At 43.3% G+C, this 124,475-nt stretch overlaps 2 protein-coding genes and 1 long non-coding RNA gene across 3 annotated transcripts in view; 2 read left to right on the top strand and 1 right to left on the bottom strand.

The window, feature by feature from the left end:
- LOC139535244 (prostacyclin synthase-like) overlaps window positions 1-4,403 on the top strand; it is a 15,182-nt gene extending 10,779 nt beyond the window's left edge. Inside the window, exons 7-10 of the mRNA XM_071334575.1 lie at window positions 850-1,015; window positions 1,489-1,670; window positions 2,290-2,441; window positions 3,852-4,403. Coding sequence (XP_071190676.1) covers window positions 850-1,015; window positions 1,489-1,670; window positions 2,290-2,441; window positions 3,852-4,002 — 651 coding nt within the window. The 3' untranslated portion in view covers window positions 4,003-4,403. The remainder of the gene's footprint in view (window positions 1-849; window positions 1,016-1,488; window positions 1,671-2,289; window positions 2,442-3,851) is intronic.
- A 6,236-nt stretch (window positions 4,404-10,639) lies between these two features.
- On the top strand, window positions 10,640-99,187 carry LOC139536041 (potassium voltage-gated channel subfamily B member 1-like). The gene is made up of 4 exons (XM_071336149.1): window positions 10,640-11,013; window positions 15,136-15,818; window positions 95,514-95,724; window positions 95,876-99,187. The coding sequence occupies exons 2-4, from the start codon at window positions 15,243-15,245 to the stop codon at window positions 97,690-97,692; spliced, it is 2,604 nt and encodes an 867-aa protein (XP_071192250.1). The 5' UTR covers window positions 10,640-11,013; window positions 15,136-15,242; the 3' UTR covers window positions 97,693-99,187.
- A 1,812-nt stretch (window positions 99,188-100,999) lies between these two features.
- Window positions 101,000-106,636, bottom strand: LOC139536040 (uncharacterized). The gene is made up of 4 exons (XR_011667248.1): window positions 103,850-106,636; window positions 103,498-103,582; window positions 102,963-103,132; window positions 101,000-102,705 (listed from the first exon to the last, which is right to left on the bottom strand). It is a non-coding gene; the product is annotated as an uncharacterized lncRNA (long non-coding RNA).
- Between the last annotated feature and the right edge of the window lie 17,839 nt (window positions 106,637-124,475).

Below are 124,475 nucleotides of genomic sequence, written 5' to 3' on the forward strand. Positions count from 1 at the left end.
AAGAGTTGAGGAGGAGACAAAGTGTCTTACTGTGTACACCAGTGAATTTTCAATTGGAATTCCAATTCCAATTGGAGTTGTTGAATCTTAATTTATTCTTGATTTGCAGGAAAACACTAAAGTGTCAGTAAAAACATGCAGCACATTCATTGACTATTTATACTGTAAGACTCCTACTGTTCCCCCTAAAGTAAACTGAGATGAAGCCTTCCAGTTTGTGTAGCCTAGTGTTCATCATATGTGATGGGACAGGCCAGTGAGTCACCCAGAGAGCCATTGGACCTCGTCTTTGCCTTGCATTAGCCCTGGCTGTCATTGGATCAGTGAAGACCTGACCTGTGAGAGGAAATGGTGAAGAGAGAAGCTCCCTGAACCGACAGCAATTATCGTTTGACTGTTCAGACAGACTTGTCAGCCCTCTGTAGACTCTGACCGCCCGGTCTACACAGACCTGACAGCTCTAAAGGCTCCTCGCTGCCCCTCAGATCAGAACACTTCTACAGTACACTACCGCAGTACCATGATGTAAGGAAGGATTAAAAGAGAGAATAAAAGACAGAAAAAAGGGGGGAAAAGAGAACATCCGTGTGTAGATTTCTCTAAACACACTTCCATTTTCTCCTTGAGGCTTCTGGCAGTGTGTTCAAACAGTACAGTATATGTACTCTGATTTGTCTGATTTGTCTAACCTTGCAGTATAACTGCAACATCATGCTTGGTAATGGGTTCACTGTCTTTGATGGGCTCAGAGTAAGTGCTGTGTTGGATTTGTCTAACCTTAGATTTATGCTCTGTAATACACCTGCTGTTTCTGAACTGACTCTGAGTCTATGTTGTGTTTTATTGCAGGGTAATGCTGGACCTGCTGCCTTCTGGCTGCTGGGCTTCCTGCTCACCAACCCTGAGGCCATGAGAGCAGTGAAGGAGGAGCTCAGAGGCCTGGCTTTGCAGGAGGACGGCTCCCTACAGCACCACCTTCTGGACACACTGGAGCACCACAGCACACCTGTTTTTGGTAAGAGCCCCAAGCAACCTCTATTATTCACTCGCTGTCTCTTCCACCTTAGAGCTCTCAGGGCTCTCTGCCTAGCTCTGCCAGCCAGCCAAAGACATTCTGTAAAATATTGAACTGAAGCTCTGAACTGGGGGGGATAACCAGTGAAAAAAAGAAAGAGATTCAGAGAGCTGAATAAGTAAAGATGGATAAATATAATGTAGCAGTGGTTTAATGAAGTTAAAATATGTGATATTATCCTCTTCTTATGTATCCACAGCTATCCAGAAGGGAATACCTCTAGTGTTATGATTATGTAGCCTGGTGCCAGGTCTGTTTGTGCTATAGCGAACTCCTATGGTCATTGTCTACCACTGGAGTTGGCTTTACATTATAAACCAATCTGGGCCAAAGGTAATGATTATGAGCTCCTTCACTCCCACACACTCCCAACCCTCTCTCATCATGTGTACGATACCTTTCCCCAATCATAGACAGTGTTCTGAGCGAGACCCTGCGTCTGACTGCTGCTGCCCTCATCAACAGAGAGGTGATCCAGAACACGACCCTTCGTATGGCCAGTGGACAGGAGTACCACCTCAGACAGGGGGACAGGGTGTGTCTGTTCCCCTTCCTCAGCCCGCAGATGGACCCTCAGATACACCACGACCCACAGGTAATACAGCACAATACTGTTACCTGACAAACACCCACTTGGTGTTGAAATAATGTCATAATAATCTATGCACTGGAAGCATACCAGTATACAGATGTATTTTACATGACTATTCAGTCTAATCCACCACCTGCTAATACAATGCATCTAATACAATGACGCTGCGTGACAGTGTCTTTAACCTTAACCTCCACCTTACTTAGTTATTCCAGCCTATTGACTACTAGGTGGATCAGAGAGTCCTTCATTTCAAAATACCTTTTAATTATTCCCTAGTGTGATGGCAGTAGCCAGCTGAGCGTGTCTACACAGTGTGTGTGTGTGCGTACGTGCGCGTGTGAGTGTGTGCGTGTGTATATGAGTGAGTGTGTGTGTGTGCGTGCGTGCTTGTGGGGTGAGGATGATGCAGCATCACTGTACCACTCACTGTTCTGTAGCATCTCTGTGTCATCACAGCACTGTTCTGTAGCACCTCTGTGTCATCACAGCACTGCTCTGTAGCATCTCTGTGTCATCACAGCACTGTTCTGTAGCACCTCTGTGTCATCACAGCACTGTTCTGTAGCACCTCTGTGTCATCATCAAATTAACTTGTCTTTTCTTCTTCTCTGCTTTACAGACATTTCAATATGACCGCTTCCTAAACGCAGATGGGACAGAGAAGAAGAAGTTCTATAAGGATGGGGAGAGACTGAAATATTACACCATGCCATGGGGTGCAGACAAGAACATGTGTGTTGGGAGACACTTTGCAGTCAGTGGCATCAAACAGTGAGTATAATATGACATTCTCCACCTGTTGTTATTGACAATGACCATAGGAGTTGGCAAGACAGCACAATCAGATCCGGAGGCAGGTTACCTCACACTAAGCTTAGTACATCCAAACCACTGTCATGCCCTGACCTTAGAGATCCTTTTAATGTCTCTATTTTGGTTTGGTCAGGGTGTGACTTGGGGTGGGTATTCTATGTTCTATTATTTGTATTTCTATGTTTTGGCCGGGTAGGGTTCTCAATCAGGGACAGCTGTCTATCGTTGTCTCTGATTGAGAACCATACTTAGTTAGCCCTTTTTCCCACCTGTCTTTGTGGGAAGTTGACTTTGTTTATGGCACTTAGCCTTTAGCTTCACGGTTTGTTTTGTAGTGTTTATTGTTTTGTTCGGCGTATTCACCTAAATAAAGAAAATGTACGCTCACCATGCTGCACCTTGGTCCAGTTCTTTCAACGGTCGTGACAACCACTCCACGTTTGTTATGCTATTGCATAACGTTTTTAGGATGGATGTTTCCCAAATGAATGAGTTCATTAGTAAGGTATTAATGATTTATGAGGCATTTACAACCACATCAAGATCGCTACCTTAGGCTATGTAGCTGTAGTGTGTAGTGCTGTATAAAACAACTAAGCAAATCCACTTCTCAGGATCAGTTATTTATATATATTAATCATTCTGTCTGCTTAGCTGTCAAATGTTTGGTACAGATGTAGGATCTTCATTTGATCACTCTGTTGCAGGAAAATTTTCCAGCAATGCAGGTTTTTTTTAAACTTGTGTTTTTGAGGTTTAAAACGGATGCTGAAGTTTGTCATTTCCACTTTGCAATTTCAGACTTGTTTTTCCCTTGAGAAAGAAATGATCAATCCATACAAATACGTCCATTAATTATAATCAACATAATAATTGTTGTCCTGTTGCTGTAGGATTATTTTCCTGTAGCAAACTGACTCAAATGAAGATCCTACACCTGTATCTCTATAGAGTTTAAATTTGTCATAAATTATTGAAATGGCCATTAACGGCTGTGAGTGCTATAGTTGATGCTGTATCGATGTGCAGTTGTATAGGGGTCCTCGAAGACAATCACAAACTGCTGATGTGTGTGCCTTTCTGTGGAAGATATTAGTAGTTTAAAAGGTCAAATCCTACTAATCCACAGTGAGATTAAGAGGCAGGTGGTAGAACAGCTGTAGACATACAGTATGGGGTCGCAATCTCTAGGCTTTACCATATGTGAGATATGCAAATATTGTATTACATGGCAGACTTCATTCAGATTACATTCTATCTACAACTGTACACAATTGGTCTGAATCTTTTCTCACCTCATGCCCCTCTCCCCTCTCTGTGACTGTCAGGTTTGCGTTCATGGTCCTCTCCCCTCTCTGTGACTGTCAGGTTTGCGTTCATGGTCCTCTCCCGGCTGGACCTGGAGCTGTGTGACCCGACTGCCACCGTTCCTCCGGTCAACCCAAGTCGATATGGTTTCGGGATGCTCCAGCCCGACGGAGACCTGGAGGTCCACTACAGACTCAAGACTCTGCACTAGGTCATGACCCCTGACCCCACACACCATCCTGATTTTAGCATTAAAAGACTCCAAAAAACGGCCAATCATTTCAGGTCCAGTACCATCGCTGGGCCGCGGGTGTGAAAGATTCAGCAGACTGCTGGCATTACACATCTGGCTAAAAGACTGTAGCTCTGCTGGAGTCACTTTTATAGATAACTTTGACACCTTCTGGAAACAGAAGATATTCTACAGGAATGACAGAGTCCATCCAAATCACCTTGGCTCATGGACTCTGTCCATGCATTTCAAGGCTGTGTTGAAACAATGACTTTTCCTATCGTTGTGACAATGAGTCGTCATAATGCTGCATCAAATGTACATGATCCTAGGGGCATTGGCAAACACAATGTAAGTAACTTAATGTATGTGCCCCTAATTGCACCGAATACTTCTGTTTATCCAACAGCTATTGCATGCAGTAATCATGAGCCTACGAACCAGAGTTACACTGTTAGCACTGAGGCAGTGTCCCCTAGAAGGAAGACCACTTTGTGCAGCTCACCCTGCACCATCAGCTACAATGTAAATAACATGAGTAAGTCTACTTCTGGTAAGCTTCCCAGTAAAGCATTACAAACAATCAAGCAACCCAGAAAATTGCTAACAATAGCCCATATTAACATTTGTAGCCTAAGAATCAAGGTCCATGAAGTCAACTTGCTTGTAACAGATGACATTCATATTCTGACACCTCTGAAACTCACTTAGATAATACCTTTGATGATACAGTGGTAGCAATACATGGTTATCACATCTACCAAAAAGACAGAAATGCCAACGGAGGCAGTGTTGCAGTGTTTATATTCAGAACCACATTCCTGTTAAGCTTAGAGATGATCTAATGTTAAATACTGTTGACGTAATATGGCTACAGGTTCATCTGCCTCACCTAAGCCCATTCTTGTGGGAAGCTGCTATAGACCACCAAGTGCTAACTGTCAGTATCTGGATAACATGTGTGAAATGCTTGATAATGTATGTGATATGAACAGGGAGGTATATTTTCTGGGTGATTTAAATATTGAATGGCTTTCATCAAGCTGCCCACTCAAGAAAAAACTTCAAACTGTAACCAGTGCCTGCAACCTGGTTCAGATTGTCAGTCAACCTACCAGGGTAATTATAAACAACACAGGAATTAAATCATCAACATGTATTGATCACATCTTTATTAATGCTACAGAATTGTGCTTTAAAGCAGTATTCAAATCCATAGGATGTAGTGATCACAATATAATAGCCATATCTAGGAAAATCAAAAAGTTACAAAGGCTTGGCCTAATATTGTGTATAAGAGGTCATGCAATAAGTTTTGTAGTGATTCATATGTTGATGATGTAAATAATATTTTCTGGTCTGTGGTGTGTAATGATGAGCAACCAGAAGCTGCACTTGACACATTTATGAAATTGCTTATTCCAGTTAATAATAAGCATGCACCCATTAAGATAATGACTGTAAAAACAGTTAAATCCACTTGGATTGATTAGGAATTTAAAAAATTGTATGGTTGAGAGGGATGAGGCAAAAGGTATGTCAAATAAGTCTGGCAGCCCAACTGATTGGCAAACATACTGCAAATTAAGAAATTGTCACACCTTGATCTGTTTCACCTGTCTTTGTGATTGTCTCCACCCCCCTCCAGGTGTCGCCCATCTTCCCCATTATCCCCTGTGTATTTATACCTGTGTTCTCGGTTTGTCTGTTGCCAGTTAGTTTTGTTTGTAGAACCTACCAGCATTTGTTTCCCTGCGCCTGTCTGGTTCCTATTTTCTAGTCCTTCCCGGTTTTGACCAGTCTGCCCGCCCTGACCTCGAGACTGCCTGCCGTTCTGTACCTTACCCAACCGTTCTGGATTATTGACCCCTGTCTGCCTTGACCTCTCGTTCGCCTGTGGTTGTAATAAATGTGTGTCTCTTCTACCACTGTCTGCATCTGGGTCTTACCTAAATGTGATAGAAGTCGTGACGAAACGAAATAAAAAAATTGTTTTAACTATACTATGAAACAAAGATCAATTATATAAAGATTTATAGTATTACGCTTTGGAGCACCTTAAATTACATTTTGGGGAAAAAGGCCAACTCGGCTCCAACATTCATTGAATCAGCTGGCTTATTCATCACAAAGCCCACTGATATTGCCAACTGCTTTATTACTTTTTCATTGGCAAGATTAGCAAACTTAGGGTTGACATGCCAGCAACAAATGCTGACACCACACATCCAAGTATATCGGACCAAATTATGAAAGACAAGAATTGAACTTTTGAATTCCGTAAAGTCACTGCGGAAGAGGTGAAACTATTATTGTTGTCTATCAACAACCACCGGGGTCTGTCAATCTGGATAGAAAATTACTGAGGATAATAGCAGATGTTATTGCCACTCCTATTTGCCACATCTTCAATTTAAGCCTACTAGAAAGTGTATGCCCTCAGGCATGGAGGGAAGCTAAAGTCATTGCGCTACCCAAGAATAGTAAAGCCCCTTTTACTGGCTCAAATAGCCGACAAGTCAGCCTGTTACCAACCCTTAGTAAACTTCTGGAAAAAATAGTGTTTGACCAGATACAATGCTATTTCCCAGTAAACAAATTGATAACAGACTTTCAGCACACTTACAGGGAAGGACACTCAACAAGTACAGCACTTACACAAAGGACTGATGATTGGCTGAGAGAAATTGATGATAAAATGATTATGGGGGCTGTCTTGTTAGACTTCAGAGCAGCTTTGACATTATCGATCATAGTCTGCTGCTGGAAAAACGTATGTGTAATGCCTTTACACCCCCTGCTATAATGTGGAGGAAGAGTTACTTGTCTAACAGAACACAAAGGGTGTTCTTTAATGGAAGCCTCTCAAACACAATCCAGGTAGAATCACGAATTCCCCAGGGTAGCTGTTTAGGCTACCCCTTGCTTTAAAAAAAAATTATCATAACGACATGCCACTGACTTTGAGTAAAGACAGAGTGTCTATGTATGCGGATGACTCAACACTATACACGTCAGCTACTACAGCGATGGCCACGGAAAAGGATAATACAGTGCCACCGATGCGGCCTGCTAACAAGGACTGCGGGCCCCCCCCTCTCTCTTTTTCTGTGGCCGATGTGAGTAAGACATTTAAACGTGTTAACCCTCGCAAGGCTGACGGCCCAAACGGCATCCCTAGCCGCGTCCTCAGAGCATGAGCAGACCAGCTGGCTGGTGTGTTTACGGACATATTCAATCGCTCCCTATCCCAGTCTGCTGTCCCCACATGCTTCAAGATGGCCACCATTGTTTCTGTACCCAAGAAGGCAAAGGTAATTGAACTAAATGAATATCGCCCCGTAGCACTCACTTCTGTCATCATGAAGTGCTTTGAGAAACTAGTCAAGGATCATATCACCCCACCTTACCTGCCACCCTAGACTTCAGTTTGCATACTGCGCCAACAGGTCCACAGACGATGAAATTGCCACCATACTGCTCACTGCCCTATCCCATCTGGACAAGAGGAATAACTATGCAAGAATGCTGTATATTGACTACAGCTCAGCATGCAACACAATAGTACCCTCCAAGCTCATCATTAACCTGAAGGCCTTGGATCTCAACCCCGCCCTGTGCAATTGGGTCTTGGACTTTCTGACAGGCCGCCCCCAGCTGGTGTAGGTAGGAAACAACATCTCCACTTCGCTGACCCTCAACACTGAGGCCTCATATGTATATGTTCTCAGCCCCCTCCTGTACTCCCTGTTCACCCATGACTGCGTGACCATGCACGCCTCCAACTCAATCATCAAGTTGGCAGACGACACAACAGCAGTGGGCTTGATTACCAACAACGACGAGACGGCCTACTGGGAAGAGGTGAGGGCCCTCGGAGTGTGGTGTCAGGAAAACAACCTCTCACTCAACGTCAACAAAACAAAGGAGATGATCGTGGACTTCAGGAAACAGCAGAGGGAGCACCGCCCTATCCACATCGAAGGGACAGTAGTGGAGAAGGTGGAACGTTTTAAATTCCTCAGCGTACACGTCACAGACAAACTGAAATGTTCCACCCACACAGATAGTGTGGTGAAGAAGGCACAACAGCGCCTCTTCAACCTCAGGAGACTGAATAAATTTGTCTTGTCACCTAAAACCCTGACAAATTTTACAGATGCACAATTGAGAGCATCCTGTTAGGCTGTATCACCGCCTGGTACGGCAACTACACCGCCCTCAACCGCAAGGCTCTCCAGAGGTTGGTGAGGTCTGCACAACGCATCACCGGGGGCAAACTACCTGTCCTCCAGGACACCTACAGCACCCGATGTCACAGGAAGTCCAAAAATATAATCAAGGACAACAACCACCTGAGCCATTGCCTGTTCACCCCGCTACCATCCAGAAGGCGAGGTCAGTACAGGTGCATCAAAGCTGGGACCGAGAGACTGAAAAACAGCTTCAATCTCAAGGCCATCAGACTGCTGAACAGCAATCACTAACTCAGAGAGACTGCTGCCTACATAGAGACTCACTAGTCCCTTTAAAAAATGCCACTTTAATAATGTTTACATATCTTACATTACTTATCTCATATGTACATACTGCATCTTATACCATCTATTGCATCTTGCCTATGACGCTCAGCCATCACTCATCCATATATCTATATGTACATATTCTTATTCCATCCCTTTAGATTTGTGTGTATTAGGTAGTTGTTGGGGAATTGTTAAATTACTTGTTAGATATTACTCTACTGTCGGAACTAGAAGCACAAGCATTTCGCTACACTCGCATTAACATCTGCCAAACATGTAAATGTGAACAATAAAATTGTATTTGATTTGATTTGACTGACATGACTGCAACACTTAACAAAGAGCTGCAGTCAGTTTCAGAATGGGTGGCAAGAAATAAGTTAGTCCTAAATATTTCTAAAACTAAAAGCATTGTATTTGGGTCAAAACATTCATTAAACCCTAAACCTCAACAAAATCTTGTAATAAATAATGTGGAAATTGAGCGAGTTGAGATGACTAAACTGCTTGGATTAATCCTAGATTGTAAACTGTCATGGCCAAAACATATTGATACAGTAGTAGCTAAGATGGGGAGAAGTCTGTCCATAATAAAGCAATGCTCTGCCTTTTCAACAACACTACCAACAAGGCAGGTCCTACAGGCCCTAGTTTTGTCGCAACTTGACTACCGTTCAATCATGTGGTCAGGTGCCACAAAAAATGACATTTTTGGCTCAGAACAGGGCAATTGGCTCAGAACAGGGCAGCACGGCTGGCGCTTGGATGTACACAGAGAGCTAATATTAAAATATTTATGAGAGGTATTGACCGAGCTGTCTGTTTAAACTACTAGCACACAGCTCGGACACCCATACATACCCCACAAGACATGCCACAAGAGGTCTCTTCGCAGTCCCCAAGTCCAGAACAGACTATGGGAGGCACACAGTCCCACATAGAGCCATGACTACATGGAACTCTATTCCACATCAAGTAACTGATGCAAGCAGTAGAATTTGATTTAAAAACAGATTTAAAAAAACACCTTATAGAACAGCGGGGACTGTGAAGCAACACAAACATACTGTAGGCACAGACACATGCACACACACACACACACACACACACACACACACACACACAATAACATACGCACTATACACACATACACATGGATTTAGTACTGTAGATATGTGGGAGTGGTGGATTTAGTACTGTAGATATGTGGTAGTGGTGGAGTAGGGGCCTGAGGGCACACAGTGCGTTGTGAAATATGTGAATGTATTGTAATGTTTTTCAAATTGTATAAACTGCCTTAATTTTGCTGGACCCCAGAAAGAGTAGCTGCTGCCTTGGCACCAGCTAATGGGGATCCATAATAAATATACATTTCTGCAATAGAACTAGGACATGACTAGCCTGGTCCCAGATCTCTTTGTGCTGTATACCCATGTTTGGCATTTTTATTTATTGATTTTATTTCACCTTTACTTAGCTAAGCAAGTCACAATTACCATAGGATGTGGGACCAGGCTATGACATGACTTCATCATGTATCCTCTTCCTGAAACTGACTGCACTCTATGCAAATCAGTTTCATGTTTTTATTTATATTGTAAATATTGTTTTTACATTACAACTATATCCCATGTATATCTCTGAATAATAAATGCCTTGCATATGTAGAGCCAATATATCTGAATTAATTGTTTGTGTTGCTTGTGTCTCTCAAGACTAAATGCCTTGAATGAAGTGCACTTCATAATAGTCATAGTCATGGCAAATTAAACACATTCAGGGGGGTTTAGGTGACAGAATTCATTGCAATATTTCAACAAATAGTAGGCCTACATCTGTCTGGATGAATGGGAGGGCATTATTAATACTCCCTCTCTAGGGTTGGTTGTGTTCGTATGGATTGGAAAGCGATTCTTGAATATAGTGTACCACATAATCTCTTGCCTTGGAATCATTGATTGGTCGTTTCCACCAGCCTGTGCTGGCATTTTTGTACCAAACAACATGTTATATTGTGACGAATACGATTGCAGCTCCTTGGTTCTGTTACGTAAGGGTTAAACGCATCAACGTGAAGCTGGGCAGTGAAGCTGCTTGCCGCGCCGCGTTTCGACCTTTTGCGCTAGAGTAGCATACCAGTCGCGCCGCCCTACTCCCAGACAGGAGATGGGGAAGACCCTGGTGCGGAAAACCGTGTCATAACATACTTGTTGATCTTCTCTATTAAAATAGGCGGTCGTCATCCTAGACGGACTAAATCAGTGTATAGGAGGATTCTTATCTAACCATACGGCGGAGGAGATATAGAGTGCCACGGAGGCAACACCGTTTGAAACGGAATGGGTCACAAACCGTGCCGAGAGTAGGCTAATAAACCTAATGCCGTTTCCTCCTTTTTCCTCGGATATTTAATGTTTTCAACTCTGCCTCTTGCTACTGTCTGATGAGCCAACCTAAAGTTAAGGTACGCGGGACTGAGGCTTGTTCCATATATTCAAATAACAGGTTGTATTTGTTGTTCTCCTTTATAAAACAAGTATTGCTAAATGGTTATATTGCTATTGTTATCAACGTAATATCATTATTTTTAATACGGAAATATTGGGGCCTGCTATATATGAATATCATGTTAGGCTACACCAAGGATGATATTAATGGGCAACAAACACCTATTGAATGGGCAAAACGCAAAATGCAAATCAACATTGAGGAATTGTCCATCAGAGCAGGGGAAATGGTACAGCATTAAAATCCTGTATTTTTGAAGATGCACATTAGGACGTTGTGTAGCCTATACAACTCTCACATAGTCAGATCAATAGACAATTACAGATACATTTGGTTATTTCGGTTTTCAACAATGGTTGATGAATGCACAATATTGACATCCTGGGAAAAAACAGGCCAGGTAGAAGACGATATTTTATTTTATTAATATTTCACCTTTATTTAACTAGGCAAGTCAGTTAAGAACAAATTCTTATTTACAATGACGGCCTACCAAAAGGCAAAAGGCCCCGTGGGGGCCTGGGATTAAAACAAATAAATAAATACAATATAAATATGGGACAAAACACACATCACAACAAGAGAGACAACACAACACTACATAAAGAGAGACCTAAGGCAGCTACACTATGTGTATTAAAGTAGTCAAAAGTTTTGTATTTGGTCCCATATTCTTAGCATGCAATGATTACATCACAGCCAAGTCACCCGTGACACAAGTCAGTATTCGACTGATGACTTTGGGAGATGACATGGAAACCTGCCACTAGGGGACCTCTGATTCCAATGGTTGCAAGTTCAAATCCAGTCTCTGATTCCAAAGGTAGCAAGTTTGAATCCTTGATAGAAAGTAATTATTTATTTTTTGTTTTATGTCTATCCAAAAACTTAACCCTTACCTTAACCATTCAGAGTTAATGCCTAACCTTAACAATTTGAAGTTAACTTCTTAGTGATCCCTTTGTGCACCAATCCGGGATTGATTTGACAACACCCAGTGAAATAGCAGTGCGCCAAATTATAAAACAGAAATACTCATAATAATAATTCATGAATCATACATGTGTTATACATCGGTTTAAAGATTAACTTCTTGTTAATCCAGCCACCATGTCAGATTTCAAAAAGGCTTTACGGCGAAAGCAAACCATGCTATTATCTGAGGACAGCACCCCATCAAACAAACACATGAAAATCACATTTCAACCCGCCAGGCGCTACACAAAAGTCAGAAATAACGTTATAATTCATGCCTTACCTTTGAAGATCTTCTTCTGTTGGCACTCCAATATGTCCATTAAACATCACAAATGATCCTTTTGTTCGATAAATTCTGTTGTTATATCTCCAAAATGTCCATTTATTTGGCAAGTTAGTTCCAGAAAAACACCGGTTCCAACTCGCGCAACATGACTACAAAGTATCTAATATAGTTAGTTACCTGTAAACTTGATTCAAACATTTCAAACAACTTTCCTAATCCAACTTTAGGTATTTTTCAATGTAAATAATCGATAAAATGTAATACCGGACGAAAACAAAGTGGAGCGAGCTTTCAGGTCGCGCGCCCCAACAACAACAGTACACTAGACTCGACCCTCGTTCTGAACAGCCCTACTTCTTCATTTCTCAAAGGAAAAACATCAACCAATTTCTAAAGACTTTTGACATCTAGTGGAAGCAATAGGAACTGCAAGCAAGTGCCTTAGAAATCTAGATCCACATAGAAAACCCATTGAAAAGAGAGTGACCTCAATTTTTTTTTAATATGCATATCCTAGCTTCTGGGCCTGAGTAGCAGGCAGTTTACTTTGGGCACACTTTTCATCCGGACGTGAAAATAGTGCCCCCTAGCCTTAAGAAGTTTTAATGCCTGTACTTAACCTTAAACATTTTGAGTTCATGCCTAAAGTTAACCTTAAATACTTCAACATTTTGTCACTTGGAACAACTTTGAAATTTGACATTTGAGAAACGTGGATGTCTAATTCCGACGCGGTAGTACATCAACCTTGTGACTCTACAAACTTGTTGGATGCATTTGCTGTTTGTTTTGGTTGTGTATCAGATTATTTTGTGTTCAATAGAAATTATTGGTAAATATTTTATTGTGTCATTTTGGAGTCACTTTTATTGTAAATAAGAATCTAATATGTTTCTAAACACTTCTAAATTAATGCGCTGCTACCATGATTACAGAAAGTCCTGAATGAATCGCGAATGATGATGAGTGAGAAAGTTACAGATGCACAAATATCATACCCCCAAGACATGCCAACCTCTCACCATTTAAAAAACAGAGCTTAGCATTTTTTTGGGTGGTGGGGGGGGGGGGGGGGGGGGTGGTTGATATCTATGCCTCTAACTTTCTCCCTCATCATTATTCACAATTATTTCAGGATTATCTGTAATCATTGTATCGGGATTATCCGTAATCATGGTAGCAGTATTATTTCAAAACCAAAGTGCTGGACTACAGAGCCAAAACTACAATAAATGTGTCACTGTCCTAATACTTTTGGAGCTCGCTGTACATACTGCAGAGAGCAAATCAATTGTGTAACTTCTTTGAAACAACAGTATTGATGTAGGACTTGATTGTCTGGAATGGAAAATACAGTAGTCTACCACATTTTTTGTATCCTCAAAACAGAAAGGATAGGCCTACATCCTATCCATGCATGTACTATGCATGTTAATGTGTTCTGTTCAGTTGTTGAACATTGCTGCTTTGATTTTGAAACCATCATTTGAATACAAATGCATGCAAATGGTTCATTAGTGAGGGAGGAACAGAGCATGCCGCAACATCCATATTCAACCGGAATATGGATGGATAATAATCTCAAATGCATCATTACAGTTGATGGTTATATAGCTAGCGAATTTTTGCCAAATTAGCATAAACATAACATCAGTCAAAACAAGACATGGGATCAAGAACAAGATAAAACTAGCTGAAAGAGCTACCTACGATTTCCTATATGGCAGCTTTTTGACATTGTTGCTAGCTATCTGGCCTTCCAGAATCACAACACATGGACTATTGAATCGCGTGCATAATTTTCGTGACGTTGTCACCTAACCCGTCTGTACAGCCAGGGGTGTAAAGTACTTAAAGTACTTAAGTAAAAATACTTTATAGTACTACTTAAGTCGTTTTTTTGGTGTATCTTTACATTAATTCACTATATTTTTTCCAACTTTGACTTTTTCTTCACCACAACCCTAAAGAAAAGAATGTATGTTTTACTCCATACATTTTCCCTGACACTCAAAAGTACTCGTTACATTTTGAATGCTTAGCAGGACAGGAAAATGGTTCAATTCACACACTTAACAATCCCTGGTCATCCCTACTGCCTCTGATCTGGCAGACTTACTGAACACAAATGCTTCATTTGTAAATTATGTCTGAGTGTTGGAGTGTGCCCCTGGCTATCTGTAGATAAAAAACAAGAACATTGTGTCATTTGGTTTGCTTAATATAAGCAATTTTAAAGGATTTATACTTTTACTTTTACTTTTGAAACTTAAGTATATTTAAAACCAAATACTTTTAGACTTTTACACAAGTTGTATCTTACCGGGTGACTTTCACTTTTATTTGAGTAATTTTCTATTAAGGTATCTTTACTTTTACTCTAGTATGACAATTGGGTATTTTTCCCACAACTGTCTACAGCAACTTGAACAGTGTACCATTAAATATTTAGAAGCATGCTTATTTTCCCAAAGTGAACTCGCCCTGGTTCCTTTCACGCAGTCGAGTGAACAGTGCACGCTGTCGTTTCAGCACCAGTGCAGAGTGGACATCGCTCACTTGAGCCGCTGCCACGTCCCCACTCACTATTCACAAAAAGCGTGTGGACAGGACAGCACTCTCAGTCTGAGTGTATTACCATCATCTTTCTATTCACTCCTTTGATTAGGCGATAAGCCTGTAGCATGGCTCGAGAAATGTTCTGACTATAGGTCACTGTGACTGCCTGGACTAACGGCTCTATTTTGAAATCTTGTCATTGACATTTTTCTTATTCTCAATCTCCTCTCTTTTTTTCCCTCCTTCTTCCCCCAGATTCAAGGATGAAAGAAAACAAGTACAAATGTAGACTGTAACTTCTCCCCGTCCGGATCTTGCCTGTTGGACAAATTGGAACTCGGTGGAACTCTCGTTAGTTCAAAATGGAGAAATCCTCAACGGGATTGAATAAGAATGGCTCGCGATCGACCGCATCGCTACCCCCGGAACCGGCAGACATAATCCACAGCAAGTCATGCTACCGCCGGGTAAGGCTCAACGTTGGGGGTCTTCCACATGAGGTCCTCTGGAGAACGTTGGATAGATTACCACGCACCCGGTTAGGGAAACTACGAGACTGCAACGCCCACGACTCACTCATGGAGGTATGTGACGACTACAACTTGGACGAGAACGAGTACTTTTTCGACCGGCACCCAGGGGCGTTCACGTCCATTTTGAACTTCTACCGGACCGGTAAGCTCCACATGATGGAGGAGATGTGCGCCCTGTCGTTTAGTCAGGAGCTGGACTACTGGGGCATAGATGAGATCTACCTGGAGTCCTGCTGCCAGGCCAGGTACCACCAGAAGAAAGAACAGATGAACGAGGAGCTCAAAAGAGAGCAAGACACCTTGAACGACAGAGAGGGAGAAGAGTTCGACAACACGTGTTGTGCTGAGAAACGAAAGAAACTCTGGGACCTTCTGGAAAAGCCCAGTTCGTCTGTCGCAGCCAAGGTAACCTTTCATTCTAAATATCATATGTGGACAGTATGCCTTTAACTTGTTTATCATGACTTATTTTTATTGATAAAAATGCTCCACGTTATAGCAGTGGAAGAGAGAGAGAGGGAGAGAGAGAGACAGAGAGAGAACTGATTAATTAAACATGTGTGACTATTGACTAAATCAATAAATTAATCAGAATTAAGAAAGTCAATCAGAAAACAGTCATAGCTTCTGTGCGGTCATGATGGGTTTATTTATATTAGGGCCTTATCGGGCCTGCTGAAATACAATCACTGTTCCTTTGCTGTGTTATATCAACGTAATCCCAACCATGAGCCCCAGTAGTGATGTGATCAGGTGTAAACTGGAACGGATGAGCTCAGCCAGCACTGCTCATTACTTCTTCCTCTAAGGCCATGTCAGGAGGGCTCAGCTAGAGCTAGCTTTCTTCAACACTGCAGACATTCACGCTGCTCAGAGAGAGAGAGAAGGGGGAGAGAGAGAAGCGGAGAGGTACAGAGATGGAGAGGGAGAGACAGAGACATACAGTAGGTATAGGTATTGAGTACACACAGCAGAACACTGAATATTACCTGGAGAAGCGACCTGGGGGAACAGAGCAAAGAAGTGTGTCTCTCACTCCCATCTGGTTCGTAGCTGGACTGGAGGGATCAAACATAATGCTCCCTCCTGCTAATGACATTTAAAGGGTTAGTAGTACTCACTGCCTTGTTTGCAGACCTGGGTTCAAATTATATTTGAAATCTTTCAAATACTTAAGCTGTGCTTGATTAAATTTGCCTGGCACAATGGAATAGGCAGGAAAGTGCAATCGCCATCCCATTTGGCAAGTACAAGCTAATTAAAAGTATTTGAAAGATTCTCCCTCCACCACCCCTTCTCATGATGTGAAAAGGAGCACACACTTGTAAAGGGGTTACCATGAATTTGACAGTAGCTTACAGGCAGCTCGGTGGGAAATAAAATTCTGTATTTCATATTAGAGTACACCTAATGTACAGTACTATAAATGCAGTATCAAAGCAAGTACTGTGTAATGACACACAGTACAAAACCATACAATTGGCTGTATTATACTGTCAAAAATGTAATAAAAAAGTAAATACTACCATAATTGGAATGAATGAATGGATGAATGAAATCCATTGAGGGGGAGGGGTTAGTATTTCACAGTATTTTCCTGTAATTACAAGAGATTGTTGCAAGCAGGTTGGATGTTAGGTAAAGTGTTGACACATTACACTATGTTACAGTACATACAGTACAAGTCAAAAGTTTGGACACACCTACTCATTCCAAGGTTTTTCTTTATTTTTACTATTTTTTGCATTGTAGAATAATAGTGAAGACATCAAAACTATGAAATAACACATATGGAATAATGTAGTAACCAAAAAAGTGTTAAACAAATCAAAATATATGATATATTTGAGATTCTTCAAAGTAGCCACCCTTTGCCTTGATGACAGCTTTGCACACTCTTGGCATTCTCTCAACTAGATTCACCTGGAATGCTTTTCCAACAGTCTTGAAGGAATTCCAAAATATGCTGAGCACTTGTTGGCTGGTTTTCCTTCACTCTGCGGTCCAACTCGATGCAACATATATAGCCTTGTACAAGGCATGCCTCAAAATATGTTATTGAGCCAGAAACAACAATACCATACACCCACTAATGTTCAAAAGTTTTTTTGCCCGCCAAAGGTATGGTACGGTACTGTATTCTGTGCGTTGGAATTACAGTACCATTCGAAATACAGCAATGTTTTGCTCCGCCCACATCATTTCCCCACAATGCTTTCGAATTTACAGTTTGCTGCAGTAAAACGTTTCAGAGTATTTTACTGTTGATAATACGCTAAATTAGCACACACTGCTTTATTGTTCGACCTGAAGCTGTTCTTGCCTTGTCTCGGAAATAGAATTAGAGCAGGAGTCGATGTCAGCTGCTGAAGCTTTATAGGAAGTAGCTACGCTACTGTATATGTGAGAGCTGTCAGTACTTTACAAACAGGCTGTGGAGTAGATGAGATCAGTGAGTATAGTGTATCAGCGTAATGACTCGTTCACATAGGCATCAAGGAGATGCAACATGGATGTTTATCAGGTTAACTTGAGGTTATGTTGTAGTGCTACTGTAAGATTGTAAGTAGGTTGATCTTATAACGTTCTGTCTTAGTTATTCTGACATTGGCAATTGACCTCTCTTCAATCACATCTCTTCAATGAATAAGTCAATGGAGAAACTTCAGGCTGGTCAAATTCCCTACCTAATTAGACATTATTGATATCTTGTAAGCTATTGATATTAGAAGTATTGAAATCTCTATCGTGAGGGTTAGATTATTTTTTACACCAGTACTTCCATTGAAGGCAGGCTGACTGTGTAGTTAACAACCCATTGACGTAATGTCTTGATGTAATGCCTGGCTGCAGCGCTTTCGGTCAGATAGCCGTTTGGCCATACTGTAAATGTATGTCACTCCTCGGAGTCTCTGGAGACTTGTAATGTGTGTGCCAGGAAATACGGCAGCCTCTACACAATATGTGGGAGTGTTTATCAATTCCTAATTAGTTTAAAAGGACAAATTAAAACCACAAACCTACACTACTGAAAGCATTAATATAGCTGATGCATTTCTCCTACCAACCTTGTTTCAGTTTGCAAACTGTGTACACTGTGGGCATGTTGAGTTGAGTTTCACCAGCACCTTAATAAGCCCCAAGCCCTTCTGCTTGACTTCACCTGTGTCCCTGTGAACGTACCACTCTCCTTGGCTAATGGTGTGATCATCGAACACACACACACACATACGCACACACACACACACAGTCTTGTACATCTAACCTTGTGGGGACACACAATTCAGTCCCATTCAAAATCATATTTTCCCTAACCCCTAAACCTAACCCGTACTCTTACCCTAACCTTAACCCTAACCTTAACCGAAAAACCTAACCCTAAACCTAAAACTAACCTTAGCTCCTAACCCTAACCCCTTAATCTAATTCTAACCCTAACACTAATTCTAACCTTAACCCTAAACCCCATAGAAATAGCATTTGACCTTGTGGGGACTAACAAAATGTTCCCAGTTGGTCAAATTTTTGTTTGTTTACTATTCTTGTGGGGGCTTACAAGAATAGTTAAACACGTCCACACACACACACACAATAACCCATCAACAGATGGTCACCTGGCAACAAGAATATTATTTTATTATCTTTATAAAAGGGGTAGTCACAGAACGTCAGTTTGTGTGTGTGTGCGTTTGTGTGCATGTGTGCGAGTTTGAGTGTGGGTGTACTGTATCCATGTTTGTGTATGTGAGAGAGACAGAGAGAGACAGAGAGACAAAGAGACAGAGAGAGATTGAGAGAGAGCGTCACACATCATTCTGACTCTTGCATTACTTAGTTAGCCCATGCCAGTGGCTGCTGTTCAAGCACTAAGATGTGTAATTACATTTTTAATTGAGTTTTAAACATTAATGCAGAAGAGGTGCAGTGACCTTCAGTACTCTTCACTTACTGTAAGCACGTGTCCCCAGTCAGTATACAAGAGAAAAATGTAAAACATTGATGCTATTTATGTCTGTGCCTGACTTACCTTGTCCTTCCTTTAACATCTCTCCCTTCTTATTTTCTCTTCCTATCACTCTCTCTCTCTCTCTGAGTCAATGATTTTTGCATGAAGTCAACATTTATTCGGTCTTGATAATATGAATAACCTTAGAGGGAATATGTACTATCTCTCTCTCTTTCTCTTTGACTCTCTCTCTCTCTTTCTCTGAGTCAATGATTTTGGCATGAAGTGAACATTTATTCGGTCTTGATAATATGAATAACCTTAGAGGGAATATGTACTATCTCTCTCTCTCTCTCTCTCTCTCTCTCTCTCTCTCTCTCTCTCTCTCTCTCTCTCTCTCTCTCTCTCTCTCTCTCTCTCTCTCTCTCTCTCTCTCTCTCTCTCTTTCTCTCTTTCTCTCTCTCTCTCTTTCCATCTCTATCTCTCTCTCTCTCTCTTTCCATCTCTATCTCTCTCTCTCTCTCTCTCTCTCGCTTTCCATCGCTCTCTCTCTCTCTTTCCATCTCTCTCTCTCTCTCTCAATTCAATTCAATTCAAGGGGCTTTATTGGCATGGGAAACATGTGTTAACATTGCCAAAGCAAGTGAGGTAGATATTATACAAAAGTGAAATAAACAATACAAATTAACAGTAAACATTACACATACAGAAGTTTCAAAACAATAAAGACATTACAAATGTTATATTATATATATACAGTGTTGTAACAATGTACAAATGGTTAAAGCACAGAAGTTAAAATAAATAAGCATAAATATGGGTTGTATTTACAATGGTGTTTGTTCTTCACTGGTTGCCCTCTCTCTCTCTCTCTCTCTCTCTATCTCTCTCTCTCTCTCTCTCTCTCTCTCTCTCTCTCTCTCTCTCTCTTTCCATCTCTCTCTCTCTCTCTCTCTCTCTCTCTCTCTCTCTCTCTCTCTCTCTCTCTCTCTCTCTCTCTCTCTCTCTCTCTCTCTCTCTCTCTCTTTCTCTCTCTCTCTCTCTCTCTCAATTCAATTCAATTCAATTCAATTCAAGGGGCTTTATTGGCATGGGAAACATGTGTTAACATTGCCAAAGCAAGTGAGGTAGATATTATACAAAAGTGAAATAAACAATACAAATTAACAGTAAACATTACACATACAGAAGTTTCAAAACAATAAAGACATTACAAATGTTATATTATATATATACAGTGTTGTAACAATGTACAAATGGTTAAAGCACACAAGTTAAAATAAATAAACATAAATATGGGTTGTATTTACAGTGGTGTTTGTTCTTCACTGGTTGCCCTTTTCTTGTGGCAACAGGTCACAAATCTTGCTGCTGTGATGGCACACTGTGGAATTTCACCCAGTAGATATGGGAGTTTATCAAAATTGGATTTGTTTTTGAATTCTTTGTGGATCTGTGTAATCTAGGGGAAATATGTCTCTCTAATATGGTCATACATTGGGCAGAAGGTTAGGAAGTGCAGCTCAGTTTCCACCTCATTTTGTGGGCAGTGTGCACATAGCCTGTCTTCTCTTGAGAGCCATGTCTGCCTACGGCGGCCTTTCTCAATAGCAAGGCTATGCTCACTGAGTCTGTACATAGTCAAAGCTTTCCTTAAGTTTGGGTCAGTCACAGTGGTCAGGTATTCTGCCACTGTGTACTCTCTGTTTAGGGCCAAATAGCATTCTAGTTTGCTCTGTTTTTTTGTTAATTCTTTCCAATGTGTCAAGTAATTATCTTTTTGTTTTCTCATGATTTGGTTGGGTCTAATTGTGCTGTTGTCCTGGGGCTCTGTGGGGTGTGTTTGTGTTTGTGAACAGAGCCCCAGGACCAGCTTGCTTAGGGGACTCTTCTCCAGGTTCATCTCTCTGTAGGTGATGGCTTTGTTATGGAAGGTTTGGGAATCGCTTCCTTTTAGGTGGTTGTAGAATTTAACGGCTCTTTTCTGGATTTTGATAATTAGTGGGTATCGGCCTAATTCTGCTCTGCATGCATTATTTGGTGTTCTACGTTGTACACGGAGGATATTTTTGCAGAATTCTGCATGCAGAGTCTCAATTTGGTGTTTGTCCCATTTTGTGAAATCTTGGTTGGTGAGCGGACCCCAGACCTCACAACCATAAAGGGCAATGGGCTCTATGACTGATTCAAGTATTTTTAGCCAGATCCTAATTGGTATGTTGAAATGTATGTTCCTTTTGATGGCATAGAAGGCCCTTCTTGCCTTGTCTCTCAGATCGTTCACAGCTTTGTGGAAGTTACCTGTGGTGCTGATGTTTAGGCCGAGGTATGTATAGTTTTTTGTGTGCTCTAGGGCAACGGTGTCTAGATGGAATTTGTGGTCCTGGTGACTGGACCTTTTTTGGAACACCATTATTTTGGTCTTACTGAGATTTACTGTCAGGGCCCAGGTCTGACAGAATCTGTGCAGAAGATCTAGGTGCTGCTGTAGGCCCTCCTTGGTTGGTGACAGAAGCACCAGATCATCAGCAAACAGTAGACATTTGACTTCGGATTCTAGTAGGGTGAGACCGGGTGCTGCAGACTGTTCTAGTGCCCGCGCCAATTCGTTGATATATATGTTGAAGAGGGTGGGGCTTAAGCTGCATCCCTGTCTCACCCCACGACCCTGTGTGAAGAAATGTGTGTGTTTTTTGCCAATTTTAACCGCACACTTGTTGTTTGTGTACATGGATTTTATAATGTCGTATGTTTTACCCCCAACACCACTTTCCATCAATTTGTATAGCAGACCCTCATGCCAAATTGAGTCGAAGGCTTTTTTGAAATCAACAAAGCATGAGAAGACTTTGCCTTTGTTTTGGTTTGTTTGGTTGTCAATTAGGGTGTGTAGGGTGAATACATGGTCTGTTGTACGGTAATTTGGTAAAAAGCCAATTTGACATTTGCTCAGTACATTGTTTTCATTGAGGAAATGTACGAGTCTGCTGTTAATGATAATGCAGAGTATTTTCCCAAGGTTACTGTTGACGCATATTCCACGGTAGTTATTGGGGTCAAATTTGTCTCCACTTTTGTGGATTGGGGTGATCAGTCCTTGGTTCCAAATATTGGGGAAGATGCCAGAGCTAAGGACGATGTTAAAGAGTTTTAGTATAGCCAATTGGAATTTGTTGTCTGTATATTTGATCATTTCATTAAGGATACCATCAACACCACAGGCCTTTTTGGGTTTGAGGGTTTTTATTTTGTCCTGTAACTCATTCAAGGTAATTGGAGAATCCAATGGGTTCTGGTAGTCTTTAATAGTTGATTCTAGGATTTGTATTTGATCATGTATATGTTTTTGTTCTTTATTCTTTGTTATAGAGCCAAAAAGATTGGAGAAGTGGTTTACCCATACATCTCCATTTTGGATAGATAATTCTTCGTGTTGTTGTTTGTTTAGTGTTTTCCAATTTTCCCAGAATTGGTTAGAGTCTATGGAGTCTTCAATTACATTGAGCTGATTTCTGACGTGCTGTTCCTTCTTTTTCCGTAGTGTATTTCTGTATTGTTTTAGTGATTCGCCATAGTGAAGGCGTAGACTCAGGTTTTCCGGGTCTCTATGTTTTTGGTTGGACAGGTTCCTCAATTTATTTCTTAGATTTTTGCATTCTTTATCAAACCATTTGTCATTGTTGTTCATTTTCTTCGGTTTTCTATTTGAGATTTTTAGATTTGATAGGGAAGCTGAGAGGTCAAATATACTGTTAAGATTTTCTACTGCCAAGTTTACACCTTCACTATTGCAGTGGAACATTTTACCCAGGAAGTTGTCTAAAAGGGATTGAATTTGCTGTTGCCTAATTGTTTTTTGGTAGGTTTCCAAACTGCATTCCTTCCATCTATAGCATTTCTTAATGTTACTCAGTTCCTTTGGCTTTGATGCCTCATGATTGAGTATTGCTCTGTTCAAGTAGACTGTGATTTTGCTGTGGTCTGATAGGGGTGTCAGTGGGCTGACTGTGAACGCTCTGAGAGACTCTGGGTTGAGGTCAGTGATAAAGTAGTCTACAGTGCTACTGCCAAGAGATGAGCTATAGGTGAACCTACCATAGGAGTCCCCTCGAAGCCTACCATTGACTATGTACATACCCTCTCTCTCTCTCTCTCTCTCTCTCTCGCTCTCTCTCTCTCTCTCTCTCTCTCTCTCTCTTTCCATCTCTCTCTCTCTCTCTCTCTCTCTCTCTCTCTCTCTCTCTCTCTCTCTCTCTCTCTCTCTCTTTCTCTCTCTCTCTCTCTCTCTCTCTCTCTCTCTCTCTCTCTCTCTCTCTCTCTCTCTCTCTTTCCATCGCTCTCTCTTTCCATCGCTCTCTCTTTCCATCGCTCTCTCTCTCTCTCTCTCTCTCTCTCTCTCTCTCTCTCTCTCTCTCTCTCTCTTTCTCTCTCTCTCTCTCTCTCTCTCTCTCTCTCTCTCTCTCTCTCTCTCTCTCTCTCTCTCTCGCTCTCTCTCTCTCTCTCTCTCTTTCCATCTCTCTCTCTCTCTCTCTCTCTCTCTCTCTCTCTCTCTCTCTCTCTCTCTCTCTCTCTCTCTCTCTCTCTCTCTCTCTCTCTCTCTCTCTCTCTCTCTCTCTCTCTCTCTCTCTCTCTCTCTCTCTCTCTCTCTCTCTCCTGGCCACAGGCAAGTCAGATTTGGGTCTATGGCCATACTACACAATGAGATTGTGCCTGACCGCAGGCGTATCATAGTGTCTGTTCCCAGCCTAGACCTGGCTTTTTTTTTTACATTCACTTCTATTAACCTAACAAACCTTACCATGGCCCGGCAATGTCAATAAACCATATCATTTAGTGGGATAGAGTAATGCATTCAGTGGAACAGAGCAATACATGTGATGGTTTGGTTCAAATTGCTGTAAGCCTTAGAGCCTTAGAGAGTTATGTTCCATGCTGTGACTACACAGATCTCTGGAGGACTGTGTAGTCTGACTCATAGCTGTTATCTGATAATGACTTGTAGTTATAGTTGGCTGTGTGTGCTGCTGAGATGTGACTTGTCTGATTGGTCACTCCTTGTTACATTTAAGATCATTTGTGCCTCCATCCTAGGAGGGGGACGTAGAGCCCCTGACTGTTTCTGTCACTGACTGTCACTGACTGTCTCAATCCAAAACAGTACTGCCCTATCCCCAACTTGATTGTGTAAGTTTAAGGTATCATAATACGCTTTCTCAATACTCATGAACCTTATTGTTTACTTTTGGCTGTTTTTTGCTAACTGTAGGGCAATGATGAAATGAACTGTCTCTGAAAGCTACCCTCTGACACACTAAATTGGAACTGATGTTAAGTTGAGAAATGGAATTAAATACCTAGATGAGTTTGGCTCCAGGGACGTGTTCAGAGCAAACATAACAAGCAAACACAGAAGGAAAGAAAGTGCCACATTTGCTTTGTTTTGTCCCTGTCCAACTGAGCAGTGGGGAATTACAGCGCTGTCAACTGGCATTGTGCGGCAGACGTCCAGGCAACAAATTCCAATTATGCCTTTCTCATGTCATACTTTAGATGGCAAATTAAAGCTGTTCGTCTTCATTCCCACTCATAAATCCGACGGACATCTGGCTTGACACCAAGCTGTGAGTCGGCTGTGTGTGTTTTGCTGTGTGTGTGTGTGTGTGTGTGTGTGTGTGTGTGTGTGTGTGTGTGTGTGTGTGTGTGTGTGTGTGTGTGTGTGTGTGTGTGTGTGTGTGTGTGTGTGTGTGTGTGTGTGTGTGTGTGTGTGTGTGTGTGTGTGTGTGTGTGTGTGTGAATTTATGGCTGCTGGACAGTGGCTGGAAAGGGAAGTATGAATAATCACTTATCACGGTGCTCCCAGCCTGATCTCCTGCCTCTCTGCCTTCCAAGGGGTTAGTGCAGTCCACAGATACAGGCCCCTAACATTTGTGCAGGGGGAAGATTGAGTGCCCAAGCGATTGCTGCTGCTTTCGTGGCAGACGGGCGGTCTTGGCGGTCTCTCCCCTCATGGCGTTTTTCCATCAACAGCAGAGCAAGTGGTCTGTAAGGGCGATGTCCCCTTGAATCAGGGTTAGAATCAGAGGCTTCATCCCAAATGGCAGCCTACTCCTTATTTAGCACTATATAGTGAATAAGATGCCATGTGGGAGGAAGCCAGAGGCTGAGAGAGTGCATCCCAACTCCTGAAAGTCAATAGGGACTGGTCAGATCCAAAGACTTGAACCGTTCCTAAGACCTTATTTTAAAAGCCATATCACCCTTTTCCTTTAAGTAACTCTTAGGGTATCATGTACAGACCTTTTACCAAGTCTTATATTAGGGTATCATGTACAGACCTTTTACCAAGTCTTATATTAGGGTATCATGTAACGAGTACAGAGTATAGAGTTTATATTAACATCATAGATTCCTGTAAGCTATTGATTGCTTGGTGCTGCATCAAACCCGAATAACGAGTTGCACACAGTCTATTTGGCCTCGCCAACGTTCTTCTCATCTTTGTCCACTATAATATTAAAACTTGTCCCGGAGGACAGTCCCCTTGTCGGCTTAACTATAGTCTTTCTGCTTTAACTTTTGTTTTTATCACGTTTCAAGGTAAGACCCAGATGCAGACAATGCCGAATTAACAACAGTTTATTAATCCAATAGGGGCAAGCAAAAGACAGGTCAAGGGCAGGCAGGGCTCAGTAATCCAGATAGGTGGGGCAAAGGTATAGGACGGGAGGCAAGCTCAGGGTCAGGGCAGGCAGAAAAGGTCAAAACCGGATTAACTAGAAAACAGGAACAATCGAGAGACAGGAACAGAGGTCAAAACGCTGGTAGGCTTGACTAAACAAAACAAACTGGCAGCAGACAAACAGAGAGCACAGGTATAAATACACAGGGGATAATGGGGAAGATGGGCGACACCTGGAGGAGGGTGGAGACAATCACAAAGCCAGGTGAAACAGATCAGGCTGTGACAGTTCTACTTAAATGAAAAATAACAACATCTTTGCAATCAATGTTAGCCTAGGCCAAGGCTCCTTTTACTCACACTCTCTCTCTCCTCAGCAGCAGATGCAAATGAGGTGAGCAGCTGGAACCAGTTTCAGCTGGACACAAGCTATACGGTTTTGTGGAGTTGCAATTGGCTGACACAGATAAAAAGCTGGCGCAGTTCTCATCACACAAACAGTAAATTAACAGAGGACAGGACCAATCGGGTCCAGTCAGTAAATCAATTTGAATTGCACATACCCGATACCTGTGGCAATTATATCAGACCCAATCTTGATCCAAGACAAAAGTCCGAATTTAGGACCCAGACCCAGACCCAGATCTCAGAATTTCGGATCTGTTGGACCCATGAAGACCTCTAAGAGAGAGTAGAGGGAGTAGAGAGTAGAGGGAATAGAGAGTAGAGGGAGTAGAGAGAGTAGAGGGAGTAGGGATAAGAGAGTAGAGGGAGTAGGGATAAGAGAGTAGAGGGAGTAGAGGGAGTAGAGAGTAGAGGAAGTAGAGGGAGTAGGGATAAGGGAGTAGAGAGTAGCGAGAGTAGAGGGAGTAGAGAGTAGACGGAGTAGAGAGTAGAGGGAGTAGTGGGTAGAGGAAGTAGAGGGAGTAGGGATAAGGGAGTAGAGAGTAGCGAGAGTAGAGGGAGTAGAGAGTAGGGGGAGCTGAGGGAGTAGTGGGTAGAGGAAGTAGAGGGAGTAGGGATAAGGGAGTAGAGAGAGTAGAGAGTAGAGGGAGTAGAGAGAGTAGGGAGTAGAGAGAGTAGAGGGAGTAGAGAGTAGAGGGAGTTGAGAGAGTAGAGGGAGTAGAGAGGAGTAAATGGAGTAGAGAGAGTAGGGAGTAGAGAGTAGAGGGAGTAGAGAGGGTAGAGGGAGTAGAGAGGGAGTAGAGGGAGTAGAGGGAGTAGAGAGTGTAGAGAGTGTAGAGGGAGTAGAGAGTGTAGAGGGAGTAGAGAGTGTAGAGGGAGTAGAGAGTGTAGAGGGAGTAGAGGGTGTAGAGGGAGTAGAGAGTGTAGAGAGTGTAGAGAGTGTAGAGGGAGTAGAGAGTGTAGAGGGAGTAGAGAGTGTAGAGGGAGTAGAGAGTGTAGAGGGAGTAGAAAGTGTAGAGGGTGTAGAGGGTGTAGAGGGTGTAGAGGGAGTAGAGAGTGTAGAGGGAGTAGAGAGTGTAGAGGGAGTAGAGAGTGTAGAGGGAGTAGAGGGAGTAGAGAGTGTAGAGGGAGTAGAGAGTGTAGAGGGAGTAGAGAGTGTAGAGGGAGTAGAGAGTGTAGAGGGAGTAGAGAGTGTAGAGGGAGTAGAGAGTGTAGAGGGAGTAGAGAGTGTAGAGGGAGTAGAGAGTGTAGAGGGAGTAGAGAGTGTAGGGGGAGTAGAGAGTGTAGGGGGACTAGAGAGTGTAGGGGGAGTAGAGAGTGTAGGGGGAGTAGAGAGTGTAGGGGGAGTAGAGAGTGTAGGGGGAGTAGAGAGTGTAGGGGGAGTAGAGAGTGTAGAGGGAGTAGAGAGTGTAGAGAGTGTAGAGGGAGTAGAGAGTGTAGAGGGAGTAGAGAGTAGGGGGAGCTGAGGGAGTAGTGGGTAGAGGAAGTAGAGGGAGTAGGGATAAGGGAGTAGAGAGAGTAGAGAGTAGAGGGAGTAGAGAGAGTAGGGAGTAGAGAGAGTAGAGGGAGTAGAGAGTAGAGGGAATAGAGAGTAGAGGGAGTAGAGAGAGTAGAGGGAGTAGGGATAAGAGAGTAGAGGGAGTAGGGATAAGAGAGTAGAGGGAGTAGAGGGAGTAGAGAGTAGAGGAAGTAGAGGGAGTAGGGATAAGGGAGTAGAGAGTAGCGAGAGTAGAGGGAGTAGAGAGTAGACGGAGTAGAGAGTAGAGGGAGTAGTGGGTAGAGGAAGTAGAGGGAGTAGGGATAAGGGAGTAGAGAGTAGCGAGAGTAGAGGGAGTAGAGAGTAGGGGGAGCTGAGGGAGTAGTGGGTAGAGGAAGTAGAGGGAGTAGGGATAAGGGAGTAGAGAGAGTAGAGAGTAGAGGGAGTAGAGAGAGTAGGGAGTAGAGAGAGTAGAGGGAGTAGAGAGTAGAGGGAGTTGAGAGAGTAGAGGGAGTAGAGAGGAGTAAATGGAGTAGAGAGAGTAGGGAGTAGAGAGTAGAGGGAGTAGAGAGGGTAGAGGGAGTAGAGAGGGAGTAGAGGGAGTAGAGGGAGTAGAGAGTGTAGAGAGTGTAGAGGGAGTAGAGAGTGTAGAGGGAGTAGAGAGTGTAGAGGGAGTAGAGGGTGTAGAGGGAGTAGAGAGTGTAGAGGGAGTAGAGAGTGTAGAGAGTGTAGAGGGAGTAGAGAGTGTAGAGGGAGTAGAGAGTGTAGAGGGAGTAGAGAGTGTAGAGGGAGTAGAGAGTGTAGAGGGTGTAGAGGGTGTAGAGGGTGTAGAGGGAGTAGAGAGTGTAGAGGGAGTAGAGAGTGTAGAGGGAGTAGAGAGTGTAGAGGGAGTAGAGGGAGTAGAGAGTGTAGAGGGAGTAGAGAGTGTAGAGGGAGTAGAGAGTGTAGAGGGAGTAGAGAGTGTAGAGGGAGTAGAGAGTGTAGAGGGAGTAGAGAGTGTAGAGGGAGTAGAGAGTGTAGAGGGAGTAGAGAGTGTAGAGGGAGTAGAGAGTGTAGAGGGAGTAGAGAGTGTAGGGGGAGTAGAGAGTGTAGGGGGACTAGAGAGTGTAGGGGGAGTAGAGAGTGTAGGGGGAGTAGAGAGTGTAGGGAGAGTAGAGAGTGTAGGGGGAGTATAGAGTGTAGAGGGAGTAGAGAGTGTAGAGAGTGTAGAGGGAGTAGAGAGTGTAGAGGGAGTAGAGAGTAGGGGGAGCTGAGGGAGTAGTGGGTAGAGGAAGTAGAGGGAGTAGGGATAAGGGAGTAGAGAGAGTAGAGAGTAGAGGGAGTAGAGAGAGTAGGGAGTAGAGAGAGTAGAGGGAGTAGAGAGTAGAGGGAGTTGAGAGAGTAGAGGGAGTAGAGAGGAGTAAATGGAGTAGAGAGAGTAGGGAGTAGAGAGTAGAGGGAGTAGAGAGGGTAGAGGGAGTAGAGAGGGAGTAGAGGGAGTAGAGAGTGTAGAGAGTGTAGAGGGAGTAGAGAGTGTAGAGGGAGTAGAGAGTGTAGAGGGAGTAGAGAGTGTAGAGGGAGTAGAGGGTGTAGAGGGAGTAGAGAGTGTAGAGGGAGTAGAGAGTGTAGAGAGTGTAGAGGGAGTAGAGAGTGTAGAGGGAGTAGAGAGTGTAGAGGGAGTAGAGAGTGTAGAGGGAGTAGAGAGTGTAGAGGGTGTAGAGGGAGTAGAGGGTGTAGAGGGAGTAGAGAGTGTAGAGGGAGTAGAGAGTGTAGAGGGAGTAGAGAGTGTAGAGGGAGTAGAGGGAGTAGAGAGTGTAGAGGGAGTAGAGAGTGTAGAGGGAGTAGAGAGTGTAGAGGGAGTAGAGAGTGTAGAGGGAGTAGAGAGTGTAGAGGGAGTAGAGAGTGTAGAGGGAGTAGAGAGTGTAGAGGGAGTAGAGAGTGTAGAGGGAGTAGAGAGTGTAGGGGGAGTAGAGAGTGTAGGGGGACTAGAGAGTGTAGGGGGAGTAGAGAGTGTAGGGGGAGTAGAGAGTGTAGGGGGAGTAGAGAGTGTAGGGGGAGTAGAGAGTGTAGGGGGAGTAGAGAGTGTAGAGGGAGTAGAGAGTGTAGAGAGTGTAGAGGGAGTAGAGAGTGTAGAGGGAGTAGAGAGTGTAGAGGGAGTAGAGAGTGTAGGGGGAGTAGAGAGTGTAGGGGGAGTAGAGAGTGTAGGGGGAGTAGAGAGTGTAGAGGGAGTAGAGAGTGTAGAGGGAGTAGAGAGTGTAGAGGGAGTAGAGAGTGTAGAGGGAGTAGAGAGTGTAGAGGGAGTAGAGAGTGTAGAGGGAGTAGAGAGTGTAGAGGGAGTAGAGAGTGTAGAGAGTGTAGAGGGAGTAGAGAGTGTAGAGAGTGTAGAGGGAGTAGAGGGAGTAGAGGGAGTAGAGGGAGTAGAGAGGGTAGAGAGGGTAGAGGGAGGAGAGAACGTGGAGAGAGTAGAGAGTAGAGGAGAGGGTGTAGCGAGTAGAGGGAGTAGAGAGAGTAGAGAGTAGAGGAGAGGGTGTAGCGAAAGAGAGAGTGGAGCACGTGGAGATGGTGTAGCGAGTAGAGGGAGTAGAGAAAGTAGGGAGTAGAGAGAGTAGGGAGTAGAGGGAGTAGAGGGAGTAGAGAGAGTAGAGGGAGTAGAGAGAGTAGAGAGAGTAGAGGGAGTAGAGGGAGTAGAGGGAGTAGAGAGTAGAGAGAGAATAGAGAGAGTAGAGGGAGTAGAGAGAGTAGAGAGAGAGTAGAGAGAGTAGAGAGAGTAGAGGGAGTAGAGAGAGTAGAGAGAGAGTAGAGAATGGAGAGAGAATAGAGAGAGTAGAGAGTAGAGAGAGAATAGCGAGAATAGAGGGAGTAGAGGGAGTAGAGAGAGTAGAGAGAGAGTAGAGAGAGTAGAGGGAGTAGAGGGAGTAGAGAGAGAGTAGAGAATGGAGAGAGAATAGAGAGAGTAGAGAGTAGAGAGAGAATAGAGAGAGTAGAGAGAATAGAGAGAGTAGAGGGAGTAGAGGGAGTAGAGAGAGTAGGGAGTAGAAGGAGTGGAGAAGGTGGAGAGAGTAGAGGAAGTAGAGGGAGTAGGGGGAGTAGAGAGATTAGAGAGAGTAGAGGGTAGAGATAGTAGAGGGTAGAGAGAGTAGAGGGAGTAGAGAGAGTAGAGGGTAGAGGGAGTAGAGAGAGTAGAGGGAGTAGAGGGTAGAGGGAGTAGAGGAGAAGAGAGTATAGTGAGTAGAGAGAGTAGAGGGACCCGAGTGTAGAAGGTGTAGAGAGAGTATTGAGTATAGAAAGTAGACGGAGTAGAGGGAGTAGACAGAGTAGGGATTAGAGAGAGTAGAGGGAGTAGAGGGAGTAGAGGGAGTAGAGGGAGTAGAGTGTAGAAGGTGTAGAGAGAGTATTGAGTATAGAAAGTAGAGGGAGTAGAGGGAGTAGACAGAGTAGGGATTAGAGAGAGTAGAGAGAGAAGAGAGAGTAGAGGGAGTAGAGGGAGTAGAGGGAGTAGAGGGAGTAGAGGGAGTAGAGAGTAGAGAGTGGGGTAAGGAGGAGGTGGTGACTATGGACTTATTAGCCACATCCTGTCCATTATTCAGAGTGGATCTGTCGTGTTGTGCAGTGAGCGATGAGCAACCAGGCATCACCATTAGCACAACTGCCTGAGAGAGAACATGGAGCCCAGCCTGGATAAGCGAGAGAGAGAGAGACTGAGAAAGACTGAGCTGCACTTCCTGCCAAATGTACAGGAAGACCACATTACAAATACATATTTCCCACATACTCCCAACAAATTTGAAAACAAATCAAACATTGATAAACTCCCATATCTGTTAGGCGAAATACCTCAATGTGCAATCCCAGCAACAATATTTGTGGCCCGTAGCCATGAGAAGAGGGCAACCAGTGGAGCACAAACAACATTGTAAATACCACCAATATGTATATTTTTTATTTATCTTCCCCTACTTTTCTTACTGTAACTATTTGTACTAAATCACTGTACATGGCTGATAATATAGTATAACACTTTAAATGTCTATCATTTTGAAACGTGAGATGTTTACTTTTCATTTCTAATAGTGTTTTTGTTGATGTTGTTTTGTGTCCTGCCACTTTAGTTTATTGTTTATTTCACTTGCTTTGGCAATATAAACACATCACATAACACATCACATAAACACATAAACACATCAAATCAAATCAAATTTTATTTGTCATATGCGCCAAATACAACAGCCGTAGACCTTATAGTGAAATGCTTACTTACCAGTAGGGATGCACCGATATGACATTTTTGGTCGATATCGATATCCAATATTTTCCTTGCCAAAATAAAAACAATACCGATAACGATATAAAAATTGCGGCCTTTTAAGCATTCTGGTACAGTTAAATAGTTGAAACACACGCGCACACACAATGACCAAAAAGTTATTTTGGTGACATTTACGTATGTAAATTTTATTAAAACATAATCAAAACCTATTTCTTTCACTTACTTGCTGTGCTGTTTCGCTGTTCATTTGTTCAGTCTCAACCAGGTCTTCATCATACATGTCAAGCAGTGAAATTTCAGCTCTGTCTGTCCGTGGCCTCTCTTCCTTGGTGCGTACTGTCACTGTGTCCGTTTCCGTCTTGTCCAGCTGTGTCTGTACCATTTCACGTAAACCCTGTTTCTTGTCTGCATCGAAGTAGCGGTTCTTGTACCTAGCATGGAGCATGGTGGCGACACAGTAGAGGCTCAGAGAGAACTCTAGTAGAGTACTTTTCCAAGTTAACCCGACGGTCTGTGTTGGCATTTTTGTTGAGCAGGTGTTTCAATGCCATGACAGGGTATCACGTCTGTTGCAGACACAATTGAGCTTATTTCTAGAGTCAGCTGCTTGAATGGAGCTGGGAGTGTTCATGTCTCCAAGTTTCAAACATGTTCTCAAATGCCATTGAAATGGCAGCAGCGGTATGATAACCAGTACATTCTTGAGCATGCAATACGGCTTTCCTCAGTACGAAATCCTCGTCGACCCACTGTGTTGTCAGACTCATAATGCTCATGGGGCTGACATCGCTGGTCCAAATGTCAGTCATGAAGCTAATACCAGTGACGCTCATGGATTTGAGTTTCAACAATGCTGTGTAACTCCGGTAGGGCAACATCCGAAAAATAGCGCCTACTGGGTAGTGTGTACCGGTGCTCGACAAGTTGGCGAAAGCCAACATAATCCACGACAGAGAACGATTGATTGTCAAGGGCAATGAATTCCATTATCTTAGACTTAATGGATTTCGCCTTTGAGTTGTCTCGCTGAAATGTTCTTACTCTTTCAAATGGCTGCTCGACTTGTTGATTGCTAGCTCCACACAGCAGACATTGTGGGCTAGGTTTGGAATGCTGTGTTGCACGTGTATCGCTATCTTTTTCGTGGCGTCATTATGTCACGTACCAACGCACTTGACCCCCCCCAGCTCTGACTCTACTGTTATTGAGGAAAAATGTACTTTCTATGCCTGTGATATGTGGTTGTCCCATTTTGTCTGTCATAGTTGAAGTGTACCTATGATGAAAATTACAGGCCTCTCTCATCTTTTTAAGTGGGAGAACTTGCACAATTGGTGGCTGACTAAATACTTTTTTGCCCCACTGTATAGGTATGCTTTGACATGGGTTTTGCACAATGGCGTTAAACTAGACATTGAGCCAATGCCGATGTTGCATTTTTAGCTAATTTTGGCTGATTCCGATATGCTTACCGATATATTGTGCATCCCTACTTACAAGCCCTTAACCAACAATGCAGTTCAAGAAATAGAGTCAATGTAGATAGTCCGGGTGGCCATTTGATTAGTTGTTCATCAGTCTTATAGCTTGAGGGTAGAAGCTCTTAAGGAGCCTTTTGGTTCTAGACTTGGCGCTCCGTTACCGCTTGCCGTGCGGTAGCAGAGAGAACAGTCTATAACTTGGGTGACTGGAGTCTTTGATAATATTTTGGGCCTTCCTCTGACACCGCCTAGTATATAAGTCCTGGATGTCAGGAACCAAGTGATGTACTGGGCCGTACTCACTACCCTCTACAGCGCCTTGCGATCAGATGCCGAGCAGTTGCCATACCAGGCGGTGATGCAATCAGTCAGGATGCTCTCGATGGCGCAGCTGTATAACTTTTTGAGGATCTGGGGACCCATGCCAAATCTTTTTAGTCTCCTGAGGGGGAAAAGGTGTTGTTGTGCCCTCTTCACAACTGTCTTGGTGTATTTGGACCATGATAGTTTGTTGGTGATGTGGACTCCAAGGTACTTGAAACTCTCGACCCGCTCCACTTCAGTCCCGTAGATGTTAATAGGAGCCTGTTCGGCCCCGGCCACTAGGAGTGCCGCTTCTGTATGAGCATTTTTTTGTTTGCTTATGGCCTTATACAGCTCATTGAGTGCGGTCTTAGTGCCAGCCTCAGTTTGTGGTGGTAAATAGACAGCTACGAATACATGTCTGAGTCCATACAGCCAATGGGATTTTCAGTGCGCCGACAGGAACAAACATCTCTCGGGTAAGAAGAAGGGCGTGGGTGTATGTTTCATGATTAACGACTCATGGTGTAATGGTAACAACATACAATAACTCAAGTCCTTTTGTTCACCTGACCTAGAATTCCTCACATCAAATGCCGACCTTATTATCTCCCAAGAGAACTCTCCTCGGTTATCGTCACAGCCATGTATATCCCCCCGCAAGCGGATACCAAGACGGCCTTAAAGGAACTTCACTTGACTTTATGCAAACTGGAAACCATGTTTCCTGAGGCTGCATTTATTGTAGCTGGGGATTTTAATCTGAGAACAAGGCTACCTACAGTAAATTCTGTCAGTGTATTGATTGCAGTACATGAGCGAATAACACACTCGACCACTGCTGCATACAAGGCCCACCCCACTCTCCTTTTGGAAAATCTGACCATGAGTCCATTTTGTTACTCCCCTCCTATAGGCAGAACCTAAAACAGGAAGCGCCCGTGCTTAGGTCTATCCAACGCTGCTCTGACCAATCAGATTCCACACTTCAATATTGCTTTGATCACGTAGACTAGGATATGTCCCGGTAGCCTCAGACAGTAACACTGACGTATAAGCTGACTCGGTGAGCGATTTTATGAGGATGTGTATTGGAAATGTTGTACCCACTGTGACTATTAAAACCTTCCCTAACCAGAAACCGTGGATTGATGGCAGCATTTGCGCAACAATGAAAGCACGTACCACCGCATTTAATCATGGCAATGCGACTGGAAACATGACCAAATACAAACAGTGTAGTTATTCCCTCCATAAGGCAATCAAACAAGCAAGTGTCAGTACAGAGACAAAGTGGAGTTGCAGTTCAACGGCTCAAACACGAGACGTATGTGGCAGGGTCTACAGACAATCACGGATTACAAAAAGAAAACCGGTCATCAATGTCTTGCTCCCAGACAAATTAAACAACTTCTTTGCACGCTTTGAGGACAATATAGTGCCACCGACGCGACCCGCTACCAAAGACTGTGGGCTCTCCTTCTCCATGGCCAACATGAGTAAAACATTTAAACGTGTTAACCCTCGCAAGGCTGACGGCCCAGACGGCATTCCTAGCTGCGTCCTCAGAGCATGCGCAGACCAGCTGGCTGGTGTGTTTACGGACATATTCAATCAATCCCTATCCCAATCTGCTGTCCCCACATGCTTCAAGATGGCCACCATTGTTCCTGTTCCCAAGAAAGCTAAGGTAACTGAACTAAATAACTATTTCCCCTTAGCACTCACTTCTGTCATCTTAAAGTGCTTTGAGAGACTAGTCAAGGACCATATCACCTCCACCCTACCTGTTACCCTAGACCCACTCCAATTTGCTTACCGCGCCAATAGGTCCACAGACGATGCAATCACCATCACCCTGCACACTGCCCTATCCCATCTGGTCAAGAGGAATATCTATGTAAGAATGCTGTTCATTGACTACAGCTCAGCATTCAACACCATAGTACCATCCAAACTCTTTATTAAGCTTGAGACCCTGGGCCTTGACCCTACTCTGTGCAACTGGGTCCTGGACTTCCTGACAGGTCGCCCCCAGGTGTTGAGAGTAGGAAACAACATCTCCACTTCGCTGAACCTCAACACTGGGGCCCCTCAAGGGGGCGTGCTCAGACCGCTCCTGTACTCCCTGTCCACCCACGACTGCGTGGCCATGCACGCCTCCAACTCAATCATCAAGTTTGCAGACGACACTACAGTGGTAGGCTTGATTACCAACAATGACGAGACAGCCTACAGGGAGGAGGTGAGGGCCCTCGGAGTGTGGTGTCAGGAAAACAACCTCTCACTCAATGTTAGCAAAACAAAAGAGATGATCGTGGACTTCAGGAAACAGCAAAGGGACAATCCCCCTATCCACATCAATGGGACAGCAGTGGAGAAGGTGGAACGTTTTAAATTCTTCGGTGTACAAATCACTGACAAACTGAAATGCTCCACCCACACAGACAGTGTGGTGAAGAAGGCGCAACAGCGCCTCTTCAACCTCAGGAGGCTGAAACAATGTGGCTTGTCACCGAAAACCCTCACTAACTTTTACAGGTGCACAATTAAGTTTATCCTGTCAGGCTGTATTGGCAACTGCACTGCCCAAAACCGCAGGGCTCTCCAGAGGTTGGAGCGGTCTGCACAATGCATCACCGGGGCCATTCTACCTGCTCTCCAGGACACCTACAACACCCGATGTCACAGAAAGCCAAAAAAGATAATCAAGGACAATAACCACCCGAACCACTGCCTGTTCACCCTGCTTCCATACAGATGGCGTGGTCAGTACAGGTGCATCAAAGCTGGGACAGAGCGATTGAAGCTGTTTTTCAATCTCAAGGCCATCAGATTGTTAAACAGCCACCACTAAAACAGAGAGGTGGCTGCCTACCAACAGACTTGATATTATTGGCCACTAATAAATTGGACACTAGTCACTTTAATAATGCCACTTTAAGAATGTTTACATATCTCGCATTACTCATCTCATATGTGCGTATATACTGTATACTGTATCCTTCACTATTTTTCCTTTACTATCTATTGCATCTTAGCCGCTCAGTCACTGCTCATCCATATATTTTATACTTATATATTCTCATCCCATTCCTTTACTAGATTGTGTGTATTATGTTTTGTTGTGGAATTGTTAGATATTACCTGTTAGATACTGCTGCACTGTCGGATCTAGAAGCATAATCATTTCACTATACTCGCAATAACATCTGCTAACCATGTGTATGTGACCAATACAATTTTATTTTATTTGGTAGATAGTGTGATCTACAGCTTATCATGAGGTATTCTACCTCAGGTGAGCAATACCTTGATACTTCTTTATTAGACATCACGCACCAGCAGTTATTGACAAATAGACACACACCCCCGTCCCTCGTCTTACAAGATGTAGCTGCTCTTTCCTACCGAAACACGGAGAAGCCAGCTCTAAATTTTCCGTGTAGTCGTTCAGCCAAATTAAAGTGAAAGTGTTTAGTGTCTCAGTGAAAGTGTTTAGTGACCCGATGGTAGGAATGTCTTAATCGTAGATTGTCCAGTTTGTTTTCGAATGATTGCACGTTGGCCAATAATACGGAGTGTAGTGGTGGTTTACCTACTTGTCAGTGAATTCAGTGAAGGGGCATCCTGCCCCCTTCCCCCATTTTCTCCATCTTTTCTTCACGCTGATAACGGGGATTTAGGCCTTGTCTTGACAAAGCAGAATATCCTTCGTGTCGGACTCATTAAAGAAAAAATCTTGTTCCAGTTCAAGGTGAGTAATCGCTGTTCTGATGTCCGGAAGCTCTTTTCGGTCATAAGAGATGGTAGCAACAACATTATGTACAAAATGAGTTACAAACAATGCGAAAAAACTAACAAAATGTTTCCTATGCCAATAAAGCCCCATTGATTTGAAGTGAGAGACCGCGAGAGAGACACAAAGCAAGAAAGAGAGACAAAAACGATTAAAGAAAGGAAGAAGGGCACTGAATTAGAGTGAGAGAGATGGTGAGTAAGAGGATGGATGAAGTTACTTAATACGGCTGGATTTCTCTTGGTTCCTCTCATGTGTACCACTGAATTAGAGTGAGAGAGATGGTGAGTAAGAGGATGGATGTACGGCTGGATTTCTCTTGGTTCCTCTCATGTGTACCACTGAATTTCATGACACAGGCATTTTCCTCTACTACAAGCTATTTATTAGATATTCTTAGATCAATCAATGTACTATAAGCTTATTGTCGCATATTTATAAATGATTATACTATAGAGTATGTAGCAGTATTTTACTGTACTTATCATGTAATCCTCCTGTAGCCTGAGGATAAGACACTCTCCTATTTTGACTCCTGTTTGTGTGTGTGTTTGCATGCCTCTTCCTCCCGATTCGACCAATACTTGGCGCGAACTCGGGACCTCTGCCTTGATAGCACACGTGACCGCCCTCCTGAAGCGTCTTGCCAGTCAGCGCTACGAGAAAAGCTAGCTATTCGCTGGCGCAAGTGGAGACACTTTAGGCTGAGAAATACAGTGCATTCGGAAAGTATTCAGACACCTGTATTTGGGGAGTTTCTCCCATTCTTCTTTGCAGATCCTCTCAAGCTCTGTCATGTAGGATGGGGAGCGTTGCTGCACAGCTATTTTCAGGTCTCTCCAGAGATGTTCGATTGGGTTCAAGTCCGGGCTCAAGCTGGGCCAGACATTCAGAGACTTGTCCCGAAGCCACTCCATTGTCTTGGCTGTGTGCTTAGGGTCGTTGTCGTGTTCGAAGGTGAACCTTCGCCCCAGTCTGAAGTGCGTTTACTTGATCAATAATATCAAAAAGACGGCGAATGTTATCAGAAGAGTATCTGTCTCTAATAAATCCAGTTTGGTCCGCTTTTATTATTTTGGGAAGAAGAGTGTTTAGTCTTTTGGCGAGCAATTTGGTAATTATTTTGTAGTGGAAATCCAACAAGCTTATGGGCCGGAAGGACGAGCAGGATAGAGGGTCCTTGTCTTTTTTGAGCAACACTGTAATGCGAGCTGTGTGCATTGAGTCTGGGAGAACTCGGTTTTTGCAAAAATCCTCCAGCATTGGCATGACAATAGGGCTAAGCTGGGGCCAAAAAAGCTTTGTAGAACTCTCTGGGGAATCCATCTGGATCTGGGGACCTCCTCGGGAGTGAAGGGGGAGTTGAGATCTTCTTGGTCGGTCTCTGATAGTTTAGGTAGCGAGATTCCCTCTAGGAAGGAGTGGAGTTCTGCCTCTGTGTGTTTTCTCTCAGAGATATATAGTTTGCAGTAAAAATCATAAAAAGTTAAATTGATATTTTTGGGGTCATATGTGACCTTGTCCTCTGCTGTTCGGATAGCCATGATTGTACGCTCTGACTGCTCTTTTTTTAGTTGGTAAGCAAGCAATATACTAGGCCTATTGCTATACTCATGCTATTTCTGTTTAGTCTTGAAGCGTGGATTCAGATTGGTCGGACCAGCGTTGAACAGACCTGAGCGCGGGAGCTTCTTGTTTTAGTTTCTGTCTGTAGGCTGGAAGCAACAAAATGGAGTCGTGGTCATTTTTTCCGAAAGGAGGGCGGGGGAGGGCCTTATATGCGTCGCGGAAGTTAGAATAACAATGATCCAGGGTTTTACCTTAGCCCTGGTTGCGCAATCGATATGCTGATAGAATTTAGGGAGTCTTGTTTTCAGATTAGCCTTGTTAAAATCCCCAGCAACAATGAATGCAGCCTCAGGATATGTGGTTTCCAGTTTACATAGAGTCAAATAAAGTTTGTTCAGGGCCATCGATGTGTCTGCTTGGGGGGAATATATACGGCTGTGATTATAATCGAAGACAATTCCCTTGGTAGATAATGCGGTCGACATTTGATTGTGAGGAATTCTAAGTCAGTATGTATGTTGTTGTTATGTTCACACCACGGCTCGTTAATCATAAGGCATACCCCCCCGCCCCTCTTCTTACCAGAAAGATGCTTGTTTCTGTCGGCGCGATGCGTGAAGAAACCAGCTGGCTGCACCGACTCCGATAGCGTCTCTCGAGTGAGCCATGTTTCCGTGAAGCAAAGAACGTTACAGTCTCTGATGTCTCTCTGGAAGGCAACCCTTGCTCGGATTTCATCAACCTTGTTGTCAAGAGACTGGACATTGGCGAGTAGTATGCTAGGGGGTGGTGCGCGATGTGCCCATCTCCGGAGCCTGACCAGAAGACCGCTTCGTTTGCCCCTTTTACGGCAACGTTGTTTAGTTTCGCCGGCTGGGATCAGATCCATTGTCCTGGGTGGAAGGCAAAACACAGGATCCGCTTCGGGAAAGTCATATTCCTGTTCGTAATGATGGTGAGTTGACGTTGCTCTTATATTCAGTAGTTCCTCCCGACTGTATGTAATAAAACCTAAGATTACCTGGGGTACCAATGTAAGACATAACACGTAAAAAAACTAAATACTGCATAGTTTCCTAGGAACGCGAAGCGAGGCGGCCATCTCTGTCGGCGCCGGAATTATGAAGTATGTATGGCAAGTTTTCAGGTTATAAGATACATTTTAACAAAGAGTAATTATTACTGCTGCACAGAAAATACAAGATGTACAGTTTGATATGACCCCGTGTATCTATCTTCTTAATGCCCAGCAGGACTTTGTTCTTGATCCTGAAAGAGAAAATTTGCTTATGACTATTACATACTTTGCTAAGAAATGTATTCTTCTATTCTTCTATTGTGGGCCTCTAATACCTGTCCTACATTTAAAATGTGGATTGACCAGATTGTTGACTTTCTCCCTCTTGAAAAGCTCACTTATGACCTCCGCAAGAGACAGCCCAGGTTTGATAGACTCTGGTCTCCACTACTCAACTATATTTCAAATTGGACAGAGTGAATGGGGTGATCAGGGAGATGAGCAGAGATGAGCAGATGCGTGTTGTGTAAGGTGCTGTAAAATCTAAAAACTAATTATTTGCTCGTCGTCTCAGCTAAGGCTGGAAATAGCTAATAAGAACCTTGATAGTGCTGCTGCAAGTTTTATATATATATTTATTTTATATTTTTTAATAATTACTCTTTGTGTGTATGTATATATATATGTGTGTATGTGTGTATATGTGTGTGTATGTATATGTATGTATGATACGTGTATATATATACAGTGGGGAGAACAAGTATTTGATACACTGACAATTTTGCAGGTTTTCCTACTTACAAAGCATGTAGAGGTCTGTAATTTTTATCATAGGTACACTTCAACTGTGAGAGAAGGAATCTAAAACAAAAATCCAGAAAATCACATTGTATGATTTTTAATTAATTAATTTGCATTTTATTGCATGACATAAGTATTTGATACATCAGAAAAGCAGAACTGAATATTTGGTACAGAAACCTTAGTTTGCAATTACAGAGATCATACGTTTCCTGTAGTTCTTGACCAGGTTTGCACACACTGCAGCAGGGATTTTGGCCCACTCCTCCATACAGACCTTCTCCAGATCCTTCAGGTTTCGGGGCTGTCGCTGGGCAATACGGACTTTCGGCTCCCTCCAAAGATTTTCTATTGGGTTCAGGTCTGGAGACTGGCTAGGCCACTCCAGGACCTTGAGATGCTTCTTACGGAGCCACTCCTTAGTTGCCCTGGCTGTGTGTTTCGGGTCGTTGTCATGCTGGAAGACCCAGCCACGACCCATCTTCAATGCTCTTACTGAGGGAAGGAGGTTGTTGGTCAAGATCTCGCGATACATGGCCCCATCCATCCTCCCTTCAATACGGTGCAGTCGTCCTGTCCCCTTTGCAGAAAAGCATCCCCAAAGAATGATGTTTCCACCTCCATGCTTCACGGTTGGGATGGTGTTCTTGGGGTTGTACTCATCCTTCTATTCCTCCAAACACGGCGAGTGGAGTTTAGAGCAAAAAGCTCTATTTTTGTCTCATCAGACCACATGACCTTCTCCCATTCCTCCTCTGGATCATCCAGATGGTCATTGGCAAACTTCAGACGGGCCTGGACATGCGCTGGCTTGAGCAGGGGGACCTTGCGTGCGCTGCAGGATTTTAATCCATGACGGCGTAGTGTGTTACTAATGGTTTTCTTTGAGACTGTGGTCCCAGCTCTCTTCAGGTCATTGACCAGGTCCTGCCGTGTAGTTCTGGGCTGATCCCTCACATTCCTCATGATCATTGATGCCCCACGAGGTGAGATCTTGCATGGAGCCCCAGACCGAGGGTGATTGACCGTCATCTTGAACTTCTTCCATTTTCTAATAATTGTGCCAACAGTTGTTGCCTTCTCACCAAGCTGCTTGGCTATTGTCCTGTAGCCCATCCCAGCCTTGTACAGGTCTACAATTTATCCCTGATGTCCTTACACAGCTCTCTGGTCTTGGCCATTGTGGAGAGGTTGGAGTCTGTTTGATTGAGTGTGTGGACAGGTGTCTTTTATACAGGTAACGAGTTCAAACAGGTGCAGTTAATACAGGTAATGAGTGGAGAACAGGAGGGCTTCTTAAAGAAAAACTAACAGGTCTGTGAGAGCCGGAATTCTTACTGGTTGGTAGGTGATCAAATACTTATGTCATGCAATAAAATGCAAATTAATTACTTAAAAATCATACAATGTGATTTTCTGGATTTTTGTTTTAGATTCCGTCTCTCACAGTTGAAGTGTACCTATGATAAAAATGACAGACCTCTACATGCTTTGTAAGTAGGAAAACCTGCAAAATCGGCAGTGTATCAAATACTTGTTCTCCCCACTGTATATATTATTATTTTTTATTATTATTATTATTATTTAATTTTTTTAGTCTGTCACATCTGTGAATGTGGAATGTGTTTTGTTGGTTGATTGAAAAAAATATATATTTTGATTATATACATATTAATCCATGTCAATCCATGTTAGAATCACATTTGGCAGCTGTGTCTTTTTGGGTAAGTGTCTAAGAGCTTTGCACACCTGGATTTTACAAAATTGGCCCATTATTCTTTTTATACTCTTCAAGCTCTGTCAAGTTGATTGTTGATCATTGCTATACAGCCATTTTGAAGTCTTATCATCGATTTTCAAGCCAATTTAAGCCAAAACTGTAACTAGGCCACTCAGTTACATTCAATGTCGTCTTGGTAAGCAACTCCAGTGTATATTTAAGCAAGGGGTATATTAGACCGTATATCATGGGTATGACAAAAAAAAAGTTTCATGTTCTAATTACGTTGGTAACCAGTTTATTATTTTATTATTAGGATTTTGCCTGTGCTTAGATCTATTCTGTTTTTTTATCCTAAAAAACTCCCTAGTCCTTGCTGATGACAAGCATACCCATAACACGATGCAGCCACCACCATGCTTAAAAATATGTTCTACTCTGATGTGTTGTGTTGGATTTGCCCCAAACATAATGCTTTTTTTTCAGGACAAAAAGTGAATTTCTTTGCCACAATTTTGCAGTATGTGTGTTTGCAAACAGGATGCATGTTTTGGAATATTTGTATTCTGTTCAGACTCATTTAGGTCAGTATTGAAGAGTAACTACAATGTTGTTGATCCATCCTCTGTTTTCTCCTCTCAGTCATTAAACTCTGTAACTGTTTTCAAATCACCATAGGCGTCATTGTGAAATCCTTGAGGGGTTTCCTTCCTCTCTGGCAACTGAGTTAAGATTCAGTGTCGGATTTTTAAACGTTTACCCATCTACCAATCCGTGCCCTTCTTTGCGAGGCATTATAAAACCTCCCTGGTCTTTGTGGTTGATTCTGTGTTTGAAATTGACTTAAACTGAGGGACCTTACAGATAATTGTATGTGTGCGGTACAGAGATGGGGTAATCATTCATAGTTCATGTTAACCACTATTATTGCACATAGAGTCCATGGAACTAATTATGTGACTTGTTAAGATACTTATTACTTCTGAACGTATTTAGCTTGAATACTTACTTATTGACTCAAGACATTTCAGCTTTAAATCTTTTATTCAATAAAAAAAATATATATATATTTTTTAAATCCACTTTAACATTGTGGGGTATTGTGTGTAGATCAGTGGCACAAAATCTAAATTTAATAAATGTTATATTTAGGCTGTAACACAACAAAATGTAGAAAAGTTCAGGGGGTGCGAATAGTTTCTGAAAGCACTGTATGTGGTCATGAGTGGCTCAGTTGGTAAGAGTGTTCCGCTAGCAATGCTAGCAATGCCAAGGTTGTTGTCAATTTCCACAGGGATCACATACACTTACTAGAAATATATTGTAAGTCAAGTTGAATAAAAGTATCTGCAAGGGCCATATGTTGATCCATGCAGTATGGTCTGCAGAGTGAATAGAGCTGGTAGGATGTACTGTCAGTGTGAAATTTGTTTAAATTACCCTGGTCTGAATTAACATGCTCTCTAAGTATGTGAGTGTGAGATCTGAAAAAACTACATAATTCTCCCTTTGCTGAGATAAGTGAGATGCCTAATCTGAAGAGAAGTCACCTCCAAGCCTTGAATATGGATTTCTCTGTTTCCTGATAACTAGCGATAGTTAGTGGGGGAGGGGGGGGGTGCCTAATGTGTTTGTGCGGTCATGTCTAACAAACTATTTCCTTTGCAAGGTCTTGTTGATTGCATGTGTTTGAATGGGTGAAGGTTGGTTGCCTTTACAATGAAGGCTTCTTGGTTACTTTGAACCTTGAAAGTGCTGATGCAAAAATACCACACAGCTTCAATTGAATTATAGCATGAAAAACAATACATCAGGGGGAATGAGCTTTAGATCAATCCCTATACATAACAAACCAATCTTTTCACTATAGCAACTAGACCTGACATGTATTGTACCACACGTTCACTCAATACTTCAATTCAAACTGTATTGTCCAGAATGGAAATTAATTCTGCAGCCATGCTCTAATATGCATAATTAATTCAGAAATCTATAAGCAGCTAATTTTTATTGCTTGAAGAAAGTGGTATAAATGATAAAGTGTATCTGACATCGTCTGCATACCTTGTCCTTTCAGCCCCTGTGTATATTTGTGTGTGTGTGTGTGTGTGTGTGTGTGTGTGTGTGTGTGTGTGTGTGTGTGTGTGTGTGTGTGTGTGTGTGTGTGTGTGTGTGTGTGTGTGTGTGTGTGTGTGTGTGTGTGTGTGTGTGTGTGTGTGTGTGTGTGTGTGTGTGTGTGTGTGTGTGTGTGTGTGTGTGTGTGTGTGTGCGTACATGTGTGTATTCATCGCTGGCTGGCAGGGTGGCCCTGAGTCGTCCCTCGGCCTTGGCCCTAATAGGCCATATCACCATTACAAATCAATTAAATTCAATCAAATGTATTTATAAAGCCCTTCTTACATCAGCTGATGTCACAAAGTGCTATACAGAAACCCAGACTAAAACCCCAAACAGCAAGCAATGCAGGTGTAGAAGAACGGTGATGAGGGGCCTCTAACAAGGCCACAGTGGTCAACACATTCAACAGACATACACAATACAGAGCCTAACAGAGACCAGTATAAACCAAACCAGAGATCAGTATAAACCAAACCAGAGACCAGTATAAACCAAAAAAGAGACCAGTATAAACTAGACCAGAGACCAGTATAAACCAGACCAGAGACCAGTATAAACCAGACCAGAGACCAGTATAAACCAAACCAGAGACCAGTATAAACCAGACCAGAGACCAGTATAAACCAGACCAGAGACCAGTATAAACCAGACCAGAGACCAGTATAAACCAGACCAGAGACCAGTATAAACCAAACCAGAGACCAGTATAAACCAAACCAGAGACCAGTATAAACCAGACCAGAGATCAGTATAAACCAAACCAGAGACCAGTATAAACCAGACCAGAGACCAGTATAAACCAGACCAGAGACCAGTATAAACCAGACCAGAGACCAGTATAAACCAGACCAGAGGCCAGTATAAACCAGACCAGAGACCAGTATAAACCAGACCAGAGACCAGTATAAACCAGACCAGAGACCAGTATAAACCAGACCAGAGACCAGTATAAACCAGACCAGAGACCAGTATAAACCAAACCAGAGACCAGTATAAACCAGACCAGAGACCAGTATAAACCAAACCAGAGACCAGTATAAACCAGACCAGAGACCAGTATAAACCAAACCAGAGACCAGTATAAACCAGACCAGAGACCAGTATAAACCAGACCAGAGACCAGTATAAACCAGACCAGAGACCAGTAGTAAATGCAGTATTTATTCACTAGTAAAGTCAGTGTTAATACACTAGTAAAGCCTGTGTTAATACACTAGTAAAGCCAGTATTAATACACTAGTGAAGCAAGTGTTAATACACTAGTAAAGCCAGTGTTAATACACTAGTAAAGCCAGTATTAATACACTAGTGAAGCCAGTGTTAATACACTAGTAAAGCCAGTGTTAATACACTAGTAAAGTCAGTGTTAATACACTAGTAAAGCCAGTGTTAATACACTAGTAAAGCCAGTGTTAATACACTAGTAAAGCCAGTGTTAATACACTAGTAAAGTGTATTTAAAGTAAAGTGTATTTATTCACTAGTAAAGGCAGTGTTAATACACTAGTAAAGCCAGTGTTAATACACTAGTAAAGTCAGTGTTAATACACTAGTAAAGCCAGTGTTAATATACTAGTAAAGCCAGTGTTAATACAGTAGTAAAGCCAGTGTTAATACACTAGTGAAGCCAGTGTTAATACACTAGTAAAGTCAGTGTTAATACACTAGTAAAGCCAGTGTTAATACACTAGTAAAGCCAGTATTAATACACTATAGTGAAGCCAGTGTTAATACACTAGTAAAGCCAGTGTTAATACACTAGTAAAGCCAGTGTTAATACACTAGTAAGGCCAGTGTTAATACACTAGTGAAGCCAGTGTTAATACACTAGTGAAGCCAGTGTTAATACACTAGTAAAGCCAGTGTTAATACAATAGTAAAGCCAGTATTAATACACTAGTGAAGCCAGTGTTAATACCCTAGTGAAGCCAGTATTAATACACTAGTGAAGCCAGTGTTAATACAATAGTAAAGCCAGTGTTAATACACTAGTGAAGCCAGTGTTAATACACTAGTAAAGCCAGTGTTAATACACTAGTAAAGACAGTGTTAATACACTAGTAAAGACAGTGTTAATACAATAGTAAAGCCAGTATTAATACACGAGTAAAGCCAGTGTTAATACACGAGTAAAGCCAGTGTTAATACACTAGTAAAGACAGTGTTAATACACTAGTAAAGACAGTGTTAATACACTAGTAAAGACAGTGTTAATTACACAGTCAGTCAGTGCCGTGTCTAGGACTCAGGGTGAGGATTCAATGACAAAACACTAAAAGCCAGGCAGCAGTTTGTGTCATGACCATTTTAACACAGACATAGAAGCTCCTCACTGAACACCCGCTGCTTAACATCTATCCAACATTACAACATCATGGAGGATTTGCCAGCTAATCTGAACAGTTTTAGTGTTCCTTACAGTCTCAATGTGATTAGGAAAAACTGCCAGGGAATCAGGGAACGCCCTGTGATATAGGGCTTCCCCTTACTACAGACCCGGGTTCGATCCCAGGCTGTGCCGCTGCCGTCTGCGACTGGGAGACCCATGAGGCATTGCACAATTGGCCCAGCGATGTCCGGGTAAGGGGAGGTTTTGGTCGGCAGGGATTTCATTTTCCCATCGTGCTCTAGCGACTGCTTGTGGCGGACCGGGGAAACATACACGCTGACTTTGGTCACCAGTTGTACAGTGTTTCCTCCAACACATTGGTGCGGCTGGCTTCCGGGGTAAGCGAGCAGTGTGTCAAGAAGCAATGCGGCATGGCTGGGTCATGATTCGGAGGATGCATGGCTCTCGACCTTCGCCTTTCCCGAGTTCGTACAGAAGTTGCAGCGATGGGACAAGACTGTAACTACCAATTGGATATCACGAAAAATGGGTGAAAAGCACTCTCAGCTCCATCTTTATATTGTGAAGGCATATTCAGCATTGTTCAAATGAGATCAACATAAGTGCACTTGTGTGTGCTTAACCCTTGTGTTGTCTTAAGGGTAAAAAAATGACCCGCCACTATGTTTAACAGCAGAGAAAGCCCCTTCAATTATATTTTTTCAACTTTAAATTTGATGACTTTTCCTAGAGTGTTGTGTTGTCTTAAGAGTCAAAAATGACCCGCCACTATGTTTAACAGCCGAGAAAACCCCTTAAATTATATTTTTTCAACTTTCAATTTGATGACTTTTCCTAGAGTGTTGTGTTGTCTTAAGGGTCAAAAATGACCCGCCACTATGTTTAACAGCTGAGAAAACCCCTTAAATTATATTTTTTCAACTTTCAATTTGATGACTTTTCCTAGAGTGACCCGCCACTATGTTCAAGACAACATTAGACAACATTAGAAAAGTGAAACATCGCCTTAGTTCATATTTCCATGAAAGATGTACACCACCAGGGTACAAAGATTGTCTTAGGGTCATTTTTGACCCGGCAGTTATAAAATAATTTACACACCACAAAAACCACAAAGACACACACACAATGAGAAATTGAGGTTGTGTGCTACTGATTGAACTCAGCCAGCAGCTCCTGAAGAGGAAGATCACCATGGTTGGCACAGTTAGAAAGAACAAGCCTGAGCTCCCCCCTGCACTCCTCGCAACAAGGGGGAGAGAGGCCTTCTCATCAAAGTTTGCCTTCACCCCCACCACCACTCTAGTTTCTTACCTCCCAAAGAGGAACAAGAATGTTGTCCTGCTGAGCAATGCACAAAACGGCTGAGATAAGTGATCGTGAGGACAGGAAGCCAGCCATCATCCTGGACTACAACCACAACAAAGGAGGCGTGGACAACCTGGACAAGGTGATTGGAACTTACAGCTGCAGGAGGATGACTGCCCGCTGGCCCCTGGTCATCTTCCATAACATCATTGATGTATCCTCATACAATGTCTTTGTGATACGGAACAAGATCAACCCTACCTGGATGCCTGATAAGCGGAACAAGAGGAGGGTGTTTCTGGAGCAGCTGGGAAAGGCATTTGTTTCGCTTAATTTCAATTAAGCGAAATGTGTGGCTGACAAGCCACACATTCAAAGAAGGGAGCTCCTCCCCCGCACAGCAGCCTATGCAGCGCTTGTGAAAGATGTTCAGTGGGCTGAATCTGTCCTGATCCACCTGAGGCTGCAGCTGTTGCAGGCAAAAGGAGGAGATGCCAATTCTGCCCCCCAAAGAAGGACTGTAAAACAAATACTATGTGCTGCACATGTGAGAAATACATCTGCAATGTCCATGCACACACACATGCATATTGTCCTACATGTGCCAATTAGAGTTGATTTATGTTCTTCATGTTTTTGTTTTGTATCTACTATCTTATTTTATACTTATTTACTGTTGTTGTTTATACACCTTGTGGGTGGGGCCAATGGTTAAAAAAATGGGAGAAGTCTAGTATTTTGTAGTTGAATTCCTCATTGTACAGTATATAAGAATAAATCATTATGTTGCCAAAAAAGTTCAAGACTGTTATTGTTTCCCTTCAATAAAATGCATTCAAAACTACTTTCTGAACATTTCTGCTACTTTCTTAGGCTATACAAGTGCTATCTCTTGCAAAAAAGTCATGTTTACACCTATGCAGTACCTTAAGCGATAATATTAATAATAATAAACCTCTACTTTAGTAAAGAAAACAATTATGACAGGTGTGTTGTAATAAAAATGAGTGGTGTCCACTGATTAAATGCAGTCTTTCTGCATTGTGAAGAGGGAAAACCCAGATATTCGCAAAGTTCCCTGTCAGTGAATCAATATAATAACCATCTCTGTTTTATCAGCCATAGTGGTGGTTGTCTCCTCTCTTGTTTTTGTGGTTTTGTGAATGTGAATGTCTCCATCTCTTCTGTCATCTCTGCATTGCTAAAAAGCCTACCGCCACTGTCACCATAGCAACTGTCTGTCACTGCTGCCATGCTTGAAAACACTGCTTTCTACTCTGAGGAACGTGTGTGTGTGCTTGTGTGCGTGCGCGTGTGCGTGCGTGTGCTTGTGTCTGTCTGTCTGTCTGTCTGTCTGTCTGTCTGTCTGTCTGTCTGTCTGTCTGTCTGTCTGTCTGTCTGTCTGTCTGTCTGTCTGTCTGTCTGTCTGTCTGTCTGTCTGTCTGTCTGTCTGTCTGTCTGAAGGTCTAGGTATGTGTCTGTCAGTCCTCTCTTTTTGTCTATATCATTGAAGAGGAGTATGGGTGGCTCTGGTTATCTTTGTTCCAGTTTAGATTCTGCCAGTAACCTTTTCTACATGTCTTAGATGTCTATCTCTAGCGGTCACATTGATTCTGTAAAACTCATGATCTGTTTCTCAAAATCTGGTTTGAGGTGTCAGACTTGTGCCAACATCACACTCACACACTCCTTGCAGGTGATGATCAGACCTTCACAGAGAACTGACTGACTGACTGACTGACGGGATAGGAGGATGATAACATGGACCCAGATCTGTTTCTGCTGCCTTGCCAAATCCTATACAAATAGATATCGGACTAGGCTAGAGAGATTTTCCATTTTAGCCTGTTAGGAGCCAGTGTTGTTTTGGCCGTGGAGTCTGGCAGGTGTAAACCTTAGCTGGCCAAACACAAGGACCATCACGTTTGTTCATCCACTTTCGGTCTCTAAGTAACCAAGCTGAACTGTATGATTCTGTAGGAGGATCAAATCAAATCAAATCAATGGTAGATTTGGTAGATTTGTCGTGTTTGTAGCCAGTGTGGGTTTGGCTGTGATGGACAGAGTTAGACAGAGAAGAGGAGCTCAGTAGGTGGCCTGGCAGTTAAAACCATCACTGTTGGTCACCCATTTTTGGTCTAAAAGCAAATGTTGGCACATCTGCCCAGCATCAACACTCATCCATTTCCCAGTGTTTCAGCACTGGACAGCTCCACTGTAGAAGCCACTCTCCCATGTCATGCATGGTGAGTGAATTCACAGACATTTTTGGCCCATGCCAAGAAAGAGATGATATCACTCCTGATATCAGTTGTGCATCACATAAAAACTAGTTTTAGCTCATACTTCAGATCAGCCTTGGAGCAGAAGTATCGCTGCCTGTCACTCTTCCTGTTCCCTCCGGGCTTTCATCCATCCTGTCTCTGGCCGCTGGAGGAGGAGGGGCTGGATGTACACACACACAAGGTTCTAACTATGTCCTCCTCACGTCAGTCTCCTCCAGATCCTCTGTGGAGGGAGTGACGACCAGAGGACCAGACCCTCTGTGGAGGGAGTGACGACCAGAGGATCAGACCCTCTGTGGAGGGAGTGACGACCAGAGGACCAGACCCTCTGTGGAGGGAGTGACGACCAGAGGACCAGACCCTCAGTGGAGGGAGTGACGACCAGAGGATCTGGAGGAGACTGACGTGAGGAGGACATAGTTAGAACCTTGTGTGTGTGTGTGAGGACCAGACCCTCAGTGGAGGGAGTGACGACCAGAGGACCAGACCCTCAGTGGAGGGAGTGACGACTAGAGGACCAGACCATCAGAGGAGGGAGTGACGACTAGAGGACCAGACCCTCAGAGGAGGGAGTGACGACTAGAGGACCAGACCCTCAGAGGAGGGAGTGATGACCATTGGACCAGACCCTCAGTGGAGGGAGTGACCACCAGAGGACCAGACCCTCAGTGGAGGGAGTGACGACTAGAGGACCAGACCCTCAGAGGAGGGAGTGACGACCAGAGGACCAGACCCTCAGTGGAGGGAGTGACAACCAGAGGACCAGACCCTCAGTGGAGGGAGTGACAACCAGAGTACCAGACCCTCAGTGGAGGGAGTGACGACCAGAGGATCTGGAGGAGACTGACGTGAGGAGGACATAGTTATAACCTTGTGTGTGTGTGTGTGTGTGTGAGGACCAGACCCTCAGTGGTGGGAGTGACCACCAGAGGACCAGACCCTCAGAGGAGGGAGTGACGACTAGTGGACCAGACCCTCAGTGGAGGGAGTGACGACCAGAGGACCAGACCCTCAGTGGAGGGAGTGACGACTAGAGGACCAGACCCTCAGTGGAGGGAGTGATGACCAGAGGACCAGACCCTCAGTGGAGGGAGTGACAACCAGAGGACCAGACCCTCAGAGGAGGGAGTGACCACCAGAGGACCAGACCCTCAGAGGAGGGAGTGACGACCAGAGGACCAGACCCTCAGCGGAGTGAGTGACAACCAGAGGACCAGACCCTCAGTGGAGGGAGTGACAACCAGAGGACAGGACCAGACCCTTTGCCTGCTGCTTCAATTTATAGGACTGCCCTGGGCATGGGCCTGCCATGTGTGAGAGTGTGACAGGCCGGCAGTTCGTGAATTATATAAATATAGACCTCTGGAATCTCCTCATCTCGCCAGGCATGAATAATTGAGGAGAAAGGAGATGAGGTGGGATGGGATTGGTTCAGGAGATGGAGATGAATGGTTCATGCAGTGTCTTTCTGTCCAGTTGAACGCACTGATTAGTGACATACTGACTGACTGATACTGTGGTGGGGTTTGTCAGAGAGGGAGAAGGAGAGGGTGGGGGAGAGAGATTGAGGGAAAGAGAGAAGAGAGAGATTTTTTTATTTGATTTATTAGGATCCCCATTAGCCGACGCCAGTGGTGACCGCTAGTCTTACTGGGATCTGACACATTGTAACGGCTTTCGTTGGTGCCCACCCCAACTCACGCCCTGACCAACCTAACACAAAGACATAAAAAATAAACTAAGGTCAGAACGTGACACACATACCGAAAAAGACATTACAGACAAAACACTTCACAATTGACATACATTTAAAAACATTAACGTGTGTGTGCATCTATCAGTTACACATACATGTCAGTACATACACACAACAAGTAGGTCACATGGGGGAGAGGCGTTGTGCCGTGAGGTGTTGCTTTATTTGTTTTTTGAAACCAGGTTTGCTGTTTATTTGAGCTATATAAGATGGAAGAGTTCCATGCACTCATGGCTCTGTATAATACTATACGTTTTCTTGAATTTGTTCTGGACCTGGGTACTGTGAAAAGACCCCTGGAGAGAGAAGAGAAAGGGAGGGAGTGGGAGAGTGAGAAAGAGAGACTGGAGGGTGTACGTGTGTGAGAGAGTCCTACACAGATTATTTGGTGATCACAGCTGTATTCTATCCCTGTAGGCTCCGGGGCGATTTGGCCACAGCTGTATCAACAATGCCCCAGTCTTGGCTCGTATTTGGTCTTCGTGGCTGGTTTGTGTGTTTGTGCGTTCGTGCCTATGTTTATGAACTTGTTTGTGTGCGTGCCTGTGTTTATGCATTTGTGTGTGTTTGTGTGTGCATGTGCGTGCGCGTGTGTGTGTATATGCATGTGCGTGTTTAGAAGTGTATTTGTATTTATTATGGATCCCCATTAGTTTCTGCCAAGGCAGCAGCTACTCTTCCTGGGGTTTATTATGGATCCCCAGTAGTTTCTGCCAAGGCAGCAGCTACTCTTCCAGCAAAATTAAGGCAGTTTATACAATTTTAAAACCATTACAATACATTCACATACTGTGTGCCATCAGGCCACTACTCCACGCCTACCACATATATACAGTACAAAATCCATGTGTACGTGTGTGTATAGTACGTATGCTATCGTGTGTGTGTGTGTGTGTGTGTGTGTGTGTGTGTGTGTGTGTGTGTGTGTGTGTGTGTGTGTGTGTGTGTGTGTGTGTGTGTGTGTGTGTGTGTGTGTGTGTGTGTGTGTGTGTGTGTGTGTGTGTGTGTGTGTGTGTGTGTGTGTGTGTGTGTGCCTATGTTTGTGTTTTGTTTCAGCCATCACACTGTGGGAAATGTGGAAGACAAGTTCTCCTCCCATCTCCATGGTAACCCCATCTCTTTTAGAAAGGCAGGCAGGGAGGGAGGGAGGGAGGGAGGGAGGGAGAGAGGGAGGGAGGGAGGGAGGGAGGGAGGGAGGGAGGGAGGGAGAGAGGAAGAGAGGGAGGGAGGGAGGGAGAGAGGGAGGGAGAGAGGGAGGAGAGAGAGAGGGAGGAGAGAGGGAGGGAGGGAGGGAGGGAGGGAGGGAGGGAGGGAGGGAGGGAGGGAGGGAGGGAGGGGGGAGAGAGAGGGACGGAGGAGAGAGAGGGAGAGAGAGAGGAGGGAGGGAGAGAGGGAGGAGAGAGAGAGGGAGAGAGGGAGGAGAGAGAGAGGGAGGGGAGAGAGGGAGGGAGGAGAGAGAGAGGGAGAGAGGGAGGAGAGAGAGAGGGAGGAGAGAGATATGTCTGATCTGCTACATTCACAATCAGCAGGCTGTATTATGTCACATTATCTTCCACTCAACAGTGTTACACAGTATCACTCTGATGTCAGCAATCAAAATGTTATGCCATTTGCAATGAATCATCATATCCCCATGCATATGCTAGGATTTTACAATGAGACGTTCAAACACAGAGGAGTTTGCAAAAATGTTGAGTCGTGCTGCTGTCAGTTTTCTGTACAGTGAGCTCTCAGAAGGGTTGTTGTCTGGTGAAGAACATAGATAGATAGTTCCTCTAGCTAAAGCCCTTGTTACATATCACTATCATGGTCAATTCAGCTGTTTGGGTTGGACATGCAGCCACAGACCAGCGCAGCTTGACTGCCTTTAGAACCTTCTAAGGTTTCTCAGCAATACAACTAACAATACAAGATCTCTAGTCAGCTGATAAAAGAAAAGAAAGGGAAGAGAAGAGAAGAGAAAGGAGGACATAATGAGAGGGGGAAAGAGACAGTTCAAAGAAAGACAGAGAGCAGAGAGAAAGCAGAGAAATGGAATTAGAGAGGAGAGAGATGATGGCTTGAATCTGTGAGCACAAAGTGAGCTAGCACAGCTAGAGAAAAAGAGAGAGAATGCTTGCACGTGCACGTTCCTGTGTGTGTGTGTGTGTGTGTGTGTGTGTGTGAGAGAGAGAGACTGTCAAACTTGCTTTTCACAAATAGCTCCACATAGCTACCTCCTGTCGAGCATCAAGGGGGTTGTCATGGTATCCCAGCGTCTGAGGGCGTGGCAAGAAGTACCTGTGGCAGACATGGCTGTCCCTGCCTCAGGGAAGGAGTAAAACTGGAGGTCAGGGGTTGACCAGACCAGGCAGGGCTGTCTGGTGGAAAAATACCTTTAGATGTCAACCTTTGTATCTTGTATTTTGTTCTACCCTTTAGTCGGCCTCTTTTACTATTTTTTGTAGGCTACATTTTGAGAGAGAGAGAGAGAGAGACAGAGAGGGAGAGAGAGAGACAGAGAGGGAGAGAGAGAGACAGAGAGAGAGAGAGAGAGAGAGAGAGAGAGAGAGAGAGAGAGAGAGAGCGAGAGAGAGAGAGAGAGAGAGAGAGAGAGAGAGAGAGAGAGAGAGAGAGAGAGAGAGAGAGAGAGAGAGAGAGAGAGAGAGAGAGAGAGAGAGAGAGAGAGAGAGAGAGAGAGAGAGACCCTCTGCCTGATGCTTCTATTTATAGGACTGCCCTGGGCATGGGCCTACCGTGTGTGTGTGACAGGCATGCAGTCCGTGAATGATATGAATATAGACCTCTGCTGAGTCTGGAATCTCCTCATCTCGCTAGGCATGAATTATTGAGGAGAAAGGAGATGAGGTGGGATGGGATTGGTTCAGGTAGTGTCTGTCCAGTTGAGCACACTTATTAGTGACATACTGACTGACTGACTGATACTGTGCTGGGTCTGTCAGAGAGGGAGAAGGAGAGGGTGGCAGGGAGAGATGGAGGAAAAGAGAAGGAGGGAGAAAGACTGAGGGAAAGAGAGAAGAGAGAGATTTTTGTGTTAGATTTTTTTTCCGACACATAACGAAAAATACATTACAGACAAAATACTTTACAATTGACATACATTTAAAAACATTAACATGTAGTGTGTGTGCATCTATCAGTTACACATACATGTCATATAGTGAGTAAGTGAGATAGTGAAAGTGAGGGAGAGAGAGTGAGTAAGTGAGATAGTGAAAGTAAGGGAGAGAGAGTGAGTAAGTGAGATAGTGAAAGTGAGGGAGAGAGAGTGAGTAAGTGAGATAGTGAAAGTAAGGGAGAGAGAGTGAGTAAGTGAGATAGTGAAAGTGAGGGAGAGAGAGTGAGTAAGTGAGATAGTGAAAGTGAGGGAGAGAGTGAGCGAGATGGAGAGAGATGGACACAATATGAGCTATATCCCTGTGGAGTGTCATGGCCTCCTGAGGGCCTACCAGGTACTGAGTTCAATGACGATGGTGGAGGAGGAATTCTCAGGAACAGTCTGGTTAGAGCACAGCTTACACACACGCATGCACGCACGCACACACACACACACACACACACACAGCACTCAGTTGGGCCTGGTAGTGAGATGGATGCCAGCTTCGAGGTCTCCGAGTTCCTTCTTGTTGCCCTGCCCTCTGGGATGACAAAGCACTTTCCAGGATGTGCACTCCGCTGCGTAAGACCCCTGCCCTGATCAGAGCTGTAGCCTACTCACACACAGTGGAGCGAAGGATTCATAGTTACTGGGACTCAGCTCTAAGTAGGGTATCTCCTTAGAGGATAGTATACAGTCTGTAGGAGATAACCAGAGAGGATAGTATACAGTCTGTAGGAGAGAAACAGAGAGGATGGTATACAGTCTGTAGGAGATAAACAGAGAGGATGGTATACAGTTTGTAGGAGATAAACAGAGAGGATAGTATACAGTCTGTAGGAGATAAACAGAGAGGATGGTATACAGTCTGTAGGAGATAAACAGAGAGGATAGTATACAGTCTGTAGGAGATAAACAGAGAGGATGGTATACAGTCTGTAGGAGAGAAACAGAGAGGATAGTATACAGTCTGTAGGAGAGAAACAGAGAGGATGGTATACAGTCTGTAGGAGATAAACAGAGAGGATAGTATACAGTCTGTAGGAGATAAACAGAGAGGATGGTATACAGTCTGTAGGAGATAAACAGAGAGGATAGTATACAGTCTGTAGGAGATAAACAGAGAGGATGGTATACAGTCTGTAGGAGATAAACAGAGAGGATAGTATACAGTCTGTAGGAGAGAAACAGAGAGGATAGTATACAGTCTGTAGGAGATAAACAGAGAGGATGGTATACAGTCTGTAGGAGATAAACAGAGAGGATAGTATACAGTCTGTAGGAGATAAACAGAGAGGATGGTATACAGTCTGTAGGAGAGAAACAGAGAGGATAGTATACAGTCTGTAGGAGAGAAACAGAGAGGATGGTATACAGTCTGTAGGAGATAAACAGAGAGGATGGTATACAGTCTGTAGGAGATAAACAGAGAGGATGGTATACAGTCTGTAGGAGATAAACAGAGAGGATAGTATACAGTCTGTAGGAGATAAACAGAGAGGATGGTATACAGTCTGTAGGAGATAAACAGAGAGGATGGTATACAGTCTGTAGGAGAGAAACAGAGAGGATGGTATACAGTCTGTAGGAGATAAACAGAGAGGATGGTATACAGTCTGTAGGAGAGAAACAGAGAAGATAGTATACAGTCTGTAGGAGATAAACAGAGAGGATGGTATACAGTCTGTAGGAGATAAACAGAGAGGATAGTATACAGTCTGTAGGAGATAAACAGAGAGGATGGTATACAGTCTGTAGGAGATAAACAGAGAGGATGGTATACAGTCTGTAGGAGATAAACAGAGAGGATAGTATACAGTCTGTAGGAGATAAACAGAGAGGATGGTATACAGTCTGTAGGAGATAAACAGAGAGGATAGTATACAGTCTGTAGGAGATAAACAGAGAGGATGGTATACAGTCTGTAGGAGATAAACAGAGAGGATGGTATACAGTCTGTAGGAGAGAAACAGAGAAGCAACTGTTATTGCCAACTCAAGCAGTGAACTAACAGGAATAAATGTGCTCATTTTGAAAAGGTTTGGGTGCTAAGGCTATACTTTTCCTTGTAATGCAGAAGCATATTGAAGTAGTTGTATTAAATTGATGCTCCAAAGGTTTTGTATAATTTGAGCCAGGGTTTTTTAAAGTAGTGCTCATGAGCCAAAATGGGTACCCGGAAATTGTGCACAATTGTGTACTACGTCAGCCATTTTTTATGATACAGTATGTTACGAATTTGAAAAGTAATAAACTAATAATAATATGTATTTTTTGTCCAATTCGTACAATTTGTTACACATTTTTAAGTGCTTAAGATTCAAGACTGCAACATTAAGTGGCACACATCCTGTAATAATACACTGTACAACCATTATACTGTGAAGCCTTTCATAGAGGATCCTTTACATCAAAACACTGCCTTCCTAATGGCACCCTGTTTCCTATGTAGTGCACTACTTTTGACTAGGACTCATAGAGCTCTGGTCAAAAGCAGTGCACTATGTCGGGAATAGGGTGCCATTATGGATGCATCCCTGTGAATTGTATCATCATATAAGATCATCATGATTTCATGAATCATGCCTTTGTCTGGAATTAACATGATCTTCAATGTTATTACATTTCCTTTGATTTAGGTCGTCATTGTTTCAAGGAAACATCACTCCAGTGCACATCTTGTCAATGACACAATAAAACATAATATGTTACAATACTTCAGTACACTAGTACAATATTACAGTGGCTATCAGTGGCTATGTTGGCAGACTGCCTATTCCTTTAGAGCTGTTTAGTGTTGTGTTGTCTGCTTATCTGGACAACAATGTCTGGGGAATCTTCGGAAATAGCTTGGTGGAGGTTGGGATGACCTTGTCTAACACAATGTCTAGGCGCTGTCTGCAGTATTGTGAGAGAGCTGTGGTGTGCCTGGTGCGGTGGAAACGTGCCAGTAGACGAAAGAAGGCTCCGGGTGTGTGTAGTTTCTGAATGGCAGGTGCTGTTAATCTGGTGTGTCGCAACCAGCCACATCACCCCCTCTGGCTCTCTCTCTCTCTCTCTCTCTCTCTCTCTCTCTCTCTCTCTCTCTCTCTCTCTCTCTCTCTCTCTCTCTCTCTCTCTCTCTCTCTCTCTCTCTCTCTCTCTCTCTCTCTCTCTCTCTCTCTCTCTCTCTCTCTCTCTCTCTCTCTCTCTCTCTCCCTGTCTGTGTGTCTCGCTCTCTCTGTCTCTCTCTCTCTCTCCCTGTCTGTGTGTCTCGCTCTCTCTCTCTCTCTCTCTCTCTCTCTCTCTCTCTCTCTCTCTCTCTCTCTCTCTCTCTCTCTCTCTCTCTCTCTCTCTCTCTCTCTCTCTCTCTCTCTCTCTCTCTCTCTCTCTCTCTCTCTCTCTCTCTCTCTCTCTCTCTCTCTCTCTCTCTCTCTCTCTCTCTCTCTCTCTCTCTCTCTCTCTCTCTCCTGTGTGTCTCTCTCTCTCCCTGTCTGTGTGTCTCGCTCTCTCTGTCTCTCTCTCTCTCCCTGTCAGTGTCTCTCAATTCAATTCAATTCAATTCAAGGGGCTTTATTGGCATGGGAAACATGTGTTAACAATGCCAAAGCAAGTGAGGTAGATAACATACAAAAGTGAAATAAACAATAAAAATGAACAGTAAACATTACACATACAGAAGTTTCAAAACAATAAAGACATTACAAATGGCCGATGACCTCAGGCCTTGGATATTCCAGGATGATATAGTGAAGGCATTTTGTTCCATAAAGTGTCCAATGTTGTTGGTCGTGGTTTGGCCTCAGGCCAGTAAGTGTGAGCAGAGCCTGCTGAGCATCTGGTACATGCCGTTGGCTTGGGCGAGTGTAAGAGTGGGGGTTGGGCCTGTTTGCCCGCTCACTACCTGGGCGTATGTGTGACTTCCATGTTGATGCCCTCTTTGCGGGGGTGGGGTGCATGGGGTGGGCAGGAGTGGCATAGGTCTGATCTGAATGGGGTGTGGGCATGGTTGATGTGGGGGGGTGTTGATTGGTTGGGGTGGGGGTGTGAATGTGTCTGGGGGTGCTGTGGTCTGGATGTAAGTCCTCTTGGCGTGGGTCCTCTATGTGTAGGTCCAGGGGGGGGGTCCTGCAGGTCTTGGAGGGTGTCTCGCTGGTCTGGGTGGGGTGTCTCTTGATCTGTTGCTCCTGTGTGAAGTGTTGGGGCTGCGTTTGAGAGCGATGTCCTTTAGAGTCCGGGCAAAGGTGGGCACTGCTGCCTTGTAGAGGTGGACCTGGTCATAGAGGCTGTTCAAGTCCAGGGTGAAGTGGTGGGCCAGGAAAACATTTGGTTTTGAGGCACAGTCACGGGAAATGCTTGCGTTTACCCGCTGTATTGTAGCAGGGTGGAAGTCTTTTCGTGGTAGTAGGGTGGAGATAACCACTTGTGCGTTGGGGAAAGTAGAAGAAGCTTTTTCAATCACTCCCTTCAGTGCTGTGGCCACCCTTTCCTGCTGTGCTCTCAGGTCGTTTGTGCCTGTGTGTATTATTATGTGGCTAGGTGAGCCTAGTTTGTCCTCAGACAGAAGGTCTAGGGCGCACTGGGTGTTTGGACACCAGAGTTTAGACACACTGTGTTTGGGAAAAAGTTTTTTTTCTTCTATATATTTCCCATTTGAGTCCATAAGGAGAACAATCTGTGTCTTGTGTTTGTCCTCAGTGGGTGTGGGGGGGGGTTGTCAGGAGGGCTATCAGGGTGGCTGACAGGGGGGGTGCTCAGAGGGGGTGAGAGCTGCTGGGCTTGGGGTTTTTCTTTTGTCTGTTCTGCTGTGATGTCGACTCTATGGTCAGGGTCTGGTGTGGACTGTTCTGCTGTGGTGTCGAGACTTTTGTCGGGTGCTGAGGTGGGCTGTTCTGCTGGCGTCTCTGTGGGGATGGCCACCTCCCTAGTGGGTTGTTCTCTGTCACATGCCATCCCCCTCAACCTCTCCTCCAGTAGTCTGATCCTCTCCTCCATCCCCCTCTCCCTCTCCTCCAGCAGTCTGATCCTCTCCTCTAGTGCTCTGTTCTGCTCCTGCTCCTGCTTCTGCTCTTTCTCCTTTTGAAGTTGTCTCACCACTGTCCAGAGTGCAGATATGTCTCTCTCCACCTCCAGCACTCTGGGTCTGGTTAAGGTTTTTTTGCTGGACTGTTGTCTGGGTCTGTGCTGACTGGAGTGTAATCACCTGCTGTTCCAGCTCAACCTGCCTTACCTCCAGCTGGGTAAATTTATCCTTCATTTCAATGAGGAAGAAGTACTCTGTACTGGGAGGTTGACTGTCTGCTGAGGGTTGCTCGTCTGTGGGGTTATATGATGAAGAGGTCTGGTCTGACCCGCTTGGGGTGGGGGTATCTTTATCAAGGGAGAGCTTCTCCTGCTGGGCTAATTATTTGATTAGGTGAAAGTCCAGCTGAAACTGTTTGGGGTTGCCCTGTACCATTACTGTTCCAGACTTATATAGATTTATATTAGCTGACTCAGAGTCCTCGTTGTCAAGTATCCTGAGTTTCCACCCCTCGTTAACCCCCCCTCTCTTAACAGAGGGGTAGTGTGCTATTATAGCACTGTGCCATGCCAGGGGATGGTTTGTGTGGAAGATAAGGTGGCTGATGTTCCCATTTTTGTAATAGTCAGCAAAAAGTGTCTCTTGATTTTCCATAAGGAGCTTCATTTTGTGATCTTTTCTTGCCTTATCATTCTTTACATACACAGGGTACTGTATTTTAATTACCTCTGAACAGCGGGAGGCAGCTTCTAAGGCCTCTCCATTTGGTTGGGGTAGACTATTCGACTCTCCTGCCATTGTTGGGCTAATGGGCTTTGACACCTCTCACTTGACACGTAAGTGCTAGTTGAAGCTGTATCAAGCTTGGCAGAATTATGTTACCATTCAGTCCTTATAAAGTAATGTCATGTATTTTTCTTCTTGGCTTTTGGAAATAAAATATAGTTTCAGACTAAACATTACTCACTCAGTTCCAGGTTGGGTGGTGTTCTCAGGTTTCTGTTGTTTTCCAGAGAATTTGCTGTATAGAATAGTTAATCCTTGGTAGATGTGAACCTTCCAGGTGATTCCATCTCTCTCTCTCCCTGTCAGTGTCTCTCTCTCTCTCTCTCTCTCTCTCTCTCTCTCAATTCAATTTAAATTGAAATTGAAATTGAAGGGCTTTAATATTTTGTTACATTACAGCCTTATTCTAAAATGTATTAAATAAATACAAATCTTCAGCAATCTACACACTATACCCCATAATTACAAAGCAAAAACAGGTTTGTAGAAATGTTTGCAAATTTATAAAAAATATAAAACAGAAATACCTTATTTACATAATTATTCAGACCCTTTGCTATGAGACTTGAAATTAAGCTCAGCTGCATCCTGTTTCCATTGATCCTCCTGGAGATGTTTCTACAACTTGATTGCAGTCCATCTGTGGTAAATTCAATTGATTGGACATTATTTGGAGAGGCACACACCTCTCTATATCAGTGCATGTCAGAGCAAAAACCAAGTCATGAGGTGGAAGGAATTGTCCCTAGAGCTCCGAGACAGGATTGTGTCGAGGCTTTGGAACAGCGTTTGGAGAGGGGAAATATAACTACATCAATGCTGGCACAGGGAACAAAGTGAGGAGCAGACAGAAATAGGGAAGTCAATCAACAAAGTGAAGGAGTCCAGGTGAGTCCAGGACAAGCCAGCTGGGGGCGTAGAAGCCCAACGAGCCGGCAGCGGCGTGGGAGCCTGACAATCCCGCTGAGGCATGGGAGCTTGGCGAGCCGGCTGAGGTGTGGGAGCCCGATGAACCGGCTGAGGCATGATGTGGGATGGGAGCCTGGCGACCCAACCGGGGCATGCAAACCTCTCGAGCCAGCTGAAAGCCCGACGAGCCAGCTGAGGCACCCCCATCGGCGGCGGCAGCTGGACCCGACGTCACCAAAACAAAACAAAAAACTCCCTGATGCTTAGTATTGTGGTGTCAGCGTTCTGTGAGGATTGACGCTGGTAGACGAGAAGCAGGTACAGGGAGAACATTTAATGAACAACGGACATGAAACAGAACACACAGCCTGTCTTCTCTTGAGAGCCAGGTCTGTCTATGGCGGCCTTTCTCAATAGCAAGGGTATGCTCACTGAGTCTATACATAGTCAAAGCTTTCCTTAAGTTTGGGTCAGTCACAGTGGTCAGGTATTCTGTACTCTCTGTTATTTTGATAATTAGTGGGTATCGGCCTTATTCTGCTCTGCATGCATTATTTGGTGTTTTACATTGTACACTGACGCTTCGAACACACCAACTTCGTCATTGCGTTTCGATACACCTAAAGTACATTCATTTCCAATGGAACGCTGCATTTGCCTTGCAGCAGTGCGTTGCAGAGGCAGTTGCAGTGCGTTCTGTGTGGTGCATGCGTTCGATTCGTATGCATCAAATTGTATGCGTAGACTTGACAGAAAGTAGCAAAATGTGAATGTTGAATTTTTGTTGTACACATCCAGTAAAAAAAATGTGGGATTACATAATAAAAACAGTTTGACTGAAGAATTTCTTTACATTTTATTAATTTAAAAAAGCAGCAAAGAAAAGCAGCAGTCATTTTTTAATAATTTTTTATGAATTTTTGCCAAGTATATTATTTATTCGATGACATCCACAAATGAATTGTGAGAGCCTATAATATAATTTCCCTCAAATGCAGTTTTGGAACGAAATGCAATAATAAATAGTCAAGATAGCAGAGTAGTCTCTTTCAACAATGAGACCAACGTTGAGGAAGGTGGTCTTGATCGCGCTGTTGGGCCGGGACCAGCCCTGACGAAAGCGCAGGTCTGTGTGGGTCCAGAGATGGTTCAAGTCCCGAAAGCGCAGGTCTGTGTGGGTCCAGAGATGGTTAAAGTCCAGAAAGCGCAAGTCTGTGTGGGTCCAGAGATGGTTAAAGTCCAGAAAGCGCAGGTCTGTGTGGGTCCAGAGATGGTTAAAGTCCAGAAAGCGCAGGTCTGTGTGGGTCCAGAGATGGTTAAAGTACAGAAAGCGCAGGTCTGTGTGGGTCCAGAGATGGTTAAAGTACAGAAAGCGCAGGTCTGTGTGGGTCCAGAGATGGTTAAAGCCAGTTCGATCACCTGCTCCAGATGGTTAGAGCCAGGATCGCCCGGATGGATACCAACTACCGGGAATCCATCAGCCCAGTTGAACGCCTGGCGATTTGTCTCCGGTAAGCTACATTCTAGTACATTTTTAAAGCCTTTGATACCATAATTGATTGATACATTGTTTTTATGTGCAACCTAGCTAGCTAAAGGGCTCTCTAGATGTACTTTTACAGAATGTTCATTAGGATTATAAGTTTTCCCAAAGTTGGTTTATAATCCTTTTTTAATTATGCAATGTTACCAAATGAAAAGAAAGTTGAGGTGCCTTCTGCCCTGATGAAGGTAGGCTAGTCTTCTCCAGGACCCATTGTTGTTCAAGACAGTTACAGTCATTCATTACATTCTTATTAGGCTCACATTCACTCTTAGAGAAAAAGGTTCCAAAAGTGTCCTTCTGCTTTCCCCATAGGATAACCTTTTTGGTTCCAGGTATAACCCTTTGGGGAAAATGTTATACATGGAACCCAATAGGTTTCTACTTGGAACCAAAAGGGGTACTACCTGGAACCAAAAAGGGATCTCCTATGGGGACAGCCGGAGAACCCTTTTAAGTAGATAGTACCATTCTTTCTAAGAGTAGAGTTGGCCTGGGCTACAGTTTATTGATATAGTCATAGACTGAATTGTACTGTTTCAAGGCATTGTTAATGATGGTTGATGAGTATTACAATATAATTAGTAGAGCATAATAAACTGTAATGATGTAGCTATATGAGTAGATATAATATGTGAGTGGAGTTCAAGTTACACACAATATTGATAATTATTTTGAATTATATTTTAGATTCTTGGCGACAGGGAACTCCTACAGGACTATTGGATTCAGCTTCCGAGTTGGACGGTCCACGTTGGCAGGCATTGTCCCCTCTGTGGCACAAGCCATTTGTGACTCTCTGGTTGGTGAATATATGCCTGTCCCCAAGGAGGAAGAGTGGAGGGCCATCGCTGCCGAGTTCCTGGAGAGGAGGAATTTCCCAACTGTCTTGGCTCCATTGACGGGAAACATGTAGTAATCCAGGCTCCACTGTGCTCAGGTTCGCAATTCTACAACTACAAGGGTACATATTCAGTTGTACTCTTGGCTGTAGTAGATGCCATCTACTGTTTCCGTGTTGTCGATGTTGGTGCTTACGGCAAGGGAAGTGATGGCGGGACCCTCCGGGACTCTGCCTTCGACCAGGCACTTCAGGATGGCACCCTGGAGATTCCACCACCTGCATCACTCCCTGGAGATGAAGACCTGGGACCTGTTCCCCACGTCTTCATCGGCGACGAGGCCTTCCCTTTAAGACCCAACCTCATGAGGCCCTACGCTGGACGCCAGCTGCCATTGCCAAAGCCTGTAAGGATCTTTAATTGTCCAGGGCAAGGTTAGTTGTTGAATGCGACTTTGGGATTCTGGCAGCCCGGTGGAGAATGTATTGGAGAGTGCTTGGTCTCAGCCCCTCAAATGTCGATGCCTGCATGAAGGCCACATGTGTTCTCTATAACTACCTGCGGAGGTCATTCCAGGAGCCGCTCCGGATGGAGATGGGCACGCCAAATGGTCACCTACCTGATGTCACCAGGGCAGGTGCCAACAACGCCCCCAGACAGGCACTCCAGGTGAGGGAGAAGCTGACCCCCTACTTCTCATCGCCAGCAGGTGAAGTCCCATGGCAGTCTGCCGTGGAGTGAAACTGCTCTTTTAAGAGCCCTCTAACACAAAGGTTATTTTAAGAACCATCCACCGTTGTCCATAAAGTATAATTTTTCCCCCAGATTACTTTATGTATCATTGTCTCTCTTCATTTGGAAGCTATATTTAAGTGAAATTTGGGAGTAAAGACCACACCTTAAAACCCCTTCCCTCTCCCATTAATGTCAGTATTATACACACCTGGCATCGTACATCAGGTGAGCAGGAGCACTAATTAAGGTTATCCTGTCTGGCTCCGGGGTTCCGCTAGCGGAACTCCTCCCACATTCCACTGAAAAGGCAGAGCGCGAAATTCCAAAAATATTTTTTAGAAATATTTAACTTTCACACATTAACAAGTCCAATACAGCAAATGAAAGATACACATCTTGTGAATCCAGCCAAAATGTCCGATTTTTTAAATGTTTTACAGCGAAAACACCACGTATATTTATGTTAGCTCACCACCAAATACAAAAAAGGACAGACATTTTTCACAGCACAGGTAGCATGCACAAAACCAACATAACTAACCAAGATCCAACCAAACTAACCAAGAAACAACTTCATCAGATGACAGTCCTATAACATGTTACACAATAAATCTATGTTTTGTTCGAAAAATGTGCATATTTGAGGTATAAATCAGTTTTACATTGCAGCTACCATCACAGCTACCGTCAAAAATAGCACCGAAGCAGCCAGAGTAATTATAGAGACCAACGTGAAATACCTAAATACTCATCATAAAACATTTCTGAAAAATCGATGGTGTACAGCAAATTAAAGACAAACATCTTGTGAATCCAGCCAATATTTCCGTTTTTTTAAGTGTTATACAGCGAAAACACAATATAGCATTATATTAGCTTACTACAATAGCCTACCACACTACCGCATTCATTCATCAAGGCACGTTAGCGATAGCAATAGGCACGTTAGCGATAGCGAATAAACCAGCAAAATATATTAATTTTCACTAACCTTCATAAACCTTCATCAGATGACAGTCCTATAACATCAGGTTATACATACACTTATGTTTTGTTCGAAAATGTGCATATTTAGAGCTGAAATCAGTGGTTATACATTGTGCTAACGTAGCATCTTTTTCCCAGAATGTGCGGATATTTTTATGACACTCAACTATTCTGACCAAATAACTATTCATAAACGTTACTAGAAAATACATGTTGTATAGGAAATGATAGATACACTAGTTCTTAATGCAATCGCCGTGTTAGAATTCTAAAAATAACTTCATTACGACATCCAGCTTAGTTATAGCAAGAGAGTGCCCAAAATCTGGGTGCAAACTACTAGTTCACATGTTCGACAGATATATGAAATAGCATCATAAAATGGGTCCTACTTTTGATGATCTTCCATCAGAATGTTGTACAAGGGGTCCTTTGTCCAGAACAATCGTTGTTTGGTTTTAGAACGTCCTCTTCTCCAGTCAATTAGCACGGAAAGCTAGCAAAGTGGCGCGAAGCTCTCCTTCCTGAACAAAGGCACACAACGCAACACGCCTAACGTCCCGAAAAAAATTCAATAATCTAATAAAACTATATTGAAAAAACATACTTTACGATGATATTGTCACATTTATCAAATAAAATCAAAGCCGGAGATATTAGTCGTCTATAACGACAGCTTTACAGAAGGCAATACCAGGTCCCTTCTCGCGCGTTCCAGGAAACAGGAAATGGGTGTCACGTCATGCCAAGAGCTTTTATTCCACCTCAGATCAAGATAAACACTCAATTTCTTCTCTCACTCCCTATTGACATCTAGTGGAAGGTGTATGACGTGCATGTATACTAATATATATCAAGCCCATTTATAGGCAGGCCCTAGAACAGAGCATCGATTTCAGATTTTCCACTTCCTGTCAGGAAGTTTGCTGGAAAATGAGTTCTGTTTTACTCACAGATATAATTCAAACGGTTTTAGAAACTAGAGAGTGTTCTCTATCCAATAGTAATAATAATATGCATATTGTACGAGCAAGAATTGAGTACGAGGCCGTTTAAATTGGGCACGATTTTCCCCCAAAGTGAAAATAGCGCCCTCTGTCCTCAACAGGTTATACGACATACAGTTAGTATGATGGGAAAGGGAAAGGGTAACCTAGGGTCCATACAAATAGTACAGTTTACCACCATGTTCACTGGCCTGACAAAATACAGGTGGGAAAAAAACTAATTAGGAAGAAAATGTGTTTTTACTTTCATCTCGTCTTAGATCTGCAAAGGTGTAGGGAAGAAATAAGCAGATTAAGTCTAAATTAGATATTAATAAACAACTGAAACAAACGACTGACTATGAAAACATATTTTAACAAGTATTCAAGTACAGGAAAGAACATGACAGGTATGTGTGTTGTAAAAATGTTTAAAATAAATTGAACTATTGAAAGAGATGTGTATGTGCTTGTAAAAAAAAAAAGAATGTGTAGCCTGTAATCTGTAAGAGAACAACAAGAGCATGTATTTTTGGCACAATTGCAGACAGATTCAGGCACTACTCATAAAGCCTAGACGTAGTAGGGGAACTTCAGACATGGCCATAAAGAGAGAGAGGGCAGGGCACTGGAGATCTGAGGGACAGAGAGGAGTGGAAAAGAGGTGTGTGTATGTGTGTGTGTCTCTGGAAAAAATAAAATAACGTGTAGCCATAACACAGCTAAACAAACAAATGGCCCCTGGACGTCATGGACCAGTCGATGGAACATAACTTTACAAACAGTTTCAACACCCTGGTTTTCAAGTGATTTTAAATGAAATAAATATATTCCCCTTTAGTCTCGTAAGAGACCAACAAGAGCATCTGTGAATTCTCCGATGAATGAGTTTCAATTCAGAAATCTATGTAACACTAATAATGAATGCTATCCTAAGACTTAGATAAACAAATTACTTTATGAATTGACTGAATTTAAACGGAACTGACGTGTGTGAAAAGAAAGGTACAATGAGAGAGGTCAAAACAACACCCAGACAACTCCTCTTCCTGTCCTTCCTGTCCTTCCTCTCCTCTTCCTGTCCTTCCTGTGAGCTGCTCGGCTAAATTGACTCCATTTCTGAAAGGGAAGAGAAAAACAACACATACAAGCTTAACATAATATGACACCATAAAAGGTGAGATTTATGTTAACTAAATACTTGTAACGATGTTCGTCTGAGGAAGAAGGAGAGGACCAAGGTGCAGCGTGGTACGTGTTCATGATATTTAATAACACTGAACACTAGAACAAAATAATAACAAAGCGGAACAAACGAAACAGTCCTGTCTGGTGCAGACACACAAAACAGAAAACAACTACCCACCAAACACAGGTGGGAAAAGGCTACCTAAGTATAGTTCTCAATCAGAGACAACGATAGACAGCTACCTCTGATTGAGAACCACACCCGGCCAAACACACAGAAATAGAAAACATAGAACACAAAACATAGAATACCCACCCAAACTCACGCCCTGACCAAACCAAAATAGAGACATAAAAAGGATCTCTAAGGTCTGGGCGTGACAATACTGCTTGTATAGTGTAGTTAGTGGCATAAATATAGGAACAGTGTGGTAAAGTTGGTAGTACTTGCTGTTTACTCATGGAATTTGTATTTCAGATCAAAAGATGAATGTGACAGGCAAATATTTAGACAGCAAACATTTTTTTTGGGATATTAACTAACCCAGAAACAACAGCTATACATTTGCCTCATATTAATACTTTGATCTGAAATACCAATTAACCTACATGAGTATACTGTCTGTAAAAATGACCTACTTTACTTAACACTTATGACACTACCTGTGATGTGGAGAAAAAAAAACGTACCATTGAACTCGGCTTGGAAAAGCAGCTGATACATTTTAACCTTGACTGCTGCTTTTCTTTGCTGAGGCAGCCTCTTCAGTGTTGGCACCAGGCTCATGGCAAAGAGGGTCGCTTCATCCTCCTTCCTGTGAGCATCAGGTTGGGCTGCATCCCTCTCGACGGCTTGGAGGAGCCTCTGCTGAAATGAGTTGAGTGGATCTGGGGGCTGGTAACTCCGATGACGCCTGGTGTGACGTTGTTCCTCTTCGTTTCTCTCTCTGTTTCTCTCCACGGCCACATCCTGTTCAACGAGGTCCTCAGTGGTCACTTCCGTGAGGTTCATAATCATCTCAGGTGGTCCTAGATCCAGAGGTGCTTCCTCCATTCCATTTCCAATCCCACCGTACCTTCTCCGCTATGCAATCTGCTTTCAGAGCTGGTCATGGGTGCACCTCAGCCACGCTCAAGGTCCTAAACGACATCATAACCGCCATCAATAAGAGACATTACTGCGCAGCCGTATTCATCAACCTGGCCAAGGCTTTCGACTCTGTCAATCACCACATTCTTATTGGCAGACTCGACAGCCTTGGTTTCTCAAATGATTGCCTCGCCTGTTTTACCAACTACTTATCTGATAGAGTTCAGTGTGTCAAATCGGAGGGCCTGTTGTCCGGACCTCTGGCAGTCTCTATGGGGGTGCCACAGGGTTCAATCCTCGGGCCAATTCTCTTCTCTGTATACATCAATGATGTTGCTCTTGCTGCTGCTGATTCTCTGATACACCTCTACACAGACGACACCATTCTGTATACTTCTGGCCCCTCTTTGGACACTGTGTTAACTAACCTCCAGACGAGCTTCAATGCCATACAACTCTCCTTCCGTGGCCTCCAACTGCTCTTAAACGCAAGTAAAACTAAATGCATGCTGTTCAACCGACGGCTGAATAGGCTCTGACTTAGAATACGTGGACAACTACAAATACCTAGGTGTCTGGTTAGACTGTAAACTCTCCTTCCAGACTCACATTAAGCATCTCCAATCCAAAATTAAATCTAGAATCGGCTTCCTATATCGCAACAAAGCATCCTTCACTCATGCTGCCAAACATTCCCTCGTAAAACTGACCATCCTACCGATCCTCGACTTCGGTGATGTCATCTATAAAATAGCCTCCAACACTCTGCTCAACAAACTGGATGCAGTCTATCACAGTGCCATCCGTTTTGTCACCAAAGCCCCATACACTACCCACCATTGCGACCTGTACGCTCTCGTTAGTTGGCCCTCGCTTCATACTCGTCGCCAAAGCCACTGGCTCCAGGTCATCTACAAGTCTCTGCTAGGTAAAGCCCCACCTTATCTCAGCTCACTGGTCACCATAGCAGCACCCAATCGTAGCACGCGCTCCAGCAGGTATATCTCACTGGTCACCCCCAAAGCCAATTCCTCCTTTGGCTGCCTTTCCTTCCAGTTCTCTGCTGCCAATGACTGGAACGAACTGCAAAAATCTCTGAAGCTGGAAACACTTATCTCCCTCACTAGCTTTAAGCATCAGCTGTCAGAGCAGCTCACAGATTACCGCACCTGTACATAGCCTATCTATAATTTAGCCCAAACAACTACCTCTTCCCCTACAGTATTTATTTATTTATTTAGCTCCTTTGCACCCCTTTATTTCTATTTCTACTTTGCACATTCTTCCACTGCAAATCTACCATTCCAGTGTTTTACTTGCTATATTGTATTTACCTCGCCACCATGGCCTTTTTTTGCCTTTACCTCCCTTATCTCACCTCATTTGCTCACATTGAATATAGACTTATTTTTCTACTGTATTATTGACTGTATGTTTTGTTTATTCCATGTATAACTCTGTGTTGTTGTATGTGTCGAATTGCTATGCTTTATCTTGGCCAGGTCGCAGTTGCAAATGAGAACTTGTTCTCAACTGTCCTACCTGGTTAAATAAAGGTGAAATACAAATAAATAAATACATTTCATCATCTTCCATGGCTGCACTGGTGGTGGTCATACTCGTGGATGATGTAGACGTTGTAGAGTGTCTCTCTGCACCGGTGGAGGCGATGGACGCACGTGTAGGTGACGTTGAGGGTGTTGATGCACCAGTGGCGACAACACTTGTGGATGACGTAAGGGGTCTGGCTGTAAAATTGCCACTCGTTGCCCTAGGCACAATAAATGGATCCAGAAAAGAAAGAATGTGGCAGAAGCGCCAAGGCTGCTGGCCTGAAGCTGCTGACCCAGACCTCTTCTTCTCTTTCTCTGCCCTTCTCTCTCTCTGATACCTGTCCCCGAGTCCTCTCCACTTCCTCCTACAGTCTTCTTCTACATAGACATGAACATGATAAGCCAAACCATTACCTAACATAACTATAGTTATTAGATAGCTATCATGGACATGTCACCTACTGTACACACAGACACACACACACACGGTTATCTGACCAAATTATCAGGGGTACAGTAGTATCTACCATTTCTATGACTATTTATCTAGCATACACACTCACACTCTTTCAAACATGATTATTTGGTAAAGTTATCAGGGGTAGTAACTAGCATAATTTATTTGACTATTTCTTTCACACACACACCTCATTGGCTAGGTTAGCAAGCTAGGTTAGCTAGCTAGCTAACGTTAACTAGCTACATCTAGCACAAGCTCACTACTAAACTGACCTGGCAATCCTACTATCGTGGACACTTGTCTCCAAGCAGCATTTGTTGTGTTTATGTCCCTGTAGCTGTCAGCAGTTGTGTCAAAAAGACACGGTTTTGAGGATACTGCGAAAATGATTCTCTCCTCCATGTGTCCAACCGCATGCAACCATCTGCAAAAGGTACCTGCATCAGTATAGCTGCCAAGCTGCGCAAAATTTTATGCAGCAGTGATGCAATGACGCAGTCGGTGTGTTCGAAGCGTGAGGATAGTTTTGCAGAATTCTGCATGCAGTCTCAATTTGGTGTTTGTCCCATTTTGTGAATTCTTGGTTGGTGAGAGGACTCTCTCTCTCACATAGCCCATTGACATACAGACAGCCCAATATATATAAAACAACAACAGCCTACATTGGTGTGCTCGGCTCACGCTTACTCATACTAGACAGATTACCTGGGGCTACACTATTTTTAGACAGACAGACAGTTTCATCATGCATGTTGCCACAGGGTCCAGAGTCAGTGTATATCACCAGACTGCCCTACTATTTACTGTCTGCTGTCACAAACAGTAGTACCACCAACAACTCTCTGTGGAAATCTGTGTGTTTTTGTGTGTGTGCATGTGTGCATGAGTGCATGCGTGTGTGTTTGCGTTGCCCCTTGAAGCAGTTGTTTACTTCCCGATCTCTCTATTACAGTGGGATGGATTGCTAACAACCTACTGCCCTCACTTAGAGAGAGAGAGAGAGAGAGAGAGAGAGAGAGAGAGAGAGAGAGAGAGAGAGAGAGAGAGAGAGAGAGAGAGAGAGGTGGAGAGGTGGAGAGAGAGAGACCTGGGGCCTGGCAGCAAACCCCAAAAATACTAAAATAATGATTTTACAGAGAAGCAGAGATGCAGATCTCAGGGAATTAGGGGTTTAGACCAAAGTGCTCAATTGGTACCAAATATATAGAGTACTGCACACACTACAATTAATTAGGTTTAAAAATAAGCTCAACTGAACACCTTAATAAGGCAATGAATGAACTGAGAGCGAAAGCACGCAGGGCATTCTACGCCATTAAAAAACAAATTCAAATTGAAATACCTATTAAAATTTGGCTAAAACTAATTGAATGTGTCATTGAACCAATTGCACTTTATGGCAGTGAGGTGTGGGGTCCACTTGCAAAACAAGATTTCACCAAATGGGACAAACACCTCATTGAAACCCTGCATGCAGAATTCTGTAAGATTCTCCTACATGTCCAGAGGAAAACTACAAACAATGCATGCAGGGCAGAATTAGGCCAATATCCACTAATAATAAAAACTCAAAAAGAGCAATTAAGTTTTGGAAACATCTAAAATACAGTGACCCCCTCTCATATCATTTGTCACGTTCTGACCATAGTTCTTGTGTGTTTTACTTGTTTTAGTGTTGGTCAGGACGTGAGCTGGGTGGGCATTCTATGTTGTGTGTCTAGTTTGTCTGTTTCTATGTTTGGCCTAATATGGTTCTCAATCAGAGGCAGGTGTTTTGTGTTGTCTCTGATTGGGAATCATATTTAGGTGGCTTGTTTTGTGTTGGGATTTTGTGGGTGGTTGTTTCCTGTCTTTGTGTTCGTTTCACCAGAGAGGACTGTTTCGGTTTGCCACGTTTGTATATTTTTGTATTTTGTAAGTGTTCACGTTTATCGTCTTAATTAAATATGTTGAGCACGAACTACGCTGCGTCTTGGTCCGATCCCTGCTACACCTCCTCTTCAGACGAAGAGGAGGAAGGCTGCCGTTACATCATTACCAAGCCCTGCAATGCCAAGAGCTGAGCAAAGAAAATTGTCCCCTCATCCAGCTGGTCCTGGGGCTGAGTTCACAAACCTGTTCTACCAACACACTGAAGACTATTACTGTTGTCCCGTTGACAATTTGATTCTTATTATTTTCATATTTCACCAACACACTGAAGACTATTACTGTTGTCCCGTTGACAATTTTGATTCTTATTATTTTCATATTGTAAATATCAAAAGTAAGTTTTGGCAATATGTACATTGTTAGGTCATGCCAATAAAGCAAATTTAATTGAATTAAGAGAGAGAGAGACAGACAGAGAGAGAGAGAGAGAGACAGACAGACAGACAGAGGTAAAAGAAAGAGAGACAAAGAGACAGACAGAGCAAAAAGAAAGAGAGACAGAGACAGACAGAGCGAAAAGAAAGAGAGACAGACAGACGGACGGACGGACGGACGGACAGACAGAGAATAGAGAGAAGACAGCCAGACGGACAGAGAATAGAGAGAAGACAGACAGATGGACAGAGAATAAAGAGAAGACAGACAGAGAATAGAGAGAAGACAGACAAACAGACAGACAGACAGACAGACAGACAGACAGACAGACAGACAGACAGACAGACAGACAGACAGACAGACAGACAGACAGACAGACAGACAGACAGACAGACAGACAGACAGACCTGACCTTAGAGAGCATTTTTATGTCTCTTTTTGGTTTGGTCAGGGTGTGATTTGGGTGGGCATTCTATGTCCCTTATTTGTATGATTTGTGTTTCTATGTTTTGGCCGGGTATGGTTCTCAATCAGGGACAGCTGTCTATCGTTGTCTCTGATTGGGAATCATACTTAGGCAGCCTTTTTTCCCACCTGTGATTGTGGGTAGTTGACTTTTGTTAGTGGCACTTAGCCCTCGTAAGCTTCACGGTCGTTTATTTTGTTTCTTGTTTTGTTGGCGACATTCAATAATAAAAGTAAATGTATGCTCACCACGCTGCACTTTGGTCCACTTCTTTCGACGGCCGTGACAGACAGACAGACAGACAGACAGACAGAGAATAGAGAGAAGACAGACAGACAGACAGACAGACAGACAGACGGACAGAGAATAGAGAGAAGACAGACAGACAGACAGACAGACAGACAGACAGACAGACAGACAGACAGACAGACAGACAGACAGACAGACAGACAGACAGACATAGAGAGAAGACAGACAGATGGACGGACGGACAGAGAATAGAGAGAAGACAGAAGAGGGACAGAGAATAGATGATAGAGAGAAGACAGAAGAGGGACAGAGAATAGAGAGAAGACAGAAGAGGGACAGAGAGAGACAGAGAGAAGACTGAGAAGACTGAGAAAAGGGACAGAGAGAGACAGAGAGAAGACTGAGAAAAGGGACAGAGAGAGATGGAGAGAAGACTGAGAAAAGGGACAGAGAGAGATGGAGAGAAGACTGAGAAAAGGGACAGAGAGAGATGGAGAGAAGACTGAGAAAAGGGACAGAGAGAGATGGGGAGAAGACTGAGAAAAGGGACAGAGAGAGACGATCAGAAGATGAGAGAAGATGCCAGAAGATGAGGGATACTGTCTGACAGATCAACCAACCTGCACATGTCCTCTTGGCCATTGTTATTGTTATTGTTGTTACTGTTGTCCTGTTGACAATATTGATTATTATTATTTGAATTATGTTAATATTGTAAATATCCAAAGTAAGCTTTGGCCATATGCACACTGTTGCGTCATGCCAATAAAGCAAATTGACAGAAAGAGAGAGTGTCATGTGTAGAGGGAATTCCCATTAGATGGCAACAAGGGCAAAAAGTACCAGAAGGAACACAACACACTACAAGCTTTCCTCCTATAGTGGAACATAGTGCAGCAGCAGCAGAGGCAGCAATGTGCCATTATTGAACTCCCTGTCTTAGCAACCTTTTTATAGCAGCCTTCCAATCCTATTAGCTCTATCCTTTCCTGTCCTACACAGGCACCTCTTCCCCACGGGCCCCACTCTTGGGGACCCTCACATACACACTTACACACAGAAAACCCACACAGGCACACACACACACACACAGGCATGCTCCCGGGGACCCACACACACAGAAGGGTTTAATAGCGGGAACCAGGTTACCAAGATGTATCACCCACACCTGTTTTCTGAGATAAATAACTGCGAGAAACCAGTAAATTATAATCAATAACTTATATTAACACGTGAAGTGAAATGGAACTGTTACAGGATATGCAAGGTCTAATGTCCAGTCCCGAGTTAACAAAGTCGACGAAATCAGGGCAAGAGTTACTTTCCAAAGAGACATCCGGGGTTGTAACATACTCTGTTTCACGAAAACATGGCTAACTTGGGACATGCTGTCGGAGTCAATACAGCCAACGGGATTTTCAGTGCGTCGCGCAGACAGGAATAAACATTTCTACAGTACGAAGAAGGGCAGGGGTGTACAGTTGAAGTCGGAAGTTTACATACACCTTAGCCAAATACATTTAAACTCAGTTTTTCACAATTCCTGACATTTAATCCTAGTAAAAATTCCCTGTCTTAGGTCAGTTAGGATCACCACTTTATTTTAAGAATGTGAAATGTCAGAATAATAGTAGAGAGAATGATTTATTTCAGCTTTTATTTATTTCATCACATTCCTAGTGGGTCAGAAGTTTACATGCACTCAATTAGTATTTGGTAGCATTGCCTTTAAATTGTTTAACTTGGGTCAAACGTTTCCACAAGCTTCCCACAATAAGTTGGGTGAATTTTGGACCATTCTTCCTGACAGAGCTGGTGTAACTGAGTCGGGTTTGTAGGCCTCCTTGCTCGCACACGCTTTTTCAGCTCTACCCACAAATGTTCTATAGGATTGAGGTCAGGGCTTTGTGATGGCCACTCCAATACCTTGACTTTGTTGTCCTTAAGCCATTTTGCCACAACTTTGGAAGTATGCTTGGTTGGGGTCATTGTCCATTTGGAAGACCCATTTGCGACCAAGCTTTAACTTCCTGACTGATGTCTTGAGATGTTGCTTCAATATATCCACATAATTTTTCATCCTCATTATGCCATCTATTTTGTGAAGTGCACCAGTCTCTCCTGCAGCAATGCACCCCCACAACATGATTCTGCCACCCCCGTGCTTGACGGTTGGGATGGTGTTCTTCGGCTTGCAAGCCTCCCCCTTTTTCCCCCTATATCCAAACAGTTTCATCATCTGTTTCATCAGACCCGAGGACATTTCTCCAAAAAGTACGATCTTTGTCCCCATGTGCAATTGCAAACTGCGACTGGCTTTTTTAATGGCGGTTTTGGAGCAGTGGCTTCTTCCTTGCTGAGCGGCCTTTCAGGTTATGTCGATATAGGACTCGTTTTACTGTGGATATAGATACTTTTGTACCTGTTTCGTCCGGCATCTTCATGTCCTTTGCTGTTCTGGAATTGATTTGCACTTTTCGCACCAAAGTATGTTCATCTCTAGGAGACAGAACGCGTCTCCTTCCTGAGCGGTATGACGGCTGCGTAGTCCCTTGGTGTTTATACTTGCGTACTATTGTGTGTACAGATGAATGTGGTACCTTCAGGCATTTGGAAATTGCTCCCAAGGATGAACCAGACTTGTGGAGGTCTACAAAAATATTTCTGAGGTCTTGGCTGATTTCTTTAGATTTTTCCATGATTTCAAACAGAGGCACTGAGTTTGAAGGTAGGCCTTGAACTACATCCACAGGTGCACCTCCAACTGACTCAAATGATGCCAATTAGCCTATCAGAAGCTTCTAAAGCCATGACATAATTTTCTGGAATTTTCCAAGCTGTTTAAAGGCACAGTCAGCATAGTGTATGTAAACTTCTGATCCACTGGAATTGTGATACAGTGAATTATAAGTGAAATAATCTGTCTGTAAACAATTGTTGGAAAAATGACTTGTGTCATGCACAAAGTAGATGTCCTGACCGACTTACCAAAACTATAGTTTGTTAACAAGACATTTGTGGAGTGGTTGAAAAACGAGTTTTAACCCATTTAATCCCAAATTTTTCCCAGACATGAAAATATCCAAATCAAGTGTCATTAGTAACCCTTTGAAGTAATCAATCATTATTTTTTGAAATTTTAATGGAAAAGTAGGTGAAAAAGTGTGTTTTATGGTCGGTCACAATTGTGACCGGTGGGTTAATGTTACGTATACTGAATTAACATATTTCTCCTATGCAGTTATCAAAGTTCTTATATATCCCAACCCAGTTATTAACACATTTAAAACTCTGTCACTAGCAGTCCCCAGGATTGCCCCTAGAATGCCCCGTCACATTCTAGTGTGACTATTTTACACATCAAAAACCCTTATACAACACGTTATGAACACTGAGAGCAAAGACAAAAAAACAACCATCAACATATTTCAACGTTGTTACTTTATTGTAACATAGATTGAAACATTAATATTATAACTTTATTGTAACATTTGAACTTTTACTTTAGTGCAATATTGATTGTAACATTGTCATTGTGACATTTTAGTGCAACATACACTAACAACTGTATAGCAGTCATGTGATTCATTTCCACTGAACATAAAGGTAACATTTAGGATAGAGGTAGCCTGTAGAATATGTATTCAAGTAGAGGCCTACACTGAACAAAATACAATTATATATATATATATATATTTAAAAAGCACCACTGCACTATGAGTGCTTATATACTGTATATGTATACAGTATATCATAGAGTTAGGCTTCAGAACCAAGTGCAAGATTAGTTTGTGCATCACTATTTTGAACTGTGATCAGTCAGTTCTACTGTCATACAGTATGTCTTGAATCAATTGACCTTCTTTTCCAAAAACATTTCAGTCATTTTGATTGTCTTTTTCGTAGACTTTTCTTTTCTTCCTAGAGTCCGTTGTACTTCTTCTCCTCACCCTTTATAGACTTTTCTATTTTTCTTTTATTGTCTTTTTCAGCCCTTTTTCATTTGATCTTATCTCCTTTTCTACTGTCCATGGTATATCTTGAAGCACTCAATGTGCAGTGGCGCTTTGCATTTCTCACATGCATAGGTAGTACGTTTGTCACAATGACGACTTCTCTGGAACCGGTGCATCGTCTTGATTGGCCAGTGAGAAGTTTTGTCATATCTTGCCTGATCTTCAACAGTAGCAGCCAGTAAAGATCTCCTTCCGTGGCTCAGTGGTTTCGTGACAAACTTTTGCATATTTGGGCTGTATACTATGTGTTTTGGAATCACATCAGTGGCAGGCCTCTTCAATCGTTTGAACATTCAATCTTTATTTTTGAACACCTGCAGCTTTGCCCTTGGCTCTTCTGGCTGACCCCTATGGCTTGTAGAGGCCCTTGGCTCTTCTGACTGGACCCTCTGGCGGGTAGAGCCCCTTGGCTCTTCATTATCAACAATGGAGGGGGGTGGGGGAGGTTGTGGATGGGGGGGGGGGGGGGGGGGGGTAGGTCATCATCACTGATAACGTTGTTCCTGTCATGATCTGTTTGCATATGTTCAGCATATGCATTCAACACCCATCGCTATCACAATCACTCAGGACAGCATCTTTCTCATTTTGAGGGATAACTGCAATGTTGCATGCCTTGTCTGGGCAGTCACCTAGATCCAACATATCCAGAACTTGACTCAAAGTGAAACTAAAAGAAAGAACAGAGTAGAAAGTTAGGTAAAACAAGAACTATGTATGTGTATAATTATGTGTATACCTAGACGCACTGTGTTATCCCGCCGGTCACTATTGTTGCCGTCAACATGTTTACACATTCTATGACCACACTGAACAAAGTTGAGTAATTGCAAATGAATGTATCAATACTAGACACCTTAAAGACTATGTGTACCAAAAATATTTGTCCTATCTTTATGTTAACATACTTTACTAACCTTTTGTTTGGGAGCTTTGATGCAGCCATCCTCTTCTCATGGTGCAACCAGGAAGTAAACAGCTCTGGTCATGTGACAATTCACACTAAACATGTGACACTGCACATCTTTCATTGAGACCCTTTATTATTTCAATATTTGCTGGGAATGCGTTGATAGATCATTCAGTAAAATTTTTAGAGCCTTATAACTGAAAATGTTTTTTACGGTCACTATTGTGACCGATGGGATTAAATAGGTTAATGACTCCAACCATGTGTATGTAAACTTCCGACTTCAACTGTGTGTTTCATGATTAACGACTCATGGTGTAATTGTAACAACATGCAGAAATTCAAGTCCTTTTGAGTTTTTTGAGTCTCTGACCTGACCTATAATTCCTCGCAATTAAATGCAGACCGTATTATCTCCCAAGAGAACTCTCCTGAGTTGTTGTCACAGCCGCGTATATCCCACCGCAAACGGATACCAAGACGGCCATCAAGGAACTTCAATGGACTTTATGCAAACTGGAAACCTTATATACTGAGGCTGCATTTATTGTAGCTGGAGATTTTATCAAAGCTAATTTGAGAACAAGGCTACCTAAATTATATCAGCATATCGTTTGCAGTATACAAGCGAGTAACACGCTCGACCATTGCTACTCTAACTTCCGTGATGCATACCTGCCCTGCCCTCCTTTTGGCAAATCTGACCATGACTCCATTGTGTTGCTCGCTCGCCCATGCTTAGGTCTGGTCCAATGCTGGTCTGACCAATCGGATTCCACGATTCAAGATTACTTCGATCACCTGGACTGGGATATGTTCCGGGTAGTCTAAGAAAACAACATTGACGTATACGCTGACTCGGTGAGCGAGTTTATAAGGAGGTGTATAGGAGATGTTGTACACACTGGGACTATTAAAACATTCTCTAACCAGAAATCTGGCATTGATGGCAGCATTCGCGCAAAACTGAAAGCACGTACCACCGTATTTAATCATGGCAAGGCAACTGGGAATATGACCGAATACAAACAGTGCAGTTATTCCCTCCGTAAGGCAATCAAACAAGCAAAGTGTCAGTATAGAGACAAAGTGGAGTCGCAATTCAACGGCTCAAACACGAGATATTCAATCAATCCCTATCCCAGTCTGCTGTTCCCACATGCTTCAAGATGGCCACCATTGTTCCTGTTCCCAAGAAAGCCAAGGTAACTGAACTAAATGACTATCGCCCCATAGCACTCACTTCTGTCATCATGAAGGCCTTTGAGAGACTAGTCACCTCCACCCTACCTGTTACCCTAGACCCACTCCACTTTGCTTACCGCCCCAATAGGTCCACAGACGATGCAATTGCCATCACACTGCACACTGCCCTATCCCATCTGGACAAGAGGAATACCTATGTAAGAATGATGTTCATTGACTACAGCTCAGCATTCAACACCATAGTACCCTCCAAACTCATAATTAAGCTTGAGTTCCTGGGTCTTGACCCCGTCTTGTGCAACTGGGTCCTGTACTTCATGATGAGCCGCCCCCAGATGGTGAAGGTAGGAAACAACATCTCCACTCCGCTGATCCTCAACACCCAACAAGGGTACATTCTCAGCCCCCTCCTGTACTCCCTGTTCACCCATGACTGCATGGCCATGCACGCCTCCAACTCAATCATCCAATTTGCAGACGACACAACAGTCGTAGGCTTGATTACCAACAACGATGAGACAGCCTACAGGGAGGAGGTGAGGGCCCTCAAAGTGTGGTGTCAGGAAAATAACCTCTCACTCAATGTCAGCAAAACAAAAGAGATCGTGGACTTCAGGAAATAGCAAAGGGAGCACCGCCCCAATGCACAGACGGGACAGCAGTGGAGAAGGAGGAAAGTTTTAAGTTCCTCAATGTACATATCACCGACAAACTGAAATGGTCCACACACACAGACAGTGTGGTGAAGAAGGCGCAACAGCACCTCTTCAACCTCAGGAGGCTGATTTTTTTTTGCTTGTCACCAAAAACCCTCACTAACTTTTACAGATGCACAATCAAGAGCATCCTGTCGGGCTGTATCAACGCCTGGTACGACAACTGCACCGCCCACAACCACAGGGCTCTCCAGAGGGTGGTGCGGTCTGCACAACGCATCACCGGGGGAAAACTACCTGCCCTCCAGGACACCTACACCACCCGATGTCACAGGAAGGCAAAAAATATCATCAAGGACAATAACCACACGAGCCACTGCCTGGTCACCCCACTTCCGTCCAGAAGGCGAGGTCAGTACAGGTGCATCAAAGCTGGGCCTTAGAGATTGAAAAACAGCTTCTATATCAAGGCCATCAGACTGTTAAACAGCCATCACTAGCACAGAGAGGCGGCTGCCTAACTACAGACTTGATATCATTGGCCTCTTTAATAAATGGAACACTAGTCACTTTAAAAATGCCACTTTAAGAATGTTTACATATCTCGCATTACTTATCTCATATGTATATACTGTATACTTGTTCCTAAACATCTATTCTATACTATCAATTGTATCTTAGCCGCTCTGTCACTACTCATCCATATATTTTACATTTATATATTCTTATCCCATTCCTTTACTAGATTGTGTGTATTAGGTTTTGTTATGGAATTTGTTAGATATTAGGTTTTGTTGTGGCTTAAGCATTTCGCTACACTCGCGATAACATCTGCTAACCATGTGTATGTGACCAATAAAATTTGTTTTGATTTGAGTGTGTGTGCTGTTATAGCCTATTGTATTTAGGCCTACTTACACAAAGTCACGCCATAAATATATTTGTAAATATTTTGTTTATACATTTTTGTTTCATTTTTTTATAGACTTTTTTTTTTACAGTCCAGATCAAACTTATACAAACGAACAACTCGCGCCATAAATTCAAAGCGCACGCATTGTTTATGCTAAAACTGTTATGATGCAGTTATAATAATAATGCAGTTATTAGGCCTACGGTAACACAATTGGCTCCAACAGAGTTTCCCTAAAACTAATGCCAAAATGCAGAATGCTAAATCTGCAAGCGCAAAATAAAATGTGCAAGCGGTTCGACAAGTGGATTGATCCAACATGCCCAAGTAACACCTGTGACGCTGGATGAAATTCTAGCAGAAATGTCTGCAAGCAAAAAGCTCTCCTGCCTTACCATTGGGATACACATATCTGCCAGATTGTTCCACCATGTGCGGCAGTCCACGTATGTTTGCGTGACGTATGTTTGTTGTTGTTGATCGCTGTCGAACGCCAAAACCCGAACTAAAGACCTCGGTTTAAAAGCTGACAGTGTTTTTATATACTTTTATTTTATTTTGAATCCTGCGGCTCTGTTGGGCTAAATTGCTGTGAGCGCTGCTATCTGTCCCTGGATCCTGCCATAGGGGGAGAGACGCGAAAGCCCAGCTAGCCTAGCTGGCTCAGCGTTTCAAATGGAGGCCGCTATTGAACGTTTCCAGCGTTGCATGAGCTGTATTTACTTTGCTTTATTCCGGGACAATGTGGACCGCGCTGACTTTCAATATAGCCACTACTTGCTTGCGGAGGACTACAGGACCGAAGTAGCTACTCTTAGCAAGCAAGTAGCAAACCTACATAAGCTACTGGGGAACCCACGCCCACCTACTTTTTATTTTTCTTCCACCCACGTAGCCGGACTCCGCTCTGGTCTGGTGGAAGTTACTCTGCCGTGTCAGCTCTCCACAGCCGACTGGCCGGTGCTAGGCAGGGTACCATCCCCGAATGGGTCTCCCCCTTCCCTGGAGAACGGAGCTGTTCTCGATCCAACCAACCAGCCATGGAGGTACGTCACTCGCCGTGGAAGTCGAAGAAGGCGTCCTCTGGCAACGGGGGTCTTCATGGAGATGTTGAGCCCGGAACTGACAGAGACCAGAAACAGCTTTGCCACCCTAGATCCAGAGGTTCCGGCACCTTCGTCCTTGTTGGCTTCCCAATCAATTAAATTGTCAACATGTATTGATCACATCTTTACTAATACTGCAGATATTTGCTTTAAAACAGTATATCCATATGATGTAGTGATCACAATATAATAGCCATATCTAGGAAAACCAAAGTTCCAAAGGCTGAGCTTAATATAGTGTATAAGAGGTCATACAATAAGTTTTGTAGTGATTCATATGTTGATGATGTAAAGAACATTTGCTGGTCTGTGGTGTGTAATGAGGAGCAACCAGACGCATTTATGAAAATACTTATTCCAGTTACTAATAAGCACAAACCCATTAAGAGAATGACTTTAAAAACTGTTAAATCTGCTTGGATTGACGAGGAATTGAAAAGTGGTATGGTTGAGAGGGATGAGGCAAAAGGTATGGCAAATAAGTCTGCCAGCCAACTGAGTGGCAAACGTACTGCAAATTACGAAAGCATGTGACTAAACTAAATACAAATACAAATAACCTACACTTTGAAACAAATATAAATTATATAAAGAATGATAGTAAAAAGCTTTGGGGAACCTTAAATGAAATTTTGGGGAAAAAAGCCAACTCGGCTTCATCATTCATTGAATCCGATTCATCACAAAGCCCACTGATATTGCAAACTACTTGAATTACTTTTTCATTGGCGAGATAAGCAAACTTAGGGATGACATGCCAGCAACAAACGCTGACACTACACATCCAAGTATATCGGACCAAATTATGAAAGACAAGAATTGTACTTTTGAATTACGTAAAGTCAGCGTGGAAGAGGTGAAAAAGGTATTGTTGTCTATCATCAATGACAAGCCACCGGGGTCTGACAATCTGGATGGAAAATTACTGAGGTTAATAGCAGACGATTTTGCCACTCCTATTTGCCACTTCAATTTAAGCCTACTAGAGAGCGTGTGCCCTCAGGCCTGGAGGGAAGCTAAAGTCAAATCAAATCAAATTGTATTAGTCACATGCGCCGAATACAACAGGTGTAGACCTTACAGTGAAATGCTTACTTACGAGCCCCTAACCAACAGTGCATTTAAAAAAAATATGGATAAGAATAAGAGATAAAAGTAACAAGTAATTAAAGAGCAGCAGTAAAAAATAACAATATATACAGGGGGGTGTCTGTACAGAGTCAATGTCCGGGGGCACCGGTTAGTTGAGGTAGTATGTACATGTAGGTAGAGTTATTAAAGTGACTATGCATAGATGACAACAGAGAGTGACAGTGGTGTGGAGAGGGGGAGGGGTGGAAATGCAAATAGTCTGGGTAGCCATTTGACTCGATGTTCAGTAGTCTTATGGCTTGGGGGTTGAAGCTGTTTAGAAGCCTCTTGGACCTAGACTTGGCACTCCTGTAGTGCTTGCCGTGCGGTAACAGAGAGAACAGTATATGACTAGGGTGGCTGGAGTCTTTGACAATTTTTAGGGCTTTCCTCTGACACCGCCTGGTATAGAGGTCTTGGATGGCTTGGATTCGTACTACCACTGTAGTACAATATATACCGCCTGATATAGAGGTCATAGAGGTGTTGGATTCGTACTACCCTCTGTAGTGCATTGCGGTCGGAGGCCGAGCAGTTGCCATACCAAGCAGTGATGCAACCAGTCAGGATGCGCTTGAGGGTGCAGCTGTAGAACCTTTTGAGGATCTGAGGACCCATGCCAAATCTTTTCAGTCTCCTGAGGGGGAATAGGTTTTGTCGTGCCCACTTCACGACTGTCATGGTGTGCTTGGACCATGTTAGTTTGTTGGTGATGTGGACACCAAGAAACTTGAAGCTCTCAACCTGCTCCACTGCAGCCCTGTCAATGAGAATTTGCCCGGTCCTTTTTTTCCTGTCGTCCACAATCATCTCCTTTGTCTTGATCACGTTGAGGGAGAAGTTGTTGTCCTGGCAACACATGTTTAGGTCTCTGACCTCCTCCCTATAGGCTGTCTCATTGTTGTCGGTGATCAACGTCAAATTTAATGATGGTGTTGGGGTCGTTTCTGGTTGTGCAGTCATGAGTGAACAGGGAGTACAGGAGGGGACTGAGTGATTCCGCTACCCAAGAACAACTGACCAATCAGCCTGTTACCAACCCCTAGTAAACTTCTGGAATTGTGTTTGACCAGATACAATGCAATTTCACAGTAAACAAATTGACAACATAATTTCAGCATGCTTACAGGGAAGAACACTCAACCAGCACAGCACTTACACAAATGACTGATGATTGGCTGAGAGAAATTGATGATAAAATGATTATGGGGGCTGTCTTGTTAGACTTCAGTGCAGCTTTTGACATTATCGATCATAGTCTGCTGCTGGAAAAACGTATGTGTTATGTTTTTACACCCCTTGCTATAATATGGATAAAGAGTTATTTGTCTAACAGAACACAGAGGGTGTTCTTTAATGGAAGCCTCTCAAATATAATCCAGGTAGAATCAGGAATTCCTCAGGGTAGCTGATTAGGCCCCTTGCCTTTTAAAATTTTTACTAACGACATGCCACTGACTTTGGGTAAAGCCAGAGTGTCTATGTATGCGGATGACTCAACACTATACACGTCAGCTACTACAGCGACTGAAATGAATGCAACACTCAACAAAAAGCTGCAGTTAGTTTCAGAGTGGGTGGCAAGGAATAAGTTAGCCCTAAATATTTCTAAAACTAAAAGCATTGTATTTGGAACAAAACACTCACTAATCCCTAAACCTTAGCTAAATATTGTAATAAATCATGTGGAAATTGAGCAAGTTGAGGTGACTAAACTGCTTGGAGTAACCCTAGATTGTTGACTGTCTTGGTCAAAACATATTGATGCAGTAGTAGCTAAGATGGGGAGGAGTCTGTCTATAATAAAGCGATGCTCTGCCTTTTTAACAACACTATCAACAAGGCAGGTCCTACAGGTCCTAGTTTTGTCGCACCTTGACTTGTGTTCAGTCGTGTGGTCAGGTGCCACAAAAAAGGACTTAAGAAAATTGCAATTGGCTCAGAACAGGGCAGCACGGCTGGCCCTTGGATGTACACAGAGAGCTAATATTAATAATATGCATGTCAATCTCTCCTGGCTCAAAGTGGAGGAGAGATTGACTTCATCACTACTTGTATTTACAGTCGTATGAAAACGTTTGGGCACCCCTGACAATTTCCATGATTTCCATTTATAAATAATTGGGTGTTTGGATCAGCAATTTTATTTTGATCTATCAAATAACTGATGGACACAATAATATTTCAGTAGTGAAATTAGGTTTATTGGATTAACAGAAAATTTGCAATATGCATCAAAACAAAATTAGACAGGTGCATAAATTTGGGCACCCCAATAGAAAAATCACATCAATATTTAGTAGAGCCTCCTTTTGCTAAAATAACAGCCTCTAGACGCTTCCCATAGCCTCTAATGAGTGTCTGGATTCTGGATGAAGGTATTTTGGACCATTCCTCCTTACAAAACATCTCCAGTTCAGTTAGGTTTGATGGTTGCCGAGCATGGACAGCCCGCTTCAAATCATCCCACAGATTCTCAATGATATTCAGGTCTGGGGACTGGGATGGCCATTCCAGAACATTGTACTTGTTCCTCTGCATAAATGCCCAGGTAGATTTTGAGCAGTGTTTTGGGTCTTTGTCTTGTTGAAATATCCAGCGCCGGCGTAACTTCAACTTTGTGACTGATTCTTTAACATTATTCCCAAGAATCTGCTGATATTGAGTGGAATCCATGCGACCCTCAACTTCCCAGTACCGACACTGGCCACACAGCCCCACAGCATGATGGAACCCCCACCAAATCTTACTGTGGGTAGCAAGTGTTTTTCTTGGAACGCTGTGTTCTTTTGCCGCCATGCATAACGTCCCTTGTTATGACCAAATAACTCAATCTTTGTTTCATCCACAGCACCTTATTCCAAAATGAAGCTGGCTTGTCCAAATGTGCGTTTGCATACCTCAAGCGACTCTGTTTGTGGCGTGTGTGCAGAAAAGGCTTCTTCCGCATCACTCTCCCATACAGCTTCTCCTTGTGCAAAGTGCGCTGAATTGTTGAACGATGCACAGTGACACCATCTGCAGCAAGATGATGTTGTAGGTCTTTGGAGGTGGTCTGTGGGCTGTTTTTGACCGTTCTCACCATCCTTCGCCTTTGCCTCTCCGATATTTTACTTGGCCTGCCACTTCTGGCCTTAACAAGAACTGTGCCTGTGGTCTTCCATTTCCTCACTATGTTCCTCACAGTGGACACTGACAGCTTAAATCTCTGCGATAGCTTTTTGTAGCCTTCCTCTAAACCATAATGTTGAACAATCTTTGTTTTCAGGTCATTTGAGAGTTGTTTTGAGGCCCCCATGTTGCCACTCTTCAGAGGAGAGTCAAAGAGAACAACAACTTGCAATTGGCCACCTTAAATACATTTTCTCATAATTGGATGCACTTGTCTATGAAGTTCAAGGCTTAATGAGCTCACCAAACCAATTGTGTGTTCCAATTATTCAGTGCTAAGTAGTTACAGGTATTCAAATCAACAGAATGACAAGGGTGCCCACATTTTTGCATAGCCTATTTTTCACATCTGATTTAATTTCATACAACTTAATATTGCTACAGTAAAAATCTTTGTCTGGACAATACCCCAGTACTCAGCTTTTATTAGAAAATGAATGGCATGCCACTGTGATCATTTTCTGTGACGACAGAGTAAATGATTATGCAGCCTCAGAGGGGTGCCCAAACTTGTTCATACGACTGTATGAGAGGTCAAATTTACATGTTGAATGCACCGAGCTGTCTATCTAAACTACTGGCACACAGCTCGGACACCCATGCATACCCCACAAGACATGCCACAAGAAGTCTCTTCACAGTCCCCAAGTCCAGAACAGACTATGGGACTACATAGAGCCATGACTACATGGAACTCTATTCCACATCAAGTAACTGACGCAATCAGTAAAATTAGATTTAAAAAACGGATTAAAAAAACACCTTATGGAACAGCAGGGACTGTGAAGCAACACAAATATTGGCACACACGCACGCACGCACGCACGCACGCACGCACGCACGCACGCACGCACGCACACACGCACACACACACACACACACACACACACACACACACACACACACACACACACACACACACACACACACACACACACACACACACACACACACACACACACCAGTCTCCAGGCCCTGGCTGCACTTCTCCGGGAGCATTTAATCCAAACACCAGATTTCAAGCTGAAAGAAGGGGAGAATGGAGAGAAGGAGGAGAAGATAAACAGATAGGGTCATTTTTCACATCTGCCGTGACACTATGGCAACAGTGTGCTCTGTCTCTGATTGGTCTTAGATAAGGCGGCCTGGCTGGCCATCATTTCTCCTCCTGGGAGACTGAGCCGGCCAAATGATTATGAGACCGTTGTCAAGGCCTTCGCTGTCAATCACTTCCTAACAACCACTCCTATTGCACTGTTTTGGCTCTTATCTCCTCGCTAGTTTTTTAACATCAAGCTCTAAATCTGTGTGTGTGTGTGTGTGTGTGTGTGTGTGTGTGTGTGTGTGTGTGTGTGTGTGTGTGTGTGTGTGTGTGTGTGTGTGTGTGTGTGTGTGTGTGTGTGTGTGTGTGTGTGTGTGTGTGTGTGTGTGTGTGTGTGTGTGTGTGCGTGTGTGTGTGTGTGTGTGTGGACGTGTTTAACTGTGTGTGTGTGTGTGTGTGTGTGTGTGTGTGTGTGTGTGTGTGTGTGTGTGTGTGTGTGTGTGTGTGTGTGTGTGTGTGTGTGAGAGAGAGATGTAGGCCATAGAGTAGCAGTGTATCCTAACATACTGATGAGTTGTAGGCAGGGTTGTAGTTGTACACTGCTACTCCCTGGACGCTCTGCCGCCCTAGAAGAGACGATAATAATGACATCTTAGACATCCTTATGAATCTAAGCATGGCACTTTCAAAAGTTACCTTTTCACCCAGACAGAGCAGAAACATGTAAGCTTCAACTGCTGGCTACTCGTCCATTGCATAACCCAACAACAGAAGTGTTTCCCTAAAAGCTGCCTGGGTTTAAGCAAACATCTTCTCTTTTCAGAAATAGAAATGCTCAATTGATAGGGACAGAATAGCAAAGTATTTTTCTTTTTTATCTCCTCGAATATTATAGGCTGCAGCTCAGCTTTAGAATGTCATAGAGAGGAATCAATTTATCAAACCAATCTATCCCCATATGCATCGGAGTCATGTCTTTCTCGGGCACTTTAGAGCTTGTTTTTACCATTAGGCATCAACGAGTTAAGCATTGTTATAGAACGCTTGATATAATCTGGATACGTTTCATGTATTTATTTCAAAATATAAAGCAAACAATACATATCCTTTTCGCCCTTTTCTTTAACAAAGGGTATGTGATACCGTCACTCAATTCGAGCCCTGGTTTTAACCAAGCACACCAAGCCCTTCCCTGACACGGAGGTATTTAATCAGTGCATGCGACAGTATTGTATTTGGCTATAACGAAATCTATGAATAGTATAATTGTGTCTGTCTACAGGTAGACGTTCCACTTATTTATGGGAATAGGAAGAAATAGGCTCCAATTATACATGTAATTCTATGATTATGCCCATAGAAAATGTTGGTGCACGTGTGCACATATAGGAGGTCCCTCACCAGGCAGAAGGGAATATTTGACTTTAACCCCTGCATTGGAGAGTTACAATGTTGCTGTCACTATGCAGCCATCTGCCTATAGTAGGAAACCGAGTGTCTTATTTATAATATGCCCCCTGTTATCACACATGGCACGATCCCATAATTGTTACAATAAAGATAACACTTTTATATAACATATTTAACACATATTTTTATGTCAATATTCCCGTAGAACTGTAAAAACTAGAAAGATCATTTGAGCTTCAGAAAGAAGTGCTTTCATAAATGCATGGCGGGCCTCGTTCTGCTGGAGCAGTGTAGAATAAGCTTCATGTCAATGACCCACCCTTAACGAACTTTGTTTATTTACATATCGAATTTGATTGTCCAACATCAGTTTCAGCATTTATTTATTTAGTCTCCGCCTAAAGTGGCCTCTTTCCTCTTCTGTGGTGCTTCTGTGGTGCATTGCAGTCAGCGATGTTTTCTCTCGGTAGCTGTCCATAGTCCTGAAATCAAATCATCTGAGAGAGACAGAGAGAGATAGAGAGGGGGGAGAGAGAGAGAAAGAGAGTGAGAGAGCGAGATTAGGACGTAGTCTATTTAAAAAAAAAAAATACAATGTAAACAGGTGATAGATAACTGAATAATCTCTCATAATTGATTACTCCTTCATGATTCCATCAAAGATACCCAAGATTTCCACAAACTTCAGAAAGTTCCCATTATTTGGCTCATTCAGCCTGTCGGAAGTCCCACATAACGCAATGTTCTGGGTGGCCATTACGCGTATCAGGGCTATGAGCCTCTGCAGCACCTGCTGCCAGTTGAGAGTCTTTCCGTCAATAGCCCGTTAGGCTTGGGACAAGAGAGTTTGCTTGGACACAAGCCTGATCTCCAGCTCCTTCCACCTCTGGAAACTAACTTGGTGGTCATGCGAATTCTCATGCGAGCTGAGGAGGTGGCATAGATTCTTCCAGTCCCTGCTTCCATCCCTGACCAGCACAGATTTGCAATCCTGTTAAAAAAGTTTGCAGCAAAAACAGAAGGCTGCATTGATAGGAAAGACAAGCAATGGTCTCTCCACTCTCTCCCTGTTCGCCATCCTCCTATCTAACTTTCGATGCCCCTCATCTCTTGGTAAATTCCCCTCTTTATCCTGATGTGGCCCAGCCTGCACTAACATATCCCGTAAAGATCCATTCCATTCTGGAAGTCGGATTTAGCAGCAGCACCCCACTGTCATCGGGGACGAGGAGTGACGAATCTGAGTCCGGGTCCAAGATAGTAGGGTCTTTGCCCGCATTGTTTGGAGGTGTGGCTAGGCCTAGTGCAACCACTTCTCCTTTTCCAGCCAGAGAGCTGTCTTCATCGGTGGAAGTGCATGGCTCGGACTCCTTCGGTTTGCTCTCTTCGCTGCTAGAATCAGCGAACGAGGGGGTCGTTGTTCTTGCGCGAATGAATGGCCTGTCCTCGGAGCCTTGTCATTCTCCACACCGGCTGATGGACATTGCTGCACGCTGATATATTTCAGCAGCGAATTTCTTTGGTTTAGAGATTGTGGCTCTTGTCTCATTCTTTTTCTTATTTTTTATATTCGCTTCCTGATAGTTTTTGTCTTTTAGACATGGTAGCAAATTGTTTCAAATCTCTATAGTTTACTTTTAGCAAAGATGATATCCACTATTAGTAACTAGCTAATGTTAACAGGCTAGCTTAAGCTACTGCCTTAATCACTAATCGTCTTCTTCACTGTCATGCCTGCTCCCGCTCTTCCCCCCTGGTGCTTGAGGGTGCCAGGCTCCCCAGCATTGCGCACTCCTGCCACCATCATTACGCAGGCCTGCCTTCCCCCCCATCATGCGCATCAGCGATTATTGGACTCACCTGGACTCAAATCACCTCTGTCATTACCTTCCCTATATATGTCTGGTTCCTCGCTCTGTTCCCTGCTTTAGCGTGACTTGTCACTTGTCTTTGTTTACCCGTGTGCTGACGCTGTTCCTGTTCTGTTACCTGTCTGTTCCTGTTCTGTTACCTGTCTGTTCCTGTTCTGTTACCTGTCTGTTCCTGGTTAAATGTTGATCCCGTACCTGCTTCTCATCTCCGGCGTCCGTCCTTACAGTCACACACAAACATAAAAAACCAATGCAATCATTTCATTGGCAGATTCATTTTTATTAATGTTTCACAATTGAATAATCCCATATAAACACACACATCACCATAGGATAGTGGGAGTGAACTTCGGGAGAAGCGGGAATGAAATGGGGGCGGGAACTGCAGCAACGCTATGAGCTGGTGGCTGGGGTGCCGCTGGTGGTGTAGTAGCCGATCAGGGGGCTGCAGCCAATTGTCAAAATGCCGCCCCAAATTCAAGTGCCGCCATAGGCCTAATGGGAGGGCTAGCCCTGGTTGTAGGCCATAGAGTAGCAGTATATCCTAATATACTGATGAGTTGTAGGCTATAGAGTAGCAGTATATCCTAATATACTGATGAGTTGTAGGCCATAGAGTAGCAGTATATCCTAATATACTGATGAGTTGTAGGCCAGAGAGTAGCAGTATACCCTAATATACTAGACTAGACTGGACTGAACTGGTTGGACTTTTCTGGACTGGACTTGACTGGCTGGATTGGACTGCACTTGACTAACTGGACTGGACTGGTTGAACTGGTTGACTGGACCAGACTGGATTTGTGCCTCAGGCTATGGGATTGAGTAGTGCTGATTCCAGCATCTCTTCCTAATACTCTTATCAATGAAAAAGGATTGACAGGCCAGACAGACAGTAAAGTGTTCCCCAGTGTGCCTGTGTTTGTCCTTCTCTGTGTGTGTGTGTGTGTGGGGGGGGGGGGGGGGGGGGGGTCGGCGTCCCCCCTGCGTAACAGTTAAGCTGAGGGGCGCTAATGTGATTAGCATGAGGTTGTAAGTAACAAGAACATTTCCCAGGACATAGACATATCTGATACGGGGAGAAAGCTTAAATTATTGTTAATCTAACTGCACTGTCCAATTTACAGTAGCTATTTCAGTGAAAGCATACCATGCTAGTGTTTGAGGAGAGTGCACAGTTATGAATTTGAAAATGTATCAATAAATCAATTAGGCACATTTTGGCAGACTTGATACAACGTTTTGAACAGAAATGCAACAGTTTATTGGATCAGTCTAAAACTTTGCACATACACTGCTGCCATCTAGTGGCCAAAATCTAAATTATGGCTGGGCTGGAATAATACATTATGGCCTTTCTCTTGCATTTCAAAGATGATGAAAAGATTATTATATATATATATATATATATATAAAAATACGTTTTTTTCGTTGTATTATCTTTTGCCAAATCTAATGTTATATTATCCTATATTAATTTCACATTTCCACAAACGTCTAAGTGTTTCCTTTCAAATTGTATCAAGAATCAGCATATCCTTGCTTCAGGTCCTGAGCTACAGGCAGTTAGATTTGGGTATGTCATTTTAGGCGATATTTGGAAAAAAAGGGTCAGATCCTTAAGATGACTCAAATGTAAAGTGTGTGTGAGTGTGTGACATGTGGAAGGCAATGGGCTCTTTTAGAAATGTCATACTGGACTAGCCTCAATGAGCCTGTGGCTAACTTTCAAGTAATGTTCCATACACACGCACGCACACACACAAACACACAATGTATACACAAACAGATAAACAAACACAGGCACAGACATGTTTCACACATGCTCTGGAGAGATGGATTATCTGCAGTGATACTACAGTAAACCCCAGGTTAAAGCACTGCTGTTGTTGGATAACATCAAGGTCAGATTAACAGTTACCTTGGGATCTATCATGGGCATTATCATTGGAATTCATTTGAATTTGAATACAGTTGGAATCGTTTTGAACAAAGCTACCGCTACGTAGGCTTGTTTGTTCTAAAATATGCACTCTGTGTTTTTTTTATTTTTATTATTTATTACAAAAAACACAAGGAAGGGGTAACATTAAAGTATGTGTTAGTATTCAACCTTTTAGATAGAGCGAATAAAACAGTTATGAAATGTATAATTTTTTATTTTAACCTTTATTTATCTTGGCAAGTCAATTAAGAACAAATTCGTATTTACAATGACGGCCTACACAAGCCAAACCCAGACGACTCTGGACCAGTTGTGCGCCGCCCTATGGGACTCCCAATCACGGCCGGTTGTGATACAGCATGGATTCGAACCAGCGTGTCTGTAGTGACGCTTCAAGCATTGGAGATGCTGTGCCTTAGACCGCTGCGTCACTCGGGAGCCAAAATTAATTTGGAAATAGTTTTTTTCTGCGACTTTTCAGGCTCTCAAAGATATTTCCATCCATTGTTTGACCTTTTTATATTTTGGTTGAAATGTCAGATTGTTGTTGACATTCTGCTGGCTAAGCATTATCTCTCACTCTAACGCTCATTCATAGCGAGGAGGCAGTTGTAGTCAGATAAGTGGGTCATGAATTAATAACTGTTCCAAGTCAGTCCCTTTGCATTAGGCTGAACTCCTACCCAAACACACAAAAACTTGTGTAAGCTTTTTTATTGTGGGGTGGTTAATTGGAACCAGGAACCTTGTCTTCAAGACTACGCATTTTTATAATGCATTCAGAGTTTTTCTCTAATACAACTCTTCTCAATTTGTCCTCAATAAATTTGAATCTAGGTATGTGTCAGATGTGCAGATCTGTTCAGGATAACACACGACAGCAAAAAACTAATGTACAAATCACATTAGACAATAAAATTGTATGTTGTTTGTTTTCCCATTCATGGGGCTCACAGAGCCTCTGTTTGTCCTCCTCTCCTCCTGACATCTCCACTGATACTTGCTCACATATTGTACTTTACAATAAGTCACTTTGTATGAAGGCGTCTGCTAAATAGCGTATATCATTGACACTGATAATGTCTTTGATAATGACACTGAGTCTCAAATGGCACCCTATGAGCCCTTGTAAAAAGTAGTGCACTATATAGGGAATAGGGTTTCATTTGGGACGCATTCATTGTCTCTTTGTCGCAAATCGTCCTCAATGATAACCTCTCTCTCTCGCTCTCTCTCTCTCTCTCTCTCTCCCCCCCTTCCAGATCCTAGCCATCATCTCCATCCTTTTCATTGTCCTCTCCACCATCGCCCTGTCCCTCAACACCCTGCCTGAGCTGCAGGACACAGATGAGTTTGGCCATGCCTCAGACAACCCCCAGCTGGCCCACGTAGAGGCCATCTGTATAGCCTGGTTCACTATGGAGTACCTCCTCCGCTTCCTCTCATCCCCCACCAAATGGAAGTTCATCAAAGGTGAACACTTCTGTTTTTAATGTGCGTTTAAGTTGTGCTACCTTTAGCTTCTGTCTGTGTGTCCACTGTTGTGTATTTATTGGTGTTTAATATTTTAGCTGGTGCAAACAAATTTCCCTGAGGATGAATAAAGTACTATCTTATCTTTAAGGTCCCCTGAACGTGATCGACCTGCTGGCCATCCTTCCTTATTACATCACAATCTTTCTGACAGAGTCCAACAAAAGTGTTCTACAGTTCCAGAACGTCCGGAGGGTGGTTCAGATCTTCCGGATAATGCGTATCCTGAGAATTCTGAAGCTGGCACGTCACTCCACGGGGCTACAGTCTCTAGGTTTCACCCTGAAGAGGAGTTACAACGAGCTGGGTCTACTCATCCTCTTCCTGGCCATGGGCATCATGATCTTCTCCAGCCTAGTCTTCTTTGCTGAGAAAGACGAGGATGACACCAAGTTCAAAAGCATCCCTGCCTCCTTCTGGTGGGCCACCATTACTATGACCACGGTGGGCTACGGGGACATTTACCCTAAGACTTTGCTTGGGAAGATTGTGGGAGGTCTCTGTTGCATTGCAGGGGTGCTGGTGATAGCCTTACCCATCCCCATCATCGTCAACAACTTCTCTGAGTTCTACAAGGAGCAGAAACGTCAAGAGAAAGCTGTGAAGCGTCGGGAGGCACTGGAGAGGGCGAAACGCAATGGGAGCATTGTCTCCATGAACATGAAGGAGGCATTTGCCCGCAGCGCCGAGCTGATGAACGTGGTGGTGGAGAAGAGCGAGAGGCTGCTGACGCAAGACAACCACCTCTCGCCCAGCCACTGGAAGTGGACGCCCAAGCGGGCTGCCAACGCCTCAGAGACCAGCTCGGCACACTCCTTCAACCCTGTGGAGTCCCAGACGGGTTCTCCCAGCAAGGCCAGGGCCTCCAGTCCTCAGGGGCTCAACGCTCAGAAGCTGGAGGAGATGTATTACCAGATGGCCAAGACCCAGTCACAGCCCAACCTCAATGCCAAAGACAACAGCTCCAGGGCTGGCAGACAGAGGGATGAGATTGAGCTGGGGGCAATCCCTGGAGGTCCAGGGGACCCTATGCTAGGGGGTCGAGAGGGGGTGGGGGACATGAAGAGCCTGTCTAGTATTGACAGCTACATCAGCTGTGCTGCAGACTTCCAGGATAATCCACGTGGTGTCTACCCCCTAAGTCCAGCCTCCGGCCTGGCCCTCCTTGCCCAGGAGACCAGCCGCTTCTCCCATATCAGCCCAGCCACGGCCCTCTCTGGGTGGGTCAGCACCAACCCTGGCCTCCAGACCACCCTGGAGCATGAGTTTTTTTCTGCTGCAAAAAACTCAGTCTCGGACAACACTCACAACTTCAACAAACCTTTGAAAGGTGGCAGCCACTCCTACAAGGTGAAGTACCGGAGCAGTGGAGGGGAGTCGGGGCCAGGACCAGGTCAGTCGCCCAGCAACGGTGATCCTCTCTCAGGCATCTCCATCCTGTCTGACTGCTCCCTGCTCAGCCCGGAGACGTCCATCTACACCACAGCCAGTAGCAGGACCCCACCCAAGTCTCCGGACAGCTCCACCCTGACCACGGCCCCGACCTCCACCCCGGCTGTCTTCACCTTCCATGACTCCTCCATCAGTAAGTACATTGACGCCGATACAGATGACGACGAGCACCTGAGGGACATGTCGGATGCCACAAGCCCCTCGGAGTGCCTGCTGGCCGGCTCCAGTGCCCCTAAATGCAGCCGGAACATCAACAGTGGCTACAACCAGAGAGGCATCAACCACCTGGCATCAAGCACCACCCAGCGAATGCTGGGGCAGAACTGCCTGTTCCCCAGCTTGGATGGGGGGACGCGGGGGAGCGGGGGCCACGTGGAGAACAATGTGGTGCCGGAGCTGCCCCGCAGGCCCAAAGGGGACAGAGGAAAGTCTAGTACCATGGACCAGAGCCTCTGAGCTGCAGAGGGACATCCAGGGACATCCAGAGAGACACGGACTAGCCGTGTGAGGAAGCCGGAGAAAGACAAAGTAATAGAGAGATAGAAAGAGAGAGAAAGAAAGAAAGGGAAGGAAAGAGAGGCACACTGTGCCGAGTCCCTTTACAAACTAACAGAAAGGGCCAGGAAATGAGAGAGATTCAGGGCAGAGTTTGGGCTGTGGTGTGGTGTTGAATACTCTGGGAAAAGACTTGTAGAATAGATCGAGAACACCACTCTCCCTCCCTATTAGCCACAGTACACTAGCTACCACAAAACTGGGCAGAGCACTCCCAGTGACCCATCTGAGCAGGGGCCCCACAGGGAGATGTGGGAGTAGGTCAAAGGTCAACACAGAGCATGCTGGGAGGGGAAATGGTCTGTTGGTTGGTTGGGGCTGTGGTGGTTCAGGTCAATTCATTGGCTCTGGGGTAGGGGGAAAGAGGTGAGGCAGAATGGATGAAGGGGGGAACCGGGAGGCGGGGAAGAGCAAGTAGAGAGTCATGTTGTGAGCATAGGGATAGAAAGACAATCATCCCCTATATTCTCCTACAGTTCTACCTATCTCAGGTGACCACTGTCCCATTCCAGCCTGAGCCCCAGCCCAGCTCACACTGTAGTAGGGATTCCAGAAGAGGAGTTACGGCAGACGCCAATAAGCTACTTACTAGTGCCCCCCCTAGCCCCAAACCTGGCCTTAGTCGTGTGTGTGTGTGTGTGTGTGTGTGTGTGTGTGTGTGTGTGTGTGTGTGTGTGTGTGTGTGTGTGTGCGTGCGCACGCACATGTTTAAAGGATAATTTATGTTTCCACATTTTGAGATTGTCTTACCTGATTAATTTATTTTTATATAGATAAAGGAGGTTACCTATATGAGTCTGTGGTTTACTAGTCTGTTGTGTCATGACCATATCTGTTTGAGTATTTCTGTATGGGATATTTCTTATTGTCAGACAGTTATTGGAGATTCAATCCAGACTTGTTTTTAGGGGAAAACCAGTCTGTGAGTCTTGTTCTTCTTGGTACAGTTTGTTTATCTCGTGGTGAGAGTAGAGTACCACATCTGATCTTCCATTTCTGTCTGTGAACATGTCTTGATTGTCTGTTGTTTTGTGTTACACTGAGTTTGAGTCAGAGGGGAATGGTTGAAAGAATCTGTACATTTTTGGTATCAAAGTGAGGAACAATAATCATCCCTGAAGATTTGTGCACCAAGCACACATTTAGGAGAGCTCTGCTCCAAGGCATTCATGTAGCGAACAGCCTGCCTCTTCCTCCTAGTCATACCACCAAGACACAAGTGTTCAAAAGAATCGCTTCAGACGAAATGCTGAGATGTGCAAAGGAAAAATAACCTGTTTATTTTTATGGTATTTTATAAAGAATGTGGTGAATGGATTTATGAATTTATATTTCCAAATCCAAGCAAACATTTAGGATATATGCTCATATTAAAACAGTGTGAAACATTGATACACAGCTGCCCCAACATGCATCATCATCATTTTCCTTTGAACAACATAAAGAGACTGAGTGTTGAGAGAGTGGGTGGGGGGGGGGACTGAGTGTTGAGAGAGAGGGTGGGGGGACTGAGTGTTGAGAGAGAGGGTGGGGGGGGACTGAGTGTTGAGAGAGAGGGTGGGGGGGGGGGACTGAGTGTTGAGAGAGTGGGTGGGTGGGGGGACTGAGTGTTGAGGAGGGGGGGGAGACAGAGAGACAGAGACTGAGAGCGAGATCCTACATGCGGTACTCCTTGGGTTTGCCGTACAAGCCATAAATACATCCAGAATGCTATCTGAACAGCATATTAATGCATAAAGGGAAGAGCTTACGTAACCTAACCTGGTTATAGGTTTGGATTGAATAACAAGTCTAGTGTTATTTGAGTGCGTCTGCATTCATTCACACAGACATTCATACATTGAAGGCCAGCTGATACACAGGTCTTATATGGCAGACATCTTCAAGATAGCTCCAGCTCAGTTTCCATAGTAACAGGCTCTCTCCTGGCAAGGCTGATACCAGGGCTGCGTAGCTCTGCTAATTTGGGTGGGTAGTCTGATTGTATCAAAATGCATGCATTCTCATCTGTTTATACAGTTTGAAAACTCTCAAACATACTGTAGTTAGTACACAGGTATGTACATAGATAAATATCCCTCATGAAGCTGCCCCCCTGCAATGTTCTGTAATTCAGATACAGCATAATGCAATCCTAGTTTTGAATATATCCATGATAATCCTTTCTGAATAATAGACATCACAGTGCATACTGTAGATATCGTATAAAATCATAGACAGACCCACAACACTGTCCATGTGTTTGTCCTTTGCTCTCTTTCGCTCTGAGAAAAAGAGAAAAGGCGAGAATTCTTCATCTCCAGAGTCACATGTATCACTCCTGTTCCTGTCTGAGCTGGATCCGAGCGAGTGGAGATGAGGTGTGAAAGGAATAGCAATGACTGCGGAAGGGGCAGAACCTCTGAAAAAGTGTGTGTTGATCATTTCTAAAGGGACTGCTGCTCAGCCAAGCAGAGAGCTGGTGATTAGAGCTGTGGTTACTGCTTAGTGGAGGAAGTTGAGCTGCTTCCAGTGTGTGTGTGTGTGTGTGTGCATATGTTCGTATTGGACGAGATAGTTATGATCTAGAGGGGGTATGTCGTTTTCAGACCTACAGACTGCACCTGTTATCATCAACAGTGACTAGTGTTACAGTAATATCTGGGGAACACCATTTGCCTATATACTGAGCACTGCTTTTTCACTGACTACAGTTTTTTTCTCTGCCTGTAGAGCGCTTGAAGGCAATCTCTACCTTCACATAACACTCTAGTTCATTGTCTATTTAATAACAGTAGTTCACGGCCTATTTAATGCTTAGGCCTGAACAGTCACAGTGGTGTGCATGCGTGTGTATGTATATGGGAGTGAGAGAGAGAGAGAGAGCGAGAGAGCGAGAGAAAGAGAGAGAGATATATAACTAGACTTCTACTTTGTTTGACAATGTTCACATTAATGATTTTAGCTGTAGGGTGGACATACAGTACAATGTTACAGGTTTATTTTCATTGTGTTCACAATGCATTTCAAATCCTCCTTCAAATCCTTCCTTTGACTGCCCCGGTGGTCGAATTAGCTGTCATCTGTAGAGCGCTGGCTTCTCGTGCTCGGTTCTGGTATTGAGCATTGTCTAACACTGAGATATGTGTTCCTGTACCCTATGTTTCACATTACCATACATCAATTTATGCTTTCACTGTAAGAATATATTGTGGGAGTCAGGGACCGCTTTGTCATGGAAACTATCTCTTTAAAGAATGATGACAATCAAATCCTCATGAATAGACATTAAATAAATTGTAGCATTGTGAAGAGAAGTTCCAATTGAGTGTCATAGGATGGTCAGACTGACTGGATCACGTCATGGACAGACATACAGACACATACAGGTCAAGCAACTACTTATAGCCTTTATATATTTTTGTTTTGGTAGGAGGAATGACTCTGGAAAATATTCTGACAAGGTCAAATTTCTTTACTACGATACTGTGACCACTGACTGGTATGCTTAAAAAAACTATTTTCTACATCAGTCCTCTCTTCCATCTCCAAGTCACCCAACATCCAAATGTCCTGTAGTACAGTGATTCCCAACCCTGGTACTCCAGTATCCTCAACAGTACATATTTTCATTGTAGCCCTGGACAAGCACACCTGATTCAACTTGTCAACTAATCATCAAGCCCTCAATGAGTTGAATGAGGTGTGTTTGTCCAGGGCTACAATTAAAATATGTACTGTTGGGGATACTGGAGTACCAGGGTTGGGAAACACTGCTGTAGTGTACAAGAACTTTAACTTCTACTGTGTTCCTGTACAAGAGAATTTCTGGTGTCAACGGATTTGTAAATGTTATGTTAAAATGAGAAAGCACAATCAAGTGACTTCTTTTATTTCTCTTATTTTTTTATAAGCTATGAGAAACTTACAATTAGGAATTAACCAAATGCAATTGAAATGTGTTAGATTTCAGGGTTGGGGTCCATTTGAAATGCTTTGGTAAATTAGAATTCAATTAAATAATTTAATTTGAAATTTGAAAATAATTTAAATAGATGGAATTGATTCCAACCTTGCTGAATCCACCAGTCATTGTAACATACACAAATTCCAGGGAAATTGTGCACGTTACACCTCTTCTTCTACTGTTTGTAGGTCTCTAGGCTACTGTTTGTAGGTCTCTAGAATACTGTTTGTTTTGTAATGTTTCTACCTGTTGTCTTTCCTATGCTGTAAGTTGTTTCTGTATAAATGTTCGGTTGTTCTATCAATGCATGTTGTAACTTTGGAGCCGTGACTGGCTGTGAAACACACACACAACTCCGGTTTACCTGTCCTGTAAAAAGTGTCTCAATGTCCCAAGATCTTTCTTTACATTCCGCTTAGATGACTGACAGTTAAATAAAATCTAATGAATTAATGGTTTTGATTATTGACATGTATTCCAGGCATTATTGAAGGCTTTCAGTGATACAAAGAAAAATTGAACTGACAGTTACATACTCTTAGGAAAGAAGCAGATCTACAATAGCATGTTTCAGAAGGAGGATTCTGTCCAACCAGAGAACAAAATGACCCAAAACACCCATATAAACAAGACTTATATGTTGGCAGAGGTTTCATACCAATTGTTATGGGAGATACTGGTACATGTTGTCCAGGATTATATGAGGAAGGAAGCTGTCCAGGATTATATGAAGAGGAGGTTGTCCAGGATTATATGAAGAGGAGGCTGTCCAGGGTTATATGAAGAGGATGCTGTCCAGGGTTATATGAAGAGGAAGCTGTCCAGGGTTATATGAAGAGGAAGCTGTCCAGGGTTATATGAAGAGGAAGCTGTGGACAGTGGGACAGGAGCAGGAGTCTAGTCTCCCAACACGTCTCCACACACCACAACACCTGGTGTTCCCCACTGCAGAGACTGCCTGCCTGCCACTGAGAGAGGGGGAGGGAGAGAGAGAGAAGGGGGAGGGAGAGAGAGAGAAGGGGGGGGGGGTGAGTTGGATAGAGAGAGAAACAACTGTTGTTTACTAGACAGTTTTTATCAGGCACTCGTCTAGACTAAGCCTGCCACCTAGTGGCTGAAATCTGACTCTCCAAACAAGAAACACAATATTGGGTTAGTATGTAAACATGATTTAAATATTTACTACATATCTATAGCCTCTCCTCGTGGGCCCAGCCTGCCTTACCTCTCCTCCTCCTCACCGTCTCCAGAGCAGTGTCTCTGCCCGGCAGCGAGGGCAGGAGGCTGGCACTCCACACACACCTGGTGGCCCTCCTTCAGGTACTGCATCCAGCGGGTGTGTGGCCCCACACTACGCTGGCACCCAGGAGTCAGGGAGGTCAGCTGGAACTGCACCTGGATAAGCATACATACACACAAACACACAGGCACGCACACATAAACAAAAGCATATATAGACGTACGCATTCACATTTACATTTTTTATTTAATCTTTATTTAGCTAGGCAAGTCAGTTAAGAACACATTCTTATTTACAATGACGGCCTAGGAACAGTGGGTTAACTGCCTTGTTCAGGGGCAGAATGACAGGTTTTTAACTTGTCAGCTCGGGGATTTGATCTAGCAACCTTTCGGTTACTGGCCCAACGCTCTAACCACTAGGCTACCTGCCGCACCTAAACACGGGTTAGATATCATATTTCTCTGAAGATAACAGGAATACCATGGAAGAACACAAACACATAAACCGGGCCTCTCACCCTGTGACATCATCATCATTGATAACAGGGATGTCTCTCTTCTTCCTGGCGTTGCTATAGTCACCGTTAGTGATGAGAGCCGGTACTGCAAACATCCATAATAACAACATCATGACAACAACAGATTTAGTTCCCCCCACACACAATATGTTTTTTTAATTTAGCCTTTATTTAACCAGGTAGTATCATAGAGGTCAGAAGACTTATTTCCCAAGGGAGACCTGGGAAGGTAACATTTATTTGAAGACAGAGGAATATTTGACATAGACAATATGCCATTAACGGCATATGGGTAAGGTCCTAACCAAAGCTAGATGCAACCTAAGGCTATATGTATGGCTGTGGTACTTACCCGGTGATTTGCTGCACTGCCGGTGGTGGTCCCGGTACTCTGCACAGCCGGCATGCTCCTCTACGTGTGGACAGGGTTCCCCCCCATGCTGGGGCTCCTGCAGGACCTGCCTGCTCCTCATCCGAACTGTGGCCCTGCAGGGCTCAGCACAGCCAGACCACGCACTCCACTCACTCACCACACAGGACACCGCTAGGAAGGAGGACAGGACTGGGTGAGGACATAGCAGGGAGGAAATGAAAGCAAATACCAGCATGACTCTATGGTAGTGTCCTCTACCATGTTTGCTACTGAAAAAGCATGTTGTCAAAGTGAGGCAGATTAAGTATATTGGTATACAGTACATCTATAAGCAAGACATATATGAATTACAAACAAATCATATGTCTGACACAGAAATGAATAAACCCACTTCCAGGAGAAACTAAATTACCTATGCCCCAAACTGAGTTTAAAAAAAATCACCATATGTATCCAGTGATGTTAAAAACAGATAAAAGGCTAGGAAGGAATAATGGATCCAGCAGCCGGTAACAGTATACCTGAACGGGGGCATGGCTATGGCACAGAGGAGTAGCCTACTTCTGCGCACGCCTTGCTTCTGTGCCACTTGGCACCGCAGCCAACACCTGTAAAATCTCAGAGAGCTGTTCGTTCACACACTCAAATTGAGAGAGTTTCTGATGTCATTCATCTCTGTAATTCGATTTTAGAAAATATATATAATTCAGAAATGTTTTTGACACCAAGTTTGTTCAGCCAAATATCCCCATTAATTCAAATGTCAAATTGGTCTTCTTGCTCAGACAAACCACCCTGGCAGGCTGTTGCTGTACCCTCTACTTCTGTGCGCTGGGTCGAAGTGTCATCGGGCAATCATGCTGCAATCTCTGGCCTCTTCAATTGCCTATGTCAACCCCATGTCTCTCTCACTCTCTCTCTTAAAAGGGACAGTTAGTTTCTCTAACTACAGCGCTCCCTACAAGGAAGCTCAATTCAATGTCTATTCCATGGTGGTTCAGCATCATTTCATTGAAATGAAGTGGAAATAACATTGATTTAACTAGTGTGTGTCCAGTAGGTAGTCTATTAAATAAATTAAAACAGTACAGTGGTGAATCACAGGCTTTTTGTTCATATTTTTCCTTATTTGCATAAGAGCCTATCCTGCAGGGCTCCTAATTACAAATAACATGGCAATTAAGCAGACTACTCTGTACTATATTGTAATAATTGCATGGTATGTGGGTGTGCATTTAAAATTGTATATGATCGTGGTACATGCCTAAGAGCAGCTTTACTTAGGCCTACTGTATATATCCATGAGGTTTATGTTATGCTCAGTAGCCTAAAGTGACAGTATGTGTAGCAGGGGCCACACGTCCATGGTTAAACTAATGGGAGGCATGAATAGCTTGTTTGCTTTGCACAGCCCATCCTTTCTCCCCATTGGCTTAAGCTGTCAGTTTTCCTGGCTGTTTGTTCCTCAACATGTGAAAGGAGTGGATTAATCAAATTCCTATGGCCAGGGCCATTCATGCAGAAAAAAACAATACTGTGAACAATGCGGCAGCACAGGACTTCCACTCGGATACACATTTCCCAGCTACTTACTGACTGACTGAGTGTGTGTGTGTGTGTGTGTGTGGGGGGGGGGGCATATTCCCAAGCATTGACCTGACTGCAGTGCCTCTCTCTCCACACACATACCTACAGTGTGAGGGGCCCTGTCCTGGTGTACACTGGGAGTTCTGAAGAACCTCTGCATTTACCACTCTAATAAACCCCTAGTCAGCTCCAACTGTCGCAGACAGTCCAAAGACACAGACCATATTCACAGTGCAATCAAATGTTACTTTGGTAGTTTCCCCAGGTCATCAGATAAGCGTCACACATAGTAAACTCATTCAATGATTCAGAATTATCAGTTCATAATTGTAGTCTACCTGTTGAAAGATTTGTGTTATATATTGACTTTTCTCTGAGTGGCATATTATACATAGCAGCAATAACTCTGCCTCGTTCTCTCTCAAACTCCTTCTGTTCCTCTCTTTTTGTCTCTGTATCAAGCAGAGCGAGGACAAACTCAATACACTTTAAAATGACTAAAACCAAATCGAAACTGTGTAGGAATGTTAATGGACCTTATTCATTCATACATTTCCTTGACTGTGTCCAGCTTGCAAATAAAAAAATTGAAGCTAGACAGTCAGGGAGCACAAAAAATTACAGAAACGATGGATAGGGGATCATTTATTGCAAATTTTGATGGCGAAGAAATATTTCCAAAAATTGGTGCGGCACTCCGAATCTCGTTGAAGACCAAATGCGGCTCTAGGGGCAAAATGAGTTTGACACCCCTGGTCTACATCATAAATAAAAAAAGACATCACACAAGACATTCTGCACTTTACAAATGGCTACTGCTTCACTATTACAAATTGTAAATATAAAATGTACAATATTTCAACAATACAATATTACAATGTGTGGGTGTGTGTAGAGTTTGTATGTTAGTCTCTCTTCACAGTCCACGTTGTGCTGTGAGGTGTAGTTTCCCTGTAATTTTAACCTGATTTTACTGCTAGCTTGAGTTACCTGATGTTGAAGAGAGTTTTATGTAGTCATGGCTCCATGTAGTACTGTGCATTTCCCGGAGTCTGTTCTGAACTTAGGGACTGTGAAGAGACCCCTGGTGGTATGTGTTGTGGGGTATGTATGGGTGACTGGGCTGTGTATTAGCTGCTTGAACAGACAGTTTGGTGCTTTGAACACATCAATACTTCTCACAAATACAAGTAGTGATGCAGTCAATCTCTCCTCTACTTTGAGCCAGGAGAGATTGATGTGTACATTTAAGGGCCAGTCATGCTGCTCTATTCTGGGCCAATAGTAATTTGCCTATGTCGTTCTTTGCAGAGCTTGAGCATATAACTGGGCAGTAGTCCAGGTGTGATAAAACTAAGGCATGTGGGACTTGTTTGGGTGATGTCAAGAAAGCAGAGCATTTCCCCATCTTAGCAACCATTGCATCAATACATTTTGACCATGTCAGTTTACAATCTAGGTTTAGACCAAGCAATTTAGTCTCCTCAACTTGTCGAAAGACTCTTTTATTGACAATGGTGCTGGCTCCACCAAGTCTTCACGCATTGCGCAACTGAGATATATTGTTGCGCTTTTATTGTTGATCTCTGGTAATGTGCAACCAAACCCTGGGCTGGTAGATATCATGCAATCTCTACCGACTCCCTATGATTTTAAAAACAGAGCAGGTGTTGGCCTCTTGCATGTTAATGTCAGAAGTCTATTTCCAAAAATAGACATGATTAGAATATGGGCCAAAACGACAAACGCAGACGTAATGGTTTTATCAGAAACTTGGCTAAAGAAATCTGTGTCAAATAACTTGATTTCTATTGATGGGTACATGGTTTTTAGAACGGATCGGATGAGTAGAGGGGTTGCAATATATGTGAAATCCAAGTTTAACACCTCTGAAATTCTCTCGATTACCAAAGCCATACATTTTGAATTGCTTGCGGTTAAAGTGAACATGTATAAGGACTCCCACATCACTGTAGTCAGCTGCTACAGACCGCCCTCGGCTTCGAGAGACGCACTTAACTCTCTTTCTGATGTCCTACACAAGCTAAATTACTCTGAATTCATTCTTTTAGGAGATTTGAACTGGGACATGCTTACATCTGTATCGGACTCTTTTAAAGAACTGTGTGACTCTCTGAATCTCGCTCAATTAATTAATGTGTCTACAAGACCGAATCCCAGAGCACCTAACAAATCAACACTATTGGACATTGTTCTAACGAAGACCCCTCACAAATACACATGGACTGGGATATTCTGTAATGATGTCAGTGATCACTGTGCTATTACTTGTGTTAGAAATACAAAAATGACCAACGCCAAACCCCGTTATATTTTTAAAAGACATTTTAGACAGTTTGATGAGGAAGCCTTCTTACATGATCTGTACCGTAATATTGACAGAGTAAGTCTGATTCCCGATGTTAACAGTGCCTGGGACTATTTTTATATGAAATTTGGGAAATTTAGAAGCAACCACACCCAAATTAATGAACACTGTGCTGTTCCCATAGAAATAGAATGAGTCATTGTAGTAATTATATTTCTATGGCTGCTCCCCTCCCATAACACTGCAAAGTAATGACCTTAAATAGCCTTTAGTCTTTACATTGATTGCACAACCCTGATTCACATGCATGTGTTTGTGTCTTTTATTTCCCTTTGTTCAGTAAGTTTGATGCGTGCCTGTGACATTGAATTCATATTAGATAATTAGGAGTTCAAATAAAATAATATTTAAATAAAATGTCATTGGTCTTGTACACATTTTAGCAAGTGTTATCAGGGCTGTATTACTGCCGGAGCACAGGGCTGGTAAAACTACTTCTGGAATATTTATTCTGATAAATTCTAAATCAATTAAATTTAAATCACCACAGAAATTCCATGAAAAACTATAGAATGACAAACCAAATACATATGTAGAGCAGCCTAGAAGTAGGTAAATGGTGATATCTTCCCAGTCTTCTCTCTGGCGGTGGAGAGAATGATGAAGAACTGTAGGCTATGGCGGAGGCCACGGTGGGTAGCGAGCTCTTTCCACACAGTGTGCGGTATTGTCTAACTTCAAAGTGCTCTGCGCTCACAGTGAGTGGGCCAAATCGGACATACACGTAAAGAGAACAGCCACAGACAGAAACCTCAAGGTGCTGCTCAAAACAGTTTGTTATGGACTTGTGCCGTCTTGGGACTCACGTACGAAGCACTTATTAATAAATTCGCCCTACTGTACAAGTGCTTACAGAAAAGTAACACCTCTATTGCATATGCATATACTGTATGTAGTGTGCGGAAGCATCTAGTGGTGGCTGTTTAACAGTCTGATGGCCTAGGGATAAAAGCTGTTCATCAGTCTCTCAGTCCCAGCTTTGGTGCACCTGTATTGTCTCCACCTTTTAGATGGTAGTGGGGTGAACAGGCCATGACTCGGGTGGCTGATGTCCTTGGTGATCTTCTTGGCCTTCCTGGGAGGGCATAGGCCCTCCCACTGGGAAGCCAGCACCAGTCAATCAGAAATAGTTTTCCCCCACAAAACAACTTTATTACAGACAGAAATACTCCTCAGTTTCATCAGCTGTCTGGGTGGCTGGTCTCAGACAATCCTGCAGGTGAAGAAGCCTGATGTGGAGGTTGTGGGCTGGCGTAGTTACACATGGTCTGCGATTGTGAGGCCGGTTGGACGTACTGCCAAATTCTCTAAAACGACATTGGAAGCGGCTTATGGTAGAGAAACGAACATTCAATTCTCTGGTGGACATACCTGCAGTCAGCATGCCAATTGCACGCTCCCTCAAAACTTGAGACATCTGTGGCATTGTGTTGTGTGACAAAACAGCACATTTTATTATCCCCAGCACAAGGTGCACCTGTGTAATGACCGTGCCGTTTAATCAGCTTCTTGATATGCCACATCTGTCAGGTGGATGGATTATCTTGGCAAATGAGAAATGCTCACTAGCAGGGATGTAAACAAGTTTGTGCACAAAATTGGAGCGAAATAAGCTTTCGTGCGTATGAAACATTTAAGGGATCTTTTTTTTCAGCTCATGAAACATTGGACCAACACTCCACATGTTGCGTTTATATTTTTGTTCAGTATAGTTCAGTTACCTTCACTTTCTTGGGTCCAGGAACGATTTTATACATCTTGAAGCAAGTTGGGCCAACAGACTTGGAATGGATAGTGAGAGGTTGAATATGTCCGTAAACACTCCAGCCTGCTGGTCTGCGCATCCTTATCTCACCAACAGAGATTTTTAATGTAAAATAAAATAATATTTTAAACAAATGTTATTTTGTCAAGTTCCTCCAAACTCATTTGACAATAAGTTTTGTGATATCATTTAATTTTTTTAACTATCCTTGACAAAAAATCTAATTACACGACAAACTATGGTTGGCAATTGATTATTTTCAGATGGGGAAAACTCCTGGTCTCAATGAAATTCCAAGAGATACAGTGCATTCGGAATGTATTCAGACCACATTCTGTTATGTTACAGCCTTATTCTAAAATGGATAGAATTGTTTTTTCCCACTCATCAATCTACACACAATACCCCATAATGACAAAGAACATTATGGCAAATTTATCAAATTAAATTAAAACTCAAATATCACATTTACATAAGTATTCAGACCCTTTAATCAGTACTTTGTTGAAACACCTTTGGCACCGATTACAGCCTCGAGTCTTCTTGGGTATGACGCTAAAAGCTTGACACACCTGCATTTGGGGAGTTTCTCCCATTCTTCTCCGCAGATCCTCTCAAGCGTCGTTGCACAGTTATTTTTCAGGTCTCTCCAGAGATGTTCAGAGACTTGTCCAGAAGCTACTCCTGTGTTGTCTTGGCTGTGTGCTTAGGGTCGTTTTCCTGTTGGAAGGTGAACCTTCGCCTCAGTATAAGGTCCTGAGCGCTCTGGAGCAGGTTTTCATCAAGGATCTCTCTGTACTTTGCTCCTTTCATCTTTCCCTCGATCCTGACTAGACTCCCAGTTCCTGCTGCTGACAAACATCACCACAGCATGATGCTGCCACCACGCTTCACCGAAGGGATGGTGCCAGGTTCACTCCAGACGTGACACTTGGAATTCAGCCCAAATAATTAAATCTTGGTTTCATCAGACCAGAGAATCTTGTTGCTCTTGGTCAGAGTCCTTTAGGTGTCTTTTGGCAAACTCCAAGCAGGCTGCCATGTGACTTTTACTGAGGAGCAGCTTCCGTCTGGCCACTACCATAAAGGCCTGATTGGTGGAGTGGTGCAGAGATGGTTGTCTTTCTAGAAGGTTCTCCCATCTCCACAGAGGAACTCTGGAGCTCTGTCAGAGTGACCATCGGGTTCTTGGTCACCTCCCTGACCAAGGCCCTTCTCCCCCGATTTCTCAGTTTGGCCGGGCTATGAAGAGTCTTGGTGGTGCCAAACTTCTTCCATTTAAGAACGATACAGGCCACTGTGTTCTTGGAGACCTTCCATGCTGCAGACATTTTGGTACCCTCCCCCAGGTCTGTGCCTCGACACAATCCTGTCTTAGAGCTCTATGGACAATTCCTTTGACCTCATTGCTTGTTTTTTTTTACTCTGACATGCACTGTCAACTATGGGACCTTATATAGATAGGTCTGTGCCTTTCCAAATCATGTCCAATCAATAGAATATACCACAGGTGGACTCCAATCAAGTTGTAGAAACATCTCAAGGATGATAAATGTAAACAGGATGCACCTGAGCTCAATTTCAAGTCTTATAGCAAGACCCTGTGGGTCTGAACACTTATGTAAATAAGGTATTTCTTTTTTATTTTATTGATACATTTGCAAAATTGTCTAAAAACCAGTTTTCACTGTCATTATGGGGTATTGTGTGTTTTTATTTGATACACTTTAGAACAAGGCTGTAACGTAACAAAATGTGGAAAGGGTCAAGGGGTCTGACTACTTTCCGAATACACTGTATTAACACACTTTTTGTGAACTACTGAAATATCCATTACTTTCATGTTTTAATTACTCATATATAGATGACAAACTGTCGGACACACAAAAAGAGGGACTGATCGCTCTCCTACTGAAGCAGGAACTCGGGGGGCAATACATGGACCCCGTCCGTTTAAAACAATGGAGGCCCCTCACCCTTCACTGTTGTGACGTAAAAATATTGGGGAAATGTATTGCTCATAGAATAACAAAGGACCTGCCGTACATTATTCATCACGATCAGACAGGATTCTCAAAAGGAAGATATATTGGAGACAACATTAGACAACTACTAAAAATAATGGAAAACTTTGAGAATGCAGGGAAACCAGGGATAATCTTTATAGCAGATTTGAGAAAGCATTTGATACAGTACATATATAATTTGTTTGTAAGTTCCTAGATTTTTTCTACTTTATGGAGAATCTCTCGTCAAATGGGTGAAAGTAATGTACAACAATTCTTTATGTAAAATAATAAATAACGGTTAGTTCTCTGAGAACTTTGAATTGTCAAAAGTTGTAAAACAAGGTTGCCCTCGGTCATCATTCCTATTTATTATTGCCATTGAACTGCTAACTTTAAAAATCTGATTTAATGACGCCAATGATTCAAGTTCTGTCTTGTCCTCAATATTACTGGAGGGGCCTCATTGAGGATCTGGATCATTTCTCCAGTTTCCCTGAACTAAAACCCAATTATGCTTCACGGAGACATGGCTGAACGACAACACTATCAACATACAGCTGGCTGGCTATATGCTGCACCGGCAGGACAGAACAGCAACGTCTGGAAAGAAAAGGGGCGGCGGGTTATGTACTTTTGTAAATAACAGCTGGTGCACGATATCTAAGGAATTCTCAAGCTATTGCTCGTCTGTGGTAGAGTATCTCATGATAAACTGTAGACCACACTACCTACCTAGAGCGTTTTCATCTGTATTTTTCGTAGCTGTTTACATACCAAAATAGTCAGAGGCTGGCACTAAGACAGCATTGAATGAATTGTATTGCACCATAAGCAAACAAGAAAACACTCACCCAGAGGCGGCGGTCCTAGTAGCTGGGAACTTTAATGCAGGGAAACTTAAATCTGTTATACCAAATTTCTATCAGCATGTGAAATATGCAACCAGAGGGAAAAAACCTCTGGACTACCTTTACTCCACACATAGCACATAGCAGATGCTAAGCTACAGGACTGTTTTGCTAGAACAGACTGGAATATGTTCCGGGATTCCTCCGATGGCATTGAGGACTTCATCAATAAGTGCATCAATGACGTCATCTCCACAGTGACCGTACGTACTTATCCCAACCAGAAGCCATGGATTACAGGCAACATCCGCACTGAGCTAAAGGCTAGAGCTGCCGCTTTCAAGGAGCGGGACTCTAACCCGGAAGCTTACAAGAAATCCCGCTATGCCCTCCAACAAACCATCAAACAGGCAAAGCGTCAATACAGGACTAATATCGAATCGTACTACACCGGCTCCGATGCTCGTCGGATGTGGCAGGGCTTGCAAACCATTACAGACTACAAAGAGAAGCACAGCCAAGAGCTGTCCAGTGACACGAGCCTACCAGACGAGCTAAACTACTTCTATGCGCGCTTTGAGGCAAATAACACTGAAACATGCATGAGAGCACCAGCTATTCTGGAAGACTGTGTGATCACGCTCTCAGCAGCCGATGTGAGTAAGACCTTTCGACAGATCAACATTCACAAGGCCGCAGGGCCTGACGGATTATGAGGACGTATATTGAGAGCATGCGCTGACCAACTGGCAAGTGTCTTCACTGACATTTTCAACCTCTACCTGTTCGAGTCTGTAATACCAACATGTTTTAAGCAGGCCACCATAGTGCCTGTGCCCAAGAACATTAAAGTAACCTGCCTAAATGACTACCGACCCGTAACACTCATGTCTGTAGCCATGAAGTGCTTCGAAAGGCTGGTCATGGCTTACATCAACACCATTATCCTGGAAACCCTAGACCCACTCGAATTTGCATACCGCCCAAACAGATCCACAGATGATGCAATCTCTTTTGCACTCCACACTACCCTTTCCCACCTGGACAACAGGAACACCTATGTGAGAATGCTAGTCATTGACTACAGCTCACCATTCAACACCATAGTGCTCTCAAGCTCATCAATAATCTAAGGACCCTCAAAGCTCATCAGTAAGCTAAGGACCCTGGGACTAAACACCTCCCTCTGCAACTGGATCCTGAACTTCCTGACGGGCCGCCCCCAGGTGGTGAGGGTAGGTAACAACACCTCCGCCACGCTGATCCTCAACACAGGGGCCCCTCAGGGGTGCGTGCTCATTCCCCTCCTGTACTCCCTGTTCACTCATGACTGCACGGCTAGGCACGACTCCAACACCATCATTAAGTTTGCCGATGACACAACAGCAGTAGACCTGATCACCGACAATGACGACACAGCCTATAGGGAGGAGGTCACTGACCTGGCCGTGTGGTGCCAGGACAACAACTTCTCCCTCAACGTGATCAAGACAAAGGAGATGATTGTGGACGACAGGAAAAAAAGGACCGAGCAAATTCTCATTGACAGGGCTGCAGTGGAGCAGGTTGAGAGCTTCAAGTTTCTTGGTGTCCACATCACCAACAAACTAACATGGTCCAAGCACACCAAGACAGTCATGAAGAGGGCACGACAAAACCCATTCCCCCTCAAGAGACTGAAATGATTTGGCATGGGTCCTCAGATCCTCAAAAGGTTCTACAGCTGCACCATCGAGAGCATCCTGACTGGTTGCATCACTGCCTGGTATGGCAACTTCTCGGCCTCCGACTGCAAGGCACTACAGAGTGTAATGCTTTCGGCCCAGTACATCACTGGGCCCAGGCTTCCTGCCATCCAAGACCTTTATACCAGGCGGTGTCAGAAGTAGGCCCTAAAAATTGTCAATGACTCCAGCCACCCTAGTCATAGACTGTTCTCTCTGCTACCGCACGGCAAGCGGTACCGGAGCGCCAAGTCTAGGTTCAAGAAGCTTCTAAACAGCTCCCCCAAGCCATAAGACTCATGAACACTTAATCAAATGGCTACCCAGACTATTTGCATTATCCCCTATTAGCCTCCCCCTCGCCCCCACTTTCACACCGCTGCTACTCTCTGTTGTTATCATCTATGCATAGTCACTTTAATAACTCTACCTACATGTACATATTTCCTCAACTAACCGGGGACCGCCGCACATTGACTCTGTACCGGTACCCCCCTGTATATAGTCTCACTATTGTTATTTTACTGCTGCTCTTTATTTACTTGTTACTTTTATTTCTTATTCTTATCCATATTTTTTTTTAAACTGCATTGAAGCTGTTATGGCTGCAAGCCCGACGCCGGTACACCTATGACAACATCCAGCTCAAGTGCAGGGCGCGAAATTCAAAATCTATTTTTTTTTTTTATATTTAACTTTCACACATTAACAAGTCCAATACAGCATTTGAAAGATAAACATCTTGTGAATCCAGCCAACATGTCCGATTTTTAAAATGTTTTACAGAGAAAACACCACATATATTTATGTTAGTTCACCACCAAATAAAAAAGAGGACAGACATTTTTCACAGCACAAGTAGGATGCAGGTAGCATGCACAAGCCAACCTAACTAACCTAGAACCAACCTAAATAACCTAGAAAAAACTCCCTCAGATGACAGTCCTATAACATGTTACACAATAAATCTATGTTTTGTTCAAAAAATGTGCATATTTTAGCTATAAATCAGTTTTACATTACTGCTACCATCATAACTACAGTCAGAAATTGCACGGGAGTAGCCAGAGAAAATACAGACACCAACGTCAACTACCTAATTACACATCATAAAACATTTCATAAAAATATATGGTGGATAGCAAATGAAAGACAAAGATCTTGTGAATCCAGCCAACATGTCCGATTTTTAAAATGTTTTACAGCGAAAACACCACATATATTTATGTTAGCTCACCACCAAATACAAAAGACAGACAGACATTTTTCACAGCAACGGTAGCATGCAAGTAGCATGCACAAAGCTAACCTAACTAACCTAGAACCAACCTAAATAACCTAGAAAAAACTCCCTCAGATGACAGTCCTATAACATGTTACACAATAAATCTATGTTTTGTTCGAAAAATTTGCATATTTTAGCTATAAATCAGTTTTACATTACTGCTACCATCATAGCCACCATCATAGCTACAGTCAGAAATCGCACGGGAGTAGCCAGAGAAAATACAGACACCAACGTCAACTACCTAATTGCTCATCATAAAACATTTCAGAAAAATATATGGTGGATAGCTAATGAAAGACAAAGATCTTGTGAATACAGCCAATATTTCCGATTTTTGAAGTGTTTTACAGCGAAAACACAATATATCGTTATATTAGCTTACTACAATAGCTAACACACAGCAGCATTGATTCTAGACAAACGGTAGCGATAGCACAGTTCGACAGATATATGAAATCGCATCCCAAATTGGGTCCTTATCTTTGTTGATCTTCCATCAGAATGTTGTACAAGGGGTCCTTTCTTCAGAACCGTCTTTGTTTGGATCCAGAACGAACTATTTCCCTCTTGAATTAGCAAGCACACTGGCCGTGCAGCGCTAACCTCTCCTTCTTGAACAAATTCCTCCAAAGCATCACGTCTAAAGTCCCGAATAAATTTCAATAATATAATTAAACTATATTGAAAAAACATACTTTAGGATGATATTGTGACATGTATCAAATAAAATCGAAGCCGGAGATCATATTCACCTATAACGACGGTTTTCCAGGAGGCGACTCCAGGTCCAACTTCGCGCCTTCCAAAAAAAAATGATGGCGCACTTCTCACTCCAAGAGGTTGTATTCAATCCCAGAACGAGATAATCAAGTCATTTCTGCTCTCACTTCCGCATGACACCCAGGGGAAGGTGTATGACGTGTTTCTACAGTCCTAAGTGACATGCCCTTTTATAGACAAGCTCTTGAAGAGAGACATCGCTTTTGGAAATCTCACTTCCGGATGGGAAATGGTCTGTAAAAAGAGTTCTGTTTCACTTAGAGAAATATTTCAAACGGTTTTAGAAACTACAGAGTGTTTTCTATCCAATAGTAATAATAATATGCATATTGTACGAGCAAGAATTGAGTACGAGGCCGTTTGAAAATGGGCACCTCTTTCCAGTTATTCAATACGCCCCCTGCAGCCATAACAAGTTAAGGGCTCGTAAGTAAGCATTTCACTGTAAGGTCTACACCTGTTGTATTCGGCGCAAGTGATTAATAAAATTTGATTTGAACTATATTACAGATTGGGTCTCTAAAATATATAAAATATATAAATTGCCATGTGGTCTCTCGATTAATGGGCAGATGGTGAAGTCGATGTGCTTGGTGTGCATATCCCGGAAAAGTTCAGCGATCTTGCAACTATTAACTTTGATCGAAAACTTAGCAAAATAGATAGTCTTGAAACCGTGGAGAGGAAAACACCTTTACATTTACAGGAAGACTACCCTGACTAATTCTCTAGGGAAGATTACCCTGACTAATACCCTAGTAATATCGTAGTTTACATATTAATTAATTATTCTACCGACTAGAGGAGAATCCTTTTTCAAATCATGCTAGGAATAAATATTTCACTTTATTTGGAATGGCAAACCAGATAAAGTTAAATAAGCTTATTTATATAACGAAAATGAGTTTGGAGGGTTAAAACTATTAAATATTAAGGCATTAAACCGCTCTCTTAAAGCCTCCATTGTACCGTAATTGTATCCAAATTGGTTTTCTATCAAGCTACTTAGAGAGGCCCATCCTATGTTTAAGATCGGGCTCTTTGCCTTTTGCAGATTAAAACCTTACATTTTCAGTGGATTGACAATGTATCCCTGTTTAAAGTATCCTCCTTTTCAAATGAAGTCATACAGAGTTGGCTACAGTTTCAATTTTATCCTCAAAAAAAGGCAGAAGCAATATTACAGAAAATAATATGGCTAAACTCAATCATAGTGATGGAACGATCAAATGATGTCACACAAGCAACTAACAACAGTGTATGGAGGTGTATGCTCAATACAAAACAACCAACTCATCGCAGCTCTGCCACAAAATTGGAAGAGACAATTACTTAAATAAATTAAAGAATTAGTCTGTCTGCCACCCATAAAAAAATCATAAATGGCTTAAAATGATTAGTATAAATTGAAAAATGTATCAGTTTCACTTAAAGGTTTTCACTCAAAGGTTGGACTGCAATACCGTATCCAATTCAAGTCAGTTCGGAAAAGGTTTTTGATGGCCCAATACCTTGGCATCGAGTCTATGAACTGACATATAAAACAATTGACACATTTTACATTTTAGTCATTTAGCAGACGCTCTTATCCAGAGCGTCTTACGCAGCCATAGTGTTACCAGGTGTGTAGTGTTACCAGGTGTGTAGTGTTACCAGGTGTGTAGTGTTACCAGGTGTGTAGTGTTACCAGGTGTGTAGTGCTACCAGGGCTATATGGGTAACATGACGAAGAAACGCATACTGGAATGTGAAAATAATCAGAATATTAGACTATAAGTCTGAAAATAAGAATGGTTTCGGTTTAAATCGTTGCATTACAAAAGTTAAATTTCAAGCCGTTTTATCCCCATGTACGTCAGTTTTATTCATCCCTATTCATCAGCTATTCAGGCCTGGGCAATTCCAGTCCTCGGGGGCATGATTGGTGTCATACTTTTCCCCCATCCCCAGCAAACACACCTGATTTAAACTAAATGCATTTTTAACTGAAGATCATGATTAGTTGATTATTGGAGTCAGGTGTGTTAGCTGGGGCAAAAGAGTGACACCAATCAGGCCACCGAGGACTGGCGTTGCCCAGGCCTGCTTGGGACATATACAGCACAGTTTATTGTGCCTAATGTGACACATGTAAAATGTACAGCTTTAATTCGTTCTTATCCCCTTAGCTGAGCGACGACAACACATAGTGTATTAAAGCCATACACACACACACACACACTTAAAGGGCTAGAGGATTCCCTCCCTGATCCTCTTAGAGTGGGGAACAGTAAGCCTGCTTCACACTGAGCAACCTGAGCCCTAGCTAGGCAGAAGTCCCATAAGGATGGCAATACAATACTAATGCATAATTTAGCTCATTCAAAATCATTATTTCATCATCATTGATAATCCTGTTTGTCAGTAATTGTGTTCACCAAATAAAAGTATCTGTGTGTGTGTTTGTGTGCTTGTCCATCTGTCCGTGCGTGCGTGCTTGTGTGTGTGTGTATGCCTGTCTGTCCTTGTTGTGTGCGTCTGTCTTTCCGTATGTGTCAATGCCTGCTTGTGACGATCTGTCCGTGCATGTGTGTCTACCTGTCTGTCTATGTCAACCTGTCTGTTTCCCAGGTGGCGAAGGCCTTCGTTCCCCAGATGAAGGAGCAGAACCATGGCCACATCATCACCATCGCCAGCATCCTAGGTCTCTTCAATACTGCCTGTGTGGAGGTGAACCAGGGAGTACAGACCACCTGAGGGAGAATATTGCTGATGTTTATTACCATAAATATTACTATGCAACTAAGAATGGTATTACTATAGTTATTAATGTGTAGTGACATAGGTAAAAGGATAATCTATGAAAAGTGTTAACTTACAACAACAAAATAAATCATACAGAAATACCTATGTATGTTACTGTGAGAATATTATAAATGTGTTCTGGGCCCATATTCACAAAGCGACTCAGAGCACAAGTCCCTGATATAGGTCCAGTTTTGCCTTTTGGACCAGTTTTGCCTTTTGGATCATAATGAATAAGATTACATGGACAGGATGGACCTCTGAGCAATCTGAGACGTAAAGTAAATATGGGCCCTGAGTGGTCTTTCTGTTTGGAGGCAGGATTCATTAAAAAGAAAATATATACAGTGGGGAGAACAAGTATTTGATACACTGCCGATTTTGCAGGTTTTCCTACTTACAAAGCATGTAGAGGTCTGTAATTTTTATCATAGGTACACTTCAACTGTGAGAGACGGAATCTAAAACAAAAATCCAGAAAATCACATTGTATGATTTTTAAATAATTAATTTGCATTTTATTGCATGACATAAGTATTTGATCACCTACCAACCAGTAAGAATTCCGGCTCTCACAGACCTGTTAGTTTTTCTTTAAGAAGCCCTCCTGTTCTCCACTCATTACCTGTATTAACTGCACCTGTTTGAACTCGTTACCTGTATAAAAGACACCTGTCCACACACAATCAAACAGATTCCAACCTCTCCACAATGGCCAAGACCAGAGAGCTGTGTAAGGACATCAGGGATAAAATTGTAGACCTGCACAAGGCTGGGATGGGCTACAGGACAATAGGCAAGCAGCTTGGTGAGAAGGAAACAACTGTTGGCGCAATTATTAGAAAATGGAAGAAGTTCAAGATGACGGTCAATCACCCTCGGTCTGGGGCTCCATGCAAGATTTCACCTCGTGGGGCATCAATGATCATGAGGAAGGTGAGGGATCAGCCCAGAACTACACGGCAGGACCTGGTCAATGACCTGAAGAGAGCTGGGACCACAGTCTCAAAGAAAACCATTAGTAACACACTACGCCGTCATGGATTAAAATCCTGCAGCGCACGCAAGGTCCCCCTGCTTAAGCCAGTGCATGTCCAGGCCTGTCTGAAGTTTGCCAATGACCATCTGGATGATCCAGAGGAGGAATGGGAGAAGGTCATGTGGTCTGATGAGACAAAAATAGAGCTTTTTGGTCTAACTCCACTCGCCGTGTTTGGAGGAAGAAGAAGTATGAGTACAACCCCAAGAACACCATCCCAACCGTGAAGCATGGAGGTGGAAACATCATTCTTTGGGGATGCTTTTCTGCAAAGGGGACAGGACGACTGCACCGTATTGAGGGGAGGATGGATGGGGCCATGTATCGCGAGATCTTGGCCAACAACCTCCTTCCCTCAGTAAGAGCATTGAAGATGGGTCGTGGCTGGGTCTTCCAGCATGACAACGACACGAAGCACACAGCCATGGCAACTAAGGAGTGGCTCCGTAAGAAGCATCTCAAGGTCCTGGAGTGGCCTAGCCAGTCTCCAGACCTGAACCCAATAGAAAATCTTTGGAGGGAGCTGAAAGTCCGTATTGCCCAGCGACAGCCCCGAAACCTGAAGGATCTGGAGAAGATCTGTAGGGAGGAGTGGGCCAAAATCCCTGCTGCAGTGTGTGCAAACCTAGTCAAGAACTACAGGAAACGTATGATCTCTGTAATTGCAAACAAAGGTTTCTGTACCAAATATTAAGTTCTGCTTTTCTGATGTATCAAATACTTATGTCATGCAATAAAATGCAAATGATTTACTTAAAAATCATACAATGTGATTTTCTGGATTTTTGTTTTAGATTCCGTCTCTCACAGTTGAAGTGTACCTATGATAAAAATTACAGACCTCTACATGCTTTGTAAGTAGGAAAACTTGCAAAATCGGCAGTGTATCAAATACTTGTTCTCCCCACTGTATATATTTCACCTTTATTTAACCAGGTAAGCTAGTTGAGAACAAGTTCTCATTTACAACTGCGACCTGGCCAAGATAAAACAAAGCAGTGCGACACAAACAACAACACAGAGTTACACATGGAATAAACAAGCGTACAGTCAATAACACAATAGAAAAAAAAGAACATCTATATACAGTGTGTGCAAATGGCGTGAGGAGGTAAGGCAATAAATAGGCCATAGTAGCGAAGTAATTATAGTTTAGCAAATTAACACGGGATTGATAGATGAGCAGATGATGATGTGCAAGTAGAAAAGTAAATAAAAACAATATGGGGATGAGGTAGGTATATTGGGTGGGTTATTTACTGATGGGCTATGTACAGCTGCAGCGATTGGTTAGCTGATGTTTAAAGTTAGTCTCCAGCTTCAGCGATTTTTGCAATTCGTTCCAGTCATTGGCAGCAGAAAACTAGAAGGAAAGGCGGCCAAAGGAGGTGTTGGCTGTGGGGACGACCAGTGAGATATACCTGCTGGAGTCCGTGCTATGGGTGGGTGTTGTTATCGTGACCAGTGAGCTGAGATAAGGCGGAGCTTTAACTAGCATAGACTTATAGATTAATGCGCCAGTGAGTTTGCGGCGGTGGGTTTCCACGAGTCCCTGGCCCGCGAGCTGCTGACTGAGGAGTCTAGACCACTCTGGTGTGCCCCTATATTGTAGACATGGGCATGTTCGACTGGTGCAAGATCAGATGAGAGAGACTACAGCTGCGGAGTGGGGACACTAAAGAGGGACTAAGGGCAACTTTGTTGTAGGTCAATCACAGACTGATATTGCAGGTGTAAGCCTACTTCAAACAATCATACACAGTGGTTTATAATATGGCACAGAACATAGGCTTACTACAGTATGTATCAGAATGTCCCTTGTAGTTGTACATTTAAAAACAGTGGGATGTTGTGAAACTTTTCACTCTGCTGCCCCCCTCAGGAATGAGGTAGAACTGTCCCTGGCATCACTGGAGCCTGAGTACAGTTTGGAGAAAGCCATGAACGCCATCCCGATAAGACCAGCCCCGGTCTGCATTCCACACCTCACCTACGTTCCTGTCATCTCTTGAGCGTGAGTACACACATTGATTTAAAAAAAAAAATTATGATCATCCACTCACTCGTCTTCGCTAATTCCTTGGAAAGGTGCGGAGCACCTCGACATTGGTCTCTCCACGCTGTCCTGTTCTCCCAGGCTGATGTAGTGTTGAGTCCCAGGTTGTGTAGGTGGTCCATCAGTTGGTCGGACCATTTGTCAACAGCCGCATATGACCTATACAGAGACAATACAGATACAGGCATTCATCAGAACACGTAGGCCTGAGGCATGATGGCTGGTGAAACCTCAGAACTAGAATAAATGTATATAGTGCCTTGCAAAAGTATTCACCCCAATTAGCGTTTTTCCTATTTTGTTGCAGTACAACCTGTAATTTAAATGTATTTTTATTTGGATATCATGCAATGGACATACACAAAAAAAGTCAAAAAAATTGGTGAAGTGAAATGAAAAAAATTACTTGTTTCGAAAAATTCTAAAAAATAAAATACGGAAAAGTGGTGCGTGCATATGTATTCACCCCTTTTGCTATGAAGCCCCTAAATAAGATCTGGTGCAACCAATTAGCTTCAGAAGTCACATAATTAGTTAAATAAAGTCCACCTGTGTGCAATCTAAGTGTCACATGATCTCTCAAGCAAGCAACACTATGAAGACCAAGGAGCTCTCCAAACAGGTCAGGGACAAAGTTGTGGAGAAGTACAGATCAGGGTTGGGTTATAAAAAAAGATCAGAAACTTTGAACATCCCAAGGAGCACCATTAAATCCATTATTAAAAAAGGGAAAGAATTTGGCACAACAAACCTACCAAGAGAGGGCCGCCCACCAAAACTCACGAACCAGGCAAGGAGGGCATTAATCAGAGGCAACAAAGAGACCAAAGATAACCCTGAAGGAGCGAAGATTGGAGTATCTGTCCATAGGACCACTTTAAGCCATACACTCCACAAAGCTGGGATTTATGGAAGAGTGGCCAGAAAAAAATAAGCAAACATGTTTGGTGTTCGCCAAAAGCATGTGGGAGACTCCCCAAACATACGGAAGAAGGTACACTGGTCAGATGAGACTAAAATGTAGCTTTTTGGCCATCAAGGAAAATGTCTGGCGCAAACCCAACACCTCTCCACAGAACACCATCCCCACAGTGAAGCATGGTGGTGGCAGCATCATGCTGTGGGGACGTGTTTCATCTGCAGGGACTGGGAAACTGGTCAGAATTGAAGGAATGATGGACAGCGCTAAATACATGGAAATTCTTGAGGGAAACCTGTTTCAGTCTTCCAGAGATTTGTGATTGGGACTGAGGTTCACCTTCCAGCAGGACAATGACCCTAAGCATACTGCTAAAGCAACACCCGAGTGGTTTAAGGGGAAACATTTAAATGTCTTGGAATGGCCTAGTCAAACTTAAATATTGCTTTACACCAGCAGAACCCATCCAACTTGTAGGAGCTGGAGCAGCTCTGCCTTGAAGAATGGGCAAAAATCCCAGTGGCTAGATGTGCCAAGCTTATAGAGACATACCCCAAGAGATTTGCAGCTGTAATTGCTGCAAAAGGTGGCTCTACAAAGTATTGACTTGGGGGGGGGGGGGGGGTGAATAGTTATGCATGCTCATGTTTGATTTTTTTGTCTTATTTCTTGTTTGTTTCACAATAGAAAATATTTTGCATCTGCAAAGTGGTAGGCATGTTGTGTAAATCAAATGATACAAACCCCCCAAATCAATTTTAATTCCAGGGTGTAAGGCAACAAAATAGGAAAAATGCCCTTTGGGGTGAATACTTTCACAAGCCACTGTATATATATGGGTGAAACAAGATAGGCTTACTATATCAAACATAGTGTGTTTGTACAATACAGCCAGGTTTAACCTGTGTAACTGCACCCTTCTTCCTCTTCCTGCAGGCTGTTGCCGTGGGAGTCCTCCGTGGTGACATATCGGTTCATGGGGTCAGACAAGTGCACGTAGCCTTTCATTGACAGCAAGTGGAGCTGACCAATGGAGAACCTACCCTGATCGCAGCTAACTAACTCTCCCTGTAGACTTAGTCTCGACAGATAAAATCTAAGGGTGGGTTTCCCAGACACATAATAAGCCTAGTCTTGGACTAAAATTATACGTTGACCATGTTTTTTTATTCCAGTAGGTTTAATCTGTCAGGGAAACCAGGCCTGAATGGATAAACAAATATTGAAAATGGGATAAAAAACTATATGATGGGGAAATAAAATGACCAATGACCAATCCAAACTGTACTACTCTTACGGCTTAATGTTTTCCAGTGTGGTCCAGTCTAAGGTCAGCCTGCCTTTGTTACACTTATTACCAAGCTGGTTTGAGAAGGCCATGGCCAACCAACCATGCCCCTCGACTGGTTTAAAGGCA

The sequence above is a fragment of the Salvelinus alpinus genome, chromosome 12 (genome assembly GCF_045679555.1).
Source record: "Salvelinus alpinus chromosome 12, SLU_Salpinus.1, whole genome shotgun sequence".
NCBI lineage: Eukaryota > Metazoa > Chordata > Actinopteri > Salmoniformes > Salmonidae > Salvelinus > Salvelinus alpinus.

Excerpts from the sequence above, each read along its gene's own strand:
- LOC139536041 (XM_071336149.1), top strand. The coding sequence starts at position 15,243 with ATGGAGAAATCCTCAACGGGATTGAATAAGAATGGCTCGCGATCGACC. Across the intron at positions 15,819-95,513 it reads GTTCGTCTGTCGCAGCCAAG|ATCCTAGCCATCATCTCCAT; the intron begins GTAACCTTTCAT and ends CCCCCCTTCCAG. Across the intron at positions 95,725-95,875 it reads CAAATGGAAGTTCATCAAAG|GTCCCCTGAACGTGATCGAC; the intron begins GTGAACACTTCT and ends CTTATCTTTAAG.